The 143,097-nt window shown below is 47.9% G+C and overlaps 1 protein-coding gene across 3 annotated transcripts; it reads left to right on the top strand.

Annotated features, from left to right (window-relative positions):
- The first annotated feature begins 39,751 nt into the window (after positions 1-39,751).
- On the top strand, positions 39,752-137,797 carry Gfra2 (GDNF family receptor alpha 2). 3 transcript variants are annotated; one of them, XM_028877627.2, is made up of 9 exons: positions 39,752-40,506; positions 45,460-45,774; positions 51,499-51,582; positions 76,672-77,026; positions 124,121-124,230; positions 124,920-125,060; positions 126,970-127,142; positions 135,300-135,353; positions 136,369-137,797. In XM_028877627.2, the coding sequence occupies exons 1-9, from the start codon at positions 40,467-40,469 to the stop codon at positions 136,489-136,491; spliced, it is 1,395 nt and encodes a 464-aa protein (XP_028733460.1). In that variant the 5' UTR covers positions 39,752-40,466; the 3' UTR covers positions 136,492-137,797. The 3 variants fall into 3 exon arrangements, with proteins under 3 accessions (XP_028733460.1, XP_028733461.1, XP_028733462.1); XM_028877628.2 differs by lacking the exon at positions 45,460-45,774 and having other exon boundaries at positions 39,754-40,506; XM_028877629.2 differs by lacking the exons at positions 45,460-45,774; positions 51,499-51,582 and having other exon boundaries at positions 39,754-40,506.
- Positions 137,798-143,097: the final 5,300 nt, after the last annotated feature.

Here is a 143,097-nt window from a genome sequence, read left to right as displayed (position 1 = left end):
GCTGGACCCTAATCCAAAGTGACTGGCGTCCTTACGGAGGAGGAGATTAGGACACAGGCCTGCACAGAGGAAGGACCATGTAAGGACACAGGACAAGAAGAGAGACCTCTGAAATCCTGACAGCTCCTTGACCCTGGACCATCAGCCTCCAGGACTTGGAGGAAATGCATTTCTAGTGTTCAAACATCCTAGTCTATAGCATTTTGTTATAGTAGCTCAAGTCTGTACACAAGTGAGCACAGCTGTGCTTATGGACGCTGACATTTGAATTTTGTATTATTTTCACACAGCACCATTTGACCACTTAAAATGAAAATGAAACAAAACTAATAAGCAACCCTCCCCCACAAGGGAGCTAGAGAACGTTGTGACAAGAACTGGATTCCAGGGCAAAGCTCCTCCTTGCTGCAGGGAACAGGGGCTTACCTTCGGCTGCCACTTCTGCTTCCCTGCTGAAGCTGAAAAAAGTGTGAGTGCAGACGAAATTGTGAATGTTTCCCTGAGATATTTCAGTTTTTCTCCCTGAATCACATGAGAATCTCGCCTCCAGGAACTGTGTGACCCCTTGTTCATGAACTGTCTCCCCCACCCACAGACACAGGACTGGAGGCCTTTCCTTAAAATGCCTAGAAATTAGGTTTCCTGACATCTGCTGTTACCTCTGTGGGCTCCTCAGAACTCTAAGATGACAGACTCTCATCCCATCTGTCCCTGGGTTATGCTGTTTTTGGTCCCCAAGAAGTTCCTCTTGGTGGACAGAATGCAATCTACACAGCTGCTGCGTCTCTTAGCTCCGAAGCAGCTGGGACTGAGGTTGTGAACCAGGGGAGGTGAGAGGAGACTGCTCCTCTTGTGGCCCTTGGGCCTTTGAGTGTCATTGTTATGCTGGGCTCAGGGTCTGCATGAGGACAGCTTTGCTTGTATGTTCTGAGGTCTGTGAAGGAAACCAGTCTCCAGAACAGACCTTAGTCTCCTGAACCATTCACCTGGTCAGGTGAAACAGGCTTGCGAACCGGGCGGCGGTGGTGCACGCCTTTAATCCCAGCACTCGGGAGGCAGTGGCCGGCGGATCTCTGTGAGTTCGAGGCCAGCCTGGTCTACAGAGCGAGTTCCAGGACAGGAACCAAAACTACACAGAGAAACCCTGTCTCAAAAAACCAACCAACCAACCAACCAACCCAGCAAGCAAACAAACAAACAAACAAAAAACAGGCTTGTGAGAATCAGGAACCAGGTAGGCCCTTTTCTGCTTCACCACGGGAAGAGAAACCAGCCCAGAGAAGCCCATGGCCCATCTGCTGTGTGATCAGAAGCTTGGTGTGGTCCATTCTGAAGCACGGTTGCATGGTTGCTGGATGCCTTGTAGTCTGAAGTGCCCCCAGGAGTGCCTGCCACAGGACGACGGGCAGATTACGCAGTCAGTCATAGCCTTCTGTGAGCATCAAGTGTCCACACCGTCTCCTGACCCCCGACTTTGGGCAGAGAAGGCCTACTTCCTTTCCCGGACCTTCACACATCCTGTTCATGCCGCTTCCTGTGCCTCTCCTCTTCTCCCTTCTGGAACATCGGTAGTTGAGGCCCAACATGAGCTCTGGTTCTCGAAGGCCTTCTTCACCACCGAGTCTCTTCTTGGACTCAGATCATCTTATTTCCATACTCTTGGTCAGTGCTAACTGCACATGGTCTTATCGTATCTAAGGGAGATTTTCAGTATCACGTGGATCTCTGCAGAGGACCACAGGGCAGGAACTGTCCTGTAGCTAGAGATTTCCTGCCTGGCCCACAGTCAGGACAAATCTTTGTCACCCGCCAGTCCCACAGCCGCTCAGACCCAACCAAATAAACACAGAGACCTATTTTGCTTACAAACTGTATGGCCGTGGCAGGCTTTTTGCTAACTGTTCTTATATTTTAAAGTAACCCATTTCTACAAATCTATACCTTGCCACGTGGCTTACCAGCATCTTTACATGCTGCTTGTCCTGGCGGGCAGCTGGCAGTGACTCCTTCTGCCTTCCTGTTCTTTTATTTCTCCTCTCTGTTAGTCTTGCCTATACTTCCTGCCTAGCCACGGCCAATCAGGTTTTATTTATTGACCAATCAGAGCAACTTGACATACAGACCATCCCCCAGCACAGCCAAGTGCAGACCATCTCAGACACCTGCACTCAGGCCAGTGGTCCTAATCATCCTCTATGTGGACTTGCTGGGTAAAGCCACAAGGAACCCGAGAACGGGCTCCCACAGGACATACAGAACATCCCACAGCACTGTCCCGTGTGTACTAGTATGGAGACTGTGTGGTGAGCATTGTAGGCTGTCAGGACAGAGGGACAGGAGGGAGGGAGTGAAGGAGGAAGAGGAAAAAGAGAGGGAAGAGGAAGAGAAGGCGAGAAAGGAAGGATTGGGAACTAAGGAGGGGAGGGGAGGAGAAAGAGAAGGAAGGAAAAAGTGGAAAGGAAGAGGGAAGGAAGAATGGAGGAAGGAGAGAAAGGAAGGAAAGAGGGAGGAAGAAAGGCAGGAAGGCAGTAGGGAAGAGAGAAAAAGAGCACTCAATGCTGAAAGAGTTTCTGTTCCTTGGCAGGGCATACATTTAGTCTCTGGGAGAGGTAGTGAGTAGAGTGTGCACACGTGCATGTGTATCGGCAGCCTGAGGGACACTTCCTCTGGGTGGCTTGGCCCGGGAAGGCCAGTCCATTCTGGCAGTGATGGCACCCGAGTGTGTGTGATAAGTGAGGGAGGGCAGGAGAGACAGCCTGTCCCCCAGTCACCCTGCTGTCCTTCTCTCATATTCTCCTGTGTCTCTCAGCGATGCTGAGTGGAGACACTAGGGGAGGGGAGGTGGTGGCAGGGGCTGGCTGTGGTGACAGGAGATAAATGAAGCCATTGCAAAGAGCAGCTCCCCTTCTAGAGCTGGAGCGGCTCAGTTCTTGACTTCACTGCCTAGGGGTTTTAATTAAATGTCAAATATAATTTAGAGCTGGCGTGCTGATGGGCAGGTGAATGCCGAGTCCAGTGACTCGTCTTTGTGGGTCTCCCCGGTACTTGAGGAACTTGGGGGGGGGTTAGTTGGTGACCCATGAGGTGTTTGATTTTTCCCTCTCCGTATCCTCCGTTTTGAAATGGTGATTGGAAGAGTTTTATAAAAAGTTGTAATTTACATGTATGTTATATATAGAGAAGGAGCCAGATTGGGATCTAGGTAATTTGGGACTTACAAAAGTGTGTATATTTATCTGCAGTTTTTCTTCCCATATCAGGCAGGGCTATTGACCCACATTCTCTACAGCACCTGCACTCAGGCTCTGGGATTAAGCTGACCGATTCTCTAACTTTTTGCTGGGAATTTTGTGGTGCTGAGGAGGAGGGTACCAGGACAACCTCTGAGATGACAGAGGCAACCACAGGGTGTGTTCTTATGGTGCACATGAGGACACTGAAGCTGGAGAGCAAAGTGACCTAGCTGAGGACAACTGGGTTGGTGGCGGAATCAAAAATGCCCTGCCATTTTTTTCTGAGTGGTGGTTGATTGAAGAATTAATTGCAGCCCCCATGAAAATAACAATGTGACTTCCTCTCAATTTCAGTCTGTAAGTCTTAAATAATGACTTTATTAGATGATGTAGATACTACGAAATAGTGTGAGGCCCTACTCACGGGACACCATTTATGTTGTTAATGGGGTCCTCCTGTCTTTCTCTGATTGACACAATTATTTTTCTAAATGGGAACAGGATCATATTACTCCCTTGCTGAAAGCCTGGAAACCCCTCCTTTGAACTGTCTTTTGACTCTGATCCTCAGTTCCTGTGAAACTCTTTTTTTTTTTTTTTTCTACTCTAAAGCATATATTGTATCCATCACTTGTATGGAACCTGGCATGGGCCACGGGCATGATGCGCCATGCAACCATCACCTGTGTGGAACCTGGTACGGGTCACTGGCATGGTGCACCATGCAAACCTCCTTCTGCCTGGAATCTCTCCTGTGGGCTGGTTAGGACAGCACTAAGCTTCAAGGACAAGTCATTGTATTAAACAGAGTTTAAACCTTATGACTTTACATGCCCCATCTTATAAGAAGGCAGAAGGCATGTTTGGCTGCTTGGGAATCTGCCAGAATTCAAAGTCCCCTCTGCCTTTGCAGGTCACTGTTAGTGTACTGGCCTTTCATCCTTGTGCTCAATACATGATGGTTGTGAGACGGCTATTCTGACTTGAGGTCTTTCCATCCAATGCAGGAGCAAAGGAAAGGGTGGAGGTGGGGTGGAGTAGGGTGATGGGGGAGCAGGATAGGGTGAATCTATCAGTGGTGCTCCAGAACTCCCCAGGGCAGGTCCCCTCTTAGTCCTCATAGGTCAGGGTAACACACTCACTGCTAGGTACAAGAGCAGAGAGAAAACTAGCACTCTGGCAAATGGACATAAGGATTCCATGATGGGCACAGGCAGGCCCCGGAGGACCACTGGCACCCTAAGCAATTGTATGAGTTACTTCTCTCACAGCTGTGATAACACACCCAAAAGCAATTCCTTAAGGAGGGATTTTTATGTTGTTAGTTTTTGAGGCAATGTCTTTTTAAACTCCCCAGGCTGACCTTAAACTCCCCATGTAGTTGAGACTGGCCTTGAACTCTTGATGCTCCTGCCTCTACCTCCTAAGTACTGGAGTTCTAGATTTTTTTTTACACCACACTGGCCAAGGAAGGAAGAATATACTCTGGCTTGTGATCCCAGAGCAGTGGTTCTCAACCTTCCTAATACTGTGACCCTTTAATACAGTTCCTCATGTTGTGGTGACCCCAACCACGAAATTATTTTCGTTGCTATTTCATAACTGTAATTTTGCTACTGTTATGGATTGTAATGTAAATATTTGATATGCAGGATATCTGATATTTGACCCTTGTGAAAGAGTCATTTGACCCTCAAAGGGATCATGCATGACCCATAGGTTGAGAACCACTGTCCTAGAGGCTATGGTCCATCATGGTGGTGGGAATGGCTGGCGGTGTGGCAACAGGAGTGTGAGCAGCTGGTTACAGCTATCAGTGTTCAGGAAGCAATGACTGACCTTCAGGATGCAGCCCAGATTTGACCACAGGCACCCAGAGAGCCTCTTTGAGTCTCCCAGGGAACAAGGCTCCACCTGCTCTGTGGAAAACAAGATGACTGCTTTCTTTCAAGCTCCGCTCTAGTGTTCTTTCCTTGATTGACATTTCCCTGTGTGTTGGTCTCTTCTCTCTCCTGCCTGGCACCCGGGACTGATTGTCTGAGGGCAATCCATCAGTTTCCGTTACTGCCCTCAGACCTTCCCATCCCTGAAAACTTTCCTCTGGGAGTTACACCAGTCATGATTTGCATCTCTGTGTCTGAGTGAATTTTCTGGAAGCTTCCTCTGCCGGCATTAGCCAGTGCTGCAAGAACTCAAGGCATGCTAATGAGAGTGGCTTCATGGAGAGTTCAGCTATCACTGTGGTGGAGATCATTTTGAGTCATGCTTTGTCCTGATCTCTAGAGATGCTCCACAGATGTGAGTGTCCTTCAGACACCCACTGTAGTAGGTAGCTTGATACACATCTCTGGGACCCTTGTCCTTGTTTCTGATTGGTGTTCTCTGTGCCTTCATGTGACCCATGTATATTCTGGCCTTTGGCTTGGCTCTGCTTCTACTGTGACCCTAAGTGGGACAGGCTCTACATCCCTTCTGTACCTCCAGAGACCAGCATGGTACTCTCTGTAGCGCAGACCCCCCCATAGCCCTATAGAATGCCCCTTCAAGTGGCTGGAAATAGGAGATGTCTGCAGAGTTCAAGAGAGCTAAGAATCTAGGTGGTGTTGCAGAAGTTGGTACCTGCTGACCAGATCCCACCTCGAGCCCTTGTATTTTCTACACTCCTTGCAGGCAGGGTTTAGAGGAGCAGGTCTGACTGGGGGCCAGGAGTAGGAGTGACGTATGTTACCATGGGACAGTTGCTGCGAGTCTCTTCCCTGATACAGCACATGTGAGAGGGTGCAAGCTGGCTGGATCTCTCAGCCCGTGCATGAAGGACAAGCACTTTTTAATATTATCAGATCACCACGGGTATCATATGAGAGGAAAATAAATTGTGGAAGATTTCGATTTCTCTGCTATCGCAGGGTGATCTATTGCAACCTGCATTAGCCATTCACTAGCGCTTACTTTTTAACTCTTGCTGTTTGGTTCCAGGTGCTAGGGAGAGAAGAGTCCCTGCCCTTATCCACTTACCATCCCCGCACTTCTGCAGAGTGGTGGGCAGTTCCAATGGTGTGTAACCATTTTCAGTTTCTTCACCCAGGCCATCAGTGGCAGTTCCATCTTGGCTCTCTCCTCTGGAGGATCAACTAGGCCGACAACAGGTTCATGGTACTGTTTAGGGTAGAGGGCCTCAAGACCCATTGTTTTCCAACTCATAGTTATGAATATATTTTCCACTTGGTATTAGTATGCAACACACATATATGAATATGGGCATGCTGTGATTAATATTTATCACTGGCAATATATTCTGATATCTTGTACTCTGTTTTGTTAAAGGATGCTCATTATGAACCATTGAATTGATTTACATGACCCTCTAGTGGTAAACATCCTCCAGTGATATACATCTTTCAGTGATACACATCCCCCAGTGATACACACCCTCTAGTGATACACATCTTCCAGTGATGATACACACCCTTCAGTGATACACATCCTCCAGTGATATACACCCTTTAGTGATACACATCCTCCAGCTTGAAAAGAGCCAATGCAGACATGAAAGACTTTAAGGAGTCAGAACATGTAGGTAAGCTATGGTAAAAGGCTTCCAGGGTGAAAGAGTCCTTGACCAGCATCCTGGAGGATGGGGAAGGGGCCAGTTCCACAAAGAAAGCCATTGTAGAAGAGAAGACTGTAAGCAGGGCTTTGGAGGACAATTGTAGATGTTTGAGGCTCTCTGTGTAGGAATAATCAGATAAGAGGTCAGGGGATATATAGAAACAGGCAAGGGTGATATCTGAAATAGGTAACACCTAGAATAGCTTGCATGCCTGGTGAGTGTGGGCTCTGACTAATCAGAACACATGCCCATATGACCCCCTAGAACAGTTGCACTATTATCAGCCTGACTACCACTTTGGAGAGGGGACAAGGAAGGAGAAAGGTTAGTGTGTGAATAGAGATGGTTGTAGGGAGGGGTATAGGTAAGAATGGCAGTGTTGGGTCTGAAGTCCCTCTAAAATGGGAACATGGCTCTGCTGCATGCTTCTTTAAAAGTATAGTTGTGGGCCAGTGAGATGGCTCAGCGGGTTAAGGCACTTGCTGCCAAGTCTGATGATCTGAGTTTGATCCTCAGATCCACATCATGGAAGGAAATAACCAACTCCACAAGTTGTCCCTTGACTTCCACATATGCACTGTTGCTGTATCACATCATTGTATGGTGTAGCTGGAGTTTTCTCCAGTTCTGCTTGGGCCCATAGCCGCTCAGACTCAAGTAAACACACAGAGGTTTATATTAATTAAAACTGTACCAAGAGAGGACAGATGGAGTATTTTCTCTGAATTTGCTAAATACAAATGGACTGGACATTGTGAATGTAAAAAACAAACAAACAAACAAACACAAAAAAACTGAATGGCCTAATTCTCAGGCTTCTTGCTAGCTAGATCTTACATCTTAAATTAACCAATTTCTATAAGTCTATACCTTGCCACGTGGCTCGTGGCTTACTGATATCTTTACATCTTGCTTCTCATGGCAGCATCTGGCAGCGTCTCCTCTCTCAGCCTTCCTCTTCCCAGAATTCTCCTCTCTCTTATCCTGCCTATCTTTACTTCCTGCCTGGCTACTGGCCAATCAGCCTTTTATTTATCAACCAAATCAGAGCAACACATTCCAAGCATACAGAATGACATCCTCAGCAGCATAGTTTGGGTCCCGGAAAACTGACTAGGAAGAGCGAAGGAATGAAGAAAGGACTGTCATGTGTACACAGAAAAGCTGGGATTGGGTGGACTGGACTCCGATGGAGAAGTCTCAACATCCTGGAAAACCAGGGTGTTTATTCTATATCAGTGGTTCTCAACCTTCCTAATGCTCTGACACTTTAATACAGTTCCTCATATTGTGGTGACCCCCAATCATGAAATTATTTCCATTGCTACTTCATAACTGCAATTTTCAACTGTTATGATTAATAATGTAAATATCTGATATACAGGATGTATGATGTCCAACCCCTGCAAAAGGGTCTTTTGACCCCAAGGGGGTCACCACCCAAAGGTTGAGAACCACTTTTCTATACAGCTGAACAAGGAGGTGGGGTTATTACATACAGCTGGACAATGAGGCAGGGTTATTACGTACAGATAACCAAGAAGCTAGGGTTGAACAAAGAGATAGGTTCAGCTCATATTAGTAAGGAGTCTCGGTAGAGGAACAGTCTTCAATCTATAACTATTCTAACAGTTAGAAAGCTATGCCTGACGTTTTCTTCACACGCTGTCAACATTCACACTCAGACTTGAGAAAGGCTTTGCTAACCCCCTGTGCCTCACCTGAGGAAAGCTTTGCCACCCTCTTGGTGCTGATTTATTGGTCCTTGACATGGCTGTGCCCATGTCAAACTATACACATTAACTTAGGGCTTTACTTGCTACCTGCACGTTGCCAATGAAATGTAATAAAAGGGGTAAACTTATGGTCTTTGCACACACAGGCATGTGTGGCATGACTTTTGGCCAACGATGAGGCCCACATGGGTCTTATGGGATTATAGTAAGATATAGTAAGGCCAGGGGCATTCCCTTTACCTGGTAACATCAGCACTGCATGTTGTAGTATAATGCATCACTTTCATGTTGGGGGTCATGCTGGCATCAACAAATGCACTGCCACCCACTGAGAGCATCTTACAATTACGAACAACTCAGGGTACTTGATCACGATAACAAGTGGCTATGCTGCTGGCTTGTGCATTTACCACACTCTACTTTTTCTGTGGCTTGTACCCATAAGGGTTGTGCTCCTTCTTTAAAAGGTTTACTGTAAAAAATAGTGTGTGGCATTAGGCCAGCAGCAGCCCCACATATCTTGTGCTTTCTGTGTCTTGATTGCATCAAGAGACCACGTGGAGTGATTGACCTGGGCATGCAGGTTTGTGTGTGCATACTTGGTGATGTTCCCACAGTGATGAAATTGCTGAATGACATACTTCTCCGAAGGCATCCTTGTTGGCAAGTGACACTTCACTGTAATTTCCAACTCCTTAAGATTCTGAACAGCTCAGCCTCAGGTGAGGGTGCTGCCAAGATAAGCCATGGGAGAGTACCCAGCAATGGGAAGTGATGGGGGACGTAGAGGATCCACTGTGTGTTCCAGGAAGCACACAGGCAGACAACCTGTTTAGCAGTCTATGCTCAGTGTTGGAGCAAGGGCTTCAAGGACAATCAGGACCCAGGTGTTTGTATGGTCCCACAGACTTCTTTTACCTTGTGTTTTAAAACTTAAAGTAGTACTGTGCTAGAGAAGACTGCTCAGCTGACAAAGTGCAAGCATGAGGACCTGAGTTCGATCCCCAGAACCATGTAAAAAACAAACAAAAACAAACAAACAAACAAACAAACAAACCAGGTGTGATGGTGCACATTTGCAATCCCAGTGGTGGGAAGATGGAGCTCATTGGTTAGCCTGCCTGGCTTACTTGGTGAGTTCTAGAATAGTGAGAGACAAAGATGGATGGCACTTGAGGAATGACAGCTAAGGTTGCCTTACAGCCTCTAAATGCATGTGCACACATGTGGACAAACGGAAACCGATTAAAGAGCTCTAATGATGCCCCCTTCCCCGAAATGGAATCACACGGTGATCACATGCTACGGAAGCAGGGATGTCCTCGTTCGGTCTCGATTGCTGTGATAAACACTATGACCAAAGTAAACTCTGGGAGGAAAGTTGTACTCAGTTTACAGGTCACAGTTCATCATCAGGGTAAGTCAGGGCAGGAACCCAAGGCAGGAACATGGAGGCAGGGACTGAAGCAGAAGCCACAGAAGAACACTGCTTACTGGCTTGCTCTCCATAGCAGGCTCAGCTTGCTTTTTTTTTTTTTTTTTTTTTTTTTTAACACAACCCAGGACCACCTGCCAGAGCTGGCACACCCACCATGAGTGGGGTCCTTCCTACATCAGTCATCCTCCAAGAAAATGCCCCCACAGACTTGTCTAGAGGCCAATTTTATAGAAGCATTTTCTCAGTTGAAGTTCCCTCTTTCCAAGGAACCTAGCTTGTGTCAAGTTGACAAAGACACTAACTAGCATACACGGAGAGCCACGTTGGCCTAGCGACTTGTGCATGGATGTGAGCACCGTTTGGGGTGCACTAGGGAACGTGCTTCTCCCATCTTTCCTAAGAAGGTGCATTTTTATTTAAATAACAGCAATATAATGGAATTGTCCAAAGGACGTGATCTCAGCACTGAAATTTGTAGAATCTAACTTGTAGCTCTTTCAGTTTTCTAATAGTGTAAAAATAAAAATTTTCATTAAGTAGAAATACAAACAATAATACAGTTGTGACATTTGCTGTGTGCTGATTACCTGCCAGAAACTCTGCGAGGTACTTCGCATCTCATTGAATTCTCACAAGCATCCTGTGTGGTACATCCTATTATCATCCTCATTTTGCAAAGAAAAGCAATGAGCGAGTAGGTATAACTCAGCTTGTGATGACATTGCAATTGCTCCACCACACAGAAAGAGTAACCATTATGGTGGTGCCCCTCCTCCCTGGAAACACGATTCCCAAGTTCACAATGGCAAGGCATTATGGGACTGGACAATCCTGCTACCCTTGTGCTGGTCAGCTTTTTATTACTCTAATGAAATACTCGAGGCAAGATACTTATGAAGTAAAGAGGTCTACCTAGCTATTTTAAAGGTTCCAAATTCAAGGTCTGGCTGCCCACCTGGGTTGGCCTGGTTTCACATCATGGAGGAATGGGTGCAGGAGCAAATGGCCCAATTTCAAACTAGGAAGCAGAAAGAAGAAAGGCAGGCTTACTTTTTTTTTTAATAGCCACCCTTTCTTGAATACCAAGGGGTCACCTAAGAACCTCCTTAATCCCCTTTAAGGGCCTAACTTTTTTTTAAAGGGCCCAGTGACCTAAGTTCCTTCCAGCAAGCCCCTCCTTTTAAAGGTCCCTCCACCTCCCAATACTGATACTCTGGGGATAAAGACTTTAACACGTAGGCCTTAGGGAGAACACTCAAATCATATCCAAACCCTAGAAACTCTATTCTCAATTTGTGTAGGGCTATCTTCCCTACATATTTTCTTCTCTCACTCCATACTCCCTTCCCCTGGTTTACCTCTGCCAAAGTCTCCTGCCATTCAAGAGCCTTGGTAGGGGGCCATTGAATGGAGCTAGTGTTTAGGAGTAAAATACTCCCATCACTTTCTGTCTTCCCCCATTTCTTGTTGCTATAACCCAATACTCAACACTAGATAATTTATAAAGAAAAAAGGTTTATTTTGGCTTGTGGTCCTGGAAGCTGAGAAATGCAAGAGCATTTCTGACCTCTGACATACTGACATCTGCTTAGTTTCATGAGGATCTCATGCCGTTGCAAATCTTGACGGAAAAATGGAAGGGCAAATGGGTTTGTGAAAAAGAGAAAGGTGCTCAGAGTGCTGAGAGAGCTAATGCATTCCTGCAAGCAAAACATGGAGGAGGCTGGGAGATGCCTCAGTCAGGAAGGTCCTTGCTGTGCAAGTATGAGGGCCTGAATTCCATCCCCAATACCAATGTAAAAAAGACAAGCATGCCATGTGCTCGTGTTCCCAGTGCTGGAGAGATTAAGACAGGGTGTGCTCGCCAGCCAGCCTAGGTTAATCAGTGAGCCCCAGGTTCCAGTGAGAGAGCCTTATCTCAATAAACAAGGTAGATGGCTCCAATGAATGACACCCGAGGGTGAACTGTGCACACGTTCCTTGTACGCACCTGTGTGTGCAAGAACACACACCTCACACCCCACAACAATACACACATACACAAAAGCAAAAGCAAATCATTGATCTACTCATGAGGACTCTGCCCTGTGACCCAAATGCTGCCCCCCAAGGTCCAACTTACGAACACTACAGAGCAAATCAATTTCAACCTGAGTTTGGAGAGGACAATAAGCTTCAGATAAGAGTGCTCTCTCTCAAGTTTGATCAGTTTCATCTTTGGTCCAGAAGAGTGATGAATGATCGGGGAAGGAGGTGGGCAGACATTGGGAGGATAGAGTGGGCATCTGGGATCCTTTGCTCTCCCATGCAGAGCCACCAGTACTCAGGGAAGTTGTGATTTGAATGAGAAATGTCCCCAAGAGTCCCATGCATTTGCACTTTTAGTTCCCAGTTGGTGGCTGTATTTGGGGAGGTCCAGGAGGTGCCGCTTGGTGGAGGAAGTACTTGGTTGGGCTTTCAGAGTGTCCAAGCTTGCTTTCTCTTGCTGCAAAAAGGATCATGACTGAAAGCATCTTGGGGAGGAAGCAGTTTGTTTTTGCTTACGGTTGCAGTCAATCATGAAGGGAAGTAAGGGCAGGAACTGAAGCAGAGGCCGTGGAAGAACAGTTTATTGGCTTGCTTCTCATGGCTTGCTCAGTTTGCTTTCTTTTATGACCCAGGACCACCCGCCCACAGGAGGATCTGCTCACAGTGGCCTTGGCCCGCCTACATCAATTATTACCATATATGCCAATTTGATGGAGGCATGCTATTGGTGAAATTATTATGGCCACTCCACGTAGTTAAAAGGGAGGTTTATTTTGTGGGGTAACTTACAAGTGAAGGGATAGGCAACAGGGTCTGGGAAAGGTGTAGCGCAGTCTGGCGCTGTTCTCTGGAGAACTCTGTTCCATCTACCTCCAGCATCCAGGGGCTAGGAACCAAGAGAGCCCACGCATCCAGATCTCAGGTCTTCAGTGTCCTCTCTCAGGCATGACTTTGTAGGCGTGACCGTTACCGAAGCCTCAATGGGGGTTGGAACTTCCAGGTCAAAGCTGGAATGGCTACCCACTACAGCACACTCTCAGTTGAAGTTCTCTCTTCCCAGATGACTTTGGCTTGTGTCAAATTGACAAAAAACAACCAACCAACCAACCAACCAACCAACCCGAGCAAACAAACCATCAACCAGCACAGAGCCTACACAGCCTTACCTATGTCCAGTCTGCTCTTGCTTGCAGGTGGTGTGTGACCTCTCTGCTTCCTCCTCTGGCCACCATGTCTGCCTGCTGCTGTACCTTCTGGCCACGGTGGGTCCTTATCCCTCTGGAACAGTCAGTTTTTGGTCATGATGTTTTATTGACGCAACATAATAATGACTGGTAGAGAAGTGTACGTATCTTACTATCTTCAGCTTGAGACTCTGTCAAACCCGAGGTTCTCCATGCTTCCAAACACCTTTCCACTCTCCCCTGAAAGCCAGGCTCCAGGCACTGTACTTGATGTTCCTTTCCTTCCCGGTCCCAGTGCACACAGGGACCTTTGAGGGGGATGTAATGACAGAGAGCTCACCGGGGACCTTCCTGTCGGCAGCTTGAAGGGCTTCTCTAAAGGGACATGTGCTCACGAACCCGCCTGTCTTACTTACTATCTGTTGCTAGGAAGAGACACCACTGCCAAGGCAACTGACAAACGAAAGCATTTAACTGGGGGCTCGCTTACAGTTTCAGAGGGTGAGTTCATGACCATCATGGCAGGGAGCGTGGTGCAGGCGGGCAGGGATGGCGCTAGAGCAGATGCTGAGAGCTTACATCTTATCTGGAAGTTGGAGGTAGAGGGGAATGGGGGGCTGGCTGGGCCTGGTATAGGCTTTTGAAGCCTCCAAGTCCACTCATGGTGATATACCTCTTCCAACAAGTTCAAACTTTCTAAACAGTTCCACCCACTAGGGACGAAGCATTCAAACATAAGAGCCTATGGGGCCATTCTCATGCAAACCACCACAGCCACCAGATTTGTTTCTGCCTGGCTTGGCAGACACTGGTCAGAAAAAAAAAAAAGAATAGGCCAATCTTCACCACAGGCGTGCACCTCATTTGGGAATTACACTAGAGTTGACCCTGTGGTCAGGGATGCAGGTGAGCCAACCCTGAGGGCATGAGAGCAGGAGAGTTGACCCCTGACACCCCCTTGTATTTCCCCTACAGCAATCTGGAGAGAGGGCCCTGCACCTTGTCTGGGCAAAACAGAGTTGGCCCCAGTGATGTGAGTGAGGGGGATTGTATATGAGGACCCGAGAGCAGGAGAACTGGTCTGCTTCTTGCTGTAGGCTGTACTGGGTGAGCTAGCTGAGGGAGTGCTGGAGAGCTCGCCCAGGTAGCAATGATGAAGGAAAGGTAGCAAGCTGACCAACCCAGCTACCACCGGCCCCAGAACCAGGGCTATGAGTTGGCCCACCCCAGCATCCACCAAATTTATGCACTTTTGGAGCATGTGAAGGAGACGAACCTACAGATCCCATTAGTAGGATCTCCATGACACAGGACAACAAAAGGATATCCAAGAGGAGCCCCAGCGAGAGCCCATTATCCGTGGTGTAGCAGAAACCAGAGGCCTCGAGCCAGACCAATGTCCAGGCAAGGACTAAAGGGCAAAGTGAGTGACTCAATGGGCCACACTACAGCTTCCAGGACAAGATTCTTTTTTTCTTTTCTTCCTCCTCCTCTTCTCCTCCTCCTCCTTTTCTTCTTCTTTCTGCCTCCTCTTCTTCCTTCTTTTCTCCTTATTCCTCTTCCTCCTTTTTAATTTTTGTTTTGTTTTTTCTTTTAAATTTGGTTTTGATTGAGGGGAAGGTTGTAAGGGCAAAGGGCAAATGGGAGATGGGGAGATAAGTGGGATAAGAAGGCATGATGTGAAATCTACAAAGAATCAATAAAAGTAACAAGGAAAGAAAGAAAGAAAGAAAGAGAAAGAGAAAGAAAGAAGAATGGGAGGGGTGTTCTTGAATCATCAGCTTTTTTTGTTTGTTTGTTTTTTTTTCCGAGACAGGGTTTCTTTGTATAGTTTTGGTGCCTGTCCTGGATCTTGCTCTGTAGGCCAGGCTGGCTCTTTTCCATGAGACCTGGGGCACCTGGGGCATGTCATTCCACTGTCTCAATCCAAACTGCAGACAATGATGGCTCAGAAGATTGCTATGAAAATTAGACATAGATAATGTAAAAACGTTTAGCATGGCACCCGGCTTCAGTGAATGGCTCTGATGTAGTGGAATAAACCTGTCGCCAGGAGAACTCAGTTCCTAACCTGGCTTGGGACCTTCTGGCTGAAAGGAAAGTTCAATTTCATGTTGTCTGGAGTCTCTGTATCCTCATATATGGAATTAGCAGATAGGTCTGGATAGAACTGGAGTCCCTTCCAACCCCAGGGCTGCTCTTGTCCCCACAGCTCCAGATGGAACACTTCCTTGTGCCCTCTAAGAGCCAGCTTTCATTGGTGCCCAGAGGGGAGGAGTGACAGGAGGGAAAGAGAGAGGCACTTTGCAGGCAGGACAGAGTGACCTTGACGTTGGACCTCCCGGGCTGTCAGCCCAGGAATGATGGGTAATAGAGGAGGCCCTGTGTTCTGCTCTTCTCAATTTTAATTACTATAATTCTGAGACGATTCAAGCCTAAGTCTTAGAATTCCTTCACGAGGGGCCATGTCTTTACTGCATCACAGACAAGGACGCTAGGAAACCAGCAGTCAAAACTCCATCAACTCACCACTCGGGAGGGCCACGCTGACTGATGGAGGTGTGTGCGTGGCGCGGCTCAGAGCCTACCTGAGCACCCTCCCTGGTGCTAGGCTCCTCTTTGCTGTTGCTGCCATGGTGGCTTAGCCACAGCTGCAGTTACGTAGCCATGAAGATGTCTGTTACTCCTGGGGGGAGAACGGAGGGAGGAGAAGGCTGGCTGACTGATTTTGAAAGAGGCACAAAGAAGACAGATTAGAAAATAACCAGAGGTACTGGCTTTGGGTATCTCTGTGCCCATGTTAGAGGGGACTTGGGGATTCTCGACTGTAACCACTAGGGCTGCAGTTCTCAAACTGTGGGTCTTGACCCCTTTGGGGGACGAATGACCCTTTCACAGGGGTCACCCAAGACCCTCAGAAAACACGGATATTTACATTCCGATTTTCATAACAGTAGCAAGATTACAGTTATGAAACAGCAACGGAAATGATTTTATGGTTGGGGGTCACTGCAACATGAGGAACTGTATTGAAGGGTCGCAGCATCAGGAAGGCTGAGAACCACTGCTGGGGGGCTTGGGTACTGTGTGTGAGACAGAGAAGGTATGACTGCCAGTGAGAGGGGCAGGTCACGCTGGTGGCATTGACAGAAGCTGGGTGCAGTGGCTCATCTCGGTTGTCAGCCTGACACACCTCGGAAGAGGGAACCTCCGTTGAAGATGTGCCTCCATCCGCTTGGCCTGTGGGCATGTCTGTCGGGCATTCTTGATAGCTGGTTGGTGGTGCTGTGCTGTGGGTACTAGTATCCCTAGGCAGGTGGGCTTGGGCTATATACAGAAGGCATCTGAATGTGAGCCTGGGCTAGGTCAGTCAGCAGCATTCTGTTCTTCTGTGGTCTCTGCTTCAGTTCCTGCCTCCAGGTTCCCCCTTGAGCTCCTGCTCTGGCTTCCCTTGATGATGGCCTGCTACCCAGAAGTTGAAGCAAACCCTTCTCCCCCCCCCCCGCCCCCCCCGCCCCTTCACGCCCCCCAACCCCGGTTGTTTTTGGTCAGCATCTTATGGCAGCAACAGAAAGCAAACTAGGGTACCTGGCTGTCACTTAATCAGACCCCTACCCACCCACCGAGCCCAGACAGCCAGCTACCTCTTTGGTCCTGCGAGTGATTATGCAGTAATTTTTGATGTGGATTCTTGGTGAAATTCCAAAACAGGACTGAAACGAATGATGTGTGAGTTCTTGGAAAGGAAAGATGATTGCTAGAAGCCAGCGTGAGTTACTTAGAACAAAACGGATCAACCGGGTGCCTTTTCGTCCTTCTGATGGCTGTTTGATCGGTAAATCAGGGAAACAGGAACTAGTGCTCGGCAGGGGCTGCTGGGGGCCGGAGCTGAAGACTTAGCCCTCTCTGACTGCTATCAATGTACTTCAGGATCACAGGTGGGCTTGTGGGCCATCCCTCCCTTATTTTGCTGTTTTTATTCTGAACTTAGTTGGAGCAAAGGGGTCTATGAGAAACCAGCAAGGAGGCTCTCTCCTTACACTGGGGTACTGTGTTAGTGGCTGTGCCTGAGGCCTATAGCACGAAAGAGCTGTGTCCTCCCTTTGAGGTGGCTTATAGTGGGAGGAGGGGAGTTGGTTCGAGATTCAGGCAGAGAAAAATGTGATCCAGGGCTAACGCGGAACTCTACATGGGCCTATGAGGAAAAGCTACACATATTTGATTAAAAGTGCACATAATATTTGAGCCTGGACAAACTTAATGTCCAAACTTTCCCACCTTAGAGAGCCATCCTGGCCCCAAGTTGAGCAGAAATCCATAGCAAAGTCAATCATCGAAGCCAGCCTCTGAATGTCTGCTTTCTCTGTGGCTAGGAGCCAGGTAGCCTCGAGGAACTGTGTATAGCCCCAAGGATTCCTCAGAACATCCGTGAATCAGGTCCTCAGTGAAATATGGGGACCCAAAGCCACTGTGACTTGGAGTTGAGAGGACGTGAGGCCTCCTTTTCTACTCCCAAACTTACAAAGCCTATCTGGGTTCCTCTGCCCGTTCATGAGCAGGGAGTGTAAAATCTCTCCTGGCAGCCTTGTGAATAAGTGAAAATGTGAGGTGTAGTGGGCAGAGTGCTCGGACGGAGGAAGAGCTGCAGAGTAATTCCCCTGAAAGGTTGCTCCTCAAACCTCAATCTCCTCCACCGAGAAGGGCCCCTCGCCTTGTGCCTCTCTGCCCTGACCCTATTCAATTTCTTGATTTCATCTCTGACGTGGATGAAGGCACAGAGAGCAGGATTATTAAATTTTTAGATGACAGTTAGAAGGGATAATTGAAGTCCAGAGAGATAGCTGAGTGTTTGGAAACATCCTGACAAGCTGAAATGAAGCCTGAAACAAACGAGATGAAATTTAACAGGGACCAATATTAAGCCCTATATTTAGGTAATAAAAATGAATTATGTAGGTACACTATCGGGGGAAGTATGACTGGGGAGAATTTCAAATTAAAGCCCGATGGCTGGGCTGTTTGTAGCGTGGATTGCCTGATGGGGGCAGCAGAGTGCGCAGACTGATTTTGGTGGTACAGGAGGGCGGGCAGACGAGGGACATTATTATAGCAAGGGACGAGGTGAGCGGGACCTGTGAGGGCTGGGTTGTGGCACTTAGGCTCTGAGTATGTGGGCGACTGTATCCAAGTGAGGCCAGGATCCCTTCGTCAAGGGTCACTCTGTCCCAGGCAGCCCGCGTTGACCTGTCTGTCCTCTTCTGGACCCACCCAGGCCGTGGGGTGACTTTCAATAGCACAAGCTCCATGGGGGCAGAGACTGTAACTAACTCAGTGACAGAGATAGAAAACAGACTAGGGTGTGAACCCGGGAGGGTGAAAGGCAGAGGGTGGGGACTGTTTGACAGTTCTGGATTTGACACCTGAATGTATTAGTGGGGTACCCCGGCAGAGAGCTGCACATACACATTGTATCATTGCTGATTCCGGGTTCTGATACTATAGTTTGGTTATGTAAATTGTTCCTATTCCGGGAACTTGATCAAAGGGTCTGTGAGACTGCTCTGTACTATTTTTACAACTTCTTGTGAATCTGTATAGTTTTTAATGTTTAATTTAAAAAGCTAAGCCCTCCTCTGCAGTGAGTGTGGGGGTGGTCTGGGGATGGAGAGAGACTTCAATTCTCTTCCGCAGTAAATGAGAGGCCAGGGCGGTCTGGAGTCTAGGGGGAGGTTTGTACCCAGGGGCATCTCCTCCTTACCCCCAGTGTCTAGGTATCTGAAGAATTGTGAGGAGGGAGCTTGGGCCTTAAGATTCACTGAGAGGGCTGGGTATGGTAGCCCACATCTGTACTTAGTATTCTGGACACTAAGGCAGGAGGCTCTCAAGTTTGAGGCCAGCCTAGAAGACAGTGAGTTCCAGCTGAGTCTAGATTACAGGGTGAAACCTGTCACAAACAAACACCTCTCTTCAAGCTCCACCCCCATCCCAAACCCTAAATAACAATAAACAAACAAAAAGCAAAGAAAGGAGACAAAGACTGTTTTCCAGACCTGAAGGTGCCAGGTAGGGAGAGCACAGGACACATTCTTGGCTGCTGCTGGTTGCTGACGAGGTGTGAAGAGAGTGATTTCTGGGAGGGACTGATTCAGTCTAGGTAAACTCTCCCAGAATTCTCCAGGAGCTGTTAAGACAAAGCTCAGGTTTTAGGCTTGGGAACCCAGGAGGGTTCAGTGTCTGGGCAGACAGCTCCTTTAAGTTCCGGTCTTTCCCTGCTGCACAGGCTGAGGTAAACCAGCAAAGGGGTCTCCCTGCAGGGACCTCAGGTCTTGCTTCTGCTTCCTGTTCCGTTCTGACGCCAGCCGGATGTGGCTCACTGCCTGCGGGCATTTGTTTCTCTATTTTTCCTGAGTCCTGGAAGGAACATCCACAGGCCCGTTTGCCAAACCAGTTCAATTAGAAAGTAGGTTTTCTGGAGAGAACCGAAGTGCAAAGTTCTTTTGCAGGTGATGCAGAGGCAGTCTACCCTTAACGTCCTGGCTGTGAGCCAGGCTACTTTCCAGTTCTTCTTCCCTCAGGGTTATTTGTCTAGAGGCCTGGAGATAGACTTCTCCTGGCCACACTAGGGGGCTTGTGTGATTGATATATTGTGCACCCCAATAAACTTATCTGGGGGTCAGAGAACAGAACAGCCACAATATTAAACATAGAGGTTAGGCAGTGGTAGCACCATGCCTTTAATCCTAGCATTCCAGAGGCAGAGATCTATCTGGATCTCTGTGAGTTCAAGGCCACACTGGAAACAGCCAGGCATGGTGACTCATGCCTTTAATCCCAGGAAGTGATGTCAGAAAGCAGAAAGGTATTTAAGGCTTCAGGACCAGGAACTAGAGCCTGGTTAAGCTTTTAGGCCTTTGAGCAACAGTTCAGCTGAGATTCACTCTGAATGAGGACTGAGAAGCTTCCAGTCTGAGGAAACAGGATCAGCTGAGGAATTGGCAAGGTGAGGTGGCTGTGGCTTGTTGTCTCTCTGATCATTCAACGTTCACCCCAATACCTGGCCCTGGGTTTGATTTTATTAATAAGACCTTTTAAGATTCGTGCTACAGGCTTGAGTCTCACTTACGCCTCAATGCACCGCTCCCCACATTCCTGGAACCTTCACCCTGTTAATTTTTTTTTTTAATCAAGTGTGTATGTATGTGTGTGGGTACACTTGTGTGTGCATGTGCTCGTGCACACTGTGTGTGTGTGTGTGTGTGTGTGTGTGTGTGTGTGTGTGTGTATGAATGTGGAGGTCCCAGTCTAACTTCGGGACTCTTCCTCCATGAATCTCTCTCCACTTTATTTATTGAGGCAGAATCTCTCAGTTGACCCAGAGCTTATGAATATACCTAGTACAGCCAGGCAGCTTACTGAAGGGGTCACTTCTTTCTGTCTCCTAAACACTGGGATTACACGTGAGCCGCTACACCCACCTGACATTTACTTGGGTTCTGGAGTCCAAATTCCAGTCCTCATGCGTGTGTGGCAAGCATTTATCTCCATGCCCCTCCTCCCCGTTGTCTTTTGCCACAGAGTCCCTGAGGATTCTGGTTCTACAGCTGCCGTCCTGGTGACCAGGCCACTGATCACCTCAATGTGATCAGTCGTGTGGCCACGACCCACTCTTGTAACTGCATTCTCCTGAGCTTGCACCGCTGTCTCGAGCATGCTGGGACTGGGTCTCTGCATGACAGCTCCTTTGACACTTCCATTTCTCTTAGCTCCAGCCGAGACCTGCTGTGTCCTGTTGTCCCAAGGCCCTGCTGTTTTGAATGCTCAGAACACTGAGGAGCAGATACCGAGTGGAAGTCTATTTTGATCTCTCCTGGCAGCGATGTCCAGAGAGGATTCTGCCAGGGGGAAGGAGGGACTTGAAGAGATTGGAGGATCACGTGAGGCTCATTCTTCAATTAGGAGGAAAAAATCAGAGAAAGGGAGGCTGACCATACCCACGCCAGAGACCTGTTGAGGAGGGAATGGAAATGGGTTGTGTGTTGGGGGACATTTGCACTCCTAAAGCTCAGAGTGCTAAGGATGGAGCTGGGATGGATGCAGCTTTGGTGTACCAGTGCTCATCACAGAAGAATGCAGAGGTGAGGCAGTAGTGGAAGAGATGTGGGTGGGAAGTTGGGTCACAAAATTCTCTTTATTGAACTGAACTGATGAGAAACCATGGCTAACTTTTTCTTCTTCTTCTCCTCCTCCTCCCTCCTCCTCCTCCTCCTCCTCCTTCTTTTACATTTTTTTGATTCTTTGGTAATTTCACATCATGGACCCCAATCCCACTCATTTCCCAATCTCTCCCTATCTGCCCTTCACCCTTGTAGTGTACTCCCCAAAAGAAAATTTAGGAAGAAAAATAAAGTAAAAAAAATATATTAATTAAACAAACAACAACAACAAAAAAAACCCCACTTTACTTCTCTGTCTTTCCCTCCTCTCCACCACCCCGTCATTCTCCTTAAGGGCACTGGGAGCTGCAGTGTGGCACACAGTAAGTAGACCCTCTTGTCCAAACAGCTTTACTTGCACATATTCATCGTGTAATGACTTGCTGGTCAGGTTCAAGGCCTCTGGCTTCTGGCACACCATCAATACTGGACCCTCACCAAAACTCCTCTTGGATGTCCTGCTGTTGCCCGGAGTCATGGAGATCCTGCAGCTAGGGTTCTGTAGGACCAGTCCCTTCACGCACTCCAGCAGGTCATAGATGGCGTCGAGTGTTGGGGTGGGTCAACTCAATGCTCTGGATGTGTGCCTGGGTGGTAGCGGAGTTGGTCAGTCTAGGCAGCTGGGACTTGAGGGGCAGAGCCAACTCTCCAACTCTAGTGGCAACTTTTCCAAGTGCAGGGGCCAGCTCTCCCATAAGGGCTGGGCCCATGGCTAACTTCTTTTATAATCTACTTCAGATTGTGTGTTAGGGTAGGGTCAGGCAGGGTAATAATACATTTTTTTTCTGCCCCCACCTCCCAATTAGGTTTCTCTGCCAATGCAGTAAGCCAGATCAAGCTTAATTGGAAAAGTCTAACAACAGGTATATTTGAGCAAAGCAACTCCCAGGGGGGTTCTCCTGTCCCAGAGATCGGGGCCAGAGAAGTCAAGTCCCCACACGGAAGCAGGGAGATTTTATGAGTTGTAGGAGAAGGGTGATGATGTAGCTGCCACACGCTGGGTTTGTGGCCAAGTATGGTAAAAAAAAAACAGTGCTCAGGCGGGGACTTGGGCGGCCGGCAACTTCAGGGGAGGAAGCTAACTGAACAGGTAACACATAAGATCCAGTTGTGCTGAAGGAGAGCAGCGCCTAGAGGCTGATGGTGCCAGACTCGGTCCACTGGGGCAAGGTGCTGCTGCTGATTGAGGGGTTCATGAAAGCGCTTTGAGGGCCTCTAGCACCCACCACTGATGCTTCTTGACTTCTGAAGGAAGTTGCTGCTACACTCCACTTCCCGCACTAATGGGTTACAAACTCAGACGCCGTTGACGTCTGAACAAGCATGTCAGCATGTGGGTGCCAAACCTGGGCATGACACGGGAGTCATAGGGCCTGGAACAAGCATGTCAGCATGGGGGTACCAAACCTGGGCACGACACAGGGGGTCACGGGGCCTGGAGGGAACAGCGGGAATGTGTGCCACCCAAATTGTTTAGATACAAATTGTTCCAAAATTTGGTGTCTTCCCCAAGAGATACATCTGCAGGTGGAACATGTCTCCTTCTCCTCTAGACCTTGAAGAGTGTCTTCTGGTCCAGGTCTTCAGGGTCCCTCTATTCCCTGAATCCAGGAATGAAGAGGACAGAGTACATGGAGCATCCCTGAACAGTGCTGGACAAATGCTGACCCCTCCCTGCTCTCTTTCACTCATCTGCCAAATGGGTATAATGTCTTCCTTAACCATTTTGAAGCATCTCTCTGAGGGAGAAGCAAGATAGTGCCTTTTTAAAATTCATACTTGGCTTCGTTTCACAATGCATTTGAGGCAGCTTCTAAAAATACCTGTGATAGAAAGAGATAAAAATAAATACTATATGAAATCATCCACAATTGTACTCTAAGCACGTTTTTCTTATTGTCACTCATAGCCGTGTGGAAGTGATAATAGGAAGATCCCCAAACTCATTTCTAACTTAACCTTGGTCTTTGGGGGCTCTAACTGAAAAGCAGACCTCATATGGGAATCTCAGACCCCTAAGCAGCCTAGCTATGAGGCCTGAGGTTCGGTTTTGTCTCCCAGGGATTTGGGTAGCTAACTGGGGGTCAGTCCTGACTCTCAGCAGCTCCGAGTGGAAGTATTCCTTCATTTTCCGTTATCAGCAATGCCCAGTCTCTTCCGCCTGTGACCTCTCTACCTGGCCCTGGGCTAGGTGCTTGCACACCAATAATTAAAATGCCCGAGTCTTTCCTACAGGGGATCAAAGGAGTCTCAGGTGTGAAAGCCACTGGCCACGCTTGGCTTGACTTGAAGAAGTTGACTCATTCCTTCTCACTTTAATTCTTACTCCATAAGAGGAGCATGACGATTCCACCATCCCACCCCCAGCCCCTCAGCAGTGCTCAAAGGATCTGCTGAGACAAATTGCTATGCAAATGTATGGAATCACCATCACTCTTCAGCACAATTGCAAAGTGATTTCAAAAATATCAGGGCCATTTGGATTTGGGAGCAGACAGGACCCAGAGGCTTTTTCTTAAGTACTCCACCAGGGTTTTTCAGTTTCTTTGCAAGACCAGAAATCCGGACCACAAAGTTCGGATCTTCCCGTGGTGAACACGGAGCACCTGTCACTTTCAGGGCACATACTGAGCAAGGAATTATGTGCCTAGCACTGAGACTGGCAGTGTAGGGTAAGACTCCATTACAGGCTGAATGGTGTAGCTCACATTTACATGCTGAGGTCTTAACTCCCAGAACTCAGGCTATGACTGTCTGTATTTGAAGATGTGACTGAAGGAAAATGACAATAAAACTGGAATTGTAAGTGGTCCACTAATTCGATGTGACTGTTGTCCTCACGAGAACAGGGATTGTGGACACATCAAGAGACGATGGAGATGTACATGCATAGAGAAAGAGATGTGAGACCAGGCATGCATCAGCATGCCTGTGATCCTAGCAGCTAGGAGACAGAGTCAGAGACGGGGGAATCAAGAGTTGGAGACCACCCTGTGCTACAAACTGAGTTCTAGGCCAGCCTGAACTACATCATGAGACCCTGTCCTGAAACAACAGCAACCAAGAAATAAGGAGCTTGCGAGGATATAGAGAGAATGGCATCCACAAGCCATGGAGAGAGATCTGAAGTAAACCCAACTCTACCCACACCTGAGTCTTAGACTTGTTGCCTCCAGAACGTCCAGAAAATAAATGCTTATTGTTTAAACTCTGCAGTTTGTGGTATTTGGTTATGGCAGCTTGGGTAGACTAATATAGATACATACGGGAAAGTATGAACTTCTCCTTTGCTCTTCTAGTACCACTTATAACAAAGGAAAGTCAAGGACATACAAGAATGATGTGGTTTCCGCTCTTAGAAAGCCTCGAGTCCAGTGGAGGCAGCGGCTTCCTTCTACATGTGGGGCTGGGATTAACACCATAATGGAATAGAAGGGCCCCCTCTTTATGTATGCATATGCAGTACAAGATGACTTTGTATGGCATTGAGTAGTGTTGACTCCAAATGATGGAAGCTTAGGGAAAATATAAATCAAAGAATATGGAAGGGCAGGGTTGGTGAAGAGAGATTTGAAAGATCAGGGGAGACTCAGGTTTCAGGGCAGTTTAAGTTCAGTAGGAAGTGGCTTCGTGGAAGATGCCCACTCTAGGGCACCTGGCCATGCTCCAGGAGACTGTCTAAGACAGACTTCCAGTCTAGGGAGCAGCCACCCTCTGCTGTTCCGTCGTCGCTGGGGCTTGGCTGGCCCTTCTGTGGTTATTTGTTGCCGTTTTTCCAGGCAGATGGGGACTGCTGGCTGTTCATCAAGTTAGCAATTAACAAGTAATTCATTAGACACCTAATAAACAAATTATTAACCTGGCAAGCCATGTCCAGCCTCTGACTCGGGAGAAATGGCTATTAATAAGGTCTTGGAGTGGCAGTTGTGGTTTAGTGGTTAAGGTACTGGGCAGGGCGACAGGCGATGTGGGTTCTGGTCTCTTGGGCCAAGTAGCTTTCCCTTTCCAGTTCTTATTTGACTGCTCATGCAGTAGGGCTAATAAAACTCAATTAGTGGGCAAATGAAGTGTCAGGAACAGTCTATATGAATGTAGGGCATTGGATTATGTAAAATCAAAGTCCTTAGCCCACTGTACACTATTTCTGAGCCATCACCATACCCTCCCCCGTCCCGACATCTGGCAAGCATAGTCAGACCTTTATGTCCTTGGCTTCTACACCCATGGATTTCAAAAGAGTGCAGATAAAAATGTGTGTGTGTGTGTGTGTGTGTGTGTGTGTGTGTGTGTGTGTGTGTGTATCTGTTCATTTATGTGTGTGTATATGTGGAGGCCAGAGGCCAACACTGGGCCTTGAGAAAACTTTTACCTTGTATTTTTAAAATTAAATTAATTTTTGTGTATGAATGTAGGTATGTGTGTGCCATGGCACGTGTGTGGAAGTGAGAGGACAACTGCGGGAGTTGGTTCTCTTTTTCCACTATGTGGGTCCCAGGGATCGAACTCAGATTGTCAGGCTATGGTGGCAGACACCTTTACCTGCCGAGCCATCTCACCAGCCCTTGTTTGTTCTTTTGAGAAATGGTCTCTCACTGGCCTGGGGCTCACTGATTCAGATAGGCTGGCTGGTCAGTGACTCCCCAGGGATCTGCTTGTCTCCCTCTCTCCAACACTGGGAGTTTTTTTTTTCCTCCTCGGCTTATTTATTCATTTACTTGTGTGTGTGTGTGTGTGTGTGTGTGTGTGTGTGTGTGTGTGTGTGTCCGTGTGTCCACATGTGTGCTCTGGGGATTGAACTCAGGTTGTTAAGATTGGCAGCATTGTAGTGCATTTGGCTACAGTCTCTCCACCCCTATCAATCCCCTCTTCTTCCAACCTGTCTCTTTTCCCGATGTGTGACTTTTGTTGTGTGGTGCATTTAGTTAACTAGGGCCATTGGTGTGACCATTGGATTGAAACTATCCAGTGGAGTCTGGTAGGGTCACTAGTGGGTATACAACTGAAGGCAATGATTCTTCCTCTCCCTGCATTTACCACTGTCTGTCTCTCATTCTCAGCAAATAGTTCAGGAGTGAGAGGCAGGGCCCCTGAGATCCTCCTCCACCCAATTCTGGCTAATGACTGGCCAATTCTTGTGCCCAATACAGGCAACCACTGCTCTTGTATATTCATGATTGTTAAGGGTTGTATCCCTATCTACCCTCAAGCTCTTACGTTCTTTCTTCCTCATCTTCCATAACTTTCCTTGAACCTTATATGGATGGTATAAGTATCTCGTTTAGGGCTGGCCACTCGTCTGTCACTCATTCTCAGCATCTTGTTGCAGCCACTGCATTCAATCCCATTCACTGGAAAGAGAAGCTTCTCTGAGTAAGTCTGAGAGTAGCATTTGTCTGTGAGTACAGAAGTATTTAGAAGGTAGTTTGACACTCACTGTCATTTTAGCTAAACAACTGTGTTCTGTTGGTCCCCCTACTCAGATCTGTGACCATTATGGGTTTTTAATTAGCTTTACCGTAGCAAGCATGGATTGTCTCCGGTGTATTGGGGTCTCAGAGTCAAACCACAGAGTGGTTGGTTCCTTCCATAACAGTAGTGCCACTGTTATAATAGCACAAATGGGCATCTTGCCTGGTAGATTGGTCTTGTAGGGTTCACAGCTGGGTAGAACTGTTGCTTTTTCTCCCTCAGCACTAGGATAACAAGTAGATGCCACCACACCCGATTGTTTTTAATGTAGGTTCTAGAGACTGAACTCAAGTGTTATGCTTGCAAGACAAGTACATTACTGACTGAGCTATCTCCCCAGTCCCTAGCACAATAGACTTTTTAAAAATAATTTTGGGTTGTTGTTTCAGAAGGGCTATGCAGGCTGCTGGGGTGGGAATAAAGGCATTATTGTTGCTTCCCAATTTGTTTTTTGAGATGTGGTCTTTCACTGAACCTGGAGTTCATTGATTTGGCAAGTCTAGCTGGCCTGCAAGCTCGAGGGCTCCCGTTGTCCCTGTCTCCCTAGTGTTAGGACTATAGCTGTCTTTTAATGTGGTTTCTGAGAATGTCAATTCAAGTATTTATGTTTGTGCAGCAAGCATTTTACTGATGGAATCACCACCTCAGTATAAAGCAGTTTATGAAATCTTCAGAATTTCTCAGTAGAAAGAGGACTGTAGGTAGGTAGGGCAGGAGCTGGAAGGGCTCACAGGACAGCATGGACTTAAAGCATGACGTCATAGCGTTTTTTCTGATTATAGAAATAACATGTTCTGCAAAAAGGGGGAAATTGGAAAGAAGAAGATAGAGTCTAAAATCCTATCACCCTCAGATAACTGCTTTTGACATTGTCATGTGTGGTTCGGGAGGGTTTTGACAGACAGAGACAATGGGAGGCCATTCCAGGCGGAAAGGAGCCACACGTGAAGGGTTATGGGAGGCAAAGGAAGGTGATGGTCACTTTTGGGGACGGATCTATGGACTAGGCAGACTGGAGCTGGGGTTGTGGGGCAGCATGTAATTAAAAGCTGGACGAGAGGAGGAAGTGTTGGAAGTGGTACCAAGGCTCGGATTCCAGGAGAAGAGAGTGGGAGGGATGGTCCGACTGGAAGCCTCAGCCTCAGGCTGGGCACTTGAACAACATCCATGGTATGACGGAAATTACTGAGATAGGTGTCCCTTTGAGGGACGCTGCCAAAACCTCTGCAGGAAAAACAGACAGATGGAGGCCAGGAGGGGCCCATTCAGGTGTATCTCAGGGGACCAGAGATCTGTCCTGTTTTGATTCCCATCTAACAGATGTGACTTCCCTTCAGATCCTTGTTTCATGTCTATGGAATATGTGATGCACAGGTACATTTTTGTGTCATGCAATAAATGTCAGGGAAGTTTAAGATGGCAAAATCTCTTTTCTATAACACATCAAAGGGAATGAATAATGGACACTTCAAGTGGCCCTGTTTAATGGATGAGGAAATTTAGGTTCAGGGAGGTAACATGACTTACCCAAGGTCATGAGTCTAGTGACAGAGCCAGGCTGAGAATCTAGATCTTGAGTTTGCAAACTGTGTATAATTAGTGGACTGGTTCCATAGGAATTGACTTGTTTCCCAAAATGGATGTTTTTTTGGAAACAGTATTTCTGATAGAATCTGTTATTCTAGCCAGTTTTTTTTTTTAAAACTAATTGAAGACTGTGAAGAACCTGACATTTTTTCTCCAGTGTCTTCATAGATCAAGTGGCTAGCTGTACAATTGTTGGTCGCCCCAGGTTATTGTGAGGTTTAAATGGGCTAATACAGGAAATATATGTTTGGCATGTAGCAAATGCTCAGTCAGTGTTAGTTATGATTACTGTCATAGCTCTCTGCTCATTGGAATCACAGAAGTAACTGGAGTCTGGTGGTTCCTCTTCAGTTCTCTGCCGTGATCAGTTGCTCTGGAGTTAGCAAGAATGCATATTCAGTCCCAGGTCACAGCAATTTCTTGGCCCCAAGAGAGTCAGATTCAGATGTCCTTAAAGGACCCTTGGCTTAATCAAGCACCTAAGTTGTGCAGGTCATAGAATACCCAACTTTGGTCTCCTGTGATGTCCATCAGATATTCCTACTGGTCCCAGGGTTAATGGATGGGCCTGTAGAGTAGGTCCCGACTAATGTGTTATCACCCATTAATCAAACATATGTACCACCTCTGACTAGCTATCTGTCCCCTAGCTCATGCTTCTCCTGCATCCTTGATTGAGGAGCCTGTGTACTCTGGGTTGACAAGCACTCATGACCGTGCATGAGTTATCCTAGATGTCTGAGAGGCTCCCTGAAGCAGAGGTGTCTGCCAAGGTATGCTGGACATGCTCCATGTAGAGAAAACCTTCTGAGTTGCACTTATTTGCTGTTACAAACCTAAAACAACATAAAAGCTTGGCCAGAGATAGACATTTTGCATGAACACTTTGTTCTGTTGTAGCTTTCTTCTGCTTATTATAGAGTAGTTTTGCATCCTTATCTTTTTGTATGCTCAGAATAATTAATTTTATAGCCAAAATGTTCCCTAATTGTAGAGATCAGCAAAGTTTTTATGTTTAGGAAAAGAGGTCTCTAAGACTCTTATTTCTATGTATACCCATTCTCCAATTAGCTTCTTTTCCCCATTTGGACACTGGTTCAACCATTGGAGCTTACAGATTCGATGACACTTACTTGTTTGTATATCTACATCTCCTCTCTAAGCTGGAGCCTCTGCTGCCTGTCACATTGAACAACAGAGTCAACATCTTATAAACTTCGTCTCTCAGTATCAATTTCTGTGTCCAGAGTTGAGCAAGTAGGCAGTACATTGTTCCATTGAATACAGAGTTCAGGGCCGGGCATCTGGCAAGCTTTAACTCTGACAGGACTGTCAAGGAGGTGGCTGGCAGTGGAGAATGTGCCTAGGTCCCCTTTCTGCTCTTCCTATGGCTATGTGGATCTCCTGGGGCCTACTCAATGTCTGTTTTGGAAAATGACAGAGCTGGGCTGGCTGTCAAACAGCTGATGTTATTTAGGGTAGCTTTTGGTTGCACCTGTGTGGTCTACTTAAGCACTTCCAGAATGCAAAGCAGAAGTATAGCATTGGATAGCCCGTCTTTCTGCCTCCCACTTCTGGCTGCTCCCTGAGTACAGAAGGAAGATCCTGTTTCCTTATCTGAGTTCAAGAGGCTAGTGGATGAAATACCTGGGGTAGACACTGCGACCAGAGCACCAAGTGACAATCTTGCGAAGAAACGCCTGTTTTCCCCAAGCCTTCTTAGCAGGGATTTCTTTTAATGAGTAGTCAGAGTCCAGTGGGGGTAGTCTCTGCCTACAAACCCTTTATTTCCTATCCCCAAAGATGTGGGAAAGCGCCTCTCTTCTGAAATGCATTGTAGATACCACATTGTCCTTTCATATGGATGGGCAGGCACAGCACAGGTCAGCTTGGGTGCCATTTGAAGGATGCAGGGAACTGCTATATAGCCACCTCACTGAGATCCCAGATAGACAGGGACTCAGGATTCATGGAACTGGCACTCACAGATGAAGGAAGTGACTTAGAAGCTCCAATTGCCTAATGCTGCTGTTTTATGAGCTGCTATGAGCAATGTCAGCTTGATCAATGAACATCAAGTGTGTGGTAAGGGGAAGGAGTGGCCCAAGAAGGCTGTGGATTTGCTTCTTCATTTCATTCCAACCCTTTTCTTCTAGAGACTGACTTCGCCTGTTGGAGAGCCATTAGCTTGCATTAAGGCCTGGACTCTGTTAACATTTCTCCCAAATGCACATGTTTCAGAGAGAGAGAGAGAGAGAGAGAGAGAGAGAGAGAGAGAGAGAGAGTAATAAGAAGGCATTGAAGAATCCAATGATTGATTGATTGCTATTGATGGCAAAAAACAAAACAAAACAAAAAAAAAAAAAAACCTCCTGATCAACTTTGCAGGTTCTGGAACACATTCCCTATTGGCAACTGGAACTAAATAGATTATCACTTCGCTTAGGATTTGTTTACCAGACTCACTTGCAAAGCTGCAGCTGGTGGAGAGGAAACAGACAGTGGTCAGTGTGATGGAAGGTGAGGTGGTAAACTCAAGACATCCCTGGCCAAGTTTTCCCCTGTAGTGGGATCATGGGGGTGGGGTGGGGGTGGGGAGGCATCAGGTGAATGGAGACACTGACTCCACTTACTCCTGACTGGTTTTCTGTCCCACTGCTGTGGTCACTGTGTGTGTGCAGGGAAGGGGGTTTCTGTTGCAGGGAACAAGAGTTCTCTGCAGGTTTCTTATTACCAGTTTTCTGTGGGCTGTATCCTTCTCAGCCAGGTTGGTGGAGAGGGGATCAGTCAGGCCTGGAACTTGAAGTTGTTGCTTCTTTTTTCTTCTTCCAACTTAAAAAAAAATTATCGATGTCCCTGGGCCAGAGTGCAGAGGTTGGGGGATTACACTACTAGCATGTAAGAATGAGGAGGCTTATTGGGTCTAGCAGGAATTCTAAAGGGTTGGATTCCCATTAATGTGCTAAATCTTTGTAGAATTAGGCTTTAAAGTCAAGAGCATAAGCCAATCTAGTTTGAATGAAAAGAATTTAAACAGTGAAAAAAAAATCCTCTGGTCAGATTTATCAATTTTTCCTATGGAGAACAGAATAGGAGGAAGCAAATATATTTATTATATGAGTCAGTTAGATCCCTGAGACTCCTAGGACAGAAAAGAGGAGGTGGTACTAGGCCCAGAAGAGGCATCATTTGTCCATCCATCCATCCATGCATCCATCCATCCATGCATCCATCATCTGTCCATCATCCATCCTTCCATCATCCATCCTTCCATCCATCCACCCATTCATCCATCATCCATTCATCTACCCATCCATCCATCCATCCATCCATCCATCCATCCATCCATCCATCCATCCATATCCATCTATCCACCCACCCAACACTTCTTTAGTATCTATGTACCAGCCTCTGATGGTATAGATGACAATGAAGATACAGGTTCTACTTTGGCTATGGGTTGAAGTGGTATGACAAAATCATGAACCTTTTCAATAGGGTGTGAGGAGTGCTAACAGGGACAGCCACAGTGGGACCAGAAAGCCTTTGTCTTGTGAAAGGGGATGGTCTTCTTTCCCACAGAGACCCATGTGCAGTGGACATGGGATGCTCATCCCTGAAACAGATGCTGTAAGGTGGGCTCCACGACTCACTGCTCAAAGATGTAGGCTGCCCAAAAAAACCCATCACAGTTGTCTGTCCGTGCAGGGTGTCTCATATACTTCAAAGTGCTGTTGTGTTCAGCATCTCGCCTGAGCTTCCTGCCTTGAGGTTGGCAGGGTAGGCAACTGCAGTCCCAGAGGATCACATGGTCAGCTGGGAGCCGAGCTGGTGGCAAATACACTCTGCTGGCTCAGTCCTCAGGTGGATTAGATGGAAGATGACTGGAGGGCCTTAAGGGCTGCACAGATAGGCAAGAGGACGGAGGTTCTCCAGTACACAAACCCTCATCCATTGTTGGGGCAGAAACAACTTGAAGGAAGGGTTCCTTTCAGCTCATGGCTTCACGGGGGGGTGGTTATCAGTCCATTATGGCAGGAAAGGTAGGGTGTCTGGGGTGGTACTCTGGCTGTGGTGGTGGGAGCTTGTGATAAACCTTGTTTGCTCTTGCTAGGTCAGGAAGTAGAGGGTACTGTGCTAGAATCCCAGGTGGATGTCATTTCCAAAGCCCATCCTACCCATTTCTGCTAGTTGGGCATAGTCTAAAGGTTCCACAACCTCCCCCAAATGGAGCCACTATTTGGGAACTAGGTATTCAAACATATAGACCTGAGAGGAACATTTCAGCCTCACCTGTCCCCCACTTTCTGGGGAATCATTCTGAGGTCTCACCATATCAGGCTGTGTTATGAGCCTTCATACAGTATCAAGCTTTTTTCTGGGCTGGCAGCAAGAGAGAACTCAAGCCTTCATCTGGGACTCTTCCATGATGCCTCATTGGCTGGCTAGGTGTTGTCTCAGGACAGCAAGAGGATGAAGGGCTGGAACCATCTCAGCTTAAAGGGGCGTTTTCACGGAGCATCTTGGAAGACTGCAGAATGCTGAGCTCCCATTGCCGTCAGGAGCGAAGACCACAGTCCAGTCAGCTCCATCTCCTTCCAGGAGCCAGGAGCCTATAGTGCTGACATTGCCATCCCAGGGCCTATCTGACAAAGGTGGTAACTTCCTTCTGGTGAGTACAGCCTGGAATGGGAGAGGATGAGGTGGCCTCTGCCTTGCTCTGTTGAAAACAAATGGTATATATATCAGACCAGCACCCAGGCAGCGTGGCTGCCCATAGGTGTGTGCAATCTGTGGGATGCCCTCCATACTCTCCTGATCACTGTGGGCATTATTCTTGTTCCTTACAAGCCCGAGGGCCTTGGACCCGAGAACCGATGATGGTCATGATTCTACTATTAGTGATTCGCTCTTTTGTGTTTAAACACACTTTCCCAGGTTTCCCTACCATTGGAAACCCAATAAGATAGCAGGAAAACACCAGCGCAGGGAAATCACAGCCCAAGGGGAAAAAATTCTGGATAATGAGAAAAGACGCTCTCAGAGCAAGAGGCCAGGGTGATGGGGTGGATATACAGATACCTGTGGTAATGTAGAAACTCCACACCGGGCAGAGGGAAGACACTGCTGCTTAGAAGGCAGCACTCTTGTTCTCCTTTTGTGTCCAAAGGCCCCTTCGAGACGCTTTTCAGGCCCTGGATACAGAGTTGGGCCTTTGAGTGACAGTCCGTCTCAGACCTCGTGCTGATGCTCCACCTCCTTGCCAGGCTTGGCTAAATAAAGACATGGTCCCAGTGGGGAGCCACTGGGGCTGAAAGCTCTCCTGGGGGTGCCAGGCTGCAGGAGCTGCTCAGGAGTCTTGGCAGAGGCAGTCAGTCACTGCCCCTCTCTGTCTTAGCCTTGAGTAACCTGGCAGATGGCCAGTGCCTGTGAGAAAGGCAGCTGGGTGGGTTGTTCCAGGCAGCTGGGGGTTGTCAGGTGCAGCACTGGTCCTAGCACAGGGCTGGGTGTGGTAAGTATGTGCCAGCCACAGGCAGCAGAGCAGTCAGGGCGGCAAGGAAGGCAAGGCCATGTCTGGGGTTTTAGCTTGCCGTAGCTCCGCAGAAGGGCAGTTTCCTTGCCTATGCTGTGATGGTTAAGTGTGCCGGTAGTGAGGAAGGACGGGGGTGTAGCCTTTTTTGGAGGTCTGATGTAGGGAGTTCAGGTCTCCAGCTGTTCTGGCTTGTCTTGGGATGACATGAAGGCCTGTCCCCAAGTGCCTTGGGTACTTTTTCCCTGCCACCGGCCCCCCACCCCCCGCTCCCTGCCCCCAACAGCCACCTCTCCTGGGAGAAATCTTGAGTGATGTAGCACATCAGCAGGTTGGATTCTTTCTTTCCTTTCCAATTCTGAAAAACAGTGAGAGTTGACTCCTTACCATAGGGTGAGAAGGACCTGCTCTCTGGTCCCAGATTCGAAACTTGCTGGCGTATGTTGTGACCTTGACTGTGCCATGACCTTAGCTGTGTCACGGACAGACTTCAACCCAAGTTTGCCCACTTTGGAGGAGGTTAGTTTTGGTCATAGGTTCCTCTGGGATGCCGTAAGACCTGGATGGGGAGGGTGTTCCTGCTGTGCGTGGGCACTGCATCTCCACTGGAGGGTACCCGGCTTAGAGCAGCAGCTACTTCCTGCCTCCCGCACCTCTCCCTCTAAGAAATTGTAGCAAGCAGGCTTTTCCTTCTCCAATGGGCCATGCTGGAGCTTGGGGGGCTCTCTGGGCTGGGTGAGGTCACAGAGCAGTCCCTGGGGCTTGAGAAGGGGCTAAGTAGAGAGATTCTACCTTTTGCAGAGATCCCTACCTCTACAGGGGATGAGGAAGAACTAAGAACACAGACCAAAATCAATTAGAGGAATCAATGCCCCTGAGTGCAGTACGCTGTCTTCCTCCTCTGCTGTCACTCACCCTGCTGTGAAGCCTCCTTCACTCTCAGAGAAGCAGAAGGTTCAGTTAACCCGCGGGCTGGCTCCTTCCTTCGGGGCTGTGCCTTGGGATCCATAATGACTTGGACCAAGGCAATGCTAATCGGGACTCTGCTGTCCTTAGAGAGCAACCTGGGACCGGAAAAGGGCTGGCAAACCTACGATAATCCAGACTCGGGACACAGAGCTGGACATTGTGAACCTGTTTCATGTGGGCAGGATCCTTTCTAGCCTCAAGCTTTGAACTCCAATGATGAAGCCAGACAGGCCCCAAAGTATAAATAAATAACAAAAAGGATTTTGAGTCTCATGGTTTTTTTTTTTTTTTTTCATAGACAGGGAAGGGAGAAAGGGATTATCTTAGATGTCCTTAGTGCAGATACAGAATTTATAGGCCTAGAGAGCTGCTGCCATTTTGTTTATTCATATGGAACCCAGATTGTTTAACACAGGTCCCCAAATCTCAGCTGCCTAACTTTATCCCACTTAGAATAGGACTTTGTGTAAGTTACACCACTAACCTAGCCCATGGAGTTAGTATAAGAATTAAAGGAGTGTCAGCTTATATCCCACCAACAACTTCACTCCTTTTTATTTTCTCCCCGTGGCAAAGCCCACAAAATGAGAGTTGGTGTCTTCATCCAAGCCTGGCCATTCTCGAGGAGATGGCAATTTCCCTCCCCCATTCACCGTGTTCAAATTGCTACCAACATCTCGTGGATTCGTTTTAGAATGCACAGTCTCGACAACCACCTCCTGTTAGGTGCTCTCATTACCTCAAGACAACACGGTCACAACTGCCCCCCCCAACTCATCTGCATCTTTCATACCCATGTCATATCGGTATGCTAAAATTATGAGGTCACTTACCTGCCCAATGCCTTTAGTGGCTGCTTGAGGCTCGAGTCTAAAGCCTGTGCTATGTGGCTCTTGACCACGCCTCCCAGTTGGATCTTTCAGATCTCCTCCCAGTGGGCCTCTCCAGCTTGTGCTCTCCTCAACTACTGGATGTCTCAGTCCTTCCTCCCCACAGCAGCCTCACACATAACTCCCGGGCCTGAAACATCCCTAGACACATTTGCTCACACCCCAGGATGAGTCTCACTTCTGCGAACAGTGAGATCCCTTTGGACAGCTGTCCTGAAATCCAGTGGTCCTTCAGGTCGCCAGAGGCGATGACTACCTCCATCTCTAAGTGCTTCCCGAGGGAGACATCCCAGCCCTATGCCCACAGCCTCTGGTGCAGTTCTGAGGAGAGATAAGGCATCTGGTAAATTTATTCTGGTTGGCTGGTGGTGAATGTCCTGGGTTGGGCTGCTGTCCTGTGGTGGAGCACACTTCTGTGTTTCCTGGTGTGTTTTTGCATGATGGGGGTGCCATTTTTTTTAACTCTTGGTTGGTTTCCTCCTGTAGGCGAGGGAGCCCCCAGCCTTCGCCCTTGCAGGAAGGAAGAGATTCTGCACTTTGTGTGGGTGGATACTCTGTGCCTCCTTTCTCCTTACTGCTCTTGCTTTGGATAGACTCTTCACAAGATAAAGGAGAGGAGGCACTGAAGTTCATGGTCCTCTTTCTCTCCCCTTGAACATTGTGACACTGAGTCTGTGTCCAGGGGCTGCCCACCCCCTCTCCGTGCAAACACAGGCACACAGAGGTGGGGTCCATGGAAACTGTAAAGGACACAGGGAATCTAAGTGTGTCATGTCTCATTTACCAACGGACACCCGCCCCCCTCACCCCAATAACTTCCTCTTGCAAGATCTGCTCCCATCTTTTCGAAAACACTCTCAGCTTCTCTTGAACCCTTGCTGTTTTTAAATCTGTTTCTCATTACGCTTAGATCCTACAGCCTCATTCTTGCTTTGGATCCAGGAGGGAAGGGGTGAGACAGGCATTCTGCCAGCGGCTTTGTGTGCGGTATCTTGTCTAACTTTCACCAAGTTGCTTTTTAAGAAATCTCTCCACTTTACATATGAGATAATCGAGGGTTCAGAGAGATGAAATTGCCCCTGCCTAACACATTCTCCTCAGTAGATCCTGGTGAATGGATTGATCCCTATCCGAACAGCCAGCCGTTCAGATTGGCATTTGGAAGATGGTGATGGGTCTTAGTGCAGAGAGGAGGAGAGGGGGTTCAAGGTAAATGTGTTCCACAGTCACACAAGCCAGATGGTGGTGGTGGTGGTGGTGTGGTGGTGGTGGTGGTGGTGGTGGGTACTTCTCCTTGTCTTTGTGAGGATGGTCCTGAAGGCCTGGAGCTTCTCAAAGTCACTCACTTCCTACTACCAGAATCCTGTATCCCTGTTCCCATGGGAACTCAGTAGAGCGCATCCCTGGCTGCCTTTACTGCTTGCTCAGTACACTTAACTACAGGTGGGGGACAAAACTGATGCTTCAGAGCCTTTTTCTCCTTATGCTCAACGAGGACTTAACAGAGGCAGGCTGTATGTATGTGGTCTGAGTAAAGGAAGCATTGCTCAGCAGTAGTTTTGAAGCCTCTAGGGTATCCTTGAAAGAGAGACCTTTAAGGGATACAAATGAGTGGAGGTGGGCAAGGCCTGGACCATCAGAAGGCTCTGGAAGTAGATGAGTGAGTGAAAAGGCCTTTATTTATTTAATGCCGAGGCTCTCAGCCTCTGAGGGCTTCTGAGCTAAGAGTCCCTAGAGGTATAATTCATATTGCTTTTCATCTTTTAACCTACACTTGCCTACACTTGGCTGACATCAGATCTTTAAGTTCCCCACTTTTTGGAAAGAACCTAGGAGACTTCCCAAGGTTCTTGGGAAGTCATTTTGTAAAACAGAATTGGCCTGGAGGAGGGACAAGGAGAGGCCAGCATTCTGGTGCTTCAGTACTGAGCATTTCCCCATTTCCTGTTGGAAACCCTCCACTACCTAGTTATCACAGTGGTTGTTATTGGATGTAGGTAGGTTCTAGGAACATTGTCTTTCAATGGGCTATATGAGACACCTATTAGGCGCTTCCCACAGTTGGGAAAAGCTGCCTTCCTGCCTAAATCCACAAGATGGAAGTTGCTCCCTCTAGCTAAGGCTCCTGGTTTTGTGAGTGACCCCTCTCTTCACACTAAGCAGATTTCTAGCATTTCTTCTATTCGGCCGTCTTGATATTTAGCAATGTTTTTTTTTTAAAAGACACTCCCAAATAAGCTTTGGATGTTGACCACTTTCTTTCTTTCTTTCTTTCTTTCTTTTTTTTTTTCAGCGTTGAAAGTTGATGAGACACGGGTGTAAACCAGGCCCTAACAATCGGGGTTCGAGGAGCTGCAGGCAAGACACACAAGTGCGAAAAGCCAGGGATTCAGGGTATCGGAAGGTGTGTCAGAGAGGAGCACAGAACTAGGGTGCCCAGTGTCGGCCGGTTGTATGATCCTGAGAGCGTTGCGGTGTGTGCACTGGCTGTCTGCCGCCCCGCCACATCCGTCAGCAACCTCATTTCGCCTTGAACCCTTTCCCAGCCAGACGCTTCTTTTTCGGCGGTGCTTCTGGGCTTTTATTGTAAATTCCCTGACTGAAACACGCCGGTGAGCCGGGCCCAATGGCAGAAGGATCAATTGTCCCCTTCTTCCCGGCTTGGGGAGGATTTCCTATCCGGAGGGTCCCACCTGCAGCCTCGGGACCCGGGAGTGGCCAGCAGCTCCCTGACTAGCTCTGGGGGAGCCCAAGCAATCTCTGTGGGGGGTGGGGCTTGAACGTGGAGGCCTCGGTGCTCTGTGTCTTGGGACACCCCAGTAGGTTGTGGTGCGAACCCAGGCTAGTTCCCTGGCCTCGGAGGAGGCAGATGGGACGCCTAGACAACCTTCTTTCTGGTCCAGGGCATGAGAGACCAACTGGGAAAGAAAAGTCTGGAATGGCTGCAAAGCTGGTGTGTGTGTGTGTGTGTGTGTGTGTGTGTGTGTGTGTGTGTGTGTGTGTGTATGTGTTGGAGGGGGTTACTGGCAAGAGAGGCGCCAGTGAGCAGTGAAAGTTCCCCAAGCTCCGCATGCAGAACACATGTGTAGGAGCGGGACCCAGGCATTCAGGATGCTCTCCTGCTTGAAGGGCTGGCCTGCAGGGCATCTTTGGGAACCCTAGTTCCTTTGGGGGTGCTGCCCAGACCGGCTTCCCACGAGGGATACATCATCTTGCAGAGAGTGATGCCCTCTTCCAGACCTCCACCTGGCCGGGGCTTTTCTGCTGCCCTGCCCCCCCCCCCCATGCATCCAGGATGGCTCCCGCACCGGGGGCCTCAGTGTCCCCCAGCCTCATTCAGCTTTCCTAGGCTTCCAAAACCTCATGGCCCTGGAGGAGTCCAGTTCCGGGGGAGTGGCGCTTGGGGGGCGCAAGCCCTCGTCTCTCTAGGGGGAACGAGACATTGCATGGAGAGGAGGGGGCGTGGAGGCTTCGTGGGCTTCGTAGGTTTGAGCGTGGACACTAGCCCGGGGATCCAGTCGGTTTCTGGCCGAGGCGGCAGGCTAGTCCCAGGAAGGGCGGACAGCTGAGCAGAGGAAGCCAGCGGTGGAGCTCACCCCTAGGCCAGTGTTCCCTGGCGCCAGCACCACCGCCGCCTTGCTGCTACCACCGCCGAGTCTCCACCACGGCTGCTGCAGAGTGTCGCTGCTCCGCCGCGCTCCCGCGCTCCGAGCTGCCAGCCGCCAGGGAGCCGGAGCGCCGAGCCCCGGGCAGAGGAGTGGGGAGAGGAGTGAGAGCCTGGGCGAGGGAGCCGTGAAGGGGGAGGGAGCGGGTGGAGGGAGGAGCAGGGAGAGAGGGAGTAGGGAGGGAGAGGCAAGCGAGGGAGAGCGGAGATCGAGAGCAAAGAGCGAGAGCGAGGGAGAGGAGAGGGAGGGAGGAGAGAAAGACACACGCAAGCACAAGCACCCCGGCACTGGAATTCCATTAGAAAAAAGTGAGCCCAGCAAGGGTTAGCGGGAGAGATTCTTTTTTTTTTTTTGAATCTTTTTCTTCGTCTTGGTGCCAAAGAAGCGACTCTGGTCTCCCGTCCTAGAAGCTCCTACTGGATTGCTCCTTATCCGTCGGTGGATTTCTTTCCTATTTGCCTTGATTCTGACCCCCCTTCCTCGTTGCTTTCTTCTAGCCCTTCACTTTCAGATCGCCTCGCCCCCACCTCTCCAATCCCCTCCTGGGAAGTGCAGGGGAATTGGACCCGCGGGGACTCACGCCTTCCCGGACGCGCGAAGGGCTGGGCTGACCTCAGGACTAGTCTGTTGGCTTAGAAGGCAGCCAGACACATAGCTACGTGTGTTTGATTTCAGTGGCAAGGGGGACGTCGAGAGGCAGCCCACCACCCGCCTCCCACCCCACCCCCTCCAGCCAGCAGCCAGAACCCCAGGACTCCGGATCTTCCACCGGCGGCCCAGCGGGATCTCCGCATTGGATTTGGGGGTCATTATCATTGCTTGGCGGTTATTATTATCGTTGTTATTTTATTTTTATTTTTTAAACCCAAGGGAGAAAGACAGACACACACACACAACTGTGGGATTTATTTAACATGATCTTGGCAAACGCCTTCTGCCTCTTCTTCTTTTTAGGTGAGTACCTGCAGGTGGCGAGTCTGGGGGCCACACCGGGCTGCGCGCGTTCAGGCGCCCGCTGGAAGCTGGGCACGGGGGTGGGGTGGGGTTGGGGGCTGCAAGCAGGGCGCCGCGGGAGACAGCGGAGAGCGCCGTGCTAGGAGACTGGGCCGGGGCTCCGAGGGAGACTCCGGGGAGGCGAACAGCCCGGGAGGTTCTGGAGGAGGGAGCCGTGCGGTAGCTGGCTGGTTGCGCGGAGGACTGAGAAGGAGACTTCCAACATTCAAACCATCTCCGCACGCACTCACGCGCCGCGCGCGCACACGCTTACTTGCAGGCGGTGATAACGCTCATTTCTCTCAAAATAATGGGTTCAATTTGCAGCAAGTTAGGAAGAAAAAAAATACAACTCTTAGTGTGGAAGAAAGGAGGGAGGGGAGAGGCTGGCGGGTAGCTGCTATCTAGCTAGTCTCTCCTTTCCTGATTGCTCTCTGAGTCGGTGGGTTTCTGCAGAAGGTCCTGGTTTGGACGTATGCGGGGAGCCCTTGTAGTCACCTCCTACTTGCCAATCAGCCTCAGGAAAGCACCCCATTTCCCCACTCTCAGGAGCACTTTGCAAGTTTCTTCCTACCCATTGCCTCCTTTTCCACCTAGACCCAAGCCCGATGCATAGGCTTGAGCGCAGGCTTGCAAATAGGCGTTCAAGGCCTTCAGAGCAACCGCCATGGGGCCCGGGGCTAGAGGCATAAGGGAAGGGGCCAAAGTTCGCTCCTTGGGAAGAAGAAGATGGAGTGGGCGATGTTTGCAAAGGGGGAAAACAGATCTTAAAGACCACTCACTGCTCATCCGGTTAGCCCCCTTCCTCTGTGACTGGGAGGAGTGGCTGCCCAGTGGTTCTGATCTCCAACAGAGCGCCCCCCCCCTCCCCTTATACTTTGTAAAAGCTCAGCTGCTTGGCAAGCAAGGTCTAGGGATAGATTCTGATTTTCTCTTGCACAGGTGAAGAAAAGATGTTTACAAGGCTGTGTGTGGATTCTACGTTCTGGAAAGTGTGTGTGTGTGTGTGTGTGTGTGTGTGTGTGTGTGTGTGTGTGTGATCTGTTTCAGTGCAGGTGCTGTTCTGGGGGTGGGGTGTCATGGCTTTCTGGCAGTCCAGAGAGACTTAGGCTACCAAGCAGGATCAGGGGATCACCTTTACCTCTAGCAGAAAGGGTTATGGATAATCCAGACAGGGAGGTAGACTTTGCTGATGGAAGATGTGTATGGTCTAAGGAGTGCCCTCTGGATTGGTCCTGCAGATTTGTAGTCTGGTAGAGTCAGTGTTGGCTGTATCCTGGGCCCTTTGCTTGCTCACTGACTTTCTACCTCCTAGCTGTAGCAGCACTCCCAGGGGACAGTGCCCTGCCCTGGGGCGTGGCCTTCATCAGGCTTGCTTTCACCAGAGGCAGTAACCCTGTGGGGTAGGAGGGGCAGAGTAGGAGGGCAGAAGATGTTCTGGGCTCATATTCATCCTGCAGCCCTTCCTTTCGAGAAGCCTTAGGGAAGTGGACTCTCATTCTGAATGAACTGTCACAAAATTTGACCTTTTCTTCATTGATGGTCTGAAAACACAGCTTTCTGGGGCTTAGGATGATCAGAGCCAAGAGGAAAAAAAAATTGCATTTCAGGCAAAACCAGCCAGATTGCCTGGTGTTGAATTGTACCCTACCACCATCGAGGATGCATGCTTCCAGGTGTAGGAGTCCTCTCTGAAGGCCAGCAGTAGAAGAGGACAGCCCCCGCCAGTAACAGACCCCAAGTTGCACATGGGGTGTTCCTAGCTGAGGAGACTAGGGAGTCAGTTCTCCACAGATGTGGCTCTGGTCATCCTGCACATAATGGGTGTGTATGGGTATGTGAAAGCATGTGTGTGGAGTATGAACAGAGAGCAGAGATGTCCACCACCAGCTGCTATCCAGGGGCTGAGATGGGAAGAGGGCAAAGTGGAGAGGAGGGGTTGACTAGCATCTCCTTGGGTCATGACTCTTCAGTCCCCTCAGGTCCCTTTCTGAAGCTGGGCAAAGGGCTCAACTGAATGACAGACTGTGGGATTCTGAAAGGCTCTGATAGGACAGGAAACTTAAATCCAATGGCCCTTTTCCTGGCTAGAAGACCATAGTTGGGAACCAGTTGGAAAGTCAATTCAGAATGGAGATTCCTTAGCAGCTTGAGATTTCAGCCTCAAGTCGGCAGTTTGGCTGGGGGCCATAGCGAAGAATCGTGTCCCCCCCCTCCTCCCCCCATCCCAACAAGGGCCTTCAGACGCCCTTTCAAAGGCTCTGAGTGAGATCTAGAGGACTGCAGTGGAGAGAAAGGCCTTTTAGCCTGGCCAAGCAGATTCCAAGTGTTGGCATACATGGAGACATGGAGAGAGTGACTGGAGCAGAGTGGGCAGAGGACCCATACCTAGTGGCATTCTAGCACACATCTGGCTCTTGAGAGGATGCTGGATGTAGGAGGGCAATCTGGACCTCCACCCTCCTCTCCCTGTGTTCCTTGTTAGGAACTGCCCATTCTTGACAGATCCAAGTTTTCTTCCTTCAGACTAGGAAGCCAGCCTTTTCTTGATTCTTGGCTAGCGGCTCCTGGTTGCTGAGATTCCCTTCTCTGGCTGGGCTTGGATGCTTCTGGGAGTTGTGAAGCTGAGTCCCAGAGGTAAGGACAGTTGGTGAAAGGATATCCTGGTCCTTTGCAGAGCATATCACGAACATCAGCTGATAGGACGGGGAGCCAACAGAGGCTTGTGTTAAGGACATCCTAGGGACTCTGGGCTCAGTTTCAGGGTAGGCAGAGAGGGAGTTGCTTTATCGCTGCATTCTCTGGGCCTTCTAGCCTGACTTTCAACCTGTGTGAATTCTGAGACTGTAGAAGACCCAGGATGCGAGCTTGTCCTCTCTGAGCCTCTCTCGGACAATTCAGCCTTTAGCTCAGTCAGGTGGAAGGTGAACTCCTGCTGCAACCCTGGGACAAGTCAGTGGGAGCTCAGGATTGGCTGATGGAGAGGGGCAGACAGGTGCAAGTTGGGGGCGTGGTGATTCAGCTGTTCCTGGGTGGCCCAGAGGCACTAGAGTCCTGTAAAGCGATGTAGGAATCTGCTGAAGCCTAGAAAGAGAGCTGCTACCTCAGCGTTTGTGGAGGACACATCTAAGGCTGGGCAGACCTTGCTTCCAGTAACTCCTGCTCCGTATAGGTTTCTACCTCATGTTTCCGTCTCAGTGTGGTTACGTTCTTCAGCTGTTTCTGTTCTGGGACAGGGGGTATGGTCAGCGAGAGAAGAAATTTTCCTTTGCTCTAACTGGAGCCTCCTGCATCGGGAGTCCAGCTCCCCTTCATCTCCTTTGCCGTTTCCTCGTGGGAAAGGCCCAAGGCCCATTGGGAATGATTTCTTTCCCCCCAGCAGGGGCTCTGGGGAGTGAGAGGCTTGCTGTGTGCAGCTCTACCTGTAGGTGTCGCTGTCTCCCTGCAGTAGCTCCCCCATGAGCAGGGCCTCCCAGGGAGAAGGCCTGAGAGCGGCTGGGCAAGAATGGGGTGGGGGAATTCTGCGGTATTCCGAGGAAGGGACTAATGGCCTAGAATTTTATTCTGTTTTGGAGTGGGAGGGAGTGGAGGAAGTCTCTCAAATTATTCTTTGGGTCTTTCAGAAGGCAGTCGTTGCTCTAGCAGTTGTGTGGGGTATTTTTTTTTTTTTTTTTTTTGGGGTGGGGGGAGGTTTGCAGGGTCTGGAGTTAGAAGTTTAGCAAGCACAGAGAGGCAGAAGATGTCGTCCATATCTGGAGGAAACCATTTTGGGCGCTTGGCTTTGAAAGGGTCTGGCCAGCTTCTCTCTGCCCTTCATGTCCAGTCTTCAAGCCCCTCCCTTCTGAGGCTACTGTTGGAAGCAGATAAGAGGGGTGGGTTAAAGCCAGCTCAGGCTGGAAGGCAGGGCCTGAAGGAGGGACGTTCTTTCTTTTCTGCAATTGATTGATTATTTTGCTTTTGGAAGGAATAAAAAAAAAAATAGGTATTTCAGGGTAGTATAGGAGAAAAGAAGAAAAAGAGGCTCAAAGGGAAAAGGTGAGGAGGTACACTGAGAACAGAGCCCCTGGGAGACAGGAAGCAAGAGAAGATGAGAGATGGAGGGGGCAGAGGCTCGTCCTGGTAGGGAAAGAGCCCCAGGGAGAGCAGTTTTGCTCCTGTGCTTGGCCCAATGCATTCTCTTTCGCAGGGGCCTGGGGTGGAACTTGGCCATGCAGGGACTTGGTCAGGCCACTGTCTGGTGTGAAGTTGGCAAATATGGAAAGGCAAGTTCTAAAAGGGGTCTCTGCTTCTCCCTCCTGGGCCCCCTGGACCACAGGGTTCGGCTGGTTTCTGGTCGTCTTCTAAAAGCCTAATGATATGGAAGGATGAGGCTAAGGGATTAGAGGGGGCCTTTCTGTCTCTCCGTGTGTGACCTTGAGTTGTCTTCCTCCTTTGGACCTGAACTTCCCTGGAATATGATGTTGAGGCTTGATTCTTGGGTCTCTCTAAGGTCCAGACAGTCTCTGAAGGTTCATTGAGTTTTCAGTGCCTTCAAACCAAGGCCTTGGATGGAGCAGAGGTTTGTAGGTTGGGAGTTGAAGTGAGATCACTCTGCCCAAACCCTACCATGCCTTGTTAAGGCTGTGACATTCTGTCTGGACTATTGGCATGTTAGCCCACCTGCAGTTTTCAGTGAAGGCCTTCCTGGGTTTATCCTGAGGTGTTCCACTGCCTAGGATTGTGCTCAAGGAGGAAATGAATGTGAACCATGGCTGTAGGGGAACATGGCTGACTAGGTTGGGTCTGAGCTGACCTTGATCTTGGCGTACTTTGGTATAAAAGCGGGTGAGAAGTTCCTTCCAGCCTTAGGCCTGCCTTGGGGTCGGAGACTACGGTAGCCCTTATTCATGCTTGTCTTCCCTCCCCACTACCCAGACGAAACCCTCCGCTCTTTGGCCAGCCCTTCCTCCCTGCAGGGCTCTGAGCTCCACGGCTGGCGCCCCCCAGTGGACTGTGTCCGGGCCAATGAGCTGTGTGCGGCCGAATCCAACTGCAGTTCCAGGTACCGCACCCTTCGGCAGTGCCTGGCAGGCCGGGATCGCAATACCATGCTGGCCAATAAGGAGTGCCAGGCGGCCCTGGAGGTCTTGCAGGAAAGCCCACTCTATGACTGCCGCTGCAAGCGGGGCATGAAGAAGGAGCTGCAGTGTCTGCAGATCTACTGGAGCATCCATCTGGGGCTGACCGAGGGTAAGCCTGGGTGGGCCCCGAGGAAGGGTGGCGGCGGCTAAAGGAATGTATCCAGCCAGGGGGTCAGAAAGGAGGACTTGGGTAGAAGGGTGATCTGCTCTGCTCCCCGTGTTACCCACAAGAGAACCTAGAATCGAGGGGAAGTGGCTACCCCTCCTTGGAGGACAATGGCGATGGAGAAAGAGATATGACAAGGATGGAGGATGAGCTGGAGGACGGGATGCAAGCAAGGGCAGCATGAAGTTGTGCCCAGGAGAGGGAAGAGGCACCAGGCAGAGAGAGAACAGGAGGTACCAGCCCCTGCCACTCTGATGCCCTGTTGCCTGGAGCTGAGCCCAGAACTTTGCTCTCTTCGTGTGATCTTTGGGTTCAATGGCTGACCTAGGCACTTGATACAGAGCTTAGGAGCTCAGGATGGGACATGAGCAACAGGTCCTAAGTCTCTAGGCAAGCTCCTCCCAAGTCTGCCCAAGGCAGAATCTGAGAGTACCTCCCCCAGTGATACCTCCTCAATACTCCTCCACGGTCCAGACGGGGCCTTGAGATTTGCATATACTTCAGGATGATTGGTCACCTTGGCCAGATGCTCATTTGCTAAGTCAGCAAGCACTCGTTTGAGAGTGCATTGTTGCTTTGTGGTGCTGGAATAGTCTAGAATCTGGTGTTGTCTTTGCCTTCATGGAACTTACAGCCTGGGATGGAATGCAGTAAAGAAGGTTGAACTTGCCATTTGAAGGCATAAGTGTTGTGATGGAAGAACCCAGGGCATGGTAGGATGCCTCAGAGGGGCATCTAATTTAGCCCTTGTTGAACAAAATCTAAAGAGCTTTCTGGGAAGGTGCTGACTCTAGGCTGGGATGGAGTCACCACCCAGGTGAAATACTAAGAGTGGGCAGGTGGCGGGAGAAGCATGTTAGGGTCAGGCCTGAGAATTGAATCTTCAAGAAGAACTGGAAGTAACCAGACAATGCAGAGTGTGGATTGGAAGGGTTGGGGGCTAGGAGGAAAGAGACCTGATGGGCAACAGGAAGCCTGAATGGTTTTAATTCAGATTTCAAGGGAGCTGATCAGATTGATACTCCAGAAGAATGTCCATGTAGTTCTAGGGAAGACAGTCAATTGTAGGGACTGTGACCCCAGGCAGGGATAAAGACAGGAACAGACAGGGCAACCAAGGGGAAGATAGATGTAAGTGCTTCCGTACAAGGTAGAATCAACATGTTTTGGCAACTACTGCCTATGAGCTGGGAAGGGAAAGTGTGGCCCTGGAAGACCCCCCAGCTTCCTGTGCCTGCAATGGCTTTGAGTAGAAGAGGGCAGGAAGTATGGCATTTCTCTGGGGCTCCCTACCTGTCATTGGGTCAAGCCCCATAGACATGCAGGCATGGAGCTCAGGGGAGGATATGGTTCTCGAGGGATTCTGGAGTGTAGACGAGCCTGTGTTTAGAAGCTGGAGCTGAGACAGTGGGTGCAGTCACAGAACGAGGGTGGTGGGGGAGCTCCTGGACCGCTGTCGTTAAAGGATAGGCGAGGGAGGGATGCCCACAGGTGACTGGGAAGGATCTGGAAGAGGATTGGGAGGACCATCAAGGAAACAGAGGACTCTCAACAGCTCACACACTTCAGCTCAAGCAGGAGAAAGACTGAGGTATCCCTGCTGCCACTTGGGTGAGCCTCCTAGGAGGCTTCTGGGGACAGAGCCCTGGTTAGGGAATGAATGGAGGCAGAGGATTGGACATGATGAATATGGATAACTTCTCCCAGATGTTTTTTTTTTCTTTTTGTAAAGAGAACAGAAGGATGACCTATTTTCTCTTTTAAAGGTGAGAGAAGGTGGGGCTGTCTCAAACCCCAAAGGAGGAGAGGAGTGATGGAGAGGTTGGGGGAAGACAACAGGAAGGTTCTCTGTGTATTTATGCCTCTGGGAGTGAAGACAGGTGGGTCCAGGGACAGAGCTGGCCCATTAGCCTAAGATGAGAGAAGAGTTCCCTTGTAAAGTACCAGAAGGGAGGGTGAAAGGAAGGAGGAGTCTAGCTACAGAGTCCTAAGAGAAGGGATCCCCAGCAGTCACCAAGATGGCTTAGATATGCTCTGAACATAGGAAGTGCATACGTTTAGTCATGGTATTACTGCCATCAAGAGCAGAGTGATTCCATAGGCTTTAGGTGCCTACTTCTCTCCAGCAACTCCATTCTGGGAGCTAGAAGCCCTGAAGAAGGCAAGGCTGTCCTAACACACGTGTGCTTCTCCACATATGACATGAGGAACTGTATACCTAATGGTCTGCCTCTGGTATGCACATCATGGAGCTTCTTGCTTTTCAGAGTGGATAGTTTTGTCTTTTGTTTTCATTTTCAGAGGTTTTAAAAAGTATTTATTTTGATTACTTTTAATTATGTGCAGGTGTGTACGCCTGCACACGGTTATGAGCATGTGCTTGCAGGTGCCCATGGAAACCAGAGGCACAGGATTCTCTGGAGTTGGGAGTTACAGACAGTGTGAGCCTGCTGGGAACAGAACTTAGGTCTTCAGACAGCTGGTAGAGGTGGGCTAGTATGGGTTGTGTAGCAGCAGATAGGGAAAGTGATGGAACTGACTAGAAGTATCCCAGGCTGATTGGATTTCTTAGTAGGAGCAGCCCTCTCGCCTTGGTGGCTCCCTTTGGCATTGTCTTGCCAGTGGGCAGGACAACCCGTGATCAGAAGCAGTAGGAGTGAGGCATTTCTGTGTGATGGGCAGCAGTGAGCGTGATGCTGTGTGGATTGATTTGTCACTACCATGGGATCTTCAAGGCCCTCTTGGACTTGGAATACCTCACTGCACATGGCTGTCTTTGGTTCCATGTCTGGAGATGACTTTTGAGTTCATTCAATGACCACCTGTGAACTCTACTGTATGCTTCCGAGGGTATGGGTCGCACAGAAACTGTAGAACCTATGCTTGCCATGAGAGGGTCCCAGAAATACACTCTGGCTTGCCCCCTTCTATGGACGCTTGCCTCTTCTCTCTAAGAGGCTACCTCTTCTCCTAGGTCTCAGGGCTGGAGACTTATTGTTCAGGATCCATCAGGAGAAGCCAGGAGGCCTTTGAGCAGGAGGTTACATCCCTGTGAGTGATAAGGTCTGCCCAAGAGTTAATAATTCATGGTAAGGTTGAGTCATTTTCCTGGGGGAGGCTGTAGGTACCTTCTCCTTACACTTAAATAATGCTTAGTAGTTGGGCTGAGCCTGGGGCCCAGGGGAGGGCAAGACCCACCGAGAGAGGAGAGATCGGGGGTGGGGAATGGGACCTTCCTCCAATTCTTGGTTTCCCTCTGACCCCGAGGTCAGTTGTACTTACCCAGATTTTTGTTTCCTCCATCCAGTGCCAGCACCCCATACCTGTAGCAGGAGCTGAGGTGGCATTGGAGGAAGGGGAGCCAGTGTGACAGGCATATGACCCCTGAAGATGTGGCCACTGAGTTTGGGGAGTCAGAGCTGTAATCCATTGACCCTCTTTGTAGGGGAAGCCGAGTCACAGAGATAGAATGATTGTCCAGGGCATACAGCAAGCTGGTGGCTGAATCCAGGGTCCTCACACCACATCCAGGTTTCTTTTGGTTGTGCCGAGGGTGATCCTGTGGCCAGGAAAAGGGCTGTGGGTGGTGGTGGTGGTCTCTTTTTTTTCTTGTCATCACAACTATGCATGGCCACAGAGGGGATGTCACCAGTGGCTGCTCCAAAGGTGACTCTGAAATTCAGGGTCCCCGGTCTTTAGACCATGAAGAGCAAAGGCCCACCTCATGTGTCAGTACCCAGGGTCTGCACCCTGGATCTGGATTTAGTGACCCAGGCTTGATGTTACCTGGTGCCTCCAGCAGCAGGAACAGACCATTTAATGATAGTGGGCATAGAGAGGGAGGAGCCCTGGCTAGCCAATGGGTGGGCTGTCCTGCAACCAGACACAGGGCTGTGTTTCCTACTGTAGGGCAAGGGGGCAGTTGGGCAGTGCAGGGGCAGCAGAGCTCTGACCACAGGGCCTGTTGAAGAGCCACATGATACTTGGCAGAGTATCAGAAGGTGAGAGAGCATTGTACTCTAGTACTACCACCCCAGGTCTAAAGTCAGGCTCTGCTGCTTACTAGGCCAGGGAACCAAGTCACTTTGGAGCAAGTTACGTCCCTTTGCGCTCCTTGCTCTTTGTCAGAACAGTAGGGGAGCAATAGCACCTGCCTCTCAGAGCGGGCGAAGAAGAGAGTAAGTTAGTGTGTCTGAAGTGTGCTTGGGGCTGCAGCATGCAGAAGGTGCAGTGCAACTTTATTTTTTTTTTTTTTTTCAAATCCTAACAGCAGTTCTCACACTCTTACATTGTTTGGGTTTATACGGCAGTGCCTGGGGGCCCCACCCCCGGGAGTCTCCCAGGAGAGAGTAAGTTGAGCCTCAGTGGGTGCAGTGGGTGGCCCTTAGACCATGAGAGGCGATGGAGGAGCCTGCGAGCAGATTCTAGTGGGGTACACACTGTGTGGGTTGGCTGCTGCCTGGCACGCAGCATTTCCCATGAGGCCAAATGCAGGCTGGAACTCCTCTCAACAGGAGGGAGTGAGCTCCTTCCCCGTGCCTTGGCTATCTTTGCCCAAGGTTGCAGGTACCTTCTTTCACGAAGAAAGTACTCAGTAGCTATGAGCCATCCCAGGGCTAGCTGGATCTCGAGTCCCGCTTCTCTGTGGCCTCTTGGGCTGGATAAAGGAACCTCTTCAAGGGGCAGTCTCTGCGCCCTCTTCCAGGGACATCCTTCCTAGATGCTGCTCACCCAGGCACTCTGTAGGCAAGGGTGCCTGCCTGTGGCGCCAGGCCCTGCTGGATAGGAAATCGATGTGTGAGGCTGTGGGTCACCCCCTGTCTGCCCCTCCCCATCACCACACACTCAGTCTGAGCGAGTTTGCATTGATTTCTCCTCACTGGTCAGGTCTCCGGGGGATATTTCCTTTCTTGCAAGGTGTCCGCTGAGGGTATGGGATTCTCGATAATGTGGTGGTGGGGGTCTCCTGGGCATCCCGGGCCATTTATTCCCTGCCGTTCACTTGCCTTTCTACTACAAGTCTCTGATGCCCTCTGAAGCTTTGAGGAGGCACGTGAGATAGCAGGTCATGGGGAGGTTAGAAGGGTGTCTGTTAGAGGCCAGGGAAATAGGCGCGTGGGGTCAGACCTTTCACCTAGTGACTTTCGATCTTCCTAGCTAGACTCTTTCTGGTGACATGACATGAGGCAAAGGGGAAATTCTGAGTGTGGGTCTCCAGGAGACCACATGAGCCCTGGCTCTGCCACACGAAGCTGTGTGACACCCCCACTCCCACGTGCTACACTGCTGGGCTACCCACGAGCCTTCTCTTGTGAAACAGGGAAGTTGAACTATAAATTTTAGTAGGACCTCTGTCTCCAGGTTCTGTGATTTGCACTTGACCTTCCCAGGGCTACCTTTTCTCCCAGACTCCTTTAAAGAGGGTCGGTCCCGCCGGGAAGTCACATGGCAAGCAGTCATACCTGCTCTAATTGGTGAGACATAACTTGTCTCTACGCAATGAACTTTCACCCCTAACTTGCCTGCACAGCATTTTCCACTTCAGCAAGGGCTGGCCTCCCTTCCATCCTAGATGGCTTGGGGTGCGTTAGAATTTTCTTAGGCACAGTTGCTGTCTGATGGTTTACCTGAGAGGAGCCTGTGTCTTATGCCCTGCCTCTCTTCCAGGTGAGGAGTTCTATGAAGCTTCCCCCTATGAGCCTGTGACCTCGCGCCTCTCAGACATCTTCAGGCTTGCTTCAATCTTCTCAGGTAAGTGACCCTCACTGGTGCTTGTCCCGTGTTTTCCCTCGCATCCCTGTGACGTAACCCATTCATCTCTTGGACTCAGGTGTCTTTCCTGGTCTTCTGTTGACTCCATTCTCTGCCTGCTTGCTCTTTACCATTTTTGAGCCTTGGCTCCTGGCTTTTAGGAAGCCCCCTGGCCTCCTTCCTTCAGTAGTGCCTAGAGTTAAGTCTCTGTCTGGCTCCTTGGTGGTCATCGACAGATCTTGAAACCTGATGCCACTCGGATGTTCTGTCACCCATCCCATCCCCGTTTCTTTTTCTACTTCTCTGGCTCTTCCGTTTGGCATGTTCCTTGTTCAAGTTGCTTACCAACCTCTTTGTGCCTCAGTTCCCTCACTTGTGAATGAGGAAGTCCCTATCTGCTTGGGTTAGTAGTGAGTCAGTGGACTGTAAAGCATATGGCATGCTGAAGGATCCTTATGTGTGTTCTGGAAATCCTGGTCATGTTTGCTGTTATAGATTGAGGCTCTTTCATCCTAAACACCCAAATCCAACATTGCTCTAAGATTTAAAATATGTTGAGTACCGAGATGATGCCACGGGGGGGGGGGTGGGGATACTCTACATCTGATCTTATGTGATGGGGCAAAGTAAAAAAGCAGGTGTACTGAAAGTATTGTATAAGAGGCCCTTCAGGCTGTGTGTATCTGTATGCATGAAACAAACCAGTTTTGTGTTTGGGTCCCATCTTTATGACATCTCATTATGAATATGCAAATAGCCCCAAACTGGTGACCATCTGAAATACTGAGCATGTCTGGTCCTTAGCAGTTCAGATAAGGCGTACTCAGCTATATTAGTGTCTCCACTATTCAGTCTGCTGTGGGTTTCCTTTCCATTGCTTGAACCACCAGAGAGGCATCTGAGGTGGGAATCACCTGCTCCTGGGTGATTCCTTGAGGAATGAGAAAGACCATGCTCATTGGGACCTGTTGGGCCCATGCTTGAGAAGGAAATGAGGGATAGAAGGGTGATTTAGCCAGGAATACACTCACTTTGTAAGCATGAAGACCTGTGTTCGATTCCCAGCACCCATGTAAAAAACGTTGGGCATGGTGGCACAAACTTATAATCCTAGAGCTGGAGAGGTGGAGGCAGGAGGATTCCCTGAGGCTTGCTGACCTGCCATCCTAGCCTAGTTGTGAGTTCTGGGTCAGTAAGAGACCCAGTCCCCATGAAGGTGGATGAAATTCCTGAGGGTGATGCCTAACATTATCCTCTGGCCTCTGTATGCACACACACCTACGCATACATGAACACACATACACACACACCTGTACATGCATGAATGTCCATACAGACACATATACATGAAAAACATTAGAAAAAAAGGACTAGATGAGGTTTGTGACCCTTTCTTCTTGTTATTCCCTCCTGTGTTTGGGAGGCGCTGGGGCCAGCATTCTCTATCTTGGAACTGGTCTCTGTCTCTGTCTCTGTCTGTCTCTGTGTGTGTGTGTGTGTGTGTGTGTGTGTGTGTGTGTGTTTGTGTGTGTGGTCAGCTCTTACCGGCTCTAGTGGCCAGACTAAAGCTTGTTCTCTGAATCTGAGTACAGGGATCTGGGCTCCAGGCTTTGGAACCTTTTAGGGTTCTTATTACTCTGAACCTGGTTACTCTGAACAGCAGCAATGGGGACACGTTGGCCTTGTCAGCAGTTTCTTTGGTGTGTGTATCATAGAATGTTTAGCATTGTCTGAAGAGTTGTCTCTAGATGCACTTACACATTCCCAAGGTGTGAAAAGCAAAAATGTCTTCAGACACAGCCAAGTGTCCCCTGTGGGGCAGACTCACTGCTTGTTAAGAAGCACTGCCCCAAACTGTGAGCTTCCTAGTCTCTAGAACAATGCTTCTCAATTGCCTTTTTTTTTTATTATTATCCCTCTAAGGAGGGAGGAATAATTCCTTCAGGTAGAGAAATTAAGTACCAAGAAATAAAGTTTGTGTCATAGGCTTGAGTTTTGGATGGCCATCAGCCACTTGGAATGTCTGTTTTTGTGCACCCAGAAGACCAAATTGCTACTTAGACATGATACCTTCCCTTCCATCTGAAGATGCTGCCTTTAGATGACCCTGAGGGGGATGGAGTGTGTGTCCCTGGTGGGAGAGACCCGGGATACTCATAAGAAGGGAGGCTTCGGCCAGTGTGTTTGTTGTGTTCTATTACTATACAAAATTCTTGATGTCATCAACTTAGGGAGGAAAGGCCCCTCTGGCTCACAGGTTCTGAGGTGTTAGTTCATGACTGGTTCACTTGCTGCTGGGCACCCACGGCAGTATGTTGTGATGGCTGTAGCATGGATCCAAACTGTTCACTTCATATCTGGGAACTGAAATCGAAGAAGAGAAAGAGATAGGGACTCTCTAGTTTCTTTGAGGGCATACTCCCAGTGATCTAAAGACCTCCCTAACTCTTAAACTTAAACTTTCTACTTCCTCTCATAGTGTCAACCTGGGGAGCAAGCCCTTCATATATATATATATAATCATTTGGGGCCATTTAAGGTTTAAACTATAGAGCTAGGCACGGTGGCACACGCCTTTAATCCTAACACTCAGGAGACAGAAGCAGGAGAATTGCTGGTTTGAGGCCAGACTGGTCTACATAGTAAGTTTAAGGGAATCCTAGGCTAACAAGAAGACCCCCATCTCAACACAACAAAACTAACAAAATACTCAAACTATAGTAGCCAGAGAGTGGTCATCTGGACATGGTCTTGGGCCCTTGTGGTGACTGGGGATGGTAGAAGTAGATGGAGATCTCAAAGCTGGCCAGTTACAATACTCCGCCTTTGGCTCCCACTACTATAGGCTCCCCAGTAGGGTCCTATCCAACAGAAGCTTTGTGCTTAGAGTAGGCTTCCTTCTGGCTCTGCTTGTAGGTACAGTGACAACTATCTTATAAATTTTGGCCATTCTATGTGGCTAGGTTGTATAATCGACTAAAGGCCCTTCCAGCTAATGTTCCAAATCTTACAGTTTCGGGTTAGATTGGAGTATAAATCCTCTATGGATTGGTCCTTTTGAGATTGTGCTGTGAGGCTCACATGCAGGATGAGGACGTTGTTGGCATAGCCTGCTGTGGTGGGGACATACTGGGAGTCTAAATGTACCCAATGTGCCTGCTGCCCATTGATTAGATGCCAGCTGATGACTACAGTATAGACATATGCTTTTTGGGTTTGCTCTGTGAATGTTGGAGGAATGTTAAGGTCCTCACCTTAACTCTGGCTCTTATTGTTTCCTGGATTCAACCAGAGTATCTTCCTAGTAGAAAATCTTTATGTAATAGACACTTGGATGCTCTGTGGGACAAGGGTGTTCACAAGACAAATGAGGAGATCACTGAATGTGCAGCTTCCAGAGCCAGCATCTTGCCACCTGCTGCTACCCACTGGCCCTGATAACTTGGGCCAGGAATAGCTCTGGAACTGTGTTCCAGTCCAATGCCCTCCGTACTGCCCAGGCATCCGATGCTGTGGTGCTCCATTATAGTTTGAGTGTGACATGTCCCTCATAGGCTAATGTCTTTGAAGCCTGGTGGTGTTTTTATTTTGGGAAGTTGCAGAAGTTTCTGGATAGCACAGCTGGTGGAGGAAGTCACTCTAGGTTGGTCTTATAATCTAGCCCTGCTTCTAGTCCCAGGCCCCAGACTCCTGACCCATGCTATGTGAAACCTGTTACTTCAGGCTTCCATTTTCATAGACCAACTGACTCCCATATATAACCCTGCCATGGTGGATTGTGTCTTCTCAGACCACAAGCCAAAATAAACCTGTCTTCCTTTCAGTGGCTTCTGTCAGTCATTTGGCCATGATAACAAGAGAAGTAACTGCCACATGATCCTGTTGACTCTTTTGTTGGGCAGTGGATTGGATCAACACAGTTCCAGAGCCATGCCTGGCTCAGTTACCACTGGGTAGCAGATAGCAAGATGCTGACTGGAAGCTGCACATCCAGTGAGCTCCTCATTTGTCTTGTCAACATCCTTGTCCCACAGAGTGTCAAGTGTCTATTACACAAAGATTTTCTGATAGGAAGTTTCACCCTCAAGCCCTGAGGTTGAGCCAGGGACCAACACTCTTGAGTGGGGCAGCTGGGAGGGGAGACCCTGGCCTGGGCCCTACTCTAAGAAACCAAGGAAGGCATTGTGGGAAGTCAGCAGAAAGAAGGTGGGAACCAGAATCAGGAGGCCAGACTCCTGTTGGTATGTGCCCCACATCTCCCATGGGGCTTTGGGCACATGGCTTCCCAGCTCCAGACTTGAGTTTTTGTTTTTGTTTTTGTTTTTCCCTCTGAGGGATGAAGACGCGAGTTTGAGCTCCCTTATCGTCCCACAAATGCATACAGGAAGCGGTAGCATCGGTAGGCAGTGCAAATAAGCTTGGACCTCAGGCTGTCATAGATTCCTTGCCTGGTTCTCCACGGGCTGGTGAGTCTTTGGGCAAGGTGACCTGAGATTCTGTACCAGAGCACAGGACCTTAGTGGGTGCTGCCCTGGAGGATGACGTGTAGTTGAGAGTGAGTGACTCCCCACCTCCGTATGTCTTCGCTTGGCTGTGTGCAGTACCTCTACCGTTTCTCTGAGAAGTCTGTGTCGGGGAGTACCAGGTCTACCTGTCCCCCTCTTAGTTCGCTCCCACTAGCTGGGTTCCTATGGAAAGAGGGAGGCTGTTGTATCTTAGGGGTCCATTTGCTTTTATCTTTTACCATTTCCTGTTTGAGGTTTAAGGCTGCTTTTGTTACAGGGACCCCTAGAGCATGACCTCTTCCTCTCTGCTGGGTTCTTGGAAAGTCCTTTTGGGATTCAGTTGTCAAGAAAGGCTGGCAGAATTTTTACAACAGCTTCTGCCTGCCGGATGCTCCGGGGAAGGTACAACCTCATCCTTCCCCTCCTTTCTTCATAGTCTTACTTGGCAGGCCCTGGGTTCAATGATGGATCAGTCAGTCCCGGCCCAAGGCCAGCCAGGGGCAGTGTGGCTGTGACTGACCCATAGCAACGGGGATGTTAGAAGCCTTTACTTTAACACGAGAAGAGAGATTTCAAGGAGAAGTTGGCCTTGTTTTTTTTTTTTTTTTTTAATTCAAACTGTCCTTGAAAACCTAAACCACAGCATTTGAAGAGGTATCCAGTATAGGTGAAGAGCAAATTCAGGCTTGGCAGCTGAATATGTTAATCAGCTTTCTATTATGGTGACAAAATACCTGAGGTAAACAGTTTAGAAGGAGGGAACGTTTATCTGGGGTCATGGGTTCAGTCCATGGTTGTTTGGCCACATTGCTTTGGGTAGATGGTGGTACACCATGGTGCTAGAGTGTGGGGAAAGGGAGCTACTCACTCAATGGCTGCTGGAAATCCAAGAGAGAGAGAGTCGGGCCATAGTCCTTGTACCCACTCCATGGGCATGCACTATGGCCTAACTTCCTCCCTCTAGACCCCATCTTCTGAAGAACCTACCAGCTCCAAGCTGGAGACTCAACATCTGGCTCTGGGAGGACTTTTAACATGCAGGTCATAACAGATTGTATGTATGTTCTTGGACCTCACCATGGCCTCTGGACTAGAGTGGCAGTATCTGTAAACTGGGCATATGCTGTATTCCTTCAGGGGTGGTGAAGAGACTTTAGTTAAAATTGGTCAGGTAATTTAGCTTCTGCACATGGAGACCTAACTGGGCTTGCTAGTTGGTCATCTTCTCTCAGGTGGACCTGGGCCATGGAGATAGGAGGTTGTCTAGACAGGATGCCAGGGGTCAAGGTGCTGAAATTGACCAATATTCTTGTCTCAGGATTCTGTGACCCTCTAAATGCATCTGGGGAGGCAGGTGAGGGTGGAAAAAGGTAAGGAAGAAAGTGAGAGCTTTTAGGCAGAGAGTTTCTCTGAAAAAGGTTGTAGGAAGATGACCTGACCTAGCAGGGGGTGGGCCTGATGGAGAGTGAAGGACTTTGCTGGACACCAGTGACCAAAAGGACTGGTTTGGGCAAGCAAGGGTGTTTCTGACAGCTCTGGGGCCATGCCTAAGGAACACAGAGAAGTGATGGGTAGATGGTACTATTTCATTAGGCTCTGCCTCTGCATTCTGGATGAGATCCCCAAGGGAGTCTCTACATCCCATACAAGTATTGTTTGAGACATGTGTTTGAAGCGTATTTGGAAATCAACCCCTCACTTTGTCTTCTGTAGCTGGAAGGGAGCCTAAACACCCAACAGTAAAGAAAATTGGGGTTCAGAGAGAAGGGGCAGACATAGACCAGGGTTCAAGTTTCACTTTGAGCTATGCCTAGCGTGTCCTTAGAAGTGTACATAGGCCAGCAGAAACATCTGTCTTCCAGGATTTCTGCAAAGACCAACTGAGATAACGTAGGTAAGCACTCTGCCTGGTGTGTTGCATGGAAATATGTTAGCTATTTAGAAATGGCCACAGAGTAACTTCTCCAAGGTCGGATGGTAGATGGTGGCCGGGTCAGCCTAGGTAGCATTTGAGAAATGGTTGTGTACCTCTTGTTTGCTGGACATTACCTCTGACAGCAGAGTAGAGCCTGTAGGGGCTAGAATGGAGGTGACAGGGTGATTATTTTAGAGGACAGTGGCACCCTGATGGCTCAGTCAAAGTCTTACACAATGATAGTCTTCCAGTGACTGGGTGGGACAGATGGTGGCTGGTAAGAGACCCGAGCTCAGGGGCTTTCTGAGGCTTGAGGATAGAAGGCTGGTTGTGTCTACTCAAACTGGCCATCTACCTTGGATGCATCACAGAGAGGGCTAGGGACATTCTTGCTGGTGCTCCAGTTATCTCCTTTTTGAGGTTGCAGGATAGGAGAGAACTCATGTCCAAGAAGCCATATGTATGGCTTCTGAGAGGGTACACCCTCTGTTCTTGGTTCCAAGGCATGGTGCTCCATGATGGTGCTCATTCTTAGGTTCTAAGCATGTGTGTAATTGTCGTGCACGTATTTCTGTGTCCTGTGTATACATTCTTTTCCATACCTCCTAGGTACCTACCTCCATGCTTTGCACCTATTACGTATGCCCTGAGAGCTCTGGAGTGAAGGATGATGTGGACTTTGAGGTCGGCTAGTTTTAGCATTGAATTCTGGCCTTGCTCTATTCACTGTGTGACCTCTGGGCTCTCCTGAACCTCATTTTTCTTATCTGTAGATAGAGTAGGTCAGCTGACCTGTGTCTGGTAATGACATAAGGACAGCTCCTCATGTGGCATATGGCACACAGGTGATGGTGACCACTGGGGTTACTGTCTGGGACTGGAGGGAGAGAATGACTCAGTAGGCGTGTTTGGCCTGCCCAGGTAAAGGTAACCGAGGTTTCCAAGCAACTGTGAGCTGCTCCACGTGTGCTGGATCTTAGGAGTTCTGAGGTGCAGAGATGAGGCATACCTTACAGGGCACAAGAAATATTCACAGAGAAGGTGGGGTCAAGGTGGGCCATGAAATGAATGCCATTTTATTCAATCCATATGGAGTGTATGTGGGAGACACATGTAGTCCACTGCTGACAAAGTGAGAGACCTGTGTCCTCATTGTAAAGGGGGACATACGGAACTGTGGCTGGGATATCCCACAGGTGGTTTACTGTTCATGTGGTTCAGACCAAATGTTGCCCCAAGATTTCAGGGGAAGCAGAAATCAGCAGTGCCTGGGATATCAGGGAAGCCTTAGAAGATGAGCAGGGGCAACTTGGGAATGACCATTCTTTTTTCTTTGTTATATATATGTGTGTGTGTTCATATATGTGTAAGTGTGTGTGTGTGTGTGTGTGTGTGTGTGTGTGTCCATGTGTACATGCACTTGTGTATACCTGTGTATAGAGGCCAACGGTCAACCTCAGGTGTTATTCTGCAGGTACGGTGACCTTGTTTTTGAGATAGGGTCTCTCACTGTCCAGGAACTTGTTGAGTAGTTAGGCTGTGTGGCCAGTGAACCCAGGGATCTTCCTGTCTTTGCCTCTTTCTCATGCTGGGACTATAAATATGTGCCACCAGTTCTGGATTTTCCACAACTATTCTGTGGTTTGAACTCAGGTCCTCATGATCTGATAGTAAGGCCTTTACTGACAGGCCTAGCTTTCTAGCTCTGACATTTTTTTGACAGCATCATGGCTGGGAAGCCTGGATAAGCTTGTGATGAGAGGACCCCACGTATTCCAAGCCTAGTGAGACAGGGAACATTGAATACCGACCATTGTGATGTAGCGGAACTTTGAGGTAGCTGCTTGGTCAAGAAGGCTCAGTCTCTAGGGAGGTGAGTGGAGCTGTCCTTTTGAGAAAGGATTTATCCCTAGGCTCCAGACACTTTGAAGAGCATCCTGGTGGCTCCGGAGGGAAGGTTGGACCCAGTTTAGCTCTGCTGTATGTCTAGGGAAGCCCCCGTTGTCCCAGCCTGTTCTAGCTCCCTGGCCCACTAGGGCAGGTATGGGCCTTACAGCCTGGGCTGTGCAGAGTGATGGGAGGTTCAGCTTTATTGTCCGGAAGCCAGGCTGTATGATCTAGAGACTCCTGTCAGACAGCCACGGAATGGAGGATGTAAGCAGGTGGGTGGGCTGGAGGAGCTGGAGGAGCATTAGCCCCTCCCTGCCCCCTTCATGGTGGCTTAGGCGATAAACTGCTTATCCTCAGGTTGTCTCCCTGAGCCGCATGCAGAAGTGTGTTATTTAAATTTCAAAATCACATTCTTCTTCTAACAGCTGTCAGAGACTCTGAGTGTCAACAAAAATTGGGCTTTAGCTGTAGCTCTGTCACCCCTTTCATCCCCCCCCCACACCTTTTCGCAGAGAACTCTGCTAGCCAGGGAGAGGGGAGGTGGGAGAGGGGACCGTTAGTTGGCTTGGTGGGGGCGAGTGCCCCATGCCTGTGGCCATGCTGTTGTGTGTCTGGGACCAGCAGAGGATGAGCCAGCGTTCCTCCCTGGGAGCACCAGAGCTGTAGAGATCTGTGTACCTCTCTTCTCTTCCCTGTAAAAGCTGGGGGACTTCAGGCACCCGACAGTGGGTGGAAGGATTTGCTGGCGCTGAGGTGTGATCAGGGTGTTGGTGACTTCATCTTTGGTTGCCTTTGTGTTCAAGGAAGAAAATTCTGGGAAAAACGAACCATCAAAGAAGAAATTTAACCTCAAGAAATGCTTTTTAATAGTCAAACTTCAGGTGCTGTGACTGGAGCTGGACTTTTTGGGGGGAGTGAGGGCATTTGTCTTTTGATGTTCTTCAGCATGTAGGCAGCCACCAGCTTGCTTCTTTTGTGCATGATGGGCTCTGTTGGTAGCTGGCTTGTGAGGTGGCTCTTGGCTGGACATTTCCTGCTGTCATCAGCTCCGGAGCTGGCTCTCTTGGGATTCTGCACTCCACAGTTGGCCCCTGCTTTAGCCCTTAACCTACTCTAGTTTATTCTGATGGAAGGTAGGCAAGAGTGACGTGAGTTCCCATGCTGGATACTCTTCCCTAGCAATCCATCCATCCACCCACCCACCCACCCACCCACCCATCCATCCATCCATCCATCCTTTTGATCTTATGCCTGTAGGGAGTACAGAGAAAGGACCACAGCAAGGTGAGAGGCCAGTGTGGAGACACAGAATGGAGTGAGAACAGGGGTAGTGTAAGTGTGTGTGGCATATATGTGAATATGTGTGAGTATATGTATACATGCATGAGGTGGTGTATACAGGCCAATGTGTGTTGATACATGCTGTATGTGTATGTGAGTGTGCTTGTGTGGTGGTTTGTGCATGTGTTAGCCTTCTTGTATGTATATAGATGTATGTGTGTCAGGATACATGAGTGGTAGGTACTTATTGAGTGTGTGTGTATGCAAGTGTGTGTAGTTATATGTGAGTATGTGTGAATATGTGGTGTTATGTGTTTATGGGGTGGTTTGTATGTGTGCTTATTACGTATGTGTGTGTGGTGATATGGATGTGTAGTAATATGTGTTTATGAGATGGTTTAAGTGTGTGTTTATTGTATATGTGTGTATGTTGGTGTGGTACATGGGTCGCTTGTATATGTGTTTAATGTGTATGTGGGGTGGTCTGTGTGTGTAATATATGCTAGCATGTTTGTATGTGTGAGCGTGCAATGTAGGTTTCATGGGTTTAAGTGTATGGAGTGTTGTGTGGGTTAATGTGTGTAGTTGCACAGTTGTAAGTTAATATATTGGGTCATTTGTGTGGTTTTACATGGCTAGGATAATTGTGTTTAATGTGTTTGCATGGTGATGTGTGTTTGTGTGGGTGCTGGGTGTGTTTAACATGGCATGACAGTATGTGTGTAATGATGTGTGTAGGAGTGGGTGTAAATCTGGGGCATCGGCTTTCTGTGGGCAGAAAGGAAGGGAAGAGAGGAAGGGGCAGAGTCAGGAAGGTAGAATGGTAGAGCTTGGAGATATGCCTTGCCCCAGGTCAGAACGGAATCTAAACTGCTGCCTCTTAGGGAAAGCCACTCTTCCTAGCCCCTTTCTTGTCTTTCTGGAAAGTTCTGAGAACATGGTTTTGGGATGAAGACTGACGACCTTTAGAAAATAGCAAGGCATTTTGGTCTGGCCTACAAAAAGAACTAGATTTAAATGTGTGTATAATTGGACATCCTCACTGGAGGCTGTTTCCATGAGCCTTTCCTAAGAGGCGTTTGTTCCCAAATATTCCCAGAAAAACCCGGTGTTCTTATCTAGGTGTAGAGGTGCACCTCTAACTTGAATCAAAGACTCTCTGTTCTTACAGAGCTGAGGTGCTGCGGATAGGGAAAACCAGACACAGGCCCAGGAAAAAATGAACAGGAAAGATACATTTTTGACAATCACTAAGCCTAACACTAAAATATGATGTTGAGTAAAGTGATTGTGATCACCTAGTTATGACTCACAGGAAGAACTAGCATGGGGGAGGTCAGGGGAAAGCAGGTTTGAAGCAGTAGGAGAAGACCAGTGGGGAACCATGTGTGGAGGTGGGACCTGCAAAAGGCATGCAGCCACCCTGAGTGAGGTGGAGGGTAGTGTCATGGGAGGAGAATGTGAGGTAGGTGGAGTGATCTCTAAATGATGCAGATCAAGCAGTTGGAGTTGGATTTTTAGTTGGGAAGTGATGGGAACATTGGGAGAACATCCTCACCTGGAGGCTGTTTCCAGAGCCCTTTCCTAAGAGGCTTTGTTCCCAAAATATTCCCAGAAAAACCCGGTGTTCTTATCTAGGTGTAGAGGTGCACCTCTAACTTGAATCAAAGACTCTCTGTTCTTACAGAGCGAGGTGCTGCGGATAGGGAAAACCAGACACAGGCCCAGGAAAAAATGAACAGGAAAGATACAATTTTGACAATCACTAAAGCCTACACTAAAATATGATGCTGAGTAAAGTGATTGTGATCACCTAGTTATGACTCACAGGAAGAACCTAGCATGGGGGAGGTCAGGGGAATAGCAGGTTTGAAGCAGGTAGGAGAAGACCCAGTGGGGAACCCATGTGTGGAGGTGGGACCTGCAAAAGGCCATGCAGCCACACCCTGAGTGAGGTGGAGGGTAGTGTCATGGGAGGAGAATGTTGAGGTAGTGGAGTGATCTCTAAATGATGCAGATCAAGCAGTTAGGAGTTGGATTTTTAGTTGGGAAGTGATGGGGAACCATTGGGAGGATTTTAGATGATTGAGTGGCACAGTACAACATAAGCATTTGAAAGCTAGTCTTATTCTAGGGAGAACAGATGGTGAGGAGGAGGCAGGGGCATGGGCAGGAGTGGCCCTAGTAAGATGTTACCACTGGAGTCCAGGTTAGAGGCAGACAGTCAGAGGAGAATGGAGCGAATGAATGGGTTTGGGCTAGATTGTGTCGGTGCGGGGGATGAGAATTACGGCTCCGTCACAGTCTTGGTGTGCACAGCAGTGATGCTGCTGCCATTTATTAGGATGGTGAAGATGAGGGAAAGAACAGCCTGGGGCGGGGTGGGCAGAAACCAAGCACTCGGTTTAGTCTATGTTAGGATTGAGATGTCAGGTAGGCCTTCACTGGGAAATGCCAAAGTCAGGGGCCATCTGTAGAGAGATGTTAGTGTATAGAGGTCATTTTAAGCTGTGGAAGCAGGAGTTTAGAGTATGAGAAAGAGAGAGAGGCTAGGATCTACAAAGCAGAGGGCTAAGGTGAGGGCTACAGAGGAGGAAAACCATCTGGGAGGGGAAGACTGGGGGGTGGGTACTGGCTGTTGGCGAAAGGAAGTGAAGGGACGCCATAGCCAAGCAAGAGGAGCTTGGAGACATGGCCACCTACCTCCCTTACCCACATGGAGCTACCCCGATCTCCTAGGAAACTCTTAGGAAGGGTGAGTGAGCAGATAGATTTGGGGACATCACCCTCGCAGGCTTCATGATGGAGAGGAACAGGTAAGGGGGACTGGTGGGTCAAAGGGAGGTTCTGTTCTGTTTGTAGCAACGGCTGTGGGTTTGTTCACTGCGCTGGATGGAGCATGACAGGGAGAAGAACTTGGAGGGCACAAGAGGGGAGTGGAGGGGCTGGAGGGATGTCCTTGAGCAGTGAGGAGGGACGAGATCCACATGGCAGACACAAGCACAGGAGGCCAGGTGGCCTTTGGCAGGGACACTTCTGCCTCCATAGGAACAGAAGGCAGAGCTGGGTTGCAGGTGAGACAGGCTGGTTGTTGCCAGGGAAGGAAGGTGAGGGAGTTTCTGTTCAGCCCTTTTGTGTCCTTATAAAATATGAGGCAAAGCTCTGTGCTCTGAATGTCTGTGCATGCCTCACTCTCCCACCCAGTTCATGTGCTGAATCTTAATTCTGAAAGTGATGGTATTAGGAGGGCTTCAATTTATTATTTTTATGAGTGTGTGTGTGTGTGTGTGTGTGTGTGTGTGTGTGTGTGTATGTTTGCATGCGTTTATGTACACATTTGTGTGAAGGTATCTGTGGAGGATAGAACAGGTCATTAGATTTCTCAGGAAACAAGGTAATACCTCTTAGACAAACAATGACATAGGGAAACGTGATTGTCCTTGAGCTGAAAGTGAGTGCTTGCTAGACATCTTGGACACCCCAGCCTCTAGAGGGGGGATTCTGTTACTTAAAGGCCACCTGATGTGTGTTTTTTTGTTGTAGCAGCCTGAACATACTAAAACACAATGTTGTCAGATCAGAACAATGAGGGAAGGAACAGCCCAGGGAGAATGAGTCAGGAGCAAGCTGTGAAGTAGCTTTTATAGGACATCTGCAACTTGAGTATAGGCATTTAAAGTGAGACCAGTCATTTTGGATGGTGTGTCTCAGTGATGCTCAGCTGCTGGGCCAGCATGCAGATGGAAGGAGGCTTTGCTTCCCTGAGATTAGTGTGTTATAAGAGGGACTGATAAAGTGATGTGTTTGCCTGGAGACTAGGAAGTTAAGCCTGTAAAAGGAATGTTTGATATAGGATGGGAAGGTGGAGGGGTGGTCAGAGCTGTGATCTATCCCAAATTTTGCTGGGAGTAGGAATTCCTGAGAGGAAGCTGGGGAGGTGAGAAGAAGGTGGTCCAAGGTTGGGATGTTGGTACAGATACCAGTGAAAGCAAGGCTGGAGGCACGACTGTGGCAATGGGCAGCAGAAGAGGGGGAGAGGGTCATGGCAACAGGAAGATGACCCACATTGTCAAGACCATTTCTGTTGAGTGGAAGACTCACGGACAACATGGGAAGACATGACAGACCAAATGAGGAGTCACTCCTACAAGGAACGGGGGAGTTGGTGGCTGACAGCCCCACGGAGGAGTGGGGGCAGTGGATGGTGTTATGACCTTCCCAGGAGGACAGATGGCATGGAAATGTTGAAAGGAAAAAGGAAGACCTCTCTTTCTGCCCTGGACTTAGAGGTTAGCTGTTCACCAGCTGGCCAGTGGCCTCTTCTTCCATAATTAGTGTGTTAAATGAGGAAGTCACTGGTTCTGTCAAATGTTTTTATTTATCTACACTTAATCTACACTAAAATTTTTTTTTAGAGATTTGTGTTGAATGGTTTCCATGGCTTTTGAGCTTTTTGCAAATGTGCTTGGCAACTGTATTTTAAGATGTATTCAGTTTATTTTAGAAGCTAAGGGTTGTGAGTTGATGTATATTTCCTGTGGTGAGAAAAGTCTATTTCATAATCAGTAAACAAAGTTTTAGTTTACAGATTAGAGCCTCATGTCAGCAATCATTCATCACAAGTAAAAAATGCTGAAGAAGGTCAAGCATACCAACATAAAATACCTCAATTTTAGTTTGTATAAACACAGAACTAAGACTGATATGCCTCTGTTGTATATATGTAAACACCATGTCCCAGAAGTATATTCTGAAGATGTAGAGACCTCAAATATGATGACTTAAAAAGTCCCTTTGCTTGGGGGAAAAAAGATTAAAATTTAAATTTCCAGAACCACAAAATCCAGAATAATCTGCCCTTTGATAAATTTGAGAATAAGTTTTAATTGTGGTTAAAAATTGTCAAAATATGTCACGATTTTTAAAAGCATTCAACTTGATTCTTGTTGTTGTTGAGTTCCTACTGTATTTTGCCATCCATCAAGTTGACTTCTGGTGGGTTGGTCTGTTTTCGAAATGTCTGCTTCCTCTAAAGAGTGCTTGTGGCTTTGTGCTGGGGTCACTGGACGTGGATTGGGACTTCCTGGGCATGTCTGGGGAGGGCAGTGCTCTGGACATGTAGAGTAGTGGGGATGAGGATTCAGGTCCTCTCAATTCTCTGGGCTTTGAGTGACAACAGAGGGCAATGGGAGGTGGAATGTTAGAATTGGTCCTGTTATCTCTTGGGAGAAACTAGGGTACCATTTTCTGTATATTGGATTAGGAGCTTCAGGGGTGGGGGCCGGATATGAGAAGGGGTCTGAGGCCCTGCTCTATCAGATTTCCAGTATGGAGAAGAGGAACTCTAGAGATAGCCTCTTGCTCATGGAGGTGGACACCAAGGGGTCTTTGCTCTTTGGATGTAGTGTACAAAGGTAGGAGCACATGGATCCGGCTTTTCTATTGGCAAGGAGTGATGGACGTTGCAGAAATGGAAAGGTGGAAAGAGGCACTTTTCAACTGGGGATCTTATTTCTAAGCAGGCCCTTGTTGCTTATGTACTACGAACTGGAGACTCTGAAGGACATTGGTAGTAAACTTTGCAATACTATCAGAAAACACTAGAGGCAGCTGATTGTCAAAGAAAAAACTCATTTAGCTCAGAGTTTGGGAAGGTCAAAGCCCAAAGCTTGGGAGGAGACAGTAGTACTTCCTTGTGGAAGGCATTTATGGGAACAAATGGTTACATCTTGGACCTGAGCAGTGAGGGTGAGGCCGAACTCAGGCTTTTATGACAATTCTCCCTCTCTCTAGAACCTCCATTCCATGAGTGCTGCCTTCCAAGAGCATGTACCAAATGATGAAGAGACCTCCCAGTAACCCCCACCTCCAAATCTTCCATCTCCCAGTAGCTGGGGACTAACCAAATTTTCAACCCATGGGCCCTGGGGGACATGCAACTTACATTCAAACTCCAATGGATATTTTTATCTTCACCACCCTGTCTCACCTTGGATGTTACTTGTTTATATACAGGGTGAGCACTGTGGCCCCATCTTGCATATGAGACAAATGAAGCTCAAAGAAGTTCCTATAACCTCTACGCACTTGTTATGCTAGTCAGTAGCCCATCTCTAGACAGTTCCACCTCCCAAGCCACTGCAAGGCCAGAGGACCCACTCTTAACAATGGCCAGAGGCAGAGAATGGAACCTAGGAGGCAAAAGGAGAGTTTTTGTTTTCTATGGTTCTCATCTCCTCTGTTCTAGAATGTGAGCTTCAGGCAAGTGGGAGTCTTCTCAAGTTTGTTATTAGTGGTGTTGCCTTTCCAGCAGTCCTTGACCAGTGCTGGGAGAGAGTTCAGAGTTTTCTGGTTCCAAAACTGAAGCTGTAGTTGGGTGGCCTCTTGAGGACAAGAGGTGACAGGTTACAACGTGGGCTCCCCACTTACGTCTCTTCTGCCCCTCCTTTCCCACACTCTCTCTTTCCGGTCATCCATCCTGCTTTGGTAGGGTTTGTTTGTTCTTTATCTTGTTGTTAACATACCCCTAATTGCGTGGGGTCTGTTGACCGTCCACTTGACTCTCCTTTGATGATACTCTTGACTTCATGACACCACATTCTCTTGATTTCTTGATTCTCTTAATTTCAAGTTTCATTGCTTCTCAGTCTGCACTGAACATTGGCACCCACAGTTCTGCCCCATCCCTGGACCTTTTCGTCTTTACTCTCATCCTCAACCCAGGCAGTCTTGTTGAGTTAGGTGGCCCCTCATGTCACTTGCGATTAGTTTGGTGTCTAGCTCAGATGGATCCCCGATTCTTCTGTCTTGTCACCGTCTCCATCTGGCTACTTATGAATTCTCTCATTCTAACCAAGTTTCATCCTGAAGTACCCAGTCAACTCTGGTCTCCTCTTTCCTTCCTAGTATTCATTGTCCAATGACATCATCACCATCTACCTGGTATATGAAACTCTAGTCTTCTTGAGTTCTCTCTCCTCCACTCCAAATCCAGCCAGCCCCATTGTGTTATTCTCCACTTAATGTGCCGAATGAAGATGGGCTCCAGGGACCACCTGACCCAGCTTGCCCCTCTCTGATCTGCTCCTGAAACACTCATCTCCTCTTTAGCCCATTTCTTCGCCCCTTCTATGTATTGACAAATGAGCTATTGTGTCTCCTCCTCACCTCCTCCAAGTGCTTACCATGTTAGAGTGAAACCTAAAGTTTTTATCCTGCTCTACAGGGTCCCATGGCACCCCTCCTGACTGTCCCTCCAAATTATTTTCCCTCTCATGTTTTCCTTGTTCAAGATGCTTCAGCCACCCCATTCTTTTAATTTATTCATTTTTTTTTGATTGGGAACATGCCAAAACCATGCCTGTCTCTTGACCTTTGCATGCAACCTTCCTTTTGCTTGTAATTCTCAGACCTTGGATGTCTGTGTGTGCTGCACTCCTGCTCATCACTCTCAAACTGATGTCACCTCCTAGCAGACTTTCCACATCCCCTCTCTCCATTATTCTTTCCTGAATTTCCTTATTTCCTTCATCGCACTCACCAATCCTTTACATCTTTTTGTGTATATGGATTTTATTACCAGTTTTCCTGCCACTGGAATGGAGGGCCCTGGAGAACAGGGACTGACTCCATCTTTCTACGCCTTGGTGTGTAGCCAGTTCATGAAAATATTTTGTTGGTTGATGGCTGTTTGACTGACTGCTAATTGCCAGGCCATGGTGCTGTTGGTGGGGAGCCTTTGGCTGCACACATGTGCAAATGAGGTTGGGGGCAAGTGACCCATGGGCAAGAAGGGAAGGTTCCTGGCAAGAGGGGAAATTGAAGTATCTAGGTCCCTGTGACTTGTGAGTATCTCAGAAGGCTGAGACTGTTATTTCTGCCTACCTGTTTGGGATGGGAAAGTATGCCTTGATGGTTGAGGGTAGGGAGGAGATGGGAGGAACAAAACATGCCGAGAATCATGCTTCAGTAATAGCAGAGCTTCAAGCTACCTTCTGCTCAGGTGGAACTGGTCAGTGGTGAGCTAGGTGGACTAGGTGTGTGTGCCTGTGTGCCCATGGATGTGCCTTTGGGGTGTGGTCACTAGCACCCGAGCCTTGTTTCTAGGTGTTGGCTTCAAACTTTGGAAGGAAGCTTAGAATCATAGGGTAGGTGCAAAATCCAAGTAACAGCCATAGAGCCTGTGACTCAGTGGGTCTTGTGGATGTCCGAGATTATGAAGTTTGAGCACCTCTGCTCACAGATAGTCTCCTGCCTCTGAGTGCATATACAGTAAAATTGAAATTTGAGATGGATATGACACTCAATTGAAAAAAAAAAAAAAACCATTGAAAGTAATGGCTTTAACGTGTCAGATCCAGAACTGATGGAGGTGTTATTATGTCAAACCCATCTATGTAAGAACTGGAAACTTTAAAGATTAAATTAATTAAAGAAAAACTTAAAATTTCACTAAATAAGTAAGTTAGTCAGGCCTAGTAGTTCAGGACTATAATCCCAGCTATGTGGGAGGCTGAGGCAGGAGGATCACATGTTCATGGGCTCTCTGGACTGTAGAATGAGTTCAAGGCTAGTTTGAGTAAGTTCGTAAAAAAGTCTGGGGGGAGGGCGGGCGGTGGTGGCGCACGCCTTAACCCAGCACTCGGGAGGCAGAGGCAGGCGGATCTCTGAGTTGAGCACCTGGCTACCAAGTGATCCAGGAAAGGCGCGAAGCTACACAGAGAAACCTGTCTCGAAAAAAAAAAAAAAAAAAAAAAAAAAAAAAAAAAAGTCTGGGGGAATAATAGCTCAGTGGTAGAACACTCACTTAACCCACAGTAACACACACACACACACACACACACACACACACACACACACACACACGCAGCGCACACACACACCTTAAAGAAAAAAAATTAAGTATTAGTAGAAGTGATATTGTTAAAAGGGCCTAAATTTGGTGGGTCATGTTTGGGGGACTGTTTGGCGAACTCAACTCTAATAAATACACAACAGCTGTTCAGGGAATGTCAGTTTGAGGGGTGCCACACTATTTGGTAACAGCCTGCTTCTGAGGATGGACCATTGGCTCAGGGGTGTTCTCTGAGAAAAGGGGGTGGTGAGAAAAGAGAACTGACCCCAGGACCTGGGCGGCGGGTGTACACCCTGAGGCCCGCTACCCCTCCTCAGCTAGCCGTGTTCCCATTTTCTTGGCCCTCACAGAGAGGAGGAGCAGGGACAGGGATGAAGAAGCCAAGATGTGTCTCTGGGACCTGGATCAGCTGGTAGAAGAGGTTTACCAAGGTTTTGGAAAGTGCCAAGTGCCATTGAATCCCACCTCCCTCTGCCCTGGGCGGCTGTTTGCGGTTTACATTTTGCCTTGTCTTTAGTTCTCTCTCTATGGGCCTAGGGCTGGAGTGGCAACATCTGTCAGGGATAGGCAGTCCTGGGTTAAGGGGCCTGGCATTCATTTTCAGCTCTCAAGTCTCTGTTGAGGTCTGTGTGGTCTCAGCGATCTACATAGGGAGTAGATGGGATTTGAGAGGGTCTAAGCTTTCAGAATCTTCATCCTTGTCTGCTATACATTTTTGTTTTGGAGCCATAGGCTGAGGAGGTTGAGGAACTGAGGAACCTTTGTGGGGACGGGCGGGGAGGATTTGTGTCTGGAATCATCAACTGACTTACTTTCCAGGGATTAGGAGAGAGGCCTTGGGGTGGGATGAAATATGGTAGGCCAGAAAGGGGCACACTGCGCCACACCCTGTTACCTAGGCTTGCATGCACCTGGCTGTGCGCTGAGCCCCATTTTTGCCCATGACAGATGCTCAAGTGGGCAGCTAGGCCAGTTCTGAGGGGGTGGCTTTCTCCACAATGGAGCACCCCACCATCCCTCCTCCGTTCCATTCCCCGCCCCCTGCAGATGCAGAGGGGGCATCTTCCCAGTATTCAGGCAGTTGTTCACATTCCTGCATTTCTTGATTTTTTTTTTTTTCTAGGAAATTTACCAAGTCGAGGCCCAGGGGTTTACATGTCCCACCCCACAGCAAACACTTCCACTATTCAAACTCCAAATGGAAGCCACTGGGGCTATAATTACACTGGCATTAGCTCTGAGCACTGCTGTGAGGAGGGGAACAGAGCACCTGGGGGGACCTAGATGCAGCCACAGGCCTAAATTAGCTGTTGCTCGGCTTGCAGTTGTCAACTGCGCCTCTGCAGAGACCACCCCTCCCCACTCGCTCCCCCTGGCCCCAGGCCACTCACTCTCCTGCTCCTGCCTGCCAGCCAGCCGGCATCTGACAAGTGCAGGGAAGGCTGTCTGGTCTGGGAGAACACCCCCACAGCGGCAGGCCACGTCAGCCTTTGTGCTGACAGGCATCCTTGGGTCCTTGCACAGCCTGCAGAGTGGTTGACTAGCAGCTCAGAGGATTGCTGCAGAGGTCAAGGCTCCAGCACGGGAGTTAACTCCCCGGCAGCCCAGCACTCCCTCTCCCGCCCTTGCTCTCTCTCCATCTCTAGGCATGATTTTCTTGGTGTTCTCAGCCCTGTTTTATGCCCCCTTTTGCCTAGGACCCCTTTTCCTACTTTCCCCAGATTCACTTGGTCAGTTTTAGCAAAGAAATCATTGCGTCCATGCCCGCCCCCGCCCCCCCAACTCCAGACAGGTCTTTTCCTCTCTGTACCCTCAACTCTTCCAGGAGAGCTCAGCATTAGCATTTGCACGGATGGGTGGCTCTTCTGTCCCTGGCTGTCTCAGCAAGGTGGCAGCCTAGTGGCTGGGGAAGTACCTGGTACACATACATGCATATGTATGTATGCATGCATGAATCTATTTAAATTTGTATGTGTTGTATGTATATGTGTGGTGTATATGTTCCTGTGTGTGTGTGTGTGTGTGTGTGTGTGTGTGTGTGTGTGTGTGAGCACTCACATGTGCATGTGAAGGCCAGATCAACAAGAGTCTTCCTCAATCACTTCTCCACTTTATTTTTAAGACAGGGTCTCCTTTTGACCCTGGAGCTTATTAGGTGGTTAGACTGGCTGGCCACTGTACATCAGGCATCCTCCTGTCCTCTAATTCACCCAGCACTGGAGTTATAGATGCACCCTTAGGCTGGCTTTTCCTCCCCTCCCCCACTCTCTTCCCTCTCTCCCTTCCTCCCTTCCTCCTCTCCTCTTTCTTTCCTTCTTTGTGGGTCCTGGGTACCCAAACTCAGGTCTTTATGTTTGTGTAACAGACACTTTACCTACTGAGCCATCTGCTTAGTTAAAAGCTGTTTATTGAAAATAAATCAGGAAAATAAATCTTGATTCTTTTCTGCCTTAATTTCATCTCAACTTGTTTTTTTCTTCTTTTTTCTTGGTCCTCTCTTTCCTTCCTTCTCCCCCTTTTCTGAGACAGGGTCTCCCTCTGTAACCCATGAAGGCATGGAACTCACTATGTAGCAGAGCTTGACCTTGCACTCATGAATCATCCCGCCTTAGCCTCCTGAGCACTGGGACTATAGAAGGGAACCATCATACCCTGCTCCAATCCCCATTTTAAGGAGAGTCAGTGTTTTGAGGGCAGTTTCACACTCACAGCCTGATTGAAGGAAGATATAAAGTTCCTGTCCCTACTCCGCATGTTCCCATCCTCCCCACTGCCAATATCCTACGCTGGCCATGCTTTGTTCCAACAGACAGCAGCGATACACTGTTAGCACTCAGAGCTTGTAGCTGCTGGCATTAGGATCCACTCCTGGCATATTCCTTGGGCTTGGATACATGCATCTTACCTGCTGACCATTACAGTGTCATGCAGACTGTTGCACTGCCTTGAAAATCCCCTGTGGCTTGCCTGCTCATCCCTCCCTCCTTCCCTCCCTCCCTCCCTCCCCCAACTTCTGATAGCCACCAATCTTTTTACCATCTCTCTTCTTTTCCCTCTCCCAAAATGTCATGGACTCAGCATCTTATGTCCGGCTGCTTTCATGAGTTTCTCATGGCGTGACATCTCATTTCCTTTTATCACCAAATAATTTTCTGTTGCCTATACTCCCTTCCCCTTTATTTCGACAGTAGAAGAGGGAACATTGCTCTTCTTGGAGTTACAAGGTTGCTGTTGGCAAAACAGTGTTAAAGTGGATGGTTCACTTCGGGTCTCTTCCGATCCCTTCTTACCTAGGCCATCATTAATACTTGAATACATGTAATCTTGTCCTCAGTTACTTGGTTTATATCAATTTTGCTTCCTTCAAATATAAACAAACTTGCAAGCATTTGCTATAAACCATTGTTCTTGCAACATTTATTCTTTTCTTTATATGGAATACTTACTGAGTATTCATGTATCAAACTTTTGATACATGGAGGATAACATGACTTCTGCCTTATTTTGATATAAGAAATGAGTTATGTATATACCTTGGCTGCTGCTGGAGACACAGACCATTTGGGGGATAAATGTAGCACTAGGGTTGCTGTGTACCAGGAGGCAAGAAGAAGTCACAAATTAGCTAAAATTTGAGCAAGGAGACCTGAACCACTTAATCATTATGGCTCTATAATCCTTGGGGGAAGAGGAGAGCCTTGTAGACCAGGGACACACCTAGGGCAGAGGCCCCAAGGCCAGGCCACCATTGGCCTGTCCCAGGAAGATCAAGGCAGCTAGTACTGAAGTAGAGTGACCAACAGGGAGGAGCAGGAGCGAGGTCAGACAGAGAATGCTGCTTGAAAGTAACACAGCACACCATGCACATGGAATTCTAAATGTTTTAGTGGCCACACTAAAAGGAAAAAAAGATAGGTGAAGTTCATTTTGATACTACGTTTAATACTTCAGGTCCAAAATGCTATCCCTTCAACATGCGATCAAAGCGAAGACATTACTAGTGAGATACTGTTTTGCTTAATAAGCATTTAGAATCTGGTGTGTGTTTCCTAATCTTTCCAGTTCAATGGTCAGTGGCTACCATGTTGGACAATGCAAATACAGAGCCTTGTAGCTCATGCTAAAGCCACTGAGAAAGACCAGTGGATGTCCTGGGACACTGAAGTGACACACCTCTGTGCCTTAGGTTCTTGAAATTCATGCCAGTTGTTGTGATAAGAGAAGATCATTGTGGGGTGCTGTGAAAGCTGGGGGACTGGGCATGGTGATCACAACTTGGAGGAAGGTGGTAGTGGCCGTGAGAAGTGGTGTGTTCTAGGTATGTTTTGAAGGTAGCCTTTTTGTTTTTCCTGAATGAGCTGCTTTGGGGTGGCTATTTTCAGGAGGATGAAGTTGACTGTTATCTGAGCCACTGGGGGTCAGGTGGTGGTGGTGGTGGTGGTGGCGGTGGTGGTGGTGGTCTGAGTTTGATACAAGGGTCTTGGGTTTTCAGGTAGTATGAAAACAGTAGAGCAGAGGTGAACAGATGTGTCTGGGATTTGTGAGAGAGGTCTCAGGATGTGGAAGGAGGCTGATTGATGGTGTGCAATGGCATGAGATAAAATGATAGCCCCAGATGCCTGGAGAGGAGGGCTGGGCCCCGGGGAGCACAGGCAAGAGCCAACGAAGCAACCTGAGCAGCGAGGTATCAGGGAGGCCAGAATGAAGACAAGTGAGGAAGGAGATTCACGTAGAAGTGAATGAGATGCTGGGTCCAGGGTTGCTGATACATCAGCTGGAAAGACTGAACCTGCGGGTTCGAACAGCTGCCAGACACGGATGGGGGACGATGACAACTAGTGGTTTTGCTTTAAAAGGGAGCAGAAAATGGGGCAGCAGATTAAGGGACCCACATGACCACTAAGAGACCCCCCCCCCCAAGACAGCCATCACATAGCCAATGGGAATATTCTAGAAGACAGGGCAAATTCACGATGCAAAGAAAGTTATGAGTTGTTTCTCATGCTAACAAAGACGCTTTGTGGCAGGTACTATTTTGCAGACAAGGAAACTGATCATTTCTCCTGATGAGTAGTTGAGCCCGGGCTTGATGCTGGCTGGCTCTGTTTTACAAGGCCTAGTTCTGTCCTGGTTCTGCCTCTTGGTTTCCTGGTTTAAGTAGTCGGCTCTTCGGTCGGGACTTCTTCTAATACTTTTGTGTATTAAGTACCCAACTTGGCACCAGCAGAGGACCATGCAGAGGCAGGATTTTATAGATTTAGAGGTATTTAATGATTCAACAATCTGAGGACCATGAATTGCATATGCAAATGTCGAGTCACCAGGCCTATCCATAGAGGAGTCATGGCCTCTACCAGCCCGGTTTTGAGTCTTCCATACTCTATGGCAGGTTCTTGTATAGAGAGGCACACAGGCAGGACTGAACATGGCAGGGTGGAAGAACTCACCTCTGACCTAGGCTGGTTATTCTCCAGGCACATGACGGTGCCTAGCAACTGACTTCTGCCTCTAGATTTCTGTCAGTGTTCAAGATGGTTGTGGCAGTCCCCTGCCCACACAGAATTCATTTTCTTTACCTGTAAAACACAGGTGGGATTGGATGACCACCCACCTGACTGGCCCCCAGAAGATCTCAGTTGGGCATGTGCAGATTGGGGTCCTGCCCCTCCCTTTGCCTGTTATCAAGTTGGACAAGAGGGTCTCTCTAGGTGGGAACCAACTGGTGGTAGAGTCAGATGGTTTCTGTGCTGGATATCTTCTTGGTACAACTAGGATCTGTGGGGACAGCCATCACAGAATAGCCTTGTGATTTTGGGGAACCCTGTTGTGTACCTCAGACATTTCCCTCACTGTATTAAGTAGAAAGCCACAACAGTATGGCAAGAGACCCACCCTATCTGGCTCTTGGCTGGTCATACATCCAGCAGTGTCAGAGTGGTACGCTGGGGTAATCTGCCCTTCAAACTTAGAGGACTTGTGCTTCCTTTTAGGTGACAGTGGTAGGTAGCCACACCCTTCTGGATACAGAAGAGCAGTTTTGATGGTTACAAGGGTAGGGGTCAGGAGGGTGGCTGGGATGTTGCTTGCATCCTTGTTGACAAGACTCAGCGATGAGTGTTCCCTACTCCAAATGCCAGTGATATCACTTCCCCAAAGTCCCGCTGAACTGTGCTACTGGAAGACTGGCAAGGGGCCCCTCGTTCTGTGACTTTGAGCCAGACACATTATTTCTTGCCCTAGTAAACAGGGCCAATGGGTACACCTACTTTCATGTTTTTGAGGTGAACACCTGCTTCTTAGCTTCTGAAGCTGGGGTTAGAACTTGGAATGAGTCTCCCTCTGAACTGCTCCTTGCATGTGCAGTGTACCCGTTTCCTGGAACTGTCTCAAGCAGTGTACCCCTTTCCTGGAACAGTCTCATACAGTGTACCTCTTTTCTGGAACTGTCTCATGTACTTTGGATACCTGCAGATTAACATCTTTAATGTTCGCCACGGCCATACGTCCTTGGGAATGCTCTTTATTCCAAGTCAAGGAAACCGAGGCAAGGAGCTTGCATCCGACACCAATCTTCAGTGGCCATGCATGTCCTCCCCCCCTGTGCGCATGCGTACCTCTGACTAGTGTTCGCCTTCCTCCCTCAGGGACAGGGGCAGACCCGGTGGTTAGTGCCAAGAGCAATCACTGCCTGGATGCCGCCAAAGCCTGCAACCTGAACGACAACTGCAAGAAGCTCCGCTCCTCCTACATCTCCATCTGCAACCGCGAGATCTCGCCCACGGAACGCTGCAACCGCCGCAAGTGCCACAAGGCTCTGCGCCAGTTCTTTGACCGCGTGCCCAGCGAGTATACCTACCGCATGCTCTTCTGCTCCTGCCAGGACCAGGCCTGTGCTGAGCGTCGCCGGCAAACTATTCTGCCCAGCTGCTCCTATGAGGACAAGGAGAAGCCCAACTGCCTAGAACTGCGCACCCTGTGCCGCATGGACCACCTCTGCCGGTAAGAGCCGCCGAAACGATGGCCGTCCACTGTGAGTGTTCATGTGGTTGGGCTGTGTCTTAGGGTCACTTGAATTATGACCATGAATGAGCCCAGCAGAAGGTGTTGAGAAAGTTAAAACCGGTTGGTCATAGGCGAAATCAGTTGTCACCTATTCACTTCATTCATCCATCCACGCATCTGTCCATCTCGAATGTTTTCATTCATCTGTCCGTTGTGTGCAGTTTCTTGCTAAGTACTTCAAGAGACGCCAAAACAAACTACCCTAGGAACTTATAATTTCAACTCATAGATTTCTAACAGGAGGAAGGGACCTTCAGAGGTTTTTGTTAGGCTTTTTAGGGGAAGCCCGTGCCTACGTCCCAGCACAGGGATGTGATCTAAGAGCCAGATCACTGCAGACTGAGAGCAAAGCCAAGCTAGTGTTGGGGGAGGACCAGCTTCTGGAGTCTGATAGTGCTGGGTTCAAATCCTGACTTTACCACTTCCAAGCTGTGTGACTTTGAGTCAGTTTGTAAGATTTCCTGAGTTTTCATTACTTCACCCGTGATCGAGGAATAAAATAATATCCCCACATTGTTGTGCTCTTGATTACATGTCCAAACCTTAGCGCAGAGCCTGGCGTATAGCAAATATATTTAATAAGTATAGCCTGATTATTAGGTGTGGGTCAAACATATTTAATAAGTATAGCCTGATTATTAGGTGTGGGTTTTTAAAATTTGGTTATAGCTGGTTGAAATTTGCTTTTCGTTTTTGTTTTGCAAGAATTGTGCTTTTCTGTTGGCTGAGTATTGATTTATTGAGCCATGTCATGTGCAGTACTTGGTACTTGGTCCTGGCCATGGAGAGAAGATCACACTGCTCTCAAGAGAGCACACACCCCATAGGAGGGGAAGTGGTCCCAATTCAGTAGAACATGGCTAGGGCTCACCGAGAAGGGAACATAGGGAGGGCCATCTGACAAAGCCCGGGAGTCTCGAGGAGGGTCACTGAATTGATGGAGCCTTGAGGACTGAGAAGAAGGCCTAGAAATGAGCCTGTCAGGAGAGACTTGAAGGAGAACATGGGCTTATGGGGAACTTCAGAGGTGGATGATGGGTGAGTGCTGGTGAACGGAAGATTACAGTAGTCTCAGTTGTCTACTCTGTCTGGACACTGTCTAAAAGCTTCATGCTCGTAACCTATTAACCCTGCAGAAAGTCCCTGAGGTAGGCACTGTGGTCATCTTTGAAGGGGAGGAAACAGACCGAGGAAGTCTCCTGCCCCAGGTCATAAGACACACGTTTTATAGCTGGGATTGTGTAATACTCTTTCTTGCCACTATGGCTGTTAAGGTGTGCAGCCTGAGTGACAGCAGGCATATCGATAACCTTGGACTAAGGCGATGGCTGTAGGGATGAAGAAAAGTGGATCTTCTCACTGAAGATGGTAAGTAGGCTTGACCGGACTGTCTGTCTGTCTGTCCGAAAGTCTCCTGGAGGCAGGAACTCTGCACCTCTTCCTGAATTCAGAGTATGGCCTTGGGGAATGCTCAGCAACACACTAATTGGATGGATGTATGCTCGGCAATTACTTGTTTCCTAGTTGAATAACTGTGAGTCAATGGAATTATTCTGGGGGGGGGGTCGCGTTGGACCTGCAGTGTCTGAGGGACCAGAGTGGCCATGACGGTAGCATCTGGGGCGCTTGCACTGGCCGTTCCGGAGCTCATTTAGGAAGCTGGAGAGAAGGGATGGATATAGGTGTTCTTGGGTGCTTGGCTATGATTAAAGCCCAGTCCTGTAATGAGGAGGGTTAATGGAGCCCGTGAGGGAGTTCAGACTGGAGGTGACTGGGGCATCAGCGGTGGCCAAGGGATAAGTGGAGCCATTGGTGTGGGTGGGGATCAGGGCGGGCTCTACTGGAAATGCCATGCATGTGCAAAAGAGGGACAGACACAGTACAACAGAAGACAGGGAGGCAGAGGAGGGTATAGGAAAACCAGGAAGTGGTGACTCAGAATCCAGAAGAAAGGGGCTTCAGGAGGGAGGGATCTGCCAAGCCAGGTGCCTCAGTACATATGTGCACGCATGTGTGTGTCTGTGTGTGCTGAAAGCCAGCTGCTGTGGCCCAGCCTTCTAGCTCCCTGGTGCCGAGGAGATAAAAGAAGAGGCACTGGGTTCAAACTGTTTTCTTTAGAAGGCAGCAGGGCTGAAGCCAGAGCCCTCAGGAAGACATAGGATGGAAGCTAGCTTCTTTTGGACCCTGGAGAATTGGGCCTGTGTGCAGCTGGAATGGGAGGCTCCCCTTTTGTTTGGCTTGGAAAACAAGCTCTCACAGTGTTTAGAGAAGGGATTGAGCACTGAGCTAGCTACAGGGCTCAGGGAAAGCCTCGTGAAGAAGCAGACTTTTGAGTCTGCTTTTCAAAAAAGTGTACATTAGATGTAACAGATGAAGGAATTTGAAATAGGCCTGTGCCTACTATAATAGAGGGGTTGGCAGAGGCAACTGAGGGCCCTAGAAGGCAGGAACAAGCAAAAGCCGCCACTGTATAGGCTGGCAGAGCTCTGAACATCAGTTCTGAGCTTCCTGGTGACTTGGATTAAGGGGAAGCTGCATGGACCATATAATTCCTAAAACACTGCAGAAGGAAGCGTGCTAATTCTTAGGTGGAGACACAGTCTCCCCTGTAGGCTACATGCATGGTAAGCTGAGCTTGCCAGACTCTGTCATATACAGCAACTCATAACAACAGAACGGGTGAACAGCAAAGCCTTGAAGAGCTGGTACTGGTACAGAGCAGCGTGAGTCCCGGCTCAGGACCCTGTGCCTACAGGTGGACCAGGCTCGTCCAGAAAGCCGGGTGCCTGTGCAGGTGTTTAGGGTCGAGCTACTCAGATGTATGTGTTAGGAGCCTCCAGCAGATAAGTGACAGGACCTTGTGCCTGCTTGTCAGAATCACTTTTGAGGAAGGATGGGTGGCCTATAGGACATGGGGCTCTGGTGGTTGAAGTCACGTGTGAGATGGAGGACCGTAGAGTATTTTGGTGGCTTTGTCTATCTATTTAAGGAAACAGAAAGATTTTGCTTATTTTTCTTGAGTTGGGGGCAGCCATGATCAGGAGAACTGCGTAGTAAACAGCACATTGTGGAATAAGAACAGATGTTTAAACACCATTAGGCATGGTGAGGGTCTAGATAGAGGATTCTGAGGAGTGAAGGACTGGCCCCTTGCATTTGTGGACTTCAAGGACTGCAAAGCAGGGGTCTGTAGACAATGCCACAGCAAGATTATTGACTTGGGGGGATGTGGCTTGGTTTCTCAGGTAGGACATTCATGTTGGCTCAAAAGATGAGGCTATGTGAGCTCCTTTCTCCAACCAGGTCATTCCTTGAGCCCATCTTTGCTCAGCTCCCATCCTACTCACCGCACTCTCCAGTATACAGATGTAACATGGTGTCCCAGGGTAAGAAGGGTAGGGATGAAGAAAGAGCCTGCATCTAGGATGAGTCTGGCAGAGGCACCGGGGCATGTCACAGCATAGCCACATTCCCTGCAGAGGACGTGGCTCTCAACTCCAAGCTGAAGCTAAGGTGTGCTGGAAGAGATGTGCTGGGGAGAACCCCGGGGATGGAAATGCAGAGTGACAGGCAGATGGTGGATGGAGTGGGTGGTACTCCAAGTTGGAGACCTGTGTGTGATCTCTTGAATAGCCTCCTAGTGGACCATGTCCTTCTCTGGGCCCTTGGTTTCTACACTGATCAAGCAAAGATACTTATCCAAGGCATCTTTTGGGATTCTTTTCTCGTTGCCTAATGAGGTGTGTGAGCTGGAGTCTTTCCAGGTGGTTTTCAGGATGGTTTCTGAACCTGTTGTTCCTGGGGCCAGCCTCAAAGGGTTTTCTCTCCAGGATCTTCCCAGAATGGGTCTAGAAGGAAAAGAGGCACTACATTTGGTCTAGCTCCCACAGCTCTGACCTCTGACCCATGTGTCACTGCTCAGCAGGCCCTAGTGGCCCGTCGGTGCTAATCTCAGCTCTGTGAGGTCAAAGATGGCTTGAAAGGATTACTGGAGAACATCAAGCTGGGCTTGACTCTGCACTGTGCCCAGGAAGGCACTCTCTGTTCTTCTTTCCTTTGGCTTGGTCTTTGCTGGTTTCTGCCTTCCAGAATGGCCACACAGACAGAAATCTTATGAAAATAGTGGCACTAAATGTCGTGGGGTTTGGAACAGGAATGGAAGACCCTCTCTTTCTTGGGTATGCTAATAAAGTGGATTAGATGGGGTAAGGGAAGAACCTCCCTGGGGGTTCTTTGGAAATGGAGCTCTCATCCTTAGGAATCCCCTACAGCCTACCTCCACCCCCTCCTGCACACTCCATTTCTATAGCACTCAGTCCTGACTTAGCCAGTCCTGCCTCATCTCCTGGTCTTCCTTCTGTGGAGGGGACCCATGCATCACTAGGCTTCTTCCTGAATCAGTCCTGGCTCAGGAATTCTGGAGTCGGAGCAGCTTTACCTAAGCCTAGGTGGCATGGCGTGGGAGCTGGTCCGCTGATATGCTGGGAGGCTGGCCTAGGAGCAGCCTTGCACTCCACCTGTGGGATGTACAGTAGATTCTGCTGCGCTGTCTTGTTAAATCGCTACCAATGAGGCTTTGGAGGTTTCCCTTGACCTAACATTTGAAGAAGCATTGGTTCAACAAGGATATCTGCTAGCTGGGCCTTGGAGTTATTGGAAGCACTTCTGAATCCTACACTGCTCTTTGGACCAGGGTCAGCTGGGGCTTCTGGGAGTGGAAAAGTCCTGCTGTGCTCACAATGTATCTAGATGGCTGGGAGGTTGTCCCTTACCAGGCTCTGCTCTTTGGTGTTTGTCCCATTCCAACCCTGAGCCTCAAGGCTGTGGAATTAAGCTAACTAAAGATCTGAAGATGACAGGAGAGACATTTCCTTTAGAAGCATCTGATAGGGAGCCTAGAGAGCTGGGAACTTTTTGGAATGAGTCTCTGGAATATGACTGGACTTTCTCCAGGTCCCAGTGGTTCATGAGCTATTTTTAAAATTTTGAACATTATTGTTTATATCTTTTCAGCTTGCAGTCATTGTAAGGACGTGCTCAGATTGTGTGTGTGTGTGTGTGTGTGTGTGTGTGTGTGTGTGTGTGTGTTTGTGCATGTGTGCATTTGTGCATGTGCGTGTTGTGGTGGTTCTGAGGTTGTGGGGAGAATGATTGCTGTCTTACTATCTCTTGTAGGCCGCATTTGGAAATGGCCTCTTGAAGAGCTCTGTTCCTCCTGGTCTGCCAGAAGGCTATAAATAACCTCCTGCTGGACCCACGCCATCTACAGAGCTGTGATTTAACCTCTGGATGTTGAGGATGTACATAAATAGACTCCAGCCTGGGGCTACCCCAACAGTCTTGTGCTGTGACCACTCTGTGCTGTGGCTCTTGTCTTTGTCCTAAAGGAGAGGATGGTTGGGATATGGAGTGGAGGGAGGTAGCCTCCCTCTCTCAGGATGTCCTAAACTGGGGTTTGAGTCTTGGCTCCTTGGAACATGCTTCTCTTTGACTCTATAGGATGTGTTGGCTGGTGTTTTCAGCAGGCCCTCCTCAAAAGGTAACATAAGACCCTTTTCAAAGGGGTAGGGAGGCTAAGGACTTCCAAACTTTTACTTCCTTTTAAAGATAGGCCTGTATATATCTTGATGTAACATACCAAGTTTTGGGCACACATTTTAGAGAGAACCTTATTGTGTTCATTAGATTCTAGAAGGGTTCTTAAGCCTCCTAGGGCTTAAGAATCTCTGTCTTCTCTGGTAACATCATCAGCTCTCTGGGGATAGATACAGAATTTCCCCCTTGATTTGGTAGCAAAGAGCTGTTACTGACTAGTGATGTCTGCCACTGGCGTGGGAAGGTTAGGATAGGTCTTAGTTGGAACCCAGCTAGTCATTCTTAAGGCACTCAACTAGCTAGGAGAAGGGGTGTGTGTGTCATGTGACCATACTTCATTCATTTCAATGCCCTGTTGATCATCTGTTTTGGGCCTGGCCTTGTGTTGGGGAGTTTTGATGAGGGAATTGGAGGACCTTGGAGTCTCATGGTGCCACAATATTGGCTGGCTCTGCAGTGAGAGAGGGGATCTCCACCCTCAGATGATGTCATTTTTCACTAAGCTTCTCTGGAAACCCTAGCTTTTCTCTGCTACCCTCTAAGTCCACTCTGGTGGTGTGGAGAGCACCCCTCTTAGGGAAGGTGGGCTTCAGTCTCCTTTGGGGCCTTTCTGGCCTGGATCAGAGAAAAGCTTCACTGCTGAGGAGGGAGGAACTGTGGGCTGCCAGTGCACATGTCTCCTTTGCCTTCAACTTTGCTCCCACATGACCCATGTTGGCTCTCTTGGAGCCCTTGCTCTTCTTCATTCTGGGTCAAGGGAAGGGCTCTTCCTGGAACTTCCTCTGGCATGTTGACACAAGACAGGAATGTTGAACATTACTTTACAAAAGGCTCTGGGGGATATCAACTCACAGATGCTCCAGCCCACATACCTAGATTATACGATAGAGTCTGTGCAACATCCTGCTGTGGCTGCTGTCTGTCCAACAGCAAGGCTGCACTGAGGAGCCTTCCCCACCCATCCTACATTCCAGGCACCTGGACCTCACAAAATTCACTCCTAGCACTGATGAACTACAGTCTCTGTGTAGTGAAGGCTCCCACTGGAGAGCTATAATTAAGGACCTACCTCATCTCAGGGGGTAGAGGAAGAGGATCCATCCACTCTCGGTACAGGGAATGTCAGGATACAAGCCCACATGGTGTGTTCATACTAGAGACTCTCTTATAGGTGTGTGTGTGTGTGTGTGTGTGTGTGTGTGTGTGTGTGTGTGTGTGCCTTCATGTGTCTACTCACATAGGGCTAGAAAGCCTTGCCTTTAGCTACCCTGGCTTCAAGTTGTTTCCATGGTTTCTATGATTTTTTTTTCTACTTTCAGTTGGTATGAGCTCTCTGCTTGATGTTTTAGCCAGTTTTGGATGCTATCATGGAGTACTGTAGACTGGATGACTTAAAATATGTGGTTTTCCTACCAGTTTGGGAGGTTGGAAGTCTGTGATCAGGATACAAGTGTGTTATATTCCCAGTGAGACAATCTTCTTGCTTATGTTCTACTGTAGTCTTGAGAGAAAGAGAGAGAGAGAGAGAGAGAGAGAGAGAGAGAGAGAGAGAGAGAGAGAGGAGAGAGAGAGGAGAGAGATTTTTCCTTCCTCTTAGGCCACTAATCCCATTGTGTAGTGTTTCACCCTCAGGACTTCTAACATTAATCATGCCCAAAGGCTCCATCTTCAAACTCCACACTGGGCTTTAGTCCACACTGGGATTTAGGGTTTCTATGTAAGGCTTTTCGGACATAAATATAAGCCTCCAGTCCTAGGGCTTCAGCTCATCCCCATCAAGCCTGTGGCATCCTCACCTCCTAACCCCCTTTTGGCAGCTGGCTCCTTGTGCGGATTTTCTCTTGAGTGTCTCTGTACTCTTCACTTGGTAACTGGTGTTTTCCTTTTTCATTAGATCTCTGCCTCTTCATATCCTATGTTACTACTGTGTCGGTTTACTTATTTAATGAGTCTATATTGTGTCCCTGATTTGCTCCAGGCACTGTGCTAGACACTAGAGGTACCTTGGAGATCACGGTAGGGATGACCACACCTCGTTGGAACATACAGTCTGATGGAGGAGACAGTGGAGAAGTAAGCAGACAGGTATATCCAGGTTGAGCATCCCATATCTGGAAATCAGAAATGCCAGACGCTCCAAAACCGGAACCTTTCTGAATGGCAATGTGACTCTACAAGCAGAACATTCCATACTTGACCTCAGGAGATGGGCTGCAGTCCAAACACAAGTGTGCTAAAAATACTGCTCAAACTATCTCCAGGCTGTCTGTTTAACATGTATACCAAACAAAATCAAATCTCCCTTTTGGACTTGGGTCCCATCCTTGTTATGTCTTAATATCTATATTCAAATGTTCCCAGATCTGAAAGCTAAACTACTTCTGGTCCCAAGCACTTTGGATAAGATAGACACAATTTTAATAGAATAGTTACAGTGAACAGGATATAGAAATGGAGCATTATATGGGTGGAGGGGCACATTTATCTGGACAGAGATCAGGAAGACTTAGAGGAGATGACATTTGAACGGAGACCTCAGGCTGCTGAGCTGGCTCGGTGGGTAGAGCTTCTTGCCACCAAGCATGGCGATCCGAGTTTTATCTCTGGTGCAAGGAGAGAACCGCCTTTGCAAATTGTCCTCTGGCCTCCATACATATGCCATGGCATGTGTCCTCCCACCACAAAAAATAAATAAATGTAATATACTAAAAAATAAGCTGAGACACAAGGAATGCAAAGTCAGTGAGACAGACAGACAGACAGACAGACAGACAGAAGAGGCATTCATGCAGAGGGTGTGTCATGGGCAGAGGAAAGACAGCATTGCCAAAAGAAGGGATGTGCCTGGAGCACAGTGTCTCCGCGACAGGCTTAGGGGCTGTTGTAAGGTGGCAGGGCTCAGATTGCACAGGGCATGTGGACCCTGGAAAGGAGGTTGGACTGATTCTGGGACCAGGTTGAAAGGGGCTTCTGAAGCTGAGCAGAAACGTCGCTAAAACCGAGTGAGAAGATGACTGATGTTGTATGGAGAGGGCAGGACACTGAGAGCAAGGGATTTTTGAATCACCAGGTCAGCAATGACGGCAGCTCGGACCAGGATGATGATTGTGCGGCGGGAGATAAGTGGATAAAGCAGAGAGATTTTAGAGATGGGTTTGGGAGTACAGGTGATGGAAACTCCATGAAGACCCAAGAGATACATACATGCAGTGACATGGAGCCACTTTCTCAGATGGACAGGATCTGGGGTTGAAGGTAGACCAGAAATTCTGTTTGGGACATGGTTAGTGTTTTAGTGCTGCCAGACATCTCTGGTGCTTGACTGGGGTGGTGATTTCCGGAGGTCATTAGCAGGGTGGTGGTATTTTAAACTGGGGGATAGTGAGTTCCTCGTGGGGAGAGTCCAGTGAGAGAGAGGAGGCACTGAGGATGTGTCTGACCTATTAGGTACCTGATGAATGCTTGTCGTTAGTCTCCTGAGGTCCCGGGTTCAGAAGAACAGATTTTTGCAAAAAAGAAGTAGACAGCTTCTAGATGCTGCTGAGATGCGCACAGGATGTGACACCCGGAGAACCATTGCATTTAGCAATGCAAAGGGCTGTGGTGATGTTTCTGTAACAGTTTTGGTAAAATGGTGATTCCAGAAACCTGCTTTAGTGCTGAAGAAAGTCAGATCACGTGGTCACAGCTTGCTGGCATAGATGGTGGAGGGAGGGCCAAGGTTTGCCCTTCAGTACAAGGATGGCTGAAGGTACCCAACAGTGGATTGGATTTGGGAAGTGTGGTGTGAAATGGAGGTGGATAAGAGGTTTCTTCAACTACAGGTAATCCTGAGTTTTCCACCCTGGCACTCTGTAGGTCCAAGGACTGTGGCCAGATTGACTTAGCCGGAGTTAATTTGTAATCCTGCTGAGCCTCAGCCTTGGGATAGATGTAGGGCCTCTAGCTTTACAATGGCACAGAAGGTGATATACACTCACTAGAGAATATCCTTGAATTTTAAACCTGGCTTTGCTCCTCTCTGATGATGCCGGCCTGTGGCTCCTGAGCCACAGCTCCTAGTCATCTTGGGATCACAGTGATGGACAACTAACTGATGCTCTGAAGTGTGCTTTACCAACAAGCCACATGAGGCATACTCCACTTTATTATAAAGTAGGCTTTATGTTAGACGATTCTGCCCAGCTGAAGGGTAATATAAGTTCTCTGAGCACGTTTAAGGTAAGCTGGGCTAAGCTGTGATGGTTTGAAATACAATTTTGACTTCTGGTATTTCCATCCTATGAGGGGTTTATGGGGATACAGCTGCCTTTTAAGTTGAAGAGCATATATGTGACAGTTCAGACCCTAGCACATCCCCACCTGGGCTCTGGAGGTCCTTGACATGGTCATCACTGGCTTTGCCTCTCCTGCTCCAGGTCTGAGCCCTTCAACTTTGGAAGATGTCTCTCTCTCTCCGGGTCACTGCTCTGAGAGCAGCCTAAGAGACAGTCTCTACTTTTCAGCTCTTCCAGACTTCCACAAGGAGGCATTTAGTGTTTTATTGAAGGGGTTTGAAGGGTGTTCTGGGGCTCCTATAATGGGATTTTCTCCCAAGTGTTCTAAGGATGGTATGTGACTTTCCTGTGCCCAAATCAGGAGGGCTTGGCTTTTTTGTCCAGCAGAGGTGAAGTAGCCTTTACCTCCTGAGTACCCTGAGTTCCACTATCCTTGAGCCACATCTCGGCTTCAAAGCCTCTGTTGGCTTGTTGTGGGATATTTGTATACTGTGTGAAGATGTGTTGTTGTGAATGGTTTAATAAAAAGCCGAACAGCCAATAGCTAGGCAGGAGAGGTTAGGCAGGACTTCTGGGCAGAGAGGAACTCAGGGTTAGAATCTGGTCCAGGAAGAGACATGGAGGGAATCAGACATACAAAATGAAGGAGAGGTAAAAAGCCACATAGCAGAACATAGATGAATAGAAAGAGGTTAATTTAAGTTATAAAAGCTAGTTGGGAACAAGCCTAAGCTAAAGGCCAAGCTTTCATAATTAATAATAAGTCTCCATGTCAATATTTAGGGGCTGGTGGCCGACAAGAAAGTCCAATTACGTAAGTTTCACATTGTCATAATGCAATCCTTGACAGAAACAAGAGGACAGTTTGTTTTGGCTCATGGTTTTGGGCAGTTCCAGCACATCATTGTGAGGATGGCATGATGGACTAGTTCATGGCAGTGGGAACACATGTCGGAGGCTGTTTACCTCATGGTAAAAACCAAGTAGCAGACTGTTGCAGGAGCCAGGGAATATTACTCTCAAAGGCTTTGAATGACCCAGAGCCTCCCAAGATAACACTAGCAATTGGTGAAAAAGCTTTTAAAAACATGGGCTTATGTGAGTAATTTTAGATTCAAACCATGACAGGGCCCATTTAGGGGATGTCTTGCAAAACTCAGAGGACTATGGAAGTTTCTCTGGTTTGGGTGAGCATCTCAGGCTGCTAGTGACACCCACCTGCCTACTGATGAATGGGGACACCGAATCACACACACACACACACACACACACACACACACACACACACACACACACACACACACACACACACACACACACACACACACACACAGACATTTGCTGCTCATATAGAGAACTTCGCAATATCTGCCCTAATCCTGCCTGGCTCAGGTCTTCCTGAGCTAGGGAGTCCTTCTTTCTGTCCTTGGGGGCTAGACTTTTGGTACCAAGATGTGCTTAAGAAAGGAATCAGAGAGCTGTGTCATGAATGGGACAGACCTGGGTTTTGATCATGAACTTTATGAGCGTGTGGACATACATTGATTGAAGACCCTCTGTCTACAAAGTAGACAGTAGCTTTGTAGCCTATTTAGGAAGATATATATGGGGATGTCTCTTTGGTCATCTAAAGGCACTGCTAGGCTAGTTTTAGTTACAGGTAGAAGGCTAGCCCTCACAGCTGGCAGGGTCACTAGAGAAGCCCTCTTGGAGGTGGTTTTTCTCCTTAGTTTGAAGGAGAAGTAGACTTGTATTTTGAGGTGGTCCTTCTGTTTCTTGCAGAGGGAATGTACCAAAGAGGACTGATGTAGAAGGGGCAAGGGGACCAGCTTATTCGGCCCTTCTGTACTTCGCTAGCAAGCTTGATTTTCTCTGGAAGACAATGAGGAGGCAAGTAGTAGTTAAGCAGGAGGATAACATGACCCAAACTGCCAGTTTAGAAAGATGCTGCTGTGCATGAACAGGCTGGAGGCTGCAGACTTGGAGGCCAGTAGGAGACCTTACTGTGCAGGGCCTGAGATAAAGGCCAGGCAGGTTGTAAGCAAAGAGAAACTGGTCCTAGGGATGACATAGGGTCCTTTGGGGGTTAGTTTCTAAGGATTTATTGGAGGCAGACAGTGAAGGAGGTCATCAAGGTCTCTAGTGTGGCAGTTGACTGGTTGGTGAAGCCATCACCTTGAGAAAGGAGGAGAAGAAAAAGGAATTTGCTAGGAGAAGGGGGAGGATGTTTGGGTTTCAGAGCTGTTGTTTGAAAACCTTTGAATGTGCAAGTGTCAATGTCAAATACAAAAGGTATTTGTTATCTGGGAGTTCAGCAGAGAAGCAAGGGCTTGGATGGAGATGATGGGATTAAGGGAAATAGCTCATGAAAAGCTGTGAGTAGCGGCCTGGTGCATGGGCACGTAGAAAACACGAGCTCCTTCAAAGAGCTCTAAGCTCATTTGGGGAGTCAGGGCTTGCCCCTGTGAACCAGCAGCCATGAAGAGGAGGCCTGGTTTAATTAAGAGTTGTGAGGATTAAAGTGCGTGCTGCAGGCAAGCCCTGGAGAGCCAGGGAGGGCGGTGTGGAGAGTGGTCCAGTAGCTGGGCCAGGAAGGCTGGAGGATGCCTTAGGGCAGAGGCTTTAGGGAGAAAGGGGCCTAGGAGGAAGAAGGGCGTGGCTAGCCGGTGTGTGTGTGTGTGTGTGTGTGTGTGTGTACTATCCTGCTTAGAGCAGAAAGGGCCAACTGAATGAGGAGAGCTTGTGTGTGGATGGAAGAAAAGTTTGAGGCTGGGGCTTTAAGATGACCATGGTGGCGAGAGGGGGCGAGCTGAACAGATGAGAGCTCCCCTCCATCAATGCCTCTCACCTGTCAGCTCCCAATTCCAGCGGGTTAAGGATTCTCTCAACTTGCTGCCTGATAGGCCAAAGGAGTCAGGTGGAGCAGGCCCTAGTATAGCTTGGGAGTTATACTGAATCCTAATTAATCCACTTGGCCCTCTGTGTCTATATCTAAATTCCATACCCACAGGGTTCAGTCACTCATAGATGGAAAGTATATATATATTATATTTTTTTTTTTTTTTTTTTTTTTATATATATGTATATATATAATATATATAGTATATATATATATATGTATATATATCCCTCAGCATAACAATAATATAACAAGTAGCACAGTATAATAACTTTATAGCATGTAACATTATATTAAGCATTATAAGTAACCCCACAATGATTTATAGTATATAGGAGGATTATATAGATTAAATGCAGAATATATACCATTTTACATAAAGGACTTGAGCATTTTTTTTTATATCCTTGGATGTCCTGGGGCCAGTCCCCTGGGGATGCTCAGAGACACCTCTGCTGCCCAGCTCATAGCTGATGTGGTGACACTGAGAAATTAGAACAAGTGACTTTTTTAGGTGTTCAGTCCCTGTCCTCAGACATGCAGAAAAAAGAGACTGAGGTCCCTCTAAGCTTTCAGTGAGTGTGGGGTCAGAGACACATTTTAGTCCCTTCCAAGGGATACTCTTATCTTCTGTCTTGACAAGGAGCTGCGCGTCCCAGGATGCTCCCTGCTTCTCCTCTTCCAATTGCTTCTTTCCTTTCTAGTTCTCAAAAGGAGATTCAGTTAGTTTTTATTTTTATAAAAGTACTGTGGATTCATTGTAAGAAATAATTGACATCTGGTGTGATGGCTCACACCTGGAATCCCAGCACTTATTGGGTGGAGGCATCAGGAAGGATCATGAGTTCCAGGCTAGCCAGTGTGGACTATCTAGAGATCTTGTCTTGAAATCAAAAATAACAAACAACAATGAGGATAACAACAACAACTATAACCATAATAACAATGTGAAGGATCATCCAGGCAAGACACAAATATAAATCATCTCTAATACAAATGCCCTGAAGTAAACTTTGGATGGCACTTTGGGAGAACATACACCGTTGGGCTTTGTTTTTACAGGATGTTCATACATTTTAACAAAAGAATGTCATGTTTGCTGTTCTGTAAGTCATTTTGTGTTTTCCTAATATGTGGTCCACATTTTTCCATGTCAGTACGGTGTGCTGGTTTTCCCGGCTGAGCTGTGTCTCCATGGATGGCTTGCACAGCTTGTGTGTGTCCACTTGTTAGTGTCTAAGGAATGTTTATCTGAGTTAGACAGTAGGGGACAGCCATATTCTAGCTCCTGTGTGGAGGGGGGTGCTCCAAATATCCTCAGAGAATTCTTGGGACTGATGTGCAACTACCCCTAGGTGAAGGGGAGCCATGAGCTGGAATGAAGTGGCTGCCACTGTCTTTACAGCAGGCAGGAGGTTCTCCATTTGTTACTGGAATGGCTCTCTGCTCAGTGGTCATTATGGAGAGCAGAATCTGCTTCCCTTTAACTACAGTTTTAGAGAGATACAGAGACCTTCTTAGCCATCACCCGAGACTCTGGGAGAGATGATGCGCAAAGCTGAAGAGTTGAGGAATAGATCTATGTGTTGATATCATTAAATCACAAACCAGGAGGCTGTGTCAGAAGGGGCTGGTGCGAGGCACATTAAGAGAGTGAAAGCATGTTGGCCTCTGAGGTCTGAGGTATACACTTTCTTGGCTCTGTTTCCTTAAGGATTTTGCTTCTCTTGGGGGGCATTTTATTTTTTTAAGTTATTTTTTATTGCTATTATTACTATTTTGCCTTTTGAATGTCTTATTTTGTAACCCAAGCTAGCCTGGAACATACTGTGTCCAGGCTGAACTTGAACTCATGGCAATCCTCTGGCTTCAGCCCTGAGATTACGGTGTGCGGTCCCTCACCACCCATACTGAGGGAGTTTGAAATGAGTGAGCAAGGATGATTGTATGCTTTTGGATAACTCCCCCCTAATTTTTTCAGGGACAATTTGAAATCCCTAAGACACAACAGGTAGTAGCTACCAAGTGTGACAAGCCCTGAGCTTGGAAGACTCCAGGCAGCAATTGTGATTAAGCTGTGGAGCCCTGCTTAGAGGGAGGAGTGCGCTGTTATCTCCTAGCAGGGGGGCAGGTGGGAAGCAAGCTTTTGCAAGGTAACATGTCTGGAACACCTGTCCCTTCCTCCCAGGTCCCCCTGGCCCTGGCTGGCATGTTCAGGAGCCTAGGGAGGCCATGCTTTTGGCCTCCCTACTTTGGCCATGCTCCCTACTGCTACAATTCTGCTTTTGTATGCTGCTTTCATGTGGGCTTGTTCCTCTAAGGAGGTGTGTGTGTGTGTGTGTGTGTGTGTGTGTGTGTGTGTGTGTGTATGTGTGCATGTGAAACTCAGACAGGACCAGTTAGAGCATCTGCAGTGGGTGGGAAGGGGAGCCATGGCCCTTCCTTCCCTGCTGTTTGTCCCTGGACAACTCACCCACTAGCCTTGGTCACTTTTGCATGGTCATTGAAAGATAAGTGTCTTGGTGGAAAGTCTGCTTGGTGGCGCAGTGGTATCTAACATGGGAGTTGCGGAGGGTAACGGTAGGGACTTGATGTTGAATGTCTTTAGTATGCTGTAGTCTTATCCTTGCCAGGATAAGTTATGTGCTGTGAGGAAAGGTGACAGCTGTGGTACTGAAGGGGACATGGCTGTGGCTGAAACTGTGGCTGATGAAGCCCCAAAGATACAGGACTGCTCTCTATACAGGGAGAGGATATGGAGAAGACCATCCCAACCTAATGTGATTTTATAGATGAAGATGCAGAAGTCTGGAAAAGTAACTGAGAACCCTAAGGACCTGGACGAGAGGTGAAGTCTTGCTTCTTTGGGACAGTGTCCTCTTCTTTTGAGGAAGCTTGATATGGCAGAAGGTGAACCCAACAGAGTCAAAGCTCTAGGCACCCCGCAGCCTTGGGAGATGTGACCTCCATGAGTCTTCATGAGTATTAAAAAAAAAAAAAAAAAAAAGCGACAGAGTTGGAACAGGATGTGCTGGTGCATGCCTGTAATTCCAGCACTTTGGAGGTTGGCGGAAGAGGAAGCAGGAGTTCAAAGGCAGTTTGAGCTGCATAGTGACACTTTGTCTCCCCAAACAACAAAATGGGTGTAAGTGACCCTGTCCTATTCATCACATGAGGTTGTAAGAACTGGGGATGGTGAAGCTGAGCATGCCTGGTCTGAATTGGGGGATCTGAAGTGTTTTAGATAAATTATTTTTAGTCTTTGCATATATATGTGTCTATATTGGAGGCGAAATCCAGGGCTGTCTGTTTGGTTGGGGATTTGCTTATAATTTCAGAGGGTTAGTCCATTATCATCATGGCAGGGAACATGGCAGCAGGCAGGCAGACATGGTGCTAGAGAAGTAGCCGAGAGCTCACATCTGATCCACAGGTTGCCGAGAGAAACACACACACACACTGAGAGAGAGAGAGAGAGAGAGAGAGAGAGAGAGGAGAGAGGAGAGAGAGAGAGAGAGGGAGGAGAGAGAGAGAGAAGAGACACAGAGACAGAGACAGAGACAGAGACACAGAGAGACTGGGCCTTTTTGAAACCTCAAAGCCCATCCTCAGTGACATACCTCCTCCAACAAGGCCATATCTCCTAGTCTTTCCTAAAAAGTTCCATCAACTGGAAACCATGCATTTAAATATGTGATTCTATGGGGGCTATTCTCACTCAAACCACCACGTTTGTAAACATGACCTTCATTTATGTTTCACATCCCTTGTATACACAGACTGAAAGTAATTCTTTGTTGTCTTTTCAATAACTTTTGCATGAGATAAACCTTCCTGGTGACACCTTTTCACTTCTTGTTTATATTGATGCTTAAATGTTTCAGATTTCAGATTTTTGGATTAGAGACTTGGAATACTGTAATGCTTATTTTTTTTTAATTAAAAATGTGTGTGTGTGTGTGTTGTGTGTGTGTAAGGTTGGGTGGTTGGGTATTCTTCCTCTATTGCTCTCTACCTTATTTTCTGAGGCAATGTCTTTTTCCTGGAACTCACTCTTTTGGCTCTCTATTCACTAGCCATTGAGCTGACCCCCTCAAATCTATCTGCCCATCATCTAGTGATGGGGTTTCAGGCATGTGCTGCTACCAATGTCTTTTATTTTTAAATTAATTAATTAATTAATTGTTTGATTTTTCGAGACAGGGTTTCTCTGTGTAGTCTTGGCTGTCCTGGAACTCACTCTGTAGACCAGGCTGGTCTTGAACTCACAGAGATCTGCCTGCCTCTGCCTCCTGAGTGCTGGGTTTAAAGGCATGTGCCACCACCACCGCCACCACCACCACCACCACCACCAGCAGCAGCAGACTTATTTTTATTCTTTAAAGGGTGGCAGCATCTCATTTGCTTTTCTTTTTTTGAAATTTTATTTTAAATATCAGACATTCCGCCATTTCTCCCTTTCCCCAATCCCTTCTATATGCCCTCCTAGCTTCCTCTCAAAATCGTGGCCTCTTTTCCTTTAATGTATGCACACACGTGTGTCTAAATACATAAGTACGATCTACTCAGTCCATTAATGTTACTTGTGTGTAGAGGACTTCAGCTCTGACCCCTTGGCATTACCTGAGTAGCCAGGTGGCTCACCCCGGAGAGATTGTTCCTCCCACCCTCTCAGCATTGCCCAGCTGCCTGTATTTCTTTGTCGAGTGGCGATGGTCCACGAGTTTGCCCGTTTCCATGTTTGCACGTCTGCTGATGTTCTCACTGTTCAGGTTTTGCCTAGGCAGCCATATTGTTGAGCCATCACGGATGCAGCTTCCTCATCATTCCCAGGAGACACATTCCTACGGCAGATTTCTTGGCTCTCTGACATTTAAAACATCTCTGCCCTATCTTCCACAACGTTCCCTGAGCCTGAGGTGTAGAAGTTGTGTTACAGGTACATTAACTGGGACTGTGTACCCCATAATCATTTGTTTTCTGCTCTTTTTCTTTTCTTCCTTTTTCCTTTTTTTTTTTTTGAAACAGGGTTTCCCTGTGTAGCCCTGGCTGTTCTGGAGCTCAGTTAGTAGACCAGGCTGGCCTTGAACCTGGAGATCCACCTGCCTCTGCCTCCCAAGTGCTGTAAAGGTGTGCACCACCACCACTCAGCATTTTCTGCTTTTTGACTCGTTGTGGTTTTCAGTAATGATCTCCTTCTGTCAGAAAGAGACGTTTCTTTGATGAGTGGTAAGAGCTACACGTCTCTGTGGGTTTGAGGATGTGTTTCAGAATGCAGTTGGGAATTAGGCTGGTTTAGTATAGTGGCTGTGATAGGTTCTTCTCCAAGATGCATGGCCTCACTAGCCCCAGGTAGTTGTTTAGGTTTCAAGTACCTGGCCTGATTTCCTTCCTAGTGAGTGGACCTTTAGTCCAATTACAGAGCTGTTGGTTACTGCCAAGTGGTGAGTGCCACTATCGTATCCTCAGGGTTACCATGCCTTGCTGGTCATCGTGGGTCACAGGTGGGTGGGACTTAGCTTCCTCCCTTGGAAGCTTGTGGAGCATCTTCCAAATTATACCCGCCCCCATTCTACCCACTTCCCATTTCCAATCGCTCCTGTCCTGCTCTCCTGCTCTCTAGTGCCCCTGCCCCCGGGTCCCCTCTTACTCTCCAGTCTCTGGGGTTTCTGAGCATGCCTGCCTTCCACATGGGTGCTGCCGATCCAAACGCTGGTCCTCATGTCTGTATGATAGGTACTTTACCCACCAAGTCATCTCCCCGAGTTAGAATGCTGCAGAGTTTAAAAATGTAACCTGTCCAGCCCGACTGCTGGCCTAGAGACCCAGCTCTGTCCCAGTGGGAATGCAGGGAGGGCAGTGGGTTGGGGAGAGGCGGGCAGAGCAGAAAGGCAAGGAAGTCTTGGTGTTCGGCTACCCACGGAGTTCTGGAGGTGGCATTTGGCTTCTGGCTGTGGGCAGAAGGTTGGAGACGAGTTGGACCTCAGGTCAGCCTGAGCCTGGCAAAGGAGAAACCGTTCCTCTCATCTCTAGCCAAGTGAGCCTGACAGACTTTCCTGCGTCCCCACAATACTGCCAGAAGCTAGCCAGTCCACGGGGTGCTGAAGGCTGGGTGGGGAGATCTGGGAATCTCAAGGAACCCAGCAGTGGGCCGGGGGGGGGGGGAGGGGGGTCTCTAACACGCAGTCCCCTTCCTTTCTCCATGAGGATTCAGGCCTGCTTTAGTTCCCACCCATTTCCCTCCCCTTTGGATCAAACTCCGGAGGTCAGTGGCAGAAAGGAGGGGGTAAAACCAAATGATGATGACTTTGATTTTTTCCCTTCTTGTGTCAGAGCCTGGGGAGGGTGGTTGTTTTGCTTCCTGGACCTCGGTGGCGAATTCTCTGCCAGACAATCATCGCCGCGCTCTCATTGCTTTCTGATGCTCCTCTAACGGCGCAGGGTCGGCTATTAAATGGTCATCAAACCTCAGCCTCTATCCCATCAATAGTCATAAAGTTGGGGAGATAAAAGCCATCAGTTTTCCATTATAGCTGAAAGCAATACTGTGGATGGCTATTTTCTGAATGCTGCAGATAGATGTATTTTAACTAGAGCACGGTTTCCAGTGGGCCCAGCTCAGCTGTGGGCCCTGCTGGACCTGGGATAACCTGACAGGTGCAGAAAATGCAGGCGTGGCTGGGCTGTGTCCTGATCAGTCCCCTCTCCTTGGAGATTCAGATGGGCAGGGCGTCAGGGTTGGGGTGCTAGGTGGATGCTCCGGTGGTGGCACTGTGTACTCCCACTCTCCATATTAATGAGATATAGTGGGTAGGTGTGAAAGGTCGTGATAATGCCCAACACTGTAGCACCTGCTTACCTGTGGGGAGCCTGGTGGAGCAGGCGTAACCTACAGGTTGTGCCCAGTTGAACACAGAGTGGCACCTGGGATGGGAATACCACTGCTCCGGCAGGATACATGTTGTCTATGGCATCTCAGACAAGCAAGCCATCTGGAAAGGGATTTTATAATCACATAGTCTGGCAGTGAGCAAACACTGGCCATGTTTGTAGAATGAATGTGTACACTCTCCCCCTCTTCTCCCCAATCCCAGGGCCTTTGATGCAAGTTCCAGAAGAATCTGGGCTCTGGCAACCCTGGTCCTCATGCCTACTTCGATCCAGTTCTCCCTGAATGTGTAACTCACCTCACTTTTCCTGTCTCTAGGCTCTTGCAGGGCCAGGGCCCTTGTCTGGATGTCCTGCTGGCTTAATGGGAAGTGCCTAATCATATTAGAGGTCCTTTGTGGTCACCCCCTCTTTGCCGCACCTCTGTCTTTTCCAGGAAGTTGCCATCTCCATTTCCTGCACTGGTGTAGTGATGTGCTTCAATCCCATCAGAGCTATTCTTAGAGGCATCACGGTTGTTAAGTGTATGGACTTCTCTTTACAATGCTCTGGGGTCAGCTCGTGTTTCTTGGTGTTTGTGACTCTGCTGAAGCTGGCTCACTCTTCTGCCTGGCTATAGGGATGCAGCCCCATGGGCTGACACTCTGGGTCTGGGGCCTGCAGGAATCTCCTAGATGGGGGCCAGACGGTGGTCTGCTCCTCCTGCCAGCCTCATGGGCCTGGGCTTTCTCCTGTGGACCTGGATTGGTTAAATACTCTGCTCAGGGTGGAGTCACATGTACCATGGCTGTGACATCTACTGGCATCAAATTTGCTTAGGGCTCTTCCCCTCCTCCCCTCCCCCAGGTAGTTGCCTCAGACCATAGACTCCCCATGCTGTAGCACCCTTCATCTGTGTCCTCATGGAACCCAGGACAGTACAACCTTGAGATTCCTGTCCCACATTGATGACCAGTCCACTTCTTGAGAATTTTGAAAATGATCCTTTGTTTTAGCATGAGGGACACCCAGGCCTTCCAGTTTCAAAAATCTTACCCATCTCCTGGAGTGGCTATGGGGTAGGTGGGAAGAAAGGAAACCTCTTACTGTTTTTCCACATTCCTCCATCTGCTGCACCCTTAGGAAGGGAAGAGTTGACTGTTTCCGCCATGTTGTCCACTCACATATGACTCTTCTCATGGTGAGACTGTGAGCTCTGGACCTAGGGTCATGGTAGCCAGCTCATTAACCCTAGCATGTGGTACATGGTCTGGTGTGGAGTGCAGTGAACTCCCATGGCGGTCTTGAGAGCTCTGTCCCCTAAATTAGAGATTGTAGCTGCTGGGGCACCGGTGCTTTCCTGTTGGTTTCTGTGCTCTCTGGGTTTGCTGACGGTTCCGTGGCCTCCTGTGATCTTACTTCTGTCACCTTCCCCCTTTGCACATTTCCCAAGGAATGGAAAACCCGAATGACCGGGAGTGTGGGTATTACATATGCACCAGGGGCCTGAGGATGTAAGCGGAGGGAGAACCAATTTTCTTAGGAGCAAAAGATCTCGTTTAGTGGACAAACTTCATCTTGCCTATGTAGGTGCCTTCCTTGTTCTTGGAAGGCTGCCAGAGGAGTGACCTACAAATGTGCTGTTACGGTAGAGCCCTTTTAGATTAAAAAACATATTTTAAGATGACTTTGGAAAAGGGACTTGAGAGCTCCCTGAAAGGCTTGTGGAAGGGAAGCGGACTTGGCTGTTGAGATGGATCAGGTTAGTAGACCCTTCAGATTCCTCCACGTCCCTGTGGAATGATATTGTCCTTAGTGTCCACGATGGCTGGTACTAGAATGATTTGCTCCGTCCTTTCCTCACCCTCTGTGGGCCCTGGAGTCAGAGTGAGGATGGCTTTGGTCTTATTGTGTGGAGTAGTGGCATCAGCATAGATCACTTATTGTAAGAATGGGGTTGGCTTGCCAAATGATGCTGTTGGTGACAGTGTCAATAACAACCATTCTACCCAAGGGCACCACGGGGCTGGGCAGAGATGCTGCACCATTGGTGGAAGAAGCAGGCTGAGTGAGGGCCAGAAGCACAGGAGGGGAAGAGGCTGGATCAGAACTTCCGGGTCCTGCCTGAGCCTAAACCTGTCCATCTCAAGCATTAAAAACATTTTTTTAAATAAACTTTATTAGAAAAACATTTCCAAATAAACAAAAACATCACACACCAGAATCAATTAGACCCAACGTCTATGCAGCTCAGTGAACTTCTATATAGTGAGAAGAGGCATTCTGAATGGAAGCTGTGGAGAGTTATGCTCAACTTCACACTTTTCAATATTGAATATATTTTATGCACTCATCCACCACCTAAAACAAACAAACAAACAAACAAACAAACAAAAACACGTGGCAGAATTAGAACAAGAAAAACAATCAGCTTATATCCTCTCTTGTAACTCGTGTCCATTACCTGCATTAAGTCTTGCCCCCTTTTTCCTTATGTTTTAGCTTTTTTGGTCTGTTTTCTTACATGTTATGTCGTACCCACATGTACATTTGTTTCAATAGATACTTATATTACTGGCTAGCTTCTGCATATGAGAGAGAACATGGAGTTTTTCCTTTCTGAGACTGTATGACCTACAACAATATGTATTCTAAGCCCATTCATTTTTTTTCCTGTGATTTTTAAAACCTCATTTTTCTTTAGAGCTGAGTAGTATTCCATTTTGGAATCTACCCAATTTTTCTTTTTTTTTTTTTTTTTTTTTTTTTGTTTTTCAAGACAGGGTTTCTCTGTGTAGTTTTGCGCCTTTCCTGGAGCTCACTTGGTAGCCCAGGCTGGCCTCGAACTCACAGAGATCCGCCTGGCTCTGCCTCCCGAGTGCTGGGATTAAAGGCGTGCGCCACCACCGCCCAGCAATCTACCCAATTTTTCACCGGCTGTTCATCTGTTGACGGACACCTAAACTGAATGTCTTGGGTGCAACCTCTCAGCCTTTGTTTAACAATGGAGAGCTGGAAACAGGTAATACTCTCCCAAAATTCTGGGCCTCCTGAATGGAGACTTCCTTATTTCTGGAATTTGGGAGTGGGAGTGAGGGAGCCTAGGGTCTGTGTTACTTGTTCCGTCTCACTGCTGTGACTAAATACCTGGCCAAAAGCAACTCATGGGAAGAAGGTTGGTTTTGGCTCATGGCTCAAAAGAGTAGTGCCCACCATAGTGGGGAAGCATGGAGAAGTTCGTGGAATTCCCCGCATCTTGGTGAATCAGGAAGGAGGGTAAAGAGAAGGTGGATGTTCAGTTGACTTTCCCCTTCCACCCTTTAAGTCAGTCTGGAATCCCGTATCATGAGATGCTGCTGTCTTCTCTTCAGGTTGGGTCTTTTTCACTCAGTTAAATCCAGAGGTGGATCTCTGTGCTGTCTGGTTTTGTGGGTCAACTTGACACAAGCTAGAGTCATCAGAGAGGAAGGAGCCTCAGTTGAGGAAGTGGATCCGTCAGATCCAGCTGTAAGGCATTTTCTCAGTTAGTGATCATTGGGGGAGGGCACAGCCCACTGTGGATGGTACCATCCCTAGGCTGTGGTCCTGGGCTCTATAGGAAAGGTTGAGCAAACCATGTAAAGAAAGCCTACTGGAAAAGCAGCACCCCTCCATGGCCTCTACATCAGCTCTTGCCTCCAGGTTCCTACCCTGCTTGAGTTTGTGTCCTGACTTCCTTCAGTGATGAACAGTGCTGTGGAAGTATAAGCCAAATAAACCCTTTCCTCCCCAACTTGCTTATTGGTCATGGTGTTTCATCACAGCAATAGAAACCCTGACGAAGACAGCCTCCTAGTTGATTCTCAATCAAGTAAAATGGGCAATGAAGATCGATGGTTAATTATTACAGGAGAATCATAGGTTTAGGACTTAAGTAATAAAATTTATTATCTTTTTCTAGCTGGCAAGATAGAAAAGTCAGGACTTTCACATTTCATTGCCATTTTGCGTGCTTTGTGAATGTGGACTATAGGACTTCGAGTATAGGACTATGTGGACAGTGTGCATGTGTGAATACCGTGCATGTGTGTCACCAAGGGAGATGTGGACATGGGGACAGTGCTTCAGGGGACAAAGATGACTTCTTCAGCTCTAATGCAGGCTCTTGTCCTTGCTCTCACTCACTCAAGTGCTGGGAAGAACTGAAAGGAGACCTTGGGTTAGCCACTTCCCTTCTGGACACAGCTCCCTCTTTTCCAAGGTGAGAGACAGGACTAACTGGCTCCAGATGTCCCTCCTTATGCTGTGAACCTCAGGAAGCCCCTTTGTAGCCCCTTTTCCTTGTGGTTGGGGAGCATCTGCAGCTTCTCCTCTTCTTGGGACTTTCTGGGGCTTAGCATGACAGGTATCCTTTCTAGGGCATCCTGGGTTCCATATCTCTGAGTTAATTCAATTTTCCTTATCTAACAGCAAGTATTGGGGCCATCTTCTGTGTAAGCCCAGAAACAAGGGACCTGGCAGGTTAGGGAGGGATGTGGCCCTAGGGATTTGGGGCTGGAATATTACAGAGAGGTTTTCTGGTGACTCCGCCTATGTTTGTGAAGTCCACTGTGAGTGCATTTTCCTGAGCGAGTCAGAGTGTGGAGTTGGTGAAATCGGTTATCGGTGCAAGCATGTCTATAGACTTGCCAGTATGTCTTCCCAAAGTGTCTATGAATGTAGGTGCTACCTATAAGGAAATCGCCATGTCCTTAATAATCACAGTCACATGCTGCTTAATGGTGGGGGTAGACCTGAAAACCATGTCACCAGGCAATTTTGTTGTCATGTGAACGCGTCTTGGAGCACATTCATGCAAACAGAGATGCTATGATGTCACTTGTGGGAAGGACCTTGTTGCTTTCTAGTGTTGACTCAAACATCGTTATACAATGTCTCTCTATACCGAAGCCTCGATCCTCTGTGGTTGTAGAATGAGAAAATCTTCAAGGAGTCAGAAGGGCAGTGGCCTCCCAGACCCCAGTTTCATCTTCTACGATCTTTCTCCAACTTAAGGATTGCTTACAGACAACCTTGGCAACTCCCCATGAATATGAAGTGGAGGGGTAGCCCTTGCTCCCCATAGCATGTAGGCGGCTATGAATGGGTGCTTGTCCAAAATGTCCCCCTCCCCAGAATAGCAAGAATAGGCCGAGAGGTTTATTATTGCTACATCAAGGCTCAGGAAGATGAGGTGATAAACAGAGAGTGGCTGCCATGTCCTGAGTTGGGCCTGCCATAGGATCAGCTTGTTCCCTGGGGCTGGCAGATCTGCACTTGGGTCTTGACCTGCCCCAAGTGGTGGGTATTGTGGGGTGTCTTCCAACTGGCCCCTGAGCAACCTCAGGGTACAGAGTAATAAGGTGGAGCAGAAATCTGAACAGGTACAAGCTCCTCATTATTTTCACTGTTTCTTCAAGCAAAGTCCACTGGTCCCAGACATCAGTCAGCTGTGGAGCTTAATAAAACTCTGATTCCAGATTTCTCTTCAAATCTGTGGAAACAAAAATCTCTGGGTGTGGGGCTTAGGAATCCATTTTTTCCCCCAGTGTTTCCTGGCCAGTTTTCTTTTTTTAGAGAGGGCTGAGAACCATTATAGGTTTCCCAGGCTTCTTCCTGGAGTCCCTGCTGTGCCCAGCCTGGGAAGGAAGCTCCCAGGTCAGGGAACCCAGCAAGCTCATTCACTTCCCCTGATCTGTCTGTGATTAACTCCATCGTGTCTGAATTCTCTAGAAGTCTGTCCACAGTAGATCAAGTGTGCCTGGATTTACCCACCATTGACCTGTATGCACCATCCAGACTTGTTTTATCATCCAGTTGGCATTTTTTTTCTTACTGTTCAAATAACCTCATTAGCATATCCCTGGGAAAATAATCAAAATATTTTCTGTGAGTCCAGACAGACTTTGGGAATGGAATGTCATTGCAGATTAACTGTGTTGTGATCAGAACAGATGGGCTGGCCCAAGCCTCAAAGACTGAGCAAGGCCCAGCATGGAGGCTACAGTCTGTGGCCAGGCAGTCAGTAGCAATAGCTGCCTTCCTTCTCTGACTGACTATTACCCTTGTCCTGTGTGGGACCAAATATTCTTAACCTTGTGGAGGTAGGATGGGTGTGCTGGAACATGAGAAGTAGACATGGCTGCTCTTTGGCTTGTCTCTTTGGGAGTTGTGAATGGAGCCCAGAGTCTCACACCGTCTGCCCCGGAAGAGCTTAGAGAAGTTAGGGGATCACAACAGAATTCACTCCTCAGGATATCACCTAGGACCTTTACACTGGACCTCATCTTCATCTCCAGGGCAGCTGCTTAGCATTCTCAAAGAATGCGGAGGTAAGACAAGCCCTTTCCAGTTATCATGGGGACCAGGGTCTCGTCCCAGGTGGGCATTAGAGACTAGGATGCTTGGAGACTAGAAACTGTCTCTGGCGGAGGCTGCTCACACTGAAGGTTGAACTCAGATCTGATTCAAGCTGGTATGTGAGAAGTATGTCAAAGGTAGCTGGGATTAGGAGGGGCTCCATGAAGATGGCAGATTGGGTAGCCTCTCCCCCCATTCATGTCTACTTCATGAACTAGAACTTCAGAACTTGGCCTTATCTGGAATGGCATTTTCAGACAGAATCAGTTAGGTGATAGGACCATCCAAACTGTAGGAGACTGTTAGGACCATCCATACTGTAGGAGAATGTGAGGACCATCCATACTGTAGGAGAATGTGGGGACCATCCATACTGTAGGAGAATGTGGGGACCATCCATACGAAGAATGGACACATACTGTAGGAGAATGTGAATGTGGGGACCATCCATACTGTAGGAGAATGTGGGGACCATCCATACTGTAGGAGAATGTGAGGACCATCCATACTGTAGGAGAATGTGAGGACCATTCATACTGTAGGAGACTGTTAGGACCATATTGTAGGAGACTGTTAGGACCGTACTGTAGGAGAATGGGCCCCTAATCCAATGGCTGGTGTCCTTGTGGGGGAAGGGAGGATGTAGAGACACATAGGAGAAAAGGCTTTGTGACAGCAGATCCAGAAATTGGAGAGATGACACTAAAAGCCAGGGAGTGCCGAACCCCCGGCAGCTGGAGGAGATGGGAAGGATCCAACATGGAACCATCAAAGGGAGCCCGGCCCTCAAAAGGAGCTTGGGTATCTCATCTCCCGAGTTAAGAGAGGACAAGGAACTGTCATTTCAAGTCACACAGTTTGTGGTGATTTCTTAGGTCTGTTAACAGGAGGTAATACAGCGAGGGAGGGGCTCCCACTTCTTCACGGGAGTCACCAGCCAGAGAACAATGGTCACGTCGCTATGGGTTGTCTCCCACATGGTGGGTGGGGCCTGGCAAACTTGACAATGAATAAAATTCTGAGGAGCCCATGGGAGGGTGCGTAGATGGGCATGTGCTGCTAGAGAGCCGAGGAAGGCTTTCCTGGGAAGGGGTGCCAGAGAAGAGGGATTCCTAGTGTGGTAGCCTAGGTAGAGGAAATGGCGAGAGGAAGCGTGATTTTGAGGGCAGAGACCTAGAGCAGGTGGGCTGGCACTGTGTAGGGCCAAGCTTCTTCATGAAAAGAAAGTCTCAGAACCCCCTGGGTGGAGTCCAGATGACTCAAAGGAAGGGCTACAGTGTTCTAGGTCAGGCAGCTGTGGCCCTGCCTTTGTGGCCATCAGCCCCACCCTGGTGACTCGGTGGGACTCTGTTACCACTACCTGTTTCCTGCCCCAAAGGCAATGCTCAATGCATGTTGAACAGCAGCCAGCCTTGCCCATCCCTCTGAAGGAGCCAGAACCCTTGGCCCTGCTCCACTCATGGACCCGGGTTCCAGTCCAGCTCCAGCACTTTCCAGTGGAGCTGTGAGTCAGCATCTCTGAGTGTATTTTCTTTCTCTGTCAACTGGGGCATTTTGCATTGCCTGCCTATCTCGGGGTGTTTACTAGGATTAAGCATATTAATGCTTTTAGAAGTGCTCAGCAGACACATAGTAAACACTCCAAATTGTTAGCTGTGATTGTTTATTATTAGTTTGGTAGGTTTCTCAGCAAATGCAAAGGCAGGGCTAAAAAGAAATAATTATAGAAAACATAAGTAGCATAAAAATGCCAGTTTGCAAAGTGCAGGTTTTAGTTCAAGTATCTGGGCTGGCTCAGCCTGGCCCTCTCCCCCATCTGGGATTGAGTGCTGGGCTTCTTGGTAGGATATCCCCTCTGGCCTCTTTGCCCTCTTGAAGCCACTCAGCGCTTCAGTATCCTGTCATTACAGCAACTCACTGATAATTGTCTGAGCTGAATTTTGGGAGGAACTCTAGAATCTTGACTCGGAAAGCCAGTGGTCTAGGGTTCTGGTTGGGCCATGCAGCACCATCATAGCCTGCTTGAGACATAGAATATATCCTACAGAGTCTCTCTCTCTAGGATGCTATTATGCATCCACCAGTGTTATAGTCATAGTTAAGGGTATGTTCTAAGGAAGGGCAACCTGACTTATCAATTTGTAAATGCCCCAGACATGATTATCCTTGACTTTGACTTGGTTTATGTTCTGTGCTATGTACATAGATCCACTGTTGACACAGATCCTTCTCCTGCAGACCACCACCTGGTCTTGACTTACCATTCCCAATTTGTCTTTCTGTTCAGAAGGGCTCTGTCTAAGGCCTTGGACAATATCTTCATCAGCTCATTATTTGCAGACGTACTGCTTCAGAGAAATATATCTACCAGACATTTGTAGAAGATCCCTCCTGGCAGCCATGCAGCTGGCTACCTTTCTCTCTGCTGTAGATGTTTGCATATCAGAACTCATTGCCCTCCAGGCCAGAGTGATGATCAGTCAGTTTCTATTCTTGCTTTCCTACGTGACCACTTCCAGAAATATCTGTATGAAATGCAGGTGTCCTATTAGGACATACACAGAAGGCTTAGTCTGGGGCAGCAAGAAGGAACTCCAAGAAATGCTCAGCTCCTGTAGAGGAACATCTGCAGGGTCAGGCTCACTTCCTGTGTAGGAGGCAGGAGGATTATTCCCAGGGGCCTGAGGTCAGAGGTCATCAACCTGATATACTTCCTGCATCTACCCCTCATCCATGTGATACTGAGGATGTAATCCATTTGTGTAGGCCACCCTCTTGTCTGCCCAGGCCTGGGCTGCAGTTTTTGGCTTACTTTCCCAGCTGCTCCACCCTCTTCTGTTTCTTCTGTCTTGTTTGGCTTCCTCAGCTGGGGCTGTTTGTTGAGTCAGCCCTGCCTTCTGGCCCTTGCCAGAGACTTCACCCTGGCTCACATAGTAAGATGCCATTTCTTACCTCAGATCCCCCTTCAGAAGTGGGATTAAGGAACTGCTTTGTTTTACAGGAAGTGGAAATGTCTAGTAGTATCAAGGCTTGACCATTTTTTGAGGTGGCTGGGAAGAACACTAAGTGAGCAGTCTTGGGATGTACCTTCTGAGTCAAAGTTTCTGTTGGGGCCAAAGGCTTTTCAAATGGTTGTCCCAGGGATTCCCTACTACTTACCCCCCGGGAGAAAATGAGAGGCTGGTGGTGGGCACTCAGGGGCTTCCTTCTTTCCTATGTTGGAGTCTAGCTGTCCTGGGAAGGCTTCTGCATCTTGATACTCTAGGGCATCTCTTGACTCTCTTTTCAGGACCTACTCATCCATACTCTCCCATTACCTTATTCATTTCTAGCTCTCTCCAGTACCTTTGGCTTTGCTGGTCTGCCATCTCTCCTTAGGGTCCCAGCCTCACTCCTGTCTCAGTTTCCACCCAGGATTTTCTTTCATTTGTACCTTGTATTCTTGTACATCCATCCCTTGAGCCTCAGGCAGGGCATGTATGAAGGACCTCAGTAGACATGAGAAGTTTGCACGGTACTTGGAGCTGAAGGCATTAAGATAAATATATGCAAATACTCAACAGGCTAAGGAATTGCCTCCTTGCTTCACCTTGCATGCGGTTTTATCATCACGTAGCTGTCAACATCTTTCTTCTGCCCTACAGTTGAAGCCTCTTTCGTTGGAGTTAGACATTTTAGTTCAAATCCCCAGAAGCTCCAGGGACCTGATGCTTAGTTCTTCATAGTAGGAGTTTCTAGAGGACAAAGGTTATAGTTTGAATGTGAAATGTCCCCTGAATGTGTTTGAAGAGTTGGTTTCCAACCAGTGGTATAGTTTGGAGAGGTATGCAAAAATCTTATGGACTCAGGGTCAAGGGGTGGGCTCTATAGGTTTTAGGTCTGCTCTGATTCTGACCTAGTTCTCTACTTCCTGTTTGGTAACATATGGGCAAGCCATGTCACAAATTTTTGATGCTGTGAACTGACACATTCTAGCTACCATACCATCCCTGCCATGATTGACTGTATTTCCTGAACTGTGAGCCAAACACATCCTTCCTTCCCTAAGATGATTCTATGGAGGATTCATGACAGTGATGAGAAAACTAGCATAGGAAGCATTTCTAAGTGGCTACTTGCTGTCCTGGCCTGAGCAGTCTGCTGTGTCCCCTCTGATTTGCATCTAGTCCACTCTCTAATGGGAATGACCACCAGTTGCCAGACTCTCGGGAGTTCCAAGGAGTCATCACTATGCACACAGCCCATGAAGTGTCCTGGACCAACCTGGAGCCCAGCCCTGTGATGTCAGAGGGAGATCTACAGTCGAGCTAAAGGGTGGATGTGGAGAGAACACCTGAGATACAGGACTTAGGGAAAAGGCTCCTAATTGGGGTGGGGTGGATGAAGGGCTGGGGTGAGATGAAGACTTTTGATCTAAGGGTGAGTGACTTTGTATGCACTGCATGCATCTATTAGGATAGCAAGGCCTATGTGCATGCACATGTGTACACACACACTTGAGTGTATGTGTTTGTGTGCTGTATGGGTGGGGGGGCGGGGAGGGCAGAGGAGAAAGAGAGAGAGAGAAAGAGAGAGAGAGAGAGAGAGAGAGAGAGAGAGAGAGAGAGAGAGAGAGAGAGAGAGAGCATGCAGGTAAGCCAAAGGGTCTGTGCTCCATCCTGAATGTAGTAATCTGTGTGCCTGACCTTATGCTGACAGGTTGGAAGCCCCTGGTTTATAGATTTTATTTTTGTTTCAAAGCCCTTTTTTTTTTTTTTTTGGTAAAACACTAACCTCAGCGAAGGAGAAAGAAGGAAGAAAAAGAAAAAAAAAAGCTGAGTTCAGCAGCTGCAGTTTGCTGTATTTTTCTTCTTGCATCAGCAAGTTGGGACCACAAATAATCTGGTCTTCTATGCTCCAGTGCTTCTGCTTAAGACTTTGCCCTCCCAAAAGGCAGCACTCTCCCAGGAGCCAGCCGATGCTCCCTTCCCAGGATCCTGGCTTAGGCCCTTGGAGGTGGGTGGACAGGGTAGGGGGTCCAAGGCAGAAAAATAGTACAAAGAGGAGAAAGTAGGGCCAGCAAAGGGGTTGGTAATTAATTTCTAAATGGTTTCTGGAATCAGCTAAACATTTCCTTTTAACCAGTTTCTCCAGCCTCACATCCTTTGTTAGTTCAGGAAAAATGTCATTTATAATGGATGTTGCCTTGATAAATTGCTCCTGAGAAACACAGTGTTCTCATTAGTCTATATAATGAGAAGGACGCCTAGTGGCGGCGTAGCTGCCCGGATATTTGCCTGATTGGAAAATATTTGTTTATGCAGTTCATTTTAAAAGGCTTGAATGGAAGCCCAGGAGGAGGGGGCTGAGGGCCCAAGGGTCCCTGTACTTTCTCAGAACAGACTCCAGCCATACCTGTTCTTTCTTGCTTCCTGGTGGCTCCATGCCGCATCATAAGCTGCTTCTCTGCTCTGCCTTCACTGGACCTCTTCTTCCTCCAGCCCTTGCACAGGGGTCTTGTCTATCCAGCCAGGCAAAGATGAGAATTGAACTGCATGTTCTCTTTTTATTTTTCCTAGAAGGGAAGTGTGATAAGTGTGTACACACTATATTTTACTTTGCAGAAGTACTTGAGTAGACATGATCGTGTTTTGTAAACCCTCCCCCTACCCCCCGTATCTTCTGGACATATGTGTCACAGCCACCAGGACACTAAGAGGTGCAGCAATGTTTTGAGGGTTTGTGGTATGTAAGCACAGGTGTTTGACCCCAATACTCTGTTCCATCACTGGCCTCTTTGCTTTTCTGCTGGTTGGAGAGTGGATCCTTTAACTAGCCCTCCTTTTCCGAATAGGGACACATTGGCTTCTTTTCTGTAGGTCCCCAAGGCACTTCTTCATGTTAAGAGTGGTGCTTAAGGATGTGTGTTAATTCTTGTAGGGCACTGGGGTCTCCTTTAGTGGATGGCTATTACCAGAGATGGCAGAGAGACATTTCTAAGTCCTAACAACCACCAGGCAGGAGCACGGAGGGGTGGGGTGAAAAGATAAGTTCAATGCAGGCAGTGTTTGGGGCTTAGGCTATCTTAGTGTCCAAGTACATGCAGCATTGACACACTTTGCTATGCTGACAGCTAGAAATCTGCCCGTGATTTTATTTTTCAAGGGAAGCAGTGTTCTCCAATTTCTTGCTGCCTAAAGGGAAGCCTTCCATGTAGTCCCCATTAATCCATCCACTCACCCACCTACTCACTCACCCACCATCTGTTCACTCACATCTATATATCCACCCAACCACCCTCCTGTCTACCCATCTATCCATTCATTCTTTCATCTAGCCCTCCATCCAATGGCCGATGAGTCACTGTTGTGCATCTCATATACCTTTGGGCACTGAAGGTTTAAACATGGATGAGACTGTTTTTGTTCTGAAAGAACCCATTGTTTTTTGTTTTTCAAGACTTAAACCCATTGTTTAAGTGAAACATGAAAAATGAGCTACTATTTGTGAAGTAGAGGCAGGAGGATCAGGAGTTTGAGGCCAGCCTTGGGTACAGAGAAAAAAATATAAATTACGATAGATGATACAAGCCATGACTGGAGTTTATGGAACACATTCAGAGATAGATAAAGATATTCAGGCTTTCTGGAAGAGATGGTATGTGACCTGAATTTAGAATTTTCAGAACTAGCGGAGATCTTTAAGGAGGACATGGCTGGAGGAAGGTATTTTTGGCAAGTGGAATGTTAAAGGAGATTTATGAAACAAGGTTGGGAAATGTACCATTGATGTTGCTAGATGGCTTTGGGAAGGGAGAGAGGAGGAGTTGAGGAGAGATGAGGTGATGGAGGTGATTCCAGTTATGGTTGGGAGTCAGGGTGGTACATGGTGGACCATAGAAGTCCAGGAGTTTCTCCTTCATGGGACTGTTACTCTCAATATACAGAGGGATACTCACAAAAGCTGGGGCCAACATGCTAAGCATTAGTCCCAGGTGCTTCATGACAACCTCTGTTATTCTTCTCAGAATCCATTAGCATCTTTTGTGGATGTGGATGCTTAGTCAAAGGAGTATAAGTTTAGTACCCGAGTATGTACCTTTTGTGATTGGCAGAGAGGGAGTTTGAACCAAGGTGACTTGGGTTCAAGCAGCTCTTAGCTTTTGTGTCATGCTGCTGTTTTGGTTGGTCTGAAGTTGAGGTGAAGTATGTACCTCTGGATTTTCCTTCCCACGTAAAGACTGATGCAAGAATCTTTGAACCTTTAAAGCAATGCTGTGGAGTGATGGGGGTTTGTATGGGACACAAAGATGGAGAAACACATTTTGAGGAGGTTGAATGGAGGGTAAATGCTAGGAATAACAGGCAGGCAGGAAAGGGCTCTGGGATGTTGAGTAGGAGGCCCTCAGAGTCAGAAATGGGAAGAATAAAGGCTAGAATTGCTATACGAAGAAGAGAGGCATTAACTGTATGAGAATTCAGCTCTTAGGGCAAATTACCTCGACCTAGGAAGGCCATTTGAAAGGTCAACCACACGGGATCACCTGCTACCCCCAACCAAAGAGAGATGGACTTGAAATGCATTGCCCTGAAGCTGGAGGGAGGCAGGGGCGGGGAGAGAAAAGGGAAGAAACCTAACCTCACACCACTAGCAAGAACCATATCAGCATTCAGAGAAAGTTGAAAGAAATCTTTCAGCTGGCTGGCTACCTAGCTCAAGGCTAACCACACTCTTAACACAATAATAAGTCAATCCTCACTGAATAATTAAATAGAGAGCCTTCATAAGTATTGACTTAATGTGACAGCAAGTCTATAGTGACTTGGGGTTTGCTTATGTAAACACAATCTCCTGTTCGGCTTACTTAGCAGTTCAATGAAATAGAACAGTCCTTCAATTAAAATCAAATGATGCATACATTTAATTCCTTTCTCCTCTTACCCAGTAATAATAGGTTTGGAACACAGGTGAAGGGGTGGGGAAGAAGTGGGAAAACAAGGATATGTTTTTGAAGGACAAGAATGAGTGCATCCAGTGACAGTCTCGTGGAGAAAGACGTGGCCTGACTGCTGTCCCTGGGCATCCTCATGGGGAGATCCAGGTGGGCTTGGGTCGGCCTTTGCCCCATCTAGGTCCTGTTGACTCTTTCCAAGAGAAGGTGTGGGTCCTTCACAGGGGTTGGCATACAGGTCTAGGACTAGGTCTGAGTGAGTGCTTCTGGTCAGCTGAGGGCCAGTGGCTGTAACCACAGCCTCTTTCAGGCCATTATTTCCCATGGACACCTTCTTGGCTCCCTTGGAGGAGAGATGGTGTGCACTTCAGACTGGATGAGAATGGAGGAAGGGGGTACCCAGTCATTTTCTGGCGTGGCCCCAGAAGAGAACACTCTCTCTGTGGCTTCAGAATGTTGTAGTGTGGAAGTGAGGAGCTGAGAAATATGGGAAAGCTATGGACAGCACAGCAGGGAAAACCTCCTGGTTTTGGAGTTTTGATATGAACTTAAATCCGTTAACATGGTACAGTGCTACTCAGTGAATTGATCTGTCTTTCTAGACCTCCATTTCCTTATCTGTAAAACTGCAACGAGGATGCTGATTTTGGAGCACTGTTGTCAGGGCACTATATGGAGAGTAGTGAAGTGCTGTTGTGGTACCTATTGTTCAGAGGTATTGTGACTCTGGCATGGAGGAACAGAGCTCATGCCCAGGTCAGTGGCATCCTTCAAATCTATCCCCTTACTAGCAAATGCTAGCAGGGCACCCACTGTGCCAGACACTATCCAGACACTTCCACACCATCATCAGATAGCTCATGGAATCTGTCTAGGGCCCACATGAGCTAAATGCCATTGCTGCCTCAATTTAGCAGGTGAGAAAAACAAGGCTTCATTGAATGACCTGAGTAGGTCATTCAGACCAAGCTGAGCAAGGTTCAAACCCAGTGGGTGGTTGTGTCAGAGACTGGATGTCATGACTAGATTCTTCCATGGAAGATCTCAAGGAGAAGAGGGAGGTTCTTGGGCAGTTTCATGCTCAGGATGTCTGGAAACCTTTCCTCAGTCAGCATCAAGTCTTTCTCCAGCATGGCCACTCCCATGAACTGGGCTGCCCGAGAGTCAAAAGTTGGCCCTCTTAAGACTGGGGCTTCTCTCTGACTCTTTGTCTCAGGATAGAATGGGTTGAATTTGCTGATACTCTCAGAACTGAGAACATTTTCTCTAACAGAAGGCCTAGAAAAATTATTGTTTATAATAAGCCAGGATTCCCAAGGCTTCGTTCAATTAAACTTCAAGAAATAATTACAACTTCCAAGCAAGTTTATTAAAAGAGAACACAATGAACAGTGTCTTTTGAAATTTCCTTATGAGTTTCCTCAGTCCTCAGCTTAACATTTTCCCTGTTTGTAACCAGCGGGTATAAACCATGCTGGCTGCTGCTTTTTAATCCCTCAACATGATTCCATATTTAAAATTTTAGATACAGACATAACCCATATCCTCGTCATTTTTTCATAGTGATGTTTCTTTCCGCAGTGTTGAGGGCTTTCCGAGTGGCTCTTCCCTGATTAAACTGGCCGGTGTCTACTTCCAAAACTGCTCTTGTTGAATGCTCCTGGCATCCTCCTCTTTTGCATGGATTACAGACCCCCTGGGGACTTGATTCTTGGCCTGTGATCATTGTGCTTTCCATGCTGGGCATAGAACCTAAGACTTGCCCACTCTAGACATTTGTTCTACCCTGGAGCTGCATCCCCATGTGAACATCTTTTATTTAATACATCTTGTTCTTTAATAATTCAATACATGCATATAGTGCATCCTGGTTATTCTCCCTACCCCCATACCTTCTCTTATTTACCTCCTATCTTAGCCAGTCCCCCTTCTCTATAAATCTGTCTTCCATATTCATGATTTTTTTGTTTTATTTTATGTCTAGTAGAGTTTAGCCAAGGTTGTATGTGTGAATATGGCTTAGAACTATCCATCTGAGCCTGGCGGGCTCACTAAAGGTTTACAACTGTATATTACGATCCCTTCTCCCACAATCTCTTAGTTACCAGTAGTTAAGCAGGAAGTGGAAAAGCCCAGTGAGTTCCCTCCCTATCCATGGCTGACTGTTGGGTGGGCCCAACTTGTGCCATGTCCAGTGCCAACAGGTGCAGCTGCTGTGGGTTTGTGATTGCTGTGTCAGTCTGAGATGACAATATTTTGTAGCCTCTCCCCCTGTCTTAGGGCTCTTGCATGCTTCCCCCTCTACAATGTTCCCTGGTCCTCAAGAGAATGATACATGTTCTAGTTTCGTTTTGTTGCTGTGATAAATACTCTGACCCAAAGAAGCTTGGGGAGGAAAGGGTTTATTTGGCTTACACTTTCAGGTCACAACCCATCACTGAGGTCATTCAGGTCGTACACTTGAGACAGGAATCACGGAGGAACACTGCTTGTTTGTGTGCTCTCTGGCTCACTCAGCGAGCATTCTTACACAGCCCAGGCCCAACTGCCTAAGGATGGTACCACGCACAGCAGGTTGGGCTGTTCTGAATCAATCAACAGTCAGTCACTCACAGACATGGCCACAGGCCAATCTGATCTGGTCAATCCCTCAACTGAGTCTCCTCTTCAGGAGACTCTAGGCTGTGTCACATTGACAAGGCTAACCAAAGAGCATTAATATCTTGTTTAGGGCTGATCCCTCAACCATCCTTAATTAACAGCGGCTTGTGCAGCCATGGGTCTCTGCATTCACCTCTGTTCATTGTGAAGAAAGGCTTCTCTGACTAGGGGCAAGAGTATCCTTTGACTGTGGGTGCAAACATATATTTAGAAGGTGATTTGATGCTATGTCAATCCAGCCAAGCAGCAAGTAGATTCTTTGCTGGGGCCCAAGGGCTCTTCAGTCATAGTTTTTTTGAGCAGGTTTGCAGTACTGCATGAATTCATGTTTATTGATTTAGGGATGCTGAACTACCCCTGCATTACTGGAATGAATGTGTGGTCTTTTTGAGGTGATCTGGAATTCAATTTGCAAGTATTTTATTGAGAATTTTTGCAACTGTGTTTATCAGGGAGATTGTTGCATACTTTTTTGTTTACTGTGTCTTTGTCTGGTTTTGGTATTAGGGTAATACTGACTTTATAAAAAGAGTTTGGAAGAAGTTCCCCTTTTCTATTTTTTTGGGAATAATTTAGATAGTATTGGTTGTAGTTCTTTTTTTCAGAGGTCTGGTAGAAATTTGCCATGAGTTCATTTTGCAAACATTTTAAGGAGAATTTTTGCATTTGTGTTAACCAGAGAGAAATCCTGGGGGCTTCCTGGTTTGGAGACTGTTTGTTCCTGCGTCTGTCTTTTTGTTGGTTATACGTCTGTTTAAATTCCTCGTTTCTTCTTGGTATAATTTTGGTAGGTCATACGCATCTAGAAATTCATTCATTTCTTTTATATTTTCCAATTTAGTGGAATATATGTTTTTAAAATACACCTTATGATTTTCTGAATTTCATTGGTATCTGTTATATCTTCCTCTTCATCTCAGTTTTATTAATTTAGGTGTTCCTCTTTTTTTCCCCTTTAGTTAATTTGGCTAACAGTTTGTTAGTCTTGTTTATCTTTTCAAAGAGCCAGCTCTTTGCTTCATTCATTCTTTATACTATTTATATAATTTCTATTTCATTAATTTTTGTTCTGATCTTAATGATTTTCATCTGTTATTTTGTTTGTTCTTGCTTTTCTAAGGCCTTACAGCACATCATTAAGTTCTTTTATTTGAAATCATTTAGAATTTTTGATACAGGCACTTAGCACTATAAACTTTTCTTTTAGGATGGCCTTCATTATGTCCATAGGTTTTGGTATACTGTGGTTCCATTTTCATTCAGTCTTAGGTTTATTTCCTTCTTGATTTTTTTTTCAATGACTCCATTATCATTTAATAGGGTACCGCTTAGTCTCCGTGTGTTTATGTACTTGGTGTACTTTTCTTCTCTTGATATCTAGTTATATTCCACTGTGGCCAGACAGAATACAGGAAGTTATTGCCATTTTCTTGTATTTGTTAAAGCTTGTTTTGTGTCCTACATTGTGGCCTGTTTTAGAGACTATTCTATGTGCTACTGAGAAGAATGTGTATTACTTACTGTTTTGGTGGAATGTCTTGTAGATGTCTACTAAGTCCATTTGATTATAGCGTCATTTACTTCCAATGATTCTCTATCTAAATTTTGTTTGGATGACCTGTCTGTTGGTGAGGTTGGGGAATTTAATCCCCTACAATTACTGTGTTGGGGCTAATTTGTTGCTTTACATTGAGTAGCACTTGTTTTATAAATTGGTGCTCTTGTGTTTGGTGTATATATGCTTAGAATTGATATCCTCTTAAGGGGCTGATTATTCCCTTGATAAGCATGAAGTGGCTTTCTTTATTTCTTCTTACCAGTTTTGGTTTGAAGTCTACTTTCTAAGGTATCAGAATAACTATGCATGCTTGTTTCCTAGTTCCATTTGCTTGTAGTGCTCTTTTCCATTCAATAACTTTATTCTAAGCGGATGTTTCCCTTGATGGTAAGATATGTTTCTTGGAAGCAGCAAAAAGATGGATCTTGTTTTTTAATTGAGTTTGATAGTCTGTATTTTTATTTTTTGGTTGGGGGAGTTGAGACCATTACTATTCAGAGTTATTACTGAAAGGCATATATTAATTTCTGTAGTTTTGATGACTTTGTGATATTTTCTTAGTTTCTATGATGAATTGTCCTGGTAGTGTATATTTTTCCCTCTAGTCTCTTGGAGGTATTTATCTTCCTCTTCAATCCCAAGTGTTCTATCCAGCATCCTCTGTAGACTTGGCTTAATGGTCATAAATTCCTTTAGGTTTGTTTTTATCATGGAAAGTTTTTATTTCCCCTTTACTTATAAAAGATAGCTTTTCTGAGTTTAATATTCTCAGTTGGCAGTTATGATCTTTCAGAGCTTAGAATATATCTTTCCTAGGCTTTCAGACTTTATAAGTTTCTATGAGTAATCAAGTGTTATTCAAATGGGCTTGCCTTTGTATGTGACTTAACATTCTCCCTTGAAGCTTTCAATGTCCTTTCTTTATTATGTGGTTTTGTTTTTGTTTTTTATATTTTAATCATCACATGTGAATAAATATTCTTTTCTGATCCTGCCTGTTTTGTGTTCTTTGGGCCTCTTATACCTGTATGGACATATTTTTCTCAAGATTTGGAAATTTTTATGATTTTATTAAAAATATTTTCTATGACTTTGACATGGAAATTATTCTCCTTATATGCCTATAATTAATAGATTTGGTCTTTTATGCTATCTCACAGATCCTGAATGGTCTATTTGTGCATTAAATTTTTATTTTTCCATTTTCTTTGGTTGAATGGTCCAGTTCCTCTAACTCATCTTTAAGCCCAAATATTCTGTTGTCTACATGATCCATTTGGTTAGTGAAACTATCCACTAAACTTTTTATTAGACTAGTGGAAAATTCCATTTCCAGCTTCATTTCAGGTTGAGTTTTCTTCTTTGATATTTCTACTTCTTCATTGAATTCTATTTTCAAATCCTGAATGAGCTTCCTTACTTCATTCAGATCTTTGTTTGTGTTTACTAGGGCTACAATCAGTTTATTACTGTTCTGAGTTCATTCAAATTTGTACTTTTTAAATTCTGTGACCTCTTTGAACATATTTAAAATTGTTCTTTTGAATCCTGTGTCTTGAATTTCTGTCTCTGGGGACTATGAGACTGCTGTTTTCTTTTTCCTTCCTTCCTTTCTTCCTTTCTTTTTCTTCCTTCCTTCCTTCCTTCCTTCCTTCCTTCCTTCCTTCCTTCCTTCCTTCCTCCTCCCTCCTCCCTCCCTCCCTCCTCCCTCCCTCCTCTCTCTCTCTCTCTCTTCTCTTCTTTCTTTCTTTCTTTCTTTCTTCCTTTCTTCTCCTCCTCCTCTTCTTCCTCCTCCTCCTTTTCCTTCTTCTTTTGTATTGCTTATGTTTGCTTTTCTGATGAGACCTGGACATCTGGAGTTAGGTTGTTTAATGTGTCTTGCTACATGTTATATGCCCACAAAGCTGGGGCCTGAAGGTAAGCAGAGAACTGGGCAACTTAGAGAATACTTGGGGGAGAAGAGGTGTGTGTGTGTGTGTGTGTGTGTTACTGGTTCATGCCAGGTTGGGTTGCTTATAGCTGGTCAGTTGGGGCAGTACTTCCTGTCCGGATCTGTGCTGGGCCAGGCCAGTTTGCACTGGTTCAGTTGCAGAGGACTCTAAGCAGGGGATGGCAACTGTACCCAGTTGCTGAGGATGGCAGCTGTACAGTCATGGGGGGCGGGGCCGCTTGTCTGGGTTCCTGCTGGGTTGTGTCTCATGCCATAGTTTAGCTGGAGCAGGCTTCTTGAATGGGGAAGGGGTGAAGCTGCCTTAGATTGGCTTTACTTTGGCTGGGGAGGGCTCCTGAGGCAGGGGAAAGGTTGAGGTGTTACCAGTCTGGGTTCATGTCAGGTTGGGCTGTGTGTGGTAGTTGTCAGAAGTGAGCTCCTGGGGGCAGGTTTTTAAAATTAATTAATGAATTATTATTATTTTTTGATGTGTGTCTTTGTTTGGGGCATGGCTGGGGTGTGTGTCCATGTGTAAATATGGAAGCCAGAGGATGAGATGAAGGACACCTGTTCCCTTCATTTGAGACGGGGTCTCTCATCTCTGTTGGGCTTGACTGGCTGGTGAGCTTTAGGAATCCTCCTGCCTCTGTCTCCCCAGCCACAGAATCACAAGCACATGTCACCCTGCCTAGCATTTGATGCGGGTGCTGGGGATTGGAAGCAGGTTCTCACGCTGGTGGGGCAAGCTCTTTATCCACTGAACCATCTCCTCGGACTTCCATGCAACCGTTTCATGGTGCACTTTTTCCTGGTTGCTTCGAGGTTGGCCAGAGAAAGCCTTATAATAGCAGAAAGTGAAGCTAAGTAGTAGTCAATACTTTTTTTTTTTTTATTTTGACTAACAGACTCAGCTAGATTAAAAATAAAAATAATTGATTGGCTTACCAAATAAAATATATAAGTGATAGACGTGTATCCTAGGAAGCAAGGGAAAAAGTCTCCCTATCCCTTCCTCCCCTTCCTCCCTCCCCTCCCTTCCTTCCTTCCTCTCCATCCCCTCTTTCCTTTTTTTCCCTTTCTTTATTCAAATTGCTATGTAAGTGTTTTTAATGTGACCCCAAGACCACAACTGTGGACTTGGTATATTTGTGCTCAAGTCTGGAAATCAGAAAGCAAATAATGTTCTTTCTTGCATGCTGCATCAGGAAAAGCTTAGTCAGGGGCCCTATTTGAACCATAATGGCCAAGAGAAAGCGGTTTTACAGTTGATCCAGTCTGGGCCAGGTGTCCACCTAGTCCTAGAAAGTGGTGTCTGTATAGTACATCCTGAGTCAGTTACTCTTCTTGGGAACACTTTACCTTCTTCAAAGTGTTCAGGTGTCCTAGTCATTGACACTAAGCAATACTGGTGATGCTACCATTCTGATCGGCAGGCCCCTGGCCATGGTGTACAACTATAGACTGCCACTCATTAGCTTCTGTTCTAGCCACATAGCAAGTACAGCTTGATAGATGGGAACTTTGGAAAGTTGAAAGAGCTGCAAATCAGAAGCCATGCATGGGCCAGCATTGGAAGGTTCTGGGGTTCTGGGAGAGTTGTTCACATTCTGTGTCAGTTTCATTGTGATACTGTGACAAAATACCCAGCAGAAATAGTTTATGAGAAGACAGCTTTATTTCCACTCATGATTTGTGAGGGTCTCAGTCTATCTATCATGGCAGGGAGGGCATGGCAGAATTCACGGTGGTGGCAGCATGTGGTAGAGGCCTCTCACATCACTGATGAGCAGGAAGGAGAATAGCCAGAATTAGGGACCAGGCTAAAACCTTCTAAGCCCCACCTCTAGACGTTTGCTAGGTCCTGTCTCTTAAGGCTCTACAGTCCCCTTAGAAGCCCCAGTTGCTGGGGAGCATGCACCCAAATCATGGGCCTATGCACACACTTCAGATTCAAAATGCAGCGCTCCTTAACAGACTTGGAATGGTATTACAGCCTGGGTCAAGAAGAATGTCGCTAATAAAACACGAATCTGTGTCCTTTCCTTTGGATAGCACCACATACAAGACAGAAGGGCATGTCTGTATAACCGTGTACTATGTGTCTCTTTGTGTGTGTGTGTGTGTGTGTGTGTGTGTGTGTGTGTGAGATAGATAGATAGATAGATAGATAGAGAGAGAGAGAGAGAGAGAGAGAGCATGTGTATACTTGAGTGTACAGAAGCATGCATATTCTGCATGTAGCCACAAGCCTTCTAGGGTTCTATTTCTTCCACTGGGGTGTAAAGTAGGGGTGTTTAAAGCTGAGGCCAGAAGGCAGGACATGAAAGGCACCCACAATTGCATCTCTGCAGCCTGTTCAGATTGCCGCACTTCAGACTGGAGCCTGCTACCCTATTATCTGAGGCCTCGTGGGGAGATTCCTAGCTCTGTTGCTGTGATTTCAGGTAGGGTGTGTTTTGGGGTGGAGCCTAGAAAATTTGCATGTCCAACAATTTATGGCCAAGGGCAGTGCTGGTAGTCTGTTTACCATACTTTGAGAAGTGCCCCACCCCCGAGTCTGGGTGAGTGCTGCTGTGTGCGTTCCTATCTTCATGCCCAGGTCTGCTCTTTCTCTTTTTGCTGGGGCACCTGTGCTAACAGATAAAAAATATAGGATGCCCAGGAAAATGTGAATTCCAGATTCAGAAAACTTTTTTTTTTCAGTACAAGTATGTCTAAGATGTATAATAATAATAATGATAAAAACCCCACATTCATCTGAAATTCAAATGAAATGGGCATACTGCTCTAATATGGCCACCTTTTCATCAAATTAGGGTCAAGTGCCTCTCTCCTGCTGCTTCTCTGTGATTGAATAGGCCACAGCTGTTGATGAAGCTGGCCCAAAGAGGGCTTGTGATTTTGGGGCAATCCACCTGCTCCCCCGAGCTCAGTGAAGAGGAATTGGTTTGTGTACACTTCAGTGCTCTTGCTGGCTCTCTGCTCCTTTCTCTGTCTGTCTGTCTGTCTGTCTTTCCCTCTCACGATTTCTTTACACCGTCTCTTTCCGGGGTGGGGGTGGGGTCTTAAGGCAGAAATCTGTGATGTGGGGGACTGATCCAGCAAAGATCAACTTTTAGCAGCAGTCACAGAATCCAAGAGACCGATGACATCCCAGGGTAGAGGGGATGAGTGACATTTTGCCTAGAGGAGGTGGAGATCACCAGCTGGCACCCCACATATTATGGGTTGGGCTGGAGTGTTCATGTGGTTGGTTCTCATTGTGTTGGAGTTGTTGGAGTTTGTTCAGGGCTTGAAGGAAATTGACTCCACTTGGTCTCTGTAGCTGGCAGAGGGAGCCTGCTGCTATGGGTTTATCACAGATTGAGAGGCAGAGAAAAACTTGAGCAATCAGAGGCCTCCTGGAGACTTGGACTTGGCAACCTCCTAAATGGCCCCATTTGTCCCCTTTGCTTGCCAAACTGTCTTGATGCTGAGAGCCGTGAGGATGACAGCAGAAGGGCCTGGCTGCTTCCCTTCCCTTCCCTTCTCCTCACCAACTGTTGGACCAGACCCACGTCCTCCCCTTCCCTTCACTCCGAACAGTTGCTTGTCGAGGGTCCTGACACTAACCATCAGATTCTCCGAGGGCAGGAGGCTGGAGCCACACAGGACTGAGATGCTGCACATTACCCTGGGGCCTGGCCTTGGGGGCTCTGTGCACATCTCCAAGCTCCCAGGGCCTGTCCTCCTCTCTTGCATTCTTCATGGAACAGAAAGGGAGAGTGGGTTCAGGGCGGTAGGGTCTTCGTGGGACCCAGCAAGCTGCCTCTGGAGCCTTCCCTTCCCTTGACATGCTCACTTTACCCGCAGGATGAAGTGGTGTGCTTTTCTTCTCTGTGGGTCATGAAAAGTTGTGTCTTGTTTTACTTGTTAGACCCAGGCATAGTGCTGGGGACCAGACATCTGCAGAGAGAAGGCGCGATGATGATTCTTGCCTTTGCTGATGGCTGGCGGCTCCGTCGAGTATCTCTTACCATTTTATTGAAGCTGTGGGAAGACATAGCTTTCTGCTTGTTAAGTGGGGACAATGAGTACCAGAGACATGGCCAGTGAGCCCCAGGTCACATAATAGAGCAAGGGATTGAGCAGAGCCATGTGACAGATGGCTCTCACAGCAGCTGGACTGGCTTCCTCCTTGCCAGCTCAGGACCCCCTCGAGCCACAGCTCTTGAAAAGGTCTGAACCCTTTTACCTTCTGCTCCCTGGCTTGCATCCTCACCCCCACTTCTCCCGAAGAGCCTGGCTGATCTAGGGTCTGCTAGGGAAACGTCCTAGATCCCTCAAAGGACCCTTCTCATATTCTCCCATTTATGTTTCCACTCCTTGGCCCTCCTTGGACCTGGAGACATTTTGAGAGGCTCCTTGGATTACGAGACCAGGCGAAAGCTAGGCAAAGTTCCCAGTATCATTTGATCTTGGAGCCAAACTTGTTACAGAGGAGAAGGTGCTCTGGATGCTGGTGGTGATTGGAGCGCTCCAGAGGCTTCCAACAGCTGCAGGTCTAGCTGGAACCCTCAGCTCAGTTTTGGGCAGATCCTGTTATTTGTAAGGAAGTGAGCAGATAGTGACATTCCCCCAAATCCCTGTTCCCCAATCTGGGGAGGTGGGGATAGGGTGGGGTTCCCTTCTGATGTCATATTGGTGTGCTTACCATTGCCATCTTGACTCTGCCAGTCACATGCCAGGAGCTATGCTCCAGCATAGTTGGTGCAAGGATGAGAGCTATATCTACCATCCCATGTTTAACAGGGCCTTGGAGGATATGGATGAATAAAGAAATAAAATTGCCACATTAGCAATGGATGTTTTCATCAGAGAGACTAAACAAGGCACTGTCAGCAAGTCTCTGTGCTGTTGAGTTGTTGGGTCCAGATTTTCTGTGTAGTTGCCTATCGAAAGACGACAAATCTATGTGATCACAGGAAAAGATGGCCATGGAGAAGGGTTGGGGGTGGCTTTGGAGATGCTGGAAGTGGAAGGTAGGTTCTGTACATGCCCACGTGGAACTGAAATGAACTCATGAATTTCAGTCAGAGGGGGTGTTTAAACAACCTAAACAGAAGACGTTTAAACAACTTCATACAGAAGATGGTAACTAGTGATTGTTCACAATTCAGGATTCTGCAGGATCTCCATTTCTGCCTTGATCTTCTCTCTTTTTTTTTTCCTGTACATAAAAGCAAAGAGCCTTTATTTTAAGCTCTAGGGCTTGGTCTCTCTGTCTGTCTGACACAGTGGTGAGGGCAGAGAGTCCCAAACTCAAGTGGGGGTAGAGTTTTTATCATAACAGAGGTTGGGGTGAGGGGATTTCCAAGGTTCAGAACCCTGATTGGCTGACATTTGTCTAGAAGTATCTGTAAAACAAAAAAGGTGTGTGCTAGACTCAGGGACATCTGGCCACCTAAGTATCTAATGGTTGGATTGTTTGAGATGTTAGGTACTTCCCCATCCCTGGGTAAATCTCTGAGTGGTATCATCTTATGGCTTTTCCTGGATCTGGGTGTTGCCTGCCAGTAAGCCTGTTACAGAAGCTGTGCCTGGGCCTTTAGGGCTATCATGGCAGCTGTGTGGTCAAGCTGTTTTGGGTCTCATCTACATAATAGGGATAGAGGAAGGAGAAGAAACCTACCTAGATCAAACTGCCTTTATCTTCTCTTATTGCCCTTGCTTCCTTCTGGAGGAAGATTTGAGCAAAGTGGAATCTTTGGAAATCCTAGTGTTTGCCAGGGATGTGCCAAAGTACCAGAGACTAGGTGCTTAAGACAGAAATAATCTCTTATAGTTCTAGAAGCTGAAAGTCTGAGGTTTAAGTGTCAGAGGGACCATGCTTTCTTTGTGCTCTCAGAGACTCAGATGAGCTGATAAATGAAGTCACATGGCCCGGACGTGATGGTTGCCTTAGACATGATAGGGAGAGAGACTGATGGAAACCTCCGTGGCCAGAGCACAGGGGCAAGAGGGAGAAGCAAGGGGGCTCCCGTGGATGTTAGACCTTGTGCCACATCAGCTCTGAGGCTTGGGGGTAGAGAGCAGGCCTGCTCCTGCTCCTGGCAGAGTGTGGGAGAGCTGGGCAGAGCTGGCTACAAAGCAATGTCACAGGTACTAACAACAGTGGGTGATGGCATGCTAGGTCAGGAAGGGAAAACTTCACAAGGTGGGTTCTGCCTGGGGATGCTCGGAGGCAGGAGAGGGGCAGCCTATTGGCCTTTGCTCTGACGTGATGCAGAAGAGTCCAGGCAAGAACGGGATGTCTCACCCTCAGGAGACTCTTCCTCCTTCCCCCTGAGTTCTGGCTTCTTTGAGCTTCAGGCTAGGGTAGGGATCATTAGATCATTGGATCCACTTCGGGTTGGGAAGAGCAATGTGTTCCAGGATTTGGGCAAAGTTCTCCAAGGCGCTGGCTGGCAGGAAGCAGAACCTAGTTCCTTGCCCTGGTCCTAGATACTGTCTATCAGCACACCCCTTCCCTCCTTCTGCTTTTCTGATAGCAAGAACCAGTTAGTCCAGACACTGGCATTGCCAGTGTCTATTTGAGTTCCTTGTGTCCATTTGTCTCTGAGCTTTACCTTTGTTCCTTTTTGAGACAATTCTCACACTGTATTCCAGGCTGGACTGGAGCTCACTGTGTAGCTCAGGTTAGCCTCAGACTTGTGATAACCCTCCTGCTCTAGCCCTCTACGTGCTGGTATTAGAGATGCGTGGCTGGGGCTTTTCTTAAATTGCGCTATGCCTGGCTCTGCCGGTCCTCCCTTCACTTTCTATTCCCCCCTTTCCTGGCTTCCTCAGGTTCTAGGATCTGCAGTGTGGAGCTTCTATGCCCCAGGCAGTGCGGAGGAGGCTGGAGCGGGCTGCCAGACTAAACTGTTTCCTCCTTGGGTCTTTTCCTGACACCAGGTCCCGCCTGGCAGACTTCCACGCCAACTGTCGAGCCTCCTACCGGACACTCACCAGCTGCCCTGCGGACAACTATCAGGCGTGTCTGGGCTCCTATGCTGGCATGATTGGTAAGCTCTCCTTGCGTCTTCTGAGCTTTCAGTGCCCACCTCCCCAGCCTCACTAGGGTGGGGACTGCTGCAGACCAGCCCAAGGCCAGTGAAAGAGGCTCACAGCATAGCCTTGCCTGTGGCAGATTCAGACAGAGCATTCAGGGGAAAGCAGAGAGAGGGAGGCTACTCCTCATCAGGAGGGGCCTGCTTCTTTGTTACAAGGCTTTGGAAATTAAGCGACAGCCTTTGAGGCACTGCGAATCAGTCAATGTGGACTCTTATATTGGAGCTTTCTCTTATATTGGAGTTGATATTTCTGTTTCATAGGCAAGGAAACCGATGCTTAAGAGAAACAGTTCCTTGACCAGGTTCACTTACTTGGTAAATGCTGAGATGGGTGGGTGCCTTTATCTTTTTGATTCTAGAAGAATCACTCTGCATGTTTGTGAGGGAGAAATCAAGGACCTGAAGGCTGGGCCTGAGCTGCTGGGGTCTTTTCTGCCCTTTTGGTGACACTGGTGATTCTCTAGGCCTTTGGCCTTTCTGGTCCTGGCGATTCCACAGTTACCAGGGCTAATTGTGCTCAGAGTCAGGATTGTAAGTTTTCTGTGTTTGTTTGGTATGTGTGTGTGTGTGGGGGCAAACATGAACCTTTGTCCCACTGTGCCTCAGCATCTTCTTTTCCTTCCCTTCCTCCTCCCTCCCAGGGTTTGATATGACACCCAACTATGTGGACTCCAACCCCACCGGCATCGTGGTGTCTCCCTGGTGCAACTGTCGTGGTAGTGGGAACCAGGAGGAAGAGTGTGAGAAGTTCCTCAGGGACTTCACAGAAAACCCATGCCTCCGTAAGTCTGAGAAAACTTTTCCTGTCCCCTTCTGTCCCTTCTGTCCCCTAGCCAGCATACACTTCTACCACCTGAGAGGAACCTAGAGCTGCCCCGCTCATTTTCCTCTCATCTTTTTCGGATGGCCAATGATACCTATAGGGCTTCCCACAGAGGCCTGAAGTTTTGAACTCTTGGAGATTCCATACAAAACTGCCAGTGGGCTGCCTGAGTCTACCATCAGAGTCCCCAAGCCCGTGGGAAGTCAAGACAGAATGATTTTTGTTGGCTGTTCTGACAGCATCAGCCAGTTTCCTTTGGAGACAGAGTCTTCTCATGAGGACCACGGGCACCCTCTCCACGTAGTGGGTCTTTCCTCTTGGAATTGGTGACTTAAAAACAAAAAAACCCATTTAACTACTGGTCCAAAGGCTGCAGAGAGAAGTGGTCACAGTCAAGTTCAGCTTGCCTTTGGTCTTTGCAGACTGACATCCTTTGCTGATGATGCCACGGGCACATCTCTTCCCCTGTTCTTTATCCCCCCTTTTCCTTTTGTGCATCTCTCTTTACTCCCCTTCCCTTTATTCTGGAATTGGGGACTCAGAGACAGATTCCAGTGCCTGTCATTAAAGTACTGTAGCAAGAAGGAGTTCAACTTGAGTCATCTGTGATCCCAGCACAGTGGAAGTTGTAGGCTAAAGTTCTCTATGGTGTTAGAGTTCAGATACCCAAGTCCTCCTGGACAAGAGAGGACTCAAGGCTTCTCAGAGGCTCTATCTCTTGAGGACAGCTGGGTATTTAGCCTGTTGAAAAGGCATGGACCATCTGATGGTCTACTCTGACAGGTTTCTAGGGCTCCCTAGGAGAACACAGACTGGAGATTACAGAGGAGAGAGCCTCGTCACATAGCATTGAAGGTGACCAGAGTGGCATGTATCTGGACTGGAAGATAGTATACTCCTTCTGCAGATCTGAAAGCATTGGGGTTTTCTTGCCTAAAAGTCATGGTGGTGGGTGGTAGTGAAGAGTGGTTAAAGGATGCTGGCCAGCAGTTGGTGTTGGCATCCAGTCCAACCTGGTTGTGGGTAGATGTCACTGGGGTTATGGATATGACTTTGATGGGTGACCTAGTACTGAGAGTCCAGAGGTGGAATCATGAGATGACTAGGAGGTAGACCCAGATGACATCCTTGGGAGGCTTCATGGGCTACTGCCTCTGAAGGTTCTTCTGCTTTGGAGGACTTAGTTAGATATAGAAGACATTTTCAGGACTGGCAGTAAAGGGGAGAGAGCATTGTTAATGGTAGGACAGTATGTATAGTCCACAGTGAGACATAATGATTTTGGAGGTAGATATTTCTGTAGACACTTGTTGAGTTTTAGGAATAATTTTGTCCAAGAAGTGCAGTTAGTTTCCCCCAATGGATTAGTGCTAGTTGGTTGCATGGGTTAGGGAGGCCATCCAGGAAAAGTCAGTGATGAGGAGAGGGAGAATGGCTGATTTTTGGGGTGGGGATAACATTGTACCTGAGTTGGCAAAGGAGCTGGAAGAACCTGTACCCAGGAGCTAAAGATGGGGCCTTCTGCAAGAGAGGTCTCCAGTGCTGACCAACAAGATGTTTCTGCCATCTTGGCTTGGCCAAATGTCTCTAGACTTCCTGGCTCCATTCTCCTTTTCCTTGTAGCAATTCTCATCATGTTAATTTCTTTCCATTTTAATTTTTCCGCCATTTCTATCTTTTGTATTTTCCTCGCCAACTGGGAGAGCATTTTACATCTGAAAGAAGACTTAGCAAAGTCAAACTCCAATGTTCTACCATTTGTCTCCAGCTTCTAGTCTCCTTTGGGAGGGCAGTCGTTAGGAAGGAGGTTCATTAGGAATGATGGAAGTGGGCTCTGATTTTGCTATTTCTATCTGTCCTCTATCCAGGGAATGCCATTCAGGCCTTTGGCAATGGCACAGATGTGAACATGTCTCCCAAGGGCCCCTCATTGCCAGCTACCCAGGCCCCTCGGGTGGAGAAGATACCTTCACTGCCAGATGATCTCAGCGATAGCACCAGCCTCGGGACCAGTGTCATCACCACCTGCACATCTATCCAGGTGGGGTCTGTGTCTCGGAAACTTGGGAACTGGAACTGGGGATAGCTCAAGATCTCAGGGTGCACCAGGGGGTCAGACATGATATGGGAAATCACTCAAATGGGGCCATTAAGGGAACACTGAAGGTTCCTTAAGATTAGGAGCTCAAGGGGCAGGGAGCTGGGAAAGAAGATGTTTTTTTTTAACCTCTTTATTCATTTAGGCGTTTTCTTTGCAAATATGAAAACACTTGTTACCTATCAGTATTGTATTAAACATACTGGGGCACAAGATAAAGGTAATAGTTATCATACAGCTACTGTCTGCTAACTATCAGTAAGTATGCTGGTGATTCTCATCTCATTGAATTCACAATGAGGTGACAACATTCTTATTCAACATTCAGGAAACTGATCCAGAGGTCTCAGATGACATACCCATGATCATGCTACTGACAGTTGGTGGCATGAGATTTCAAGCCTTTATATGACTCTAAGACTTACAGTGTTCATTGGATGGTCCATCCATCCATCCATCCATCCATCCATCCATCCATCCATCCATCCATCCATCCATCCATCCACTCGTCCATCAATGCAATGTGACTTATAGACCCAGTATAAGCTGCATCTTATATGAGCTCCTAGGGAAACATTGGTGAGTGAGATTGATACTATCTTGCATTATACAGTGTACTGGCTAGATTTACGTCAACTTGACACAAGCTATAATAATCTGAGAGCAGGAACCTCAATTGAGAAAATGCCTTCCTGAAACCAGGCTGTGGGTCAGCCTGTAGAGCATTTTCTTAATTAGCAATTGATGGGGGGAGGACCTAGACTATTGTGGGTGGTGCCATCCCTGAGCTGGTGGTCCTGGGTTCTATAAGAAATCAGACTAAGCAAACCATGGGGAGCAAGCCAGTAAGCAACACTCCTCCATGGCTTCTGCATTGGTTCCTGCCTCCAGGTTCCTGGTTTGTTTGAGTTCCTGTTCTGACTTGATGTACTACAATGTGGAAATAAACCCTTTTCTCCCCAACTTGCTTTTGGTCATGGTGTTTCATTGTAGCAATAGAAACCCTAACTAAGACATATAGTCTTTATGGCCTTAAAGGTCAGACAATGATGTCCTTCACTAAAGTAGCTTGTCTGTTAAGGAGGTTGATCCTAAGTAGGCCAGATGCATATTCACTCACACATGTGCACACACAGACACAGACCTTAGACACACACAGATATAGACATAGACGTAGACATAGATACATATAGACATAGACACAGACAAACAGACACAGAGACACAGACACACACACACACACACAGACAGACACACACACAAACATCTAGAACAAAATATTTGAAAGAAAATTTAGTCCAGAATGCCAATGTGAACAGAGGGCAAACAGTGAGGTGTGTGTGGAGAGCGCAGGAGATGTTTCAGGCAGGAGTTGTCGGACACTGGCTGAACACATTGCTGGGGTCTGGAGAACACCAGCAAGGGCACAGACAACTAGAAGGTTTGGGAGGACCTGAGATGGTGGGCAGTAGGCTTCTCCAATCAGCAGTGGAGCATTCATAGCACTAAGATGAGAACTTGAACAGGTTCCTCCTTGGCAACCTTCAAGTCACAACTCTCTGCTGGTGACCCTCATGGTTAGGGAGTCACTGTTCCTTCTGCTCTTTGCTGGGGTCTCATTATCAGTGACAGTTGCCTTTAAGTACCTTCAGTTGGAGCCTTTCTATTCCTTACTTCCTCCACTAAGCCACCCTCCGTAGTGGTGGGTGAAGGCACCCATGTCATCTTTGGCTGCCTCCTGGGCATACCTGAATGACTGCCAGGGGAGGTCAGGTTCCCATTCCCGTAGTCAGCTGTCAGCTCAATTTCATGCTAATGTGGTAGACAGTTAGGAAGATGGGCATTGTGCCACCTGCTCAATGACCAGGCTCAGGCACAATTTGCCTGTCCCATGCCTTACATAATCCAAGCTTCTTGGGGACAGCTCACCTGTGGAGAAGCTACATTAGCAGAAGTCTGCTGCTCCTATAACCTCTGTGTGATCCCTTGTGAGCATGGAGTTCAATGCTGCGGTGTGAGCCCTCACCCCAGACTCTTCAGTGTCTAATAACGCCAAGTCTCATTGTTTCTTCTTAGAAAAATTAATTCTTTACATATTGATCAATCAATTAATTATTGCTACATGTGAGCCTGTTTGTGTATGATGTGTATACACAGGTGTACATGCCATGGCACATAGGTAGAGGTCAGAGGACAACTTTGTGGAGTCAATTCTCTCCTTCCACCACCGTGTGGGTTTCTGGGGTTCAAACTGAGATGGCCAGGTTTGCACAGTAAACACTTTTACTGTCTCTGTCAACTCATGGACCCCCATTCTTTTTTTGTGTTTTGGGTTGCTAAAGCATCCTCGCTTATTTCCCCCCCCCTACAACATGGGCTTTCACAGGCTCCACTCTGGGGGCTTGTTTTAATCCTGATTTGATTCCAGGGGAGATGATGAATGATCTGTATGGGAGATGATATGAAAATGCATTGTATACTGAGGAATGCTGCCCAAAGGCAGGGACTATAAAGCTCTGGTAGGTGGGAGGCTCCTTAGCAGATGGTTCCTGCAGGCCTGGCCCCAGGGGTTGTCAACCTAGCATGCATTGACTAAGTCATTGAGCAGGGTACCAGGGTACTAGCAGCCCTTCTAGAAGACAAGGAAGAAAATCGGTATTTCGGAGAGACCAGCTCACCCTTCCACCTTAGATTCCTTCTCAGAAACTCAAGGCAAATGCCTCTGAATCACTGCTTACCATCTTTGTAGGGAACCCCCTTTCATCCATGCCAAGTTGCTCTGTCCTGGTTCAGATCAGGGCTAGCCTGGGGGCTCTGCATCTTCCTACCCTACAGCTCTCCCCTGTCTATCAATTCTGCTAATTTGTGATATCATAGAGACTGGCGGTCTCTCTGACGGTTCTGATGAGACCCTTGAGAGTTCAGTAACACTTGACTATAGAAAGAGTCCCTGAATGCAGGCAGAATAGGAAGCTTAGGTCAGGGTTGGGGGAACCTGTGTACTCCAAAATATGGCTCAGAAGAGGCCAGATTATGTTTCCTACCTTCTTTCATCTATCTTTCTTTCCTTGGGGGAAGTTCAAGGGACCCCTGGAGATAGCAGCCTGGTGGGAACCCAGCGAGTGTCTCGATGTTAAGACTGGAAGGGTCCTTTAACATCTCTTTCCCAAACTGAAGGGTCCCAGGGTAGGCAATGACTTGTTTGTGGCCTCGTGATCTACATCTTTGATGTAGCTTCAGGTTGTATATTAGAAACAACCCAATTGTGCCCCCCTTTCTGTGGCTCTCTGGCACTTGGAGAGCTTCTGGCATGTTCTGAAGTGGTCTCCAGCCACAGGATCTCTCTATAGCTGAACCTTGTCTGAATGTTCTTGCCTAGCCCTCCACCTCGCTGGTCTCTGGCTGGGAGGCAGGTCTTTGTTTCTGAAGTCTGAGGCAGGAGGCTGTCCCATCACATCTTGGACAATTGAAAAGAGGTTTAGAGGGTTGCTGTAAGACCCCCACCTGATGCCTGAAGCAGACCTTGCAAGCAGCAGCATTTCTTTCCCTCTACTCATCCAACCCTCTTACTGTGTGGGTCTCTTTCCCAGGCCCATTAGTACTGGGGCATGGGGCTGGGGTAAACATTAGCACATGGCTTCATTTATTCAATAGAAATTCTAACTGCATATCACTTTATCCTGGCCACTGAGAACTGAGCACCTTATTCAACCTGTACCCTGTTCCTCATAGCAGTGGGATAGAAAGGAGGCCCAGGTGGTCTACTGGGGTGTAGGACAGAAGGACTTGCCTTGTGCAGCAGTGGAAGCAGAGGGCTAGCCAGCCAGGGGAAAGCTGCCGCCTGGCCTGGAGAAATTGGAGGAGCATTGAGTACATGATTCGGAATAAACAAGGGTGTGGCAGGCAGAGGGAAGGGTTGAGCTGGTGATACGGTGTTTGCATATTGTCTCTGTGTCATAGGCAGCATTGCGGGCAGTTAGGACGGTCATTCCGGCTGCAAAGCCTACAATGGTTGCCACTGGCACTTTACTGAACACAGTTCCAGACCCATGGCTTTGACCTGGAAGAACACAGGCATTGGTTTGGCAGGACAGTGAGTGCTGTGTGGGGAGGTTTGGGTCCTGTGTATGTGTAATAGGCTAAAAGTGGTGAGCAGCAAGCCCTTGACAAACTTCTGCTGGGAGGGGAATGTGAGATCTGCTCAGAGCCAAGAGTGTAGGAGTTAATCCAACAGCAGGTAGGAATTGTTTGGCAAGGCAGAGATACAGAGTCAGGGAAGCCTGTTGGAAGATTCTTGGGATACCCATAGTCACAAGCCTGAGAAGAGAGATTAGATGGAGAGGGTCAGGGAAGGAAGCAGAAGAAAACATGAGGGTCATTGTGGGTGGGGAATACAGGAGAGAGATGGTCCTTGGCCTGTTCAAAGGGTACAGGTGAGAGAGAAGGCCAAGGGATTAAGGTTGGTGATACATTCCAGAACAGGAGTAGGGTAAGGAAGAGAGCTGGCTGGCTCTGCCTGCCCAGCAGACTGGCAGTGGGCCTTAGTCACTAGTATCTAAGCCAAGCCAGAGAGACTCTTGGGACTTATAGGCTCGGCTTTGGGAGTAAGCATGGGGACTTCTTTTTAACTTCCCGGGCAAAAAGGACCTCCCTGGGAGAAAGTTCTAGAAGGATGAAACTTGCAGGTGTCACCCCTTCCCTGTGTCATCTGCTCCCCCTGCCCCGCCCTGCTTCTGGTGGCCTGTACAGCACAGCTTCCAAGAGTTAGCTCATCCCACAAAGACCCTCTGCCCCACCTCCACGCGATAAGGGTAGCTGATGGAAGTGCTGTACCAACATCCACGGGCCCTGATCCTGCCTGCCTGATGAGAGGTTCTGAGCAGGGCAGGCACAGGACTCAGAGCAGTCGAGGACAGAGCAATGGTGTGTGTGTGTGTGTGTGTGTGTGTGTGTGTGTGTGTGTGTGTGTGTGAAGGATTTGAGGAAGATGGGCCTCCCTCCTGGGATTACGGCTGCCTAGAGACGCTTGTGTATAGGTTTATTTTTCAGATTCTGTATGAGCTCTTTGAGCAGGGCATATATATATATATGTATATATATGTATATATATAATCTTTGTTCCTTTGTGTGTGTGTGTGTGTGTGTGTGTGTGTGTGTGTGTGTGTGTATCTGTGCCATGTCACAAATGTAGATGTCAGAGGACCACTTGTAAGAGTCAGCTTTCTCTTTTTACCGTGGGGTTTTGGGGACTAAGCACAGGTTACTAGACATGGTGGCAAGCACCCTTACCTGCTGAATCGTCTCATCTCCCTGGGCTGAGATACTTAGGTGGGAAAGGGAGCAGACCCAGCAGTGAGGGAGGGAGGCAGTAGATCTGAGCCTCTGTGTTCGAGCGTTAGGTAGTATAGAACTTCCACCCCTCTGGTCCTCTCCACCCACGTGTGACTTTCAGAAAAGCCAGCCTGGGACTCCCCACCCCTGCTGTTTTGTGTGACTAGAACTGAGCGGCGGGGTCTTGGGTTAGCTGTTGGAGGTCACTGCAGCCAATTGCTAGCTACTGTTTCCTGGAAGCAGGAGGGCCGAGGGTTGTTTCTCCAGCCTTTTGCTTCCAGACTCGCCATGTGCAGACAGGGTAGAGGAGTTCTTGGAGAGAGCAGGATGCTGCTCCGAGTTCCCCATCCCTCACTGGTCCCAGACTGCAGGCTGACTTGGGTTGTACCTTCTCACCTTAAGACTCCTTCCCTGTTACTAGGATGCTTGGCTCCTGGGTTCTGGATACAAAATTACGTGGTGCTGCTTCATGCTTTATGTGATGAACAGGTAATTTTGAGATCCGTGGGGGCACGGCGTCTGGCACCAATGCCACTTAGTGATGTAGGTACATCTGTCTAGGTTATTTTGTAGTGGAGCAAACCGAGGGTCAGTACATTTGTCTTGGGTAATCAGCAGGAACAAGGCTTGAGCCCAGGACTCTGTCTTCTTGGGTCCCTGCTTCTTATTCTGTTCCAGACCACCTTGGAGAAAGGATTTAGGTACCGAAGTGTAGACAATCAAAGGGACTAAGCAGATAGAGAGTTCTAGAACTAGATCTTGTAGCTCACGGGCAACATGGACAGACCTGACAGGTAATCCTCATTAAATGGGGGTGGCCTCTCCAGGCCCTGGAGTCTACTCTCCGTAGGTTCTGAAGGATTCTTCTTCCTGGCCCTGGTCACTCTGGGGAGGAACATAGGCCTAGGTCAGGGACCCCAGGGAGCACGTGTGTTCAGATCCTATCTCTACATTCCTGGTTGAGCTGGAGAATGAGTTTCTGGCTTGAGGCCTGGGAACATTTTTGGCTTTTCTTTGTGGCTTGACCCTGGTGTAGAATCCTGTGTGGCCATCACTGTCCAAGTCTAGGAGCCCGTATGGGCTGCCTGAGCATTTGTCCAGTCACAGAGTGTTGTGGCTGCCCCACGTTGGGTAATTGTTTAGTTGAGTTGTTCTATCAGATCTTAATTTTCTTAAGGCAATAGACTATTTTAAAACAATTTTATGTGTAACTCTAAAATACATTAATAAAACAAAGACAGGGCACCTTTGATTGGAATAAGACAAGGACCTTGAATCCTATGGGGCTGTCCTACTCTGTCACTTACATGGGCTCCATATCTAGAAGGATTGAAATGGAGGTTTCGGGGGCAGGGGGAGAGGACACGGGATTAAGCCATGGAACCGCTGAGGGCAGGCCAGCCTTGCCACACCCTATAATTAGAATAGAAAGTGGTGCCGGGTGCAGATAGATTCTTGGCTGTACACAGGAAGGACAGATGTGACTGGGGATGGTGAGGATTAGAGTTGAGGAGGGTGCCAGGTGGGAGACTGTGAAGACAGTACATCCTCTGAGATGAGATGACATGTTCTCCCTGGAGTGGCTTGCCCAGAGCAAGTGGCACTGTGCCTTGGGGAGGTAAAGCCCATCTTTGGGGGATACAAGGACCCAAAGCCTGTGACCCTCTGAAGAGAATAGCAGTTGGTGGCTTGGCTGGGCCAGATTTTGTCACCTGGGGACACTGGTATTGTGGTCTTGAGCAGGTTCCTCCTGGGTCTGGTTACTTTTGTGTCTCCAGTCTGGGTTATCACCACCCTTTCTTGGCCTGGATCTCAGTGTGACAGCTGGGGCCTTACTCAATTGACCAGATGCCCAGGATGATGGCTTGCCTATGGTGTCCAAGGGATTATTATAATTCTGGCCAAGAACAGTGACTTCCACATAATTTCTTGGGCTTCCTGGGTGCTTCTAGTGGTTAGCGTGTCCTCCCCGCCCCCCATTGCTGTGAGAACCGAGCTATTTGAGGCCAGGAGAGATGCACCATATCCCTAGTTTGTTCTCATGGATCTCCATCACAGTGTTAGTAACAGAGAATGGTGGATTTGTGCAAACCCTTTGGTCCTGCTGCCAAGTAGTTAAGTCAAGGTAGAGAATTCTGGAGCATCACCAAACCCGCCTTTCCTGCTCATCCCTTACCTCATCTGCAGAGGGCCCAGGTGCACACATCTGTTTGGCATGGAAATGACCAAGCACAGTTGCTAGATCCCTAACATTAGTGACAGGCATCACTAATAAATCACAGCTCTCATCTCTCCTGAACTCAGATGAGGGCTCATAATCTTTTTCTCCACAGCTCTCCAGCAGCAATGGCAAATGATGAGCTGGCACCCAGCAGCCATTTTTCTCTGTGGCATTTATTCATCTGCGCTTGCGTGCACTTAGTAAAACATTAGCTGAGTTGCTCTTAGGAGCCAAACACGGCTCAGTGCAAGGAATAGGCATGTTCTCCGTCTTTGGGGAGTTGTGAGTAGTATTTAGAGATGTGGGTGGCCGGGGACCACAGAATGCAGAAAACTGGAGACCAGAGTTTTCTCCAGGAGTCCACACGAGCCAGGATAAAAAAAAAATTCAGAGTGTTTCAGAGGTAGCAGGATGCTTCGTGCTGCACGGGTCCCAGCCAGTGAAGTCTCTTGTGTACCCTGTGCTTAATGGTGCCAGCAGTAAATGACAACATTGGATAAAGCCTGGACCCAAACAGCCTGCTAACCTGCCATGCTTTCTTTTCCCAGGAGCAAGGGCTGAAGGCCAACAACTCCAAAGAGTTGAGCATGTGCTTCACAGAGGTGAGTGGCTTGGCTGGGCCAGATTTTGTGGGGCGTAGTGGGGGATGGGTACTGGAGGCTGGCCCAGAGGAGCCGTTCTTTAGGCAAGACTTGAACTCAGAGCCCCTGGGTCAGCCGAACTTCCAACCCCACTTGGACCTGAATGAAAACTTAATTCTGTTGGGGTGGTAAAGGCCACAGCCAGAGCCCGTGGGTGTCTCCTTGTGGATGACAAATACCTGCTCCGAGCAGAGGCCTTCCCACAATCCCCTCTAAGACAAATGGCGTGAGCACTTGCTCGGCTCTAGTTCTGTGGTGGTTACAGGGCATGGGAGGAGAGAAGGACCCAGACTCTTGAAGGAGCCCCCTTGCCCAGGACTGTAAGAGTGACTCAGACCCAGGATGATAACTTGGAGAGGAAAAGGGTGGTTCAAGAGTCTGTCAGATGTGCAGGGATAGGGATTTGGGCAGGAAGAGTGTCCTATCAATCAGGAGCAGGGAAAAGGTGGCCTTCTTCCTTCCCTATCAATAATCCAAAGACCCTTATGGACCCCAAAGCCCCATTTCTTCAGAATCTTTTGTGTTTGTTTACTGCTTTGGAAATAGGATCTTACCTTATGATCCTCACTGGCTTTGAACTCACTTTGTACCCAAGGCTACCCCTTGAACTTACAGTTTTCCTGCTTCCGCCTCCTGAATGCTGGGATTACCAGCTTGTGCCTGTGTTCAGATGCCTTCCTGGGACACATACCCCCATTCCCAACATGGGGACTACTGGTCCATTTACTGAGGAATGCTGCCCATGGCCTTGAGGCTTAGAAGAGACAAAGCCCACCATTTGTCCTGTCTTGTCCAGTTCCCTGGGGCACAGCTCTGCCCTCAGAGTGTAGGGGAGGCAAAAGAGGGGCTCTGTATGGTGAGAGGGGCAAGGCCAGAGAAGACAATTTTCTGTGTCCATTTCTTTGACTGACCACAGCCCTCCTGATGGGTTTCTGTTGTTTTCTTCGTATGTGTCTCCTCCTCTGCCATGGATCAGCTCACAACAAACATCAGTCCAGGGAGTAAAAAGGTGATCAGACTGAACTCGGGCACCAGCAGGGCCAGACTGTCTGCTGCCTTGACGGCACTCCCACTCCTGATGCTGACCTTGGCCTTGTAGGCCTTTGGAACCCAGCGCAAAAGTTCTTCAAGCAACCCAGATGTGATTCCCACCTGACAAAATGGAAACACACACACACACACACACACACACACACACACACACACACACACCACACCACACCACACTCACACTCCCTTTGCAAAAAAAAAAAAAAAAAAGAAGAAACAAAACAGATTTTTTTTTCCTACATTGTCTCTGAACCTCTCTCCTCCCAAGTTTCTTCTCTGGAGAATTTTTCTAAACCAAACAGACAAGGCAGGTGGGCAGCCTGAAGCCTGCCCAGAGGTCCCCTGCAAGGGACACCCAGGGGCACCAAGGAAGGCTCAAGGCTCTGGAACGACTCTTTTTCTCTTTCCTGGTGTTTTCTCTCGGGACCATATGACAGCCTGCTGTGGAAGGGACTTTGCTGTGCCTGGTGTGGACTGGAGCAAAAAACAATTGCAGCTGTTGATTGAGCTGACTACTCTGTGGACCTGCCTGCCCAGGGACTAGCAGAGAGTGTTGGTCAGCAAGGAAGCAGGACTGGCCACAAGGACTTGTCGCCTCTTCCTCTTGGCCTCAAAGATGGAGACGGTCTGCTGCCACGCCCAGGTCTTCTGTGACTGAGTGGGTCTGAGTCTGGGGCGGGCACCTCTATGGCTGCTCCGGGCCACAGTGCCTGTAGCATACATAGATGGGGTTAGGAGCTGTTACAGGAGCAAGCCTTGCTTGGCACCAGCTCCAAGATGCGCCTTCCTCCTTCATGCCAGGAATCTTGAAGTCAAAGAGAAATGATCTTCTGTTGGCTTTTTTTTTTTTTTGGCTTTTTTGTTTTTTTTGTGGGTCCATTTGGCGGGTCTCCCTTGGGGAGAAGGGTTGTTAAGTGGGGTTGGGGAGACCCTAGCTGGACATGGGTCCATAACACTCTGGCGGGCTCCCAAGCTTGCCCCTTCTCTCTTCCCCTTTTCCCCATGTTCTCTTTCCTCATTTCTGAGACGTTCGTTCATCCACTGTCTGTACATACTGGGCCTCCTTTCTCCACATGTGTGTATATCCATATACATATATCCTGTGATTTCTTCTTTCTTTCATTTTTTTTTAAAGAAACAAAGCTATGGAAATAATACCCTACAGATGAGCGAAAATGTATTATTGTAAAGTTTATTTTTTTTAATAATGTTGTCTATGATGGGAAGGAAGGTACCAGGTCCCCTGAGCTCTGGTCCAGTTGGGCTGATGGGGCTGTGGCCGGGGACTCCCGATTGCATTCACTCTTAACCAAGCTCCAATAAATGTACTAGGAAGCGAGTTGCCTTCTGCCTCACTCCTGAGTGACTTTGCTTATGCTTTGTTCTTGGCCGAGTACCACCTACTGAATGCTTACCTGAGGGTCTTGCTCAGCTGGCGGGTGTTTGTATATATTTGTATATGTGGACTGGCATGTGTGCATGTATCAGTGTGTCTGGTCCACATGTTCTGGTGTGGGTGACAGATGGAGCTCACATAGGATATATATATATTTTTTTGACTTGGTGGGTCTGAGGTGCGTGGCTGTGTTGAGTCTGTGGTGTCCCCTTTTGCCTCACCTTCCTAGTCAGCGCTGACGTCAGCTGCTCTAAGACTAGAAGAGAGCTGAGACAGAAGTGGGGTGGGAGAATTGAGAGGGACACCCTGTCACCAACCCTGCTTATGATTTTGTTTTTAAGCAGCCTAGGTGGCCCTGTCCACCTTATAGATCATGGGGTGGGGTCTCCTTAGGACTTCTGGTCTACTTGAAGTATGTGATTGGAACGTTAATCTTTGAGTCTCACCATAGAAAGAAGGTAATTCTTAGTGTTTGGGGGTGGTGGTGCAAAAGATCAAGCAGTTTTTTCCTTCTCTCCATCCTGTTCTTCCATCTCTTCCATTTGCCACACAGACCCTAGTTGGATACTGGGACTGCATATACATACACACACACATATATAATATATATATACATCACATATATACATAAACATCACATATACATATATATCACATATATACATTATATACATATATATCATATATATATACATGTGCATATGCATACACACACACATATATACATATATATATATATATATATACACACACACACAGACATACACATGTATATGCACGAGGTGGGTAGAATGGAGAGGCAAAGTCTGGCGTACATTTTTAGGGTTGCCTGTGATCCTGCCTCGTCACCCTATTGGGTGATATCATTTTTCAGTTTCTCAGTCCTGGTTCTGCTCAGATGGCTCTTACTGATTGTACACATGTTAGTAACATCTGTTCACAGTGGTGACATTGGCATGTTATGTTGCAGCTGTCTGCCTGGAGGAAGGACAGTGGAGCCAGCCAGCCCTCTTCCCAGTCACCTCTGCCTTACTGTGCTGGTCACTTGAGAATACATGGTTCTTGTGACCAGCAAAGACTACAATAGGTTTGGACGGGGTTTCCTGGGAGCTCACAGAATTGGAAGGGGATCGAAAGAAGGCTGGAGCAGAAAGTAGAGAACACCTAAGGAACACTGGGGCCTAGAAATTGAGATTTCAGCTGGGGACAGACAGGTGAACTGACCATAGGACCAGGAGCAGGCTGAAGGGATCCACAAAGAACATTTTAAGTTGCTTTGAGGTTATTTGGTGACTGATGTTCCTGTGTGCTTACTTCAGTTATCTGACATTATGACATTAGCTTCCTTAGCCACTGGCTCTTGAACATTCCTCATCCAGGGAATGTGTCTGTCTGCCGGCTTACCATAGCTCATGTTCCCTATTCCAAGACTTTGACAAGTCTGAAGCCACGTCTCAATGCTCTTCACTTGCTGGAGGAACATCTGTCATGGGTGGTTATGTTCAGACAAGAGCCTGGAGATCAGCTTCCTGCTGGCTCTTGCCTCTGGGTCTCCTTTCTTACAGCAGGTAGACCAGGCCAGGATGACGGTCTAAGGAAGCCTGAAGTGGGGGTCTGAGGAGGTCCAACGTTCTGGACATCATGGGAGCAGTGCTACTTATCCCACTCTGACCTTGTGGTAATCTTCACAGCTGGGTCTCTCCCTTATGTTGAGAATAGTCACAGGGGCATTGTCTCAGTTCCTGAGTCCTCAAACCCTGAATTTGAAGGAAAAATAGAAACAGGTTTCCCAGGGATGGGCTTGAGCCTGATTTTACTGTTGTTTCCAGAAAACAAGCTTTACACATTATCCTTAGGCCCAGATGTGTCCAAAAGACCCCACTCTGACACTAGTAAGCCAGGATGACACCCTTGTGTCATCCCTAGGCTCTCACTAAGGTGAGCCTGGTCACTGAGATGCCTGCTGATCTCTGAAGCTCGTGGTTTGACACACCACTTGCTATAGCTTGGCTTTGCTCCAAAGCTGCTCCATTGTGTGTGTATGTGTGTGTGTGTGTGTGTGTGTGTGTGTGTGTGTGTGTGTGTGTGTATGCATGGTGTATACTTTGGTTTCTAGCTATGGACTGCCAATTACCCAAATGAGATAGACTTTCCTTTGCTCCTAGAAGAGCAAAGTTTCAGGCTTGCCTCCTAGCTGGAGAAATTCTTGGAACAGAAATTTCTAATTTGTGGAGTGGACTTAAGCAGCCCCTACCAAGTGGGTTAGGATGCCAGGGGATAAAACCACACACTCCATGTTAATACAAGTGAATGTATTCATGGCCTGTTTTCCACTCTTATGGGTCTCCATGGGGGTTGATGTTCATCTTCTAAAAATGATTAAAATTTAAAGGAAATGTCAAAGCCATTTGAAACCAACAGTGACAAATAAGACAGGTGATATTCTTTGTGGTAGGTCTAAGCAGCGAGAAGCTGCCTTTTGGTCACTTATGGGAAATCTTGTCATCTTGTTCAACCTTGGTAGCCTCACCTACGAAGTTATATTAGACAAGCACTCGAGTCGTCCTTCTCAACTTTAAATGAGCTCTGAGAGAGAGGAAAAAGGCTCAGAGATGGGCAGAGATGGACAGAAGCCAGCTCTAAAGCTGGTGCTAAGCAGTCAGCTTGGTTTTCCTGACTAGTGTGCCTACCACTCCTTGAGGCACGCTTCCAGTGTTCTGGACAAGGACTGCATGTCCAGTTTGCTGAGAGATGGCTTGAAATTTTTCAATGCTGATGTTTTCTGAAAACCCAGCCATACTACTTTGAGTGTCTCCTATATTAAAATTGGTAAGTAACTGAAAGGGCTTGGAGGTCTTGTCAAAGACATTGGCAAGGGGCTGGGGAGATGGATCATTGCTAGAATGACTGCTGTGCATGTATAAGGACCTGAGTTCAGATCCCCAGTACCCACATTGATTGTGTGTTGTGGTGTAAATTTTTAACACATTGTTGAGGTTGGGAAGATAGTTGGATCCCTGAACCTTGCTGGCCAGATGGTTTGGCCAATCAGTGAGCACCATGTTTAGTGAGAAACTCTGTCTCAAAAGATAATGTGGAAAGTGATCAAGGAAGACATCACATTGACCTATGGCCTCACACACATGTATTTACATGTACATGTACCCATATGCACATGTAAACACACACATACCACACACATGCGTACACATATACACAAGTACATAACAGAACACAAACTACACAGAGAGTCAACTCCTGAGAATGTCATTTACCACATCCCGTTTTTAATGCAAAGCAGAGGTTTTATCCTGTACCTCCCATGGCAGAAAAAGACAATCCTGCATTTTGAAAGGATCATAATAGGATTATTGAAAACAAAACCCAGAACAGTGAGGATATTTTGAAATATGCGTATCTGAGAGATTTTACGAATGCTCATGTGTCCCTGTGCAAGATGCTATTTTGAAATTGTGTAAAATCATCCCTCCATCCGTCGAGACTCAGGCAGGTTCATGCCATGTTTCTATTGTATACACTGAAATAAAGATGTTTCTATCTTGTCGCAGATTTTGAAGAAGGTGAGTGGTAGGATCCAAACTCAAATTCAGGGGCTAGTACCAGAGGTGTGTTCCAACTGTCCCACCAGGCAGCCAGTTTGAATTGAATTGCTGCATAGATGACCTGTCTGTGTTGGCTCATAGCTGCTCAGGTAGGGACAGTCACTTCCCTGGGCTTCTCGGTACAACCTTCTCTCCGTTTTCAACATCCTCATCATTTGTATGGGTAAGGGTACCAGACCACTGGCAGACAGAGAGCTGAGTGTACCTTGAGGAACCTGCAGGGCAGTGAGGAGGGACTTCTCCAGACAGTTTCATAAAATCAAGCATGGTGTACGCTTAAAAGAAGAGAGAAGGGAAAAGGGGCTGCCACTCAATGACAAAGAGCTGTGGCTTGAGGCCTTCCTGGTGGGCAGGGGAGGATGGAGCTGGGTAATCCACAGTAGCATCACCATCTCAAATTTCCTGGAGTAGATTAATGGCTTAGTTGGGAAATGGATTCTTGTGGGAAGATGGACCCTTTAGGAAAGAAACTGACCATCTGGGACCCTGCTTTCTTGACCTTTAGACTGTTCTTGTCTTGGGGGGCCCGAAGGTTAAGAGGAGAGAGATGGAAAGTGATGTGATTTGGGGACTCAAAGTGATGTGATTCGAGTTCTAAATCTGTCACTGACCAACTAAGGTATCATGTCCAGTACCCTTGAATGGTCTCATATAGGAAATGATATCAAGCTGGCTTTCTAGGGATGGTCAGGATTATATGGGCTATTCTGTGTGCCTGCCATATAGTAGCCACGCAGCCACGTACTGTCTCACCCAGGGGTCAATATCCTGGGCCTCCCTGATTCCCTCAGCGCCTGCCTTGATGCCCAGCCTTGTTTGCTTGGGGTCACCTTTGGAACTTCCCCTTCTTCCTTCTGTAGCCTAAGAAGAAGAGACAGGGTATGATGGGTCACTACACTCCAGGACGCTGCTCTTGGAAGCCCTGCCAAGTGGAGCTGGGAAGGCAGGGGGAGTAGGGACAGCAGAGAGCAGACATGTTTGCGTTATTTGTAAATTACAGTTGATTTGATCTGAGAGTCACCAGGGATGGTGGCTGCAGAGCATCCAAATGTCATGCTCTCTGGAGTCCTTTGATTGGCTATCCCTCCTCCAAGCGTGAAGGTAGAGGACATGCAGCCGGGAACGTGCAGTAGCTCAGAACGGAGAACAGGAGGCATCGATTAGACGCAGAGCTGAGCTGCCGGAAAGGTCAGCACCTATGGGAGAGTGACTGCCATGTGGTTCCTCACCGAGCCCAAGGCAAGAATGGAGATGTCTTTACAAGCAGTTCCCTGCAGGAAGGTAGCCTCTGGCTTCCAAATCCAGCTTCTGAGGCCTTGTCTGTGTGCTTTTTCTCAAGTCTGGCAAGAAGGTAAGGTCTAAAGACATCAAAAGAATATTTTGTCCTTTAGGAACCTAGAATGTTCTAGATTCGAACTTGAGTCAAATCTTGCCATCCATTGGCTAGTGACATTAGCTAAGCCAGTGAACTTGTGGGTTCCTTAATAGTTTCATTAAATTGTGATAAATAAGATAGTTTTTAAATTTTATTTTTATTTTTTTTGTACTGCGGCTTGAGCCTAGGGATTAATGCATGCTAGGCACTACATCTCTGAGTTATATTAATTAAAATTATTTTGAACCAGGTTAGGGACTC

The sequence above is a fragment of the Peromyscus leucopus genome, chromosome 9, assembly GCF_004664715.2.
Source record: "Peromyscus leucopus breed LL Stock chromosome 9, UCI_PerLeu_2.1, whole genome shotgun sequence".
Lineage (NCBI taxonomy): Eukaryota > Metazoa > Chordata > Mammalia > Rodentia > Cricetidae > Peromyscus > Peromyscus leucopus.
Note: the sequence above shows the minus strand (reverse complement) of the source record. Positions and strands in the feature narration are given on the sequence as shown.

Excerpts from the sequence above, each read along its gene's own strand:
- Gfra2 (XM_028877627.2), top strand. The coding sequence starts at position 40,467 with ATGATCTTGGCAAACGCCTTCTGCCTCTTCTTCTTTTTAG. Across the intron at positions 51,583-76,671 it reads GCTTGCTTCAATCTTCTCAG|GGACAGGGGCAGACCCGGTG; the intron begins GTAAGTGACCCT and ends TTCCTCCCTCAG. Across the intron at positions 77,027-124,120 it reads CGCATGGACCACCTCTGCCG|GTCCCGCCTGGCAGACTTCC; the intron begins GTAAGAGCCGCC and ends TCCTGACACCAG.